The sequence below is a fragment of the Lepus europaeus genome, chromosome 7, assembly GCF_033115175.1.
Source record: "Lepus europaeus isolate LE1 chromosome 7, mLepTim1.pri, whole genome shotgun sequence".
Classification (NCBI taxonomy): Eukaryota; Metazoa; Chordata; class Mammalia; order Lagomorpha; family Leporidae; genus Lepus; species Lepus europaeus.
The window spans coordinates 1,989,180-2,122,329 of record NC_084833.1 but is presented as its reverse complement, the minus strand read 5'-3'; the positions used below and the strand labels follow the sequence as shown (position 1 = coordinate 2,122,329).

Below are 133,150 nucleotides of genomic sequence, written 5' to 3'. Positions count from 1 at the left end.
CGTCCACGGGGCGGCGGAGGTCACACGCCGTCCACGGGGAGGCCGAGGTCACACGCCGTCCACGGGGAGGCCGAGGTCACACGCCGTCCACGGGGCGGCCGAGGTCACACGCCGTCCACGGGGAGGCCGAGGTCACACGCCGTCCACGGGGCGGCCGAGGTCACACGCCGTCCACGGGGAGGCCGAGGTCACACGCCGTCCACGGGGAGGCCGAGGTCACACGCCGTCCACGGGGCGGCCGAGGTCACACGCCGTCCACGGGGAGGCCGAGGTCACACGCCGTCCACGGGGAGGCCGAGGTCACACGTCGTCCACGGGGAGGCCGAGGTCACACGCCGTCCACGGGGCGGCCGAGGTCACACGCCGTCCACGGGGAGGCCGAGGTCACACGCCGTCCACGGGGAGGCCGAGGTCACACGCCGTCCACGGGGAGGCCGAGGTCACACGTCGTCCACGGGGAGGCCGAGGTCACACGCCGTCCACGGGGAGGCCGAGGTCACACGCCGTCCACGGGGAGGCCGAGGTCACACGCCGTCCACGGGGAGGCCGAGGTCACACGCCGTCCACGGGGCGGCTGAGGTCACACTCTGTCCACGGGGCGGCTGAGGTCACACACCGTCCATGGGGAGGCCGAGGTCACACACCGTCCATGGGGAGGCCGAGGTCACACACCGTCCACTGGGAGGCCGAGGTCACACGCCGTCCACGGGGCGGCCGAGGTCACACTCTGTCCACGGGGCGGCCGAGGTCACACGCCGTCCACGGGGAGGCCGAGGTCACACGCCGTCCACGGGGAGGCGGACGCGTTTGGCTGCGCCTAACTTTAGAAGCCGGAGGGTGGAGGCGGATTGTGTGTGCTATGCCGGGGGGGATGTGGCCGTGAGGTAACAGGAGGCGGGTGGGGGCTCCAGACCCCTCGGCAGGGAAGCGGCAGGCAGAGGAAGCGGCCAGCTGATGCGGCTGGCCCTGCCCCCAGGCCCGCACAGCTCCCGGCACAGCCGGCACGGAGCAGGACTCCCGCGGCAGACCTGGCCCTCGTGGGCAGCAGCGCCCCTAACCACTCAGGACAGGAGGAGGTGGAAACAGCCCAGTGCCCGCTGGCCAGCCACAGGCCAGTCAGGGCCGCCGTCTGCGTGCAGGGCCACATGCCCACAGCAGCGCACGGGGCCGAGGCCTCTTCACCACCACCGGAAATCATGGCGTGCTGGGACGGCCTGGGGGTGGTGGCCTCTGGGCTGAGGCCGGCCGGCAGGGCCCCATTCCACTGCCGTGTTTGTTCCCTGAAGCAAAAGGGTGCCTTGCCAATGCTGCCGGCTCCTCTGATACTCTGCTCTTGGTGGCTTTGGCTCGCTCACGATAAAAACAGAGTGGGGCCGTCCCCCAGGGGCGCTCGAGCCACAGTGGGCCGGCCAGGGTGCAGCCCAAGTCCTCGCCTCTTCCACCTTTGCCAGGCCCCGTTGCTCTGTGGGTCCTTGGGGACCACCCCTCCCTCGGCTCAGCCCCCATGCCAGGGACCTGAGGCCAGAGCTGAGCAGGGCGCACGGTGTGACCAGCTCTGAGACCCTCAGGATGCAGGCAGACCCCGGAGGGGGCCCCACCGAGGCTCGCCGGGTGAACTCCACCAGCCACCCCGGGCCCATGGCCTGCCGAGCCCCTGCAGGGAGGAGGGGCTCTGCACCGAGAGGCAGGATTCACTCCCCCCCCCCCCCCCAACTTGTGGATCGTCCTGCCCTGAGCTCTCCGCTGCTGTGCTGAGCCCCCCCCCCCCAGCCCCGTGCTGCGTTTGGAGGTACAGTCTGTAAGGCGGTGATTAAGTAAAAGTGGGGCCACTGGGGTGGGCCTCACCCCACCATGTCGGAGGCCCCTCGGGACACAGGCGCACCCGTGGCCACCGCAGAGCACACAGGGAGAAGGCGCCATCTGCTGACCCTCAAGGGAGCTGCACGGCGGGAGGACCGAGTGGGCATCACATCCCCGTGGGGAGCGCTCGCCTGAGAAGCTGGGGGTGCTGATGGCCCCTCGCCAGGGCACAGCCGTTTGATCCTCACTGCTCTCCGAGCCGCTGTGCAGGGGGTGACCTCAGGTGACAGACGGCATGCGTGGGTGAAGGGACGAGGCTGCCCCTCACCTCCGGGCTCAGGGGACCCACTCTGCCCAGCTGTCTTGGGGGCGGTGGCAGTCCCCGGGTGTGAGCAGAGACCGCTCGTCCATGTCCCTGTGGGCCTGAATGCCACGTCCAGCCGCAGTCCAGTCTGTCAGGGCCTGTGCTGGGGTCGCGGCCTCTCGCCTTTCCCTCCTGGCCGTCTCTAAGCTGGGAGAACGAGCCAAACCCGCTTCCTGCCTGTGTTATCCGAAGTCTGCCACCCGAGCCCTTGAGTGACAGCCAGGGAGACCGTGGGGCCGTCACTGCGAGGGGTGGGGCCCCGCCGGGGCTGCGAAGGCGGAGGCCTCTCTTCTTGGGGCTGCACTGGCCTGTCTCACGGGCCACCACACCGCGGCTTATCGCAGTCTTGGGGTTGGTGAGTCGCTTCCTGCACAGGGGAGGGTGGCCCCTGCTGGCCGGGGACACCGAGCGTGGCTTGGCTCTGGCTCTGCAGGGTGAGCAGTGCCACTGCCACACCCCACAGCTCCTAGGGCCTCCCAGGGGGACAGAGACCCAAGGCCACTACCTAGACCTGATCCCTTGATCCGGGACAGGACCAGAGGCCCTGCTGACCCCTGTGTCTGGGATGGAGCACTGTTGGCCTGTTCTGGCCCGCAGGACAGCCTGTGTGGCCAGCACTGAGGGAGCTGCTGGGGTGTCGAGGTCCCCCTCTGCCTGCCTGGCTGGCCAGGGTGGTGCACTGGCCAGTGCTGCGGCCTCTGGAGCCACAGGCAGACTTCCCCTGAGTCTCTGCCTGCCAGGCTCCCAGGGGACCCTGCGTGGCCAACCCCACCCTCTGTGCCCCCCACCTACTCCCTCTGCTGTCCATGCTGGAACGCCCTCCTACCCCTGCCCAGGGAGCCTGGACTTGAGCCCCAGGACGTGTGGTGTGGTCCCCACACACTCCTGCCTTGTGCCGGGGCTGGGATCCCTCCCTCCCCAGGAAGGCAGAGGGGACAGGGCCTCCGGGGTGCAGGGGGTGCATGCTGCACCAGACACCATAGTCCCAGCGGCGCCTGCCCATGAAATCAGGGCTCTCTCAAGACCCAGCCCCGGAACGGCCGACGTGGCCAAACCGCAGGCGTCCCAGCCCTTCCTGCCCGGCTGTTATGGGCCCTGCTCCAGGCCACGGAGGCTCACCTGGTGCCAGAGAGGACTCTGTATCCCCTCCTGTGGCCACCTGTTTGCCGTCCCCGATAAAGCCCATGAAAGCTCACCAGGAAACCCAGGGTTGGGCTCGACGTGGCAGCCTCCAGGGCTCTCCCCAGGGCAGGAGCGGCTCTGCCCGCTGGCTGGGCTGCCCCATGTGGCTGTGCCGAGCTTGAGGCCCTGCAGCCCAGCTCCAGCCCCTGCCTGCAGGGGCCCACGGGTGCCCTCAGGCACATGGAGGTCACATCCTGGTGCCCAGACGCTGAGAGGACCTTGAGGGCTGGACTCCAGGCCCGGGCCAGAGCCAGCAGCCTCAGGGTGTGGGAGTTGGATTCCTCCCAAGCCCCTGGGGGGAACTCTAGTTCTGTCTTCCAGAGGGCCAGGCTGCCTTCTTGGATTAGGCTTCCTGTCTCGACGGCTAGCCCGAGCCTTGCTAGGGTTGTCTTCTCACCCTTGGGTGCTGTGTGCTTGGTGGTATGTCAGGGTGGTTTCCTGGCATTTGTCTAGACACGACTCCATGGCGACCCCAGGCACCTTGGAGACCAGAGCAGACAGCACTTCCTCGTGTGTGAGCGATAGTTCATCTGGGTATAAAAATCCAGGTTCGAAGGTCTTTTCTTTCAGCTGTGGGGCAGGCGTTTGGCTTAGTGGCTTAGACCCTGCTTGGGACACCTGTAGGGTTTTTCAAATGAGGAGACAGGACGTGGAGTGTCCATTCTAAATGAGGAGACAGGACGTGGAGTGTCCATTCTAAGAGCGCACCCCTAGTTAGCTATGTGCTTGCACTTTTATTTAGAGGTACCAGCAAGTCTACAAGTCAGCAGGCACGTAGGCAAGGTTATCCATCAACTTAGGGATTTGGGAAAAGGAATTCGGTCCGGTGGTCTAAGATAGGGGTTAGAGCTGTGTTGTAAATCTTCAGAGAGAGGCCCATATAGATGCTTGTGAAAATTTACAGATTCCTGAAAATATTTCCGGTACCAATTCATGTCCATTAGCCCCCTGCTACTCTGGCTGTCACATTCCTTTGGGGTGGGTGTGCCCCTCCCCAGCCTGTTCTGGCGTGAGCAGAAACTGTGGCTGTGCCTCTAATTTCAGGGGGGTGTGCCCCCAGGGGCATTTATACAGCATCTCCACAGACACCTGCGTTCCATGTGGGAGTACCTGGGTTCGAGTCCCAGCTCCGCTCCCGACTCCAGCTTCCTGTTAATGTGCATGCTGGCAAGTGATGGCTCCTGGAGTTGGGGCTTTGCCACCCACGTGGGAGATCTGGATGGAGCCCCTGGCTTCGGGCTGACCCAATCCTGAGGGTGAGCCAGTGGATGAGAGCTCTCTGTCTCCATCTCTCTCTGTGTTTCTGTGTCTTCCGTAAATAAGAAAGAATCAGCACTCACGTCCCCGCCGTGCTGGGCAGACAGCTGAGGCCGTGGGATCCTTCTCGGAATCACAGGGCATCCTGCCCGCTCTCCTCGGCCGAGTCTGCAGGTCTCAGCTGGGCCGGGTGTGCGCCCGTGCAGCCACCCACGGGGCAGGCCCCAGAGCCCTTTGCGCACGGGGAGGGTCCCGTCTCTCAGCTTCCCATCCGTGCCTCTCCCACCAGTGCGCTGGGAGGAGTGGGGAGTCGGGTCCGTCCTTAGACTGCTGGGCTTCCTGCTGTGTTTCTCTGTGCTCTACTGGCCACGGCTGTCTTGGCTAGTCCCAGGGTCAGGGTCAGTTTCCGTGTCTCCATCTCGCTGTCTTGCTCCCTCCCCCTTCCTGTGGATCTCAGTCTCTCTGTTTCTCTCCACCTCTCTGTCTCCCTCCCTCTGCCTCTCTGTCGGCCCTGTCTCTCTGTTTCTGTCTCCCTCCCTCCTCGCAGGAGTCCGGCGGGCCCTGACTCCCCTCCCTCCTGCCTGCATGTTTGTACCGGGAGCCGCGCTGGCAGTGGCCCCTGTTGCGTTTCCACAGGAAGCAAAGGCCCGGTCCCCAGGTGACTCTGCTGTGCAGGGCAGGGCAGGACGGGGCTGGGTGACTGCTGGGCGCCCCCAGCCTCATGGCCAGCACAGCGGTCCTGAGCACCGGCCCAAGTCTGCAGCGGTGGCTTGCCCTCGGCTCTGCTGACCGCCTGAGCTCCGGGCAGCTCTGCTGTTGACCCTGGTCCTCATGGCCCTGTGGCGTCCAGCTCAGCCCTAGGGTCAAGTCCCCTGCTTCCTAGGGGCTCTGGTCTGGGCAGGTCTAGGTCTCCATGGTTTCCTCCCTGGCTCTTTACCCAGGCCACACGGGGAAGTGGACAAGGCAGCCCCCTCCCGATTCCCGGGGATCTGGCCTCTGGCGTGGGACGTGGCAGGATGTGCGGTGGGCGCCACTGTCTTCCTTGTGGCTCTTGGCCCTGGGCTCGGGAGGGGCTGGGATCTAGGGAGGCATTGGGAAAACCCCAGGACCGCAGGGCGCTCCCAGCCCAAAATGGGGTGCTGACCATGACCGCGTCATAGACGGGGTTGAATTAAAGCCCCATAAATCTCATAACCAAATAAGGTGGCTAGGCCAGCCCCATGTGCAAACACGGAGCCTGCTGCATGGTCGCACCCACTGCGGGGGAACCCAGGACCCTCCTGTCCTCCCCTCCTTGTCCCCTCCCCCAGCATCCTGCACTGGGCTCGGCCTTATTTGGGGCGGGGGAGGGGTGTGTGTGTGGCCAGGACCCTGGGGCTGCCACAGCCTTGCCCAGGCCCAGAGCAGGGCCTCCCTGTGGCCCCAGGGGAGGAAAGCAGGGCCAGCCTTGGGTGGGGACAGGGCGCTCGTCGTGAACGCCTGCCTGTTCCCAGCTCCACTTCCTGTTGCTCGGACCCAACTGTCCCAGCCTCACCTTTGGGGCCGGCCTCCTGCCTGCCCTCCCGCCCTGCGCCCTCACCTCCCGTCCGGCCCTGTCCATGAGACCTGGCCATGATGGAGGGCAGGGCGGTGCCCATCCCCACCTGGGTCTGGTGCATCAGGGCATCTGTGGGACGAGGGCCTGCTCACCTCGACGTCTCCATGGGCAGCCAGGCAGAGCCGCTTGACCTCAGGACTGGGGGTGCTCAGAGGAGGCCGAGGGTGGCGAGGTGGCCCCCAGCCTCGTAGTAGGGGAGGCTGGGAGCAGCTCCTGCCGCTGTCGGAGCCTGCCGTCCAGAGGGGGTGGGGGCGTCTGTCAGAGTGGGGTCCCCGGCCAGCTGGGTCTGGGGCAGCGTGGGCCCCCGGCAGCCAGTGCAGGCAGCCCGGGCGTTGGTATATCAGGAAAGAGAGTCCCTCTCCTGAGAAGGTGTCTCTTGCTGGCACGGTGCCCGGGTGTGTGGCTCCCACGGCAAACCACCCGGACTCCTCCCGGGCTGCAGCCTGTCACTGCGGCTGCAGCGAACCGGAGCCGCCCAGCCAGACACCCTTGCCTCTGTCACCCCTCTGTCACCCTGAGGCCCATCCCAAACCGCCTTCCGGGCAAGCAGTGGGAGGTTAGAGGAGCCGGCTGCGGGAGGAGACCTCCTGAGGTCTAGGGGGAGGGACCGTCCACTGGGCGTGGGTCCTCTCCAGCGACAGGCAGTGGCCGACCAAGTCCTGGGGTGCACACAGCCTGGGCGGGTGCCTGCGGCAGGGCTGTCCCCGCCTCCCCTCGCGCACCCTGCCGACCCCTTCCCTCCCCAGCACCACATCCTCTCGTCCAGGCCGTGGAGATGTGGCTCCTGTTCTGACTGCGGATGCTCCGTGTCGCCTGGGCGCCAGGGTCCAGCACGGGGCTCTGGCTGGGGCGCACAGAGGGACGGGGTTCGGGGATGGACAGCAGATGACGCTTGGCCCAGCGGTGCTAAAAGTTACGGCTCAGATGGAAACTTGCAACGTGGGTGCGTTTTCCTGACACAGAGCAGGATCTCCAAAGGAAGGGGGGACGTTCCCCTGCACCGTCCGAGTGCCCGGCTCAGGGGCACGGAGCCCAGCCACGGCGCTGTGCAGCCGCCACCAATCCACTCCGAGACGGTCTCTCTGCATGCTGAGCCCGGCCCCCCCCGCCCCGGGGCCCCAGCATTCCGTGTCCACCTCTGGGGTCGCTCTGTGCTTGTCCTTCCTGCCGGGCGTGATGCCCGTGATGTCATCAAGGTCACTCAACTGGACCAGGCGGACAACCCCTCCACCCTGTGTGAGGCGGAGAAAGGCACCCACGTGGACACTGCGCAGTGGACTGAGCACTGAGCACGTGGACACCTGAGTGCCTGCACGTGCTCACCTGAGTCAGGGCTGGGCTCCCATGGGTGCTGCCAGGGGGGGCATCTCAGGGGGCCCTTGTGCTGGATCCCAGGCCACTCTAGTCCGACCCAAGCAAGCCCATCTGAGAGCAGCACTGGTCCTGGCTTGGAGTGGACAGTGTCCCACTGGGTGGGGCCCACCCCCACCCTCTGCCCACGCCCCCTAGAGCAAGTCTCTGGTTCCAGGCTGGGGAGACAGCAGATAATGTGCCACGGTCACTCTGTCCTTGAGATGAATTGCTCTGGAGAGGGTGGGCCCACAGCCGGCTGCACCCCTCCCCCCCACCGAGTGGCTCCAGAGTGCAAGCCATGCCTCTCTCCACCCCAGGGGAAGTGTGGGCTGGAGATGGACCTGTGGGCAGCTACCTCTGTCCCCCCAGCCTTCCCCGTCACCCAGGAGGACACTGACCAAGGTTGGGCAGCCCTGCTTGCCCCGACCACTTGGCTGGGGGTCTCAGGAGCCCCATGTGCCCCCATCCTGACTACCTGTCGGCTCTGCCAGGTGCATGGGGTCACGGGCCTATCTAGAGCTTCTCACTGACCAGAGGCCCCGTGACCAGAAGCCCCTGAAGTAACCAAGTCGATCTCTCGCCAGCTGATGTCCCATGTCCTGCCGTGAGCCTTGGGTGTCTTCTCTGTCCCCCGGGAACTCAGCACTGTGAGAGCCAGGATCTTTGTCCTGGGGTGCACCCCAAAAGCCTGGATCAGCTCCAACCAGAGAGCCCCTTGTTTGGAACAGGCCAGGGAGGGGTTGAGGGAGGGGCTCGCCTTTCACCTCTTATACCCCCTGCTCAGCCAGCAGCAGCCCCTGGGGGTGGGTGACATCCTGGCCCCTCCCAGGAGAGGCGCTGGACTTTGTGTGACTCTGAGAAGCAGAGCTGTGACCTCTGACCTCTGGGACACGCCAGGTTCCAGGTGATCACACATGAGCACACGTGAGCACAGGTGCAGGCCCCAGCGCTGAGAGCCAGCGAGACTCAAGCTGGGGCCCTGCCCTAAGGCCCAGTGCGTGTGGGGAAGGCGGGGCAGGGGACCGGGGACTCAGGGGCCTTGGGGAGCAGAGAGGCGGGGACAGGGCAGGGATGGAGTGGTGACCTCAGCTCGGGACGCCCAGTGCAGGGGAGGCCGCAGGGGCCCACCTACCCCAGGCCCCAGAGGGGCTGACCCTGCCTCTCAGCCCAGGACCCGCCACCCACACCCCTCTGCCACTCACCTGTGCTCTACCTACTCCCACTTCCTTCAGAGGGGCTTCTCAAATGGGTGGCCCGCACCTGCTCCAGGAAGGGGCCCAGGCCTGCGGGGTCTTGCCCCCCACCCCCGCCGCTGTGCTCCTCTGGCCGTCGGAGGTCATGTGAGGGCTGTCTGGGCTCCAAGGTTTATGGGAAGGGGTCAGCGTGGCCTCTGAGACGGGCTGAGCTGTGGCCTTCAGGGCAGGCATCAGGTGCAGGGGCTGGGCGACCGTGGGGGATGTGGCTCTCCTGGGAGGGCAGAGCCCTTGGTAGCTGGAGTCTGAGGCCGGGGGACGAGGGCTTTCAACTGAGAAGGGCAGGGGAGGAGCCTGGGACCTCCCACACAGGCTGCGTCTTCTCCACCTCTCCGGCACTCACGCCAACCTGGAGCCGCTCTCAGTGAGTGGCTGGGGCACTGAGGGCCAGGGCCACCAAGCAGGTTCCTCTGAGCTGGCCTCACGTCGGCCACCTGGTGTGGGGTGGACAGCAAGGTGACCCCTGGTCACAGGCCCAGGGAGCTACGACACCCCACACCTGCCCTGCCACGGGGAGGTGGGCTCGGCCACGGCCACGGACAGGAGGCCAGCTCCTGGGGCAGCCATCCTGCGGCTGGAAGTGGCTCCAAAAGACCCCGGGGGTGTGGAGGAAGGGGAGGCGTGGGGGCAGAGGGGAAGCCTGCTGGGCCCTGGGCACTGGCTCGCGGACAGCGAGTGACCCCACCCCCACCCGTCCCCTTATCTCTGCCCCTTGTGGGCTCCTGAGGGTGCGGCTTTGTGGGAGATAAGCGGATTAGCGCCCTGTGTGCTCCTGAGCGTGATGGGGCGGCTTTATCAGGCCAGGATGTTGTCTTAGGCGGAGCTGGGCAGGCCCCGGTGACCGGGCGTTCCCACTGCCGGGCAGCACAGCCAGCCCTGGCACACGGGGGAGGGCGGGTGCCGGCCGTGCGCTCCCCGCCTGCTATCTGGTCCTTGTTGTCTACATCCCTGTGCATGGGGTGGGGGGAGCGGTCGGTGGGGAGCCCCGGGGAGGGGTGGGGTCTGCAGCTGGGCCAGGGCTCCCTTGCCAAGGGTGAGATCCCTCAGGACAGACCCTGCCTGCCACGGGGACTCTGGGACCTGGGACTCCTCGGTCTGGGGAGCAAACCGGGACCACGTCGGGCGGGAGAGCTGCAGGTGGAGCCTCAGCTGTGAGCCCATGCCGGTGCCTCTGAGAGCGGGGAGGGGCCCAGGGGCCTTGGAGAAGCAAGGGCAGGGGCCTGGGGGCTCAGGAGCCGGGGTGGTCTCACGCAGACCCCAGCTGCTGGGCCTCCCTTGTCTGGCCACCCCATGCCTACATGGATCCGGCCTCACCCACAGCCAGTCCTGGCTGACCACCCAGACCCGCCTTGGTGAGGCGGCCTCTGCCTGTGGCTCCCCCAGTAAACCCCACCCCAGGTCCACCTGTCCGGGTCCTACCCACACCCAAGCCTCGCTAGAGGCCCTGCCCCACCCCTGCCACCCCCCACGGGGGTCTGTTCTCCCCCACTCCTGCCCCCCCCACCGGCCCGAGTGCTCCCGCAGTGGGGGGAGCAGCCTCTGGGAGGTGGGCCTGGGGCCCCAGGCTGGCCCGGAGCCAAGAGGAAGATGGCAAACACGCCTTTGTCTGCAGCCTGGGCTTATGCTGCAGGTGCTCTGGGGACAAAGCCCGGGGGGCTCCGGAGCCCCCCACCCCCGTCTAGACAGCCCCACCCTGGTGGCTGGCAGTGGAGAGGCAGCCGCCGCCTGAGCCAGTGCCCAGGTGTCCCCAAGATGCCGGCCCCAGCCCGGGTGGGCCGAGCGATGAGGCCGGCAGGAGACGGCTATGGCCCGTGTGTCTCCGAGCTCTGCGGACTGCTGAGGGGCCGGGGAGGGACGGCCAGGCCACAGCCCCGGGCCCTGGGGCGGCTCTGCCCTCTCTGAGCAGGGCCCGCAGGGGCCTGGGTTGGGTCAGGTCAGCCCTGTGCTCGGGTGGGGGCCCCTCTCCCGGCCTTGTGCTGCTCCTCCCGCAGCCTCTTCTTCCAGGGAGCCTGCTGGTCCCGCCCCGGCCTGCTGAGGCCCACCCGACCCCTCTGGTCTCCCGCTCCTCTACCAGGGCAGCTGTGGCGGGAGTGGCCCCCGCGGGACCTGGGCTGAGAGGCCGGGTGGGGACAGCGGGGCGGTCCCTGAGCCTGGGGCCAGGCTGACAGTCGCGTCCAGCTGTCCCGGCAGTGCCCACGGCTGCCCGGTGCCTGCCCAGCGATGCAGGCCCTGCTGGCTTCTAGGACGTCCCCTCCTCCCCTTCACCCTCTCTCGCTGCCTCCTGGCTTCGTCCGAGTGAGGCCCTGCGTGAGGAGCGCCCTCGGTGCCCCCGGCCCGTGTGCACACATTCCTGGGGAGGCTCAGTGGCCACCAGGCACCCCTGCTCCAGGGAGTGCTGCTGCTCCCTTCCCTCCAGCCGCCCCCTCTCCCTTCTGTGCGGACCATGCCCGTGTCTGAGACGCGGCCCTGGCCCCGTCAGACCATTAGCCCCTGGGGCTGCCGCCTCCTTGGAACCCGGCTATTTCATCTTCACACTCGGCTCTCCGTCTTCCAGGCTAATTTGCCTACCAGGAAATTAAAAGCGTGGGTCCCCTTGGGCTAATTTCACAGTGACCTTCAAGTAGTCCTGCCCCAGTGGACCCTCAGGACACGGCCACGGGAACCTCGGCCAGTCACAGACTTCTCAGTAAGTGCCTGAAACACCTGCCCACGGGAGACCAGGCACCGGTGGCACCCACAGCCCCCGCCAGGGCCCCAGAGGCCCCTGAGGACAAACCCACTGGGGTGAGGCTTTGGGGCGAATCAGGAGATACCGAAAAATCAAAACACTGGGCACGGCTCCTGCGTAGCTCATAAAAGACCCAAGCGGAAACAAAATACCTGAGTGTACGTATCTGTTATTGATTCGTTCCAGGAAACACTGAACCGGAGGAATGAGGACGAAAGACCACGGGTGGAGAGGGAGGGGGTGGTGGTGGCAGGCAGAGCGCCGGGGCGTGGACCATGGTGACGCCGGCGGCCGGGGGACAGCGAATCTCTGTGCTGGGAGAACCCTACGGGGACCGGAGTGAGGCGGGGGCAGCAGCTGGGCGGTGTGAGTGCTGTCCGTGCGTGTGGACCGGTTCAGCCGGGTGAACACGGGCTGCTCACCACGGTGAGCCCGGGACCAAGCTGGGCAGGCCGGCGAGCGCGCCGAGGGCAAGCCCCTTGGAAAAGGGACACAAACGAGGGAGTGTCATGTGTAGCCGCTCTCCCCGCAGGACCCCCGCCCCCTCCCCCAGCGTGCAGGCTGGGGCAGCACGGCCCTGAGCAGTGTGCCCGCTGGGCAGAGGGCTTAGGGAGGAGACTACGGGGACGACGGGGTCCCCAGAGAGCTGGATGATCCTAAAGGTCCACGTAGGGTGAGACTCGACGTTGGGCTGACCGGACCCAGCAGATGGAGGACAGGAGCCCAGGCGCTTGCCGTTCAAGTCGGCCAAGCGAGGGCTGCCAGACAGACTCCTGGACTTCCCCTGAGAACACAGGAGTGGGGAGCACAGCCCGAGACAAAGGAGCCTCGGGAACCAGGGTGACGCTGGAGGCTTCCGGCCGGGAAGCCGGGGAGGGAGCTTCGGGATGGATGGGTCCTCGAGCACTTGGCCTTCCTGCTGGGACGAAGCCCGGGTCCTCCCAGGGGGCACTGCCCAGGCACCCGGTGTCCAGCGAGGCCTGGCGGACACGGTGACGTGAGCCCCAGTGGGCAGGAACACGCCCGCAGAGACCCGCCTTGGCACCGCGGCGGACGCGTGCCGCGACTCACGGGGAAATGGATACAGCAGGAAAGGCCTAGGAAGACCACGTGAGACTTGAAGCCGAAATCCCAGTGTCTGAGTACAGGCTCCCCGAGGAGGAGGTCAAGGGCAGACAGCGGCCCGGTGTCTCCACATCCGACTGGAAGCATCAACCGCAAATACCACGGAGGAACGCGTACAAACCCGCACGCGTGCACAGGGATGGCGGAGAGGCACAGGGACCCCTACGGCAGGCGGGCAGGACACCCCACACACAGAGGATGCACACGGCAGCTGTGAGCCCAGTCGTAGAAAACGCACCTTGCCGGTGCCGCGGCTCACTAGGCTAATCCTCCGCCTTGCGGCGCCGGCACACCGGGTTCTAGTCCCGGTCGGGGCACCGATTCTGTCCCAGTTGCCCCTCTTCCAGGCCAGCTCTCTGCTGTGGCCAGGAGTGCAGAGGAGGATGGTCCAAGTGCTTGGGCCCTGCACCCCATGGGAGACCAGGAGAAGCACCTGGCTCCTGCCATCGGATCAGTGCAGCGCGCCGGCCGCAGCGCACCAGCTGCGGTGGCCATTGAAGGGTGAACCAATGGCAAAGGAAGACCTTTCTCTCTGTCTCTCTCTCTCACTGTCCACTCTGCCTGTCAAAAAAAAAAAAAAAAAAGAAAAAGAAAAAGAAAAAAAGAAAACGCGCCTCAGCGGAAGAGGACCCAGGCCTGCGGGTTTTGCGACTGAGTCTCCGCGCCGCCTGTCAGAGGCACAGGGCGAGTTGGACACCCAGACAAGGGCAAGCGCAAAGGGCAGAGAGGCGGTGAGGCCGGCAGCCGGGACGAGGCTCGGGAGGCTCTGCTGGCATCGGAGCCGAGCACGAGACAGAGACGGAGACGTTTTGTGGTGACAGCAAGGGCGCCCCACAGCCGCGTTCGCTGTGTGTGCGTGTGCACCTGACCGCGACGCTCCACAGTCCCCACAGGCGCAGTGGAAGAAACAAGGGAGAGCCAGGCCCAGCCCCGGTGCCGCGGTTCCAGCGCCTTGTTTCCGTAGTTGCTGACTAAGCAGAAATTCAGGAGGGCTGTGCAGGGCCTGGCGACAGTGCCGCCAGCCTGGCCGCATCGTCACTCACACGACACCCGTGTGGGGTTGTAGGAAGCCAAGTCTCAGGACGCTTCGAAGGATTAAAACCACTAACGCCTCGATGAAAAACCCAAATCAGTAAGGCACCGGGGAAAATTCAAACTACTCGAAAAACCACGCCGTTCAGTGAGTTCCAGACAACCTGCACGCCGAAGTCTCCTAGGACCAGGGTCAGCCTCTCCTTAGACACAGCAGGGGCCAGGGCACCGTGGAAGGCGTCTTCGTGTGGGGAGGACGAAGCTGTCGGCCCGCACAGGCGCACGGAGGCACAGGCAGGCAGGGAGAGCGGCGGCCAGGCCTGTTGCGTCCTGCCTCCTTCCAGGCACTGTTACCTGCACAGGGCGCCTGGCACCAGAAGCTCTTCGGTTCTACAGGAAGTGCGTCGTAATCAGCGAGGGAAGCATGCTACGGTTTTCAGACAGCTCTGAATATACGCAGGTGCACAGGTAAAAAGCAAACGGAATAGTGAGCAACGCTCAACTGAGCTTCGCCAAGTGCTGGCCGGGACGTGGAGAGACTGGTGCTCTCCGATACGGCAGCGGCCGTGGAAACGGGGCGATCGCTCCGGAAAGCTGCCTGGAGTTTTGTGACGAAGCTAAGCCCGTGCTTAGCACACAGCCCAGCAGTTCTGTCCCTGGACACATCCTCCCAGGGAACGGAAACGTGTGCTTGCACGAGGGGCCAGCACCGCTGGCCACTCCGGCATCCCATGTTGGAGTCCCGGGCCAAGTCCTGGCTGCTCTGTTTCCGATCCAGCTCCCTGCTGATGTGCCTGGGAAGGCAGCGGAAAATGGTCCCCATGTTTGGGTCCCTGCCACCCACGCGGGAGACCTGGATGGAGCTCCTGGCTCCTGGCCTCAGCCTGGTCTGGACTCAGAGTCTGGGCATTTGGCGAGTGAACCAGGGGATGGAAGACGCTCCGTCTCTTGGCCATTTTGTGTTCCAAGTATAATGAAAAGCTTGCAGAAGCCTCGTGCGAAGGCGCTCCCAGCAGCAGTCTTCATACTCAGAGGGCAGAGTGGACTCCGTGCTCACAGGGGTCATGTGGAACGTCCACGTGTGGCGACACCATTCAGCCACGGGGAGAGGATGAGGCGACATGCCACGGCCCGGACCAGTCTGCAGCCCAAAGCGGGGACGGGGAAGGGGAGGGGACAGAGACAGCTCCTCACCAGAGGTGTCCCCGAGGTCTGCCGGAACCCAATCAGACCGAGAGGAGAAACACGAGCAGACGGAGGCACGGACGCCAGCGCCCTCCAAGCCACAGAACAGCTCCGTGGGAACAGCTCACTGCCATCACCAACGAGGTCGGCCCTCCGCCCACAGCGAGCCCCACCCAGCCACAGCAGAACGCACGCGGACTTCTGACTCTTTTAAATAAAAAAATGGAGTTATTTGAGTGGCAGAGTTACAGGGGGAGACAGAGCTAGGTCTTCAGTGTGCTGGTTCACTCCCCAGACGGCTGCACTGGACAGGAGACCGGGCTCCAGGCAGGTGGCGGGGCAGCAGCAGCGAGCCGACTGACAGTGGAGCAGCCGGGACTTGGAGCAGTGCCCACGTGGGACGCCGCATCACAGGTGGGGGCTGAACCCGCAGTGCCGCAGCACCAGCCCCTCACACGGGCTTTCCAAGTGCCCACGGAACAGCCACGGCAGACCGTAGCCACGGCCACCCCACAGAGCTGACGTGCGCACCACATTCGGCTGCTGAGGGCGTGTTCCCCGACTACAGCGGGCTCGGGTTAGACACCTGCAACGGGGAGCAGACGGGGGCTCCCTCGGGCGCCTGGAGACGGAGCTCCCAGTCAGCAGCCGTGGGCCACCGGGGGGTGGGGGTCTCAGGAGAGGAATCCGTGAACAGAAGGACATGGAGACGTGACATCCAAAAGGGAGGGGCAGCAGACCCCAGCCCAGGGCGCCAGACGGACTCACGGACCACAGCAGAGAGGGGAGCAGATCGGCGAACCCGCAGACAGAGCAACAGGGAAAACCACCGACAGCCGGGAAAATGCCGGTAACAGCAAACCCCTAGCGAGACGGCGAACGCAAGAGCAGAGCCAGAAGTGAGCAACAGCTCAGGAACAAAGGGGGCACGAGGCGTCCAGGGGGTGGTGAGGGGAGGCGGCCACAGCTCCTCACTGCAGGCTGGGCACCGAGAGCCGTCCGTACCTCCACTCAGACCTGCACTGCGTCTAACACAGGCTCGCGATGTCCCCACCAGAACTAACCGCACCACTCAGCTCCCGCAAAATACCAGCAGGGGCACTGGCGGGTGCAAACAAGGGTTTTTTTTTAAGATTTATTTATTTATTGAAAGGGTTACACAGAGAAAGAAGGAGAGGCAACGAGAGAGAGAGAGAGAGAGAGAGAGAGAGAGAGAGAGGTCTTCCATCAGATGGTTCACTCCCCACGTGGCCACAATGGCCGGAGCTGGGCTGATCTGAAGCCAGGAGCCAGGAGCTTCTTCAGGGTCTCCCACGTGGGTGCAGGGGCCCAAGCACCTGGGCCATCTTCCAGTGCTTTCCCAGGCCATAGCAGAGAGCTGGATCAGAAGAGGAGCAAACGGGACTTGAACCTGTGCCCACGTGGGATGCTGGCACTGCAGGCGGTGGCTTCACTCCCCATGCCGTAGTGCCGGCCCTGAGAGATTATTTTTAAATGCACGGTGTGTGTGTGAGTGTGTGGTGGGGTGACGGGGCCAGCGCTGTGGCGTAGAGGGTAAAGCCGCCACCCTCGATGCCCACATCCCATATGGGTGCTAGTTTGAGTCCCAGCTGCTCGGCTTATGGTCCAGCTCTCTGCTATGGCCTGGGAGAGCAGTGGAAGATGGCCCAGGTGCTTGGGCCCCTGCACCCACAAGGGAGATCCTGATGAAGCTCTTGGTTGCTGGCTCCGGCCTGGCCCAGCGCTGGCCATTGAGGCCATCAGGGGTGTGAACCAGCGGATGGAAGACCCGCCCCCCTCTCTCTGGAACTCTGACTTTCAAATAAATAAATAATATTAAAAAAAAAACACCCTGCAATATTAGAAAAGAAAAGCTAGCAGGGGCACCTGCGGGGTCGAGGGCCGGGCCGGGCTGTGATGACACCAAGCACGGGACGCACACAGGAAGCAGTGCTACGCAGGCTTGATCAGGGTGACTGCTCCGGCCCCGGGACCCGCCCGCTCAGAGCATGAAGCCACGACGCCCAGCGGCCGGAGAGCCGTGCGGCACGCCCGGGGACCTGGAGCCCCGAGCCCCGTTCCAACCCCACAATGCAGACAGGGAGGCCAACGGGCTCTCGCCAAGGTGCTTACCGTGGCTCCCCGTGAGGGGACCCAGAGACACGGCTCCATACCGCCTGGGTGGCGGAGACTGAAGTGACCACGCAGGTGCTGGCGACAGTGGAGGGCTGGGGTGGGCACCTGCTGGTCATTGCTGTGGCAAACGAGATGGCGCAGCCGCTCCCGAAACTGGTGGCGTCTCAGAAACCTGAACACCAACCTCAGAAAGCCCGGAGATGACGTCCCAGGAGAGGCCGGCACACAGGCGGCCCCAGCAGCTCTGCCAGCGCCGGGCAGGCTCCGCAGGTGACCGGACCCCCGGTGTCCCTGCTCAGCGCCAACCTGAGCGGGAAGAGGCCGACCCCCAAGCCCTATACGCTGGGCGGGCCAATTGTAGACATGGATGGCGGGGCCGGGGGTGACGAGGGCAGGGGAGGGGCGAGGGGGGCAGGCCGCACACCTGCAGCTGACCGGGCCTCGCCGTGGCCCTACGTCAGAGCTGCGGGATGCGGGGCGCGCCCACGTCTCTGGATTCCTCGTCGTCTTCCTTGTAACAAACGTTGCTAACCAGCTCCTGGTGAAGACCCGGTTCTGGCCACAGCCCTCACTCTCTTTTCCTCTTTATTATTTTTTAAAGCAGTTGTTTGAGTTTGGTTTTCACATTTAAAAAGAGATTTGTGTATTCACTTATTCACTTGAGAGGTAGAGTTACAGACGGAGAGACACAGAGATGCTCCCGCTGCCCACGGTGCGCGCACGGGGGTCGGGGCGGCGGCTTCACCACGAAACCAGTGCTGCCCCAGGACCGAGAGTGAACCCAGCCACCTCAGATAGAAGCTTAGTTATGGACATGCGAACAGCAACTTGGTTAGTATTTATTTCAATAAATATTGCTGGAGCCACTGGACATGGCTGCACACATACACACTTACACGTGTGCCCACAATTCTCTGCACACACGTGTGCACATCCATGCTCAACTCCACACACACCCCCTCCGCACATGTGTACCCATACCCACGTACACACGCAAAGTGCACACACACACATGCACGTGTGTACCTAACGTGACAAGGTAATCTGAGTCTGAAGTTTTTTTTTTAACGTACGTGAAAGGCAGAGCAACACACAGCGAGATCCCTCCTCCCCGCCCCGGCTCAGTCCCTGCTGGGCTGGGCATGACTGCAGCCAGAAGGCGAGAACGCGGGGGTCCAGCCCCTCGGCCATAGGTGGCCGCCCCGGGCCTGCAGTGGCCGGACGCCGGAGCTGGGCGGGGAGCCCGCACTGTGATGGGGACGCCGTGTCTTCGCTGCGGGGCTCCGCGCAGGCTCAGGGCTCTGCACCTCCGTGTGAGCGGCCGCCACCGTGCCTGCGCCCGCAGGTCCTCGTCTCCCGGCCCCGGCTCCCCCTCTGCTTCGCGTCTCTGTGGGTCTGACTGCTCGAGGACCGCCCGTGAGTGCCACCACCCAGGACTGTCCCTGGTGTCTGGCACATGTACCTCGGCGTAATGTCCCCAAGCTGCGTCTGTGTGGGGGCCGTGGCAGGACACTTCAAGCTGAGCCCACGGCGTCGCCGGGGAGGGCTGCGTGGCGCTGCGGTGAGGGTGACGGGGAGGCCTCCCGTGCACCTGTGCCCATGCACACACGGGTGTGCCTCCCTTTCCAGAGATTTTCTGCTGAGAAGCAGGTCTTTTGCGTGCTGGCACCCTGTCGGTGGACTTCCCAGCTGCAGACCCTCCTCTGCCCTGGGTCACCTCACTGCCCCACGCCTGGCCGGGGCTCACGGAGGCCACTGTCCCATGTGGCTGACCCTGAAGGTGGCCCTCAGAGGTCACACCTGGCCCGGGTAGGGGACAGGGTGAGAGTAGGAACTTGGCAAGGTGACATCAGCACGGTCCCACGGGACTGTCGAGGTCAGGGGACAGAGCAGGCTTGGGAGAATGGCCCGGTGATGGCCACAGAGGGGGCCTTGGGTCTGCCCCAGGGCCTGTGGCCCCCTCCCCCCTCCAAGGGCACCCCCACTTGCGAGAGGGGCTTTGAAGGTGTTCAGGGGCCAGGCAGCGAGTGACCCAGGGCTGCCGCAGGGGGGAACCTAGGGGCCGAGGGGAGGAGGAGGGTACCCACCCTGGGCAGACCGGGCGACTGGCAGCCTCGCTGGGCACGGACACGGGTGCCCGGAGCAGGTCCCCCGGCCGGGGCCCGGGCTTGCGCAGGCGGCCAGCGCTTGGGAGGGCATCCTGTTTGCCCAGTGATTCAGAGAAGACAAACAGTTGTGGGACGGCTCCAATCAGTGCAGCCCCGCCACAAAACCAAATTTGCTCGGAGCCCTCTCCCCAGCCCTGGCTGCCTCGCACATCCGCGCGCGGGGCAGGCCGGCCCGCCACGGCTCCCCGCGGCCCCACACCGGCCCCACACGTAAGGCCAGGGAGAAACCCGAGACGCCTTCCTCCTTGTCACGGAAGTGCTGCTGGGTGAGAGCCCGTGTCCGGAGCTGCCCTTTCTGTCAACAGCCGCGATAATTCCCGTAATCTTCGGGGTTGCCCAACTTCACACGGGCGCCTCCCCCGCCCCAGGCTGGAGTTCGTTTCCGCTTTGTAGGGTCGGGGGCTCCAATGCGCCCGTCTTCAGCTCAAATCCCACTACTCACGTGGGGCTGGGGTCCCTCCCCCACTGCCCACTTCCATAGCATAGCATCCCCCGCGCCTCCGACATGACTCGGGCCTCGGACACCCGGCTCTGCGCACGAGACGCCGACCTGTCCACGTGGCTCGGCCTCGGGCAGCAGCCATCTCCCACTGGACAGGGGCGGGGGCACAGAGGGGGTGCTGGCGGTGACAGTGCCAGGACGCTGCCCCCTGCCTTGGACTGGAGCCCCCTGCCCCGGGATCGCCCCTCTCCCCTCCCCTGGACAGAGCCAGGCAGGCCTTAGGACGTGTCTGACCACAGGGACGGACGGGGGAGCCCCAGCCCCGGGATTCGGGGTGCTGAGCCAGAGGCCTGCCCTGCTCACCTTGGCCAGTGACCTGGGGCCCCACTTTGCTGGAAGCCCAGTGGCCACAGCTGAGCGGTGGGGGAGCCGAGCGGGCGGCACACCCCAGCAGCACGGAGTTCGGAGACCCCAGGGGGGCTGGGGCGGAGTCTGTGTCGGCAGCCAGGCGTGGGGAGCTGGGCGAGCGCCCTGCCTGCGGTGCTCATCCCCCGCGGGCTCTGGACTCACGGAGAAGGGCAGGCGTGTGGGGGCCTCAGGCTGCCCACCGTGGGGCCCGTTCCCAGCAGGATCCGGGCTGGCCCCGGTGCAATCTCCAATGAGTCAGTGCCAGCACGCCTATCGGGGCCCCGCCGCCCGCTTCCTGTCCCAGATCAGAGGGGCCGGAGGCCGGGCAGCACCCTGACGACAGCGAGCCGCGATGCTCTGACTCGCGGCCAGGGCCTCCGCCCTGTCCTGGCCCAAACAAGCTTGCGGTCTCCATGGCGATGCCTGGACCACCCCACCCATGGTCCTTCCTTGCCTGACCCTCGTGAGAGTCCACTGGCTTATCAGATCCCAGGAGGCCAGCGCTGCCCAGCCCGGACCCGGAGCGGAGTGACCCTGGGGACGTAGTGATGGGGGTGAAGGCTCCGGGGTCACGGGGCCCTTGCACAGCGTCTTGCTGGGATGAGGGGCCTGTTGGCTCCATTCCTGTTGGGGGACCCCCTTCCTTGCAGCCCCCCTTTTACGAGGAGGAAACCGAGGCCCGGCCACAGCCCCTTCCTGCACCACCTCCCGCCTGAGTGCGGGACCTTCCTCTTTTCGCAGTGGCTGGGGCAGGCTCAGCCCAAGGGGTGCACCTGCTCTCCCCCACCAGCCCCTGCGCCCCTCCCCCGCCCGTGGCCACACACACACAGCTGTGCCACTGAGGGCCAGCGTGGCAGGCCGGTGGACGAGGCCTCCCAAGCTCAGCGGTGCAAACGCTGTGCCTTAGCTGCCCGGGGCGGGGGAGGGGGCTGCTCAAGAGGCCACAGGATCGGGACCCTGACCGGGCTTGCAAGTCGCCAGCCCCACACCGTCCAGGCTGCTGGGCACCCCGCTGACTTGGCCTCCCAAGCCTGGGCTCGTTCTGTCCCACTGCACTGGGGAAGGCAGTGCATCCCCCGGGACCCCACAGGGGCTGGGCAGCGGGGCCGAGCGCCACGTGGAGCCCCTGCGATGGGTGGGTCTCTCAGGCCTCAGGAAGACTCAGGCCTGGCCCGATTTCCAAGGGACCGGTCAGCCCCATGGTCCATTTTTGGCAGTTCAGGAGCCGGAGTCGGGCCCCACGGGAAGCCTGGGCCAGCCAGGCGGCCCCCCGCCCCGGTGCTGGCTTCCCACGGCCTGGATCCCGCAGTGGCCCGGCCGGCGTCGTGTGGGGCTGGAGGCCTCTCCAGGCAGTGGCGTGGCCCTGGCCTCAGACATACAGGGTGTGCCCCCTTCAAGGCCAGGCTGTGAGTCAGCCGGGTCAGGGGTCGGGGTGTGGACCCCGGCCTGGCCGCCACCACCTTGCTGAGAACGTGAGGAGGGCAGTCCTGTGGTCACCCGCCTTGGGGCCTAGTGGCCACCAGCAGTCTCTCCAGCACTGGCCCCAGCACCCGTGTGTCCCACCCACAAGGCAGCGAGTGCTCTGGAGCCAGCCGCGTCCACTGGGCCTGACCCTCAGGGAGGCTCACCGCTCACACCCTGCCCTGGGCGCCCCGGCCTCATCAGACCAGGTGACGCAGGGGCTAGCCCTAAGGCTGGCGGCCAGCTGTGCCCAGGGCACTGGGGCTTCTAACTGCCCTCCTGTGCGAGAGAGCGCCGACTCTACGTCACTACCACTGCCTCTCCTGCGTGGTCACGCGGCCACTCCCCCCCGTCCCTCTCCCTCAAGTTGCTGTTCTCTCTCCAAAGCACCAGGACCAAGTCGGGGCATGGGGCAGGCATAACACAGAGAGGGGACCTCAGGGACCAGAGGAGCTGCGCCTGGTCCCGCAGAGCCGGACGCCAATGTTCAGAAAGGCCTGGAAGCTTCTCTCTGACCCCAGGCCCTCCCAGCCCAGCCTTTCTCTTCGCCGCCATCCTGCCTTGGTGGGGTCTCCCAGTCCCTGCCCTGGGTGGGGGGAGGGGCTTTGTTGCCTGCTTGGGGGCTGCGGCCCACAGCCCCCCTCCAGGGGCAACCCCAGGAGCTGCGTCCGATGGCCCCAGGCGTGCTATGGCCTCTCCAGGATCTCCAGGGCCTGGATGTGGTCCGGGAGGGGGACACACAGGCGGGATCCCTGCAGCTCAGGACTGGGGGGAGGCCTTGGGGAAGCAGGTCCCACCTGGGACACACCCACCTCTGCCAGCCGCTGGCCCCTGGCCAATCCCAGGTGAGCGCCCACTGTTTACCTGGGTGAGGGGAACTGCAGGCCTGCCCCGCCCACCCACGTGAAGCTGCTGGGGCCCGAGCCAGCTCTGGGGCTACAAAAAGCTGCCGCCGACTTGGGGCTCTCCTCAGAGGCCGCCCTCAGGGACGTCTCCCCACGCTCCACACCATGGGCGTCGGCCGGAGGAAGCTGGCCCCACTCTGGGCCCTGGCCCTGGCCCTGGCCTGCGCCCAGCACACAGGTAAGATCGGAGCAGCCCACCCTGCCCAGGACGCTGCTGGCCGTGGCACAGAGCCCCTGGCCGCTGCCCCAGGCCCTGGGTGGGAGGGGGGCCTGACTCCAGGTGGGCAGTGGGCAGAGTGCTTGTCTGGGTTCCGGGCAGGCTGAATGTGTCCGTGAGAGGGTCCCAGCCGGTGTCACCAGGAGCGGCCTCAGGCTGCCAGGCTGGGGAGAGATGGCTGGGCGCTCCCTGGGGCAGAGGCAGGAGCCGCGGCACCCGTGGAGGCCCTGCCCCACCCCTGCAGCCCTGCCCCCTCGGCGGGCGGCCCCATGGCCAGGACAATCGCCTGCTCGCCAGCCTGGTCGCACGCCCAGCTCCCCTGGGCCTTGAGGGGGTCCCCTGGGCCAGCTGGGGGTGAAGGGTGCAAGGTCCCCAGGCAACCCCTGCTCCCAGGTTGGGGCAGGGCAGGCACCAAGCACTCAGCTCCTGGGGGCCCGACAGCCAGCCTCAGCCCTGCTGCCACAGCCACCTGGCTCGCACAGCCCGGGGGTCCCTGCCGCTGCCCCGCCTCCGGCAGCGACAGAGCCGGGAAACCTCCGGTGCCTCCATGTGCTCTGTGTGCTCTGAGCAGGGGGGCCCGCCAGGGTCTGTATTCGGAGCCCTGCTGGACCCAGCGCCTTCCCTGCCCCGTGCCTGGGAGCAGCCTGAAGGCCGACATGGTGGGTGGGAGAGGCTCGGGGTGCCGCCAAGGTCAGCGCCCAGGGGCCCCGTGGAGCCTGGGGTCTGGGTCTGTGCCTGCCTGGCCAGTGTCACCCCTCCCATCAGCAGCCCCTGTGTCTGCTTGCTTCAGGGTGGGGGTCGTACCGGGGTGTCTGGGAGCCCTGGACAGGCCCTCGCAGTCCCCGTCTTGCCTGGGGCGCAGCCCGGAGGTGGGGCTCACGGATTGTTCCAGGCCAATGGAAGAGGAAGGAAGCCCCGAAGGGCATGGCACCTGTTGGGGGGGGCAGACTCCCGCTCTGTCACCAGTGTCCATCTCCCCATGGCCGGCCCCTTGGGATCGGCACAAGAACTTGAAGGGTTGGCCGATGTGGAGAGGCTCAGCCAGCCTGGGCCGGGGACCCCCAGTGACGGAAGCAGAAACTGGGAAGCCAGGCTCAGGTGGAGGGCGGGGTCATGCCTCTGCCAAGACCCCATGCGGGGAGCACGACACGGGCTGGGCCGGGGCTGGGGACCTCCCCCACACCCACACACTGGCTCGGCCTGGACCAACCCCAGGAACAGCCTTCCTGCTCCTGGGGGCCATCCCGCTGCCCTGGTGACCATACCCGGCTGGCAGTGCCCTCCAGACCCGAGCCACCTGCGCCTGTGGAACCCACAGGTCCGAGTCTGATCCCCTCGGGGGCCCTGCTCTGACTGGGCTGTGCCCCTGCCCCCGCGTCTCACACAGGATGGAGCCCAGGCTGACCGCAGCACACTCTTGACAGTGAACGAGTGGCCCCTGGACACGCGGGTCAGGGCGAGGGGATGCCCTCCATGCCAGGGACTCTGCGGGGCCAAGTTGACAGCCCCTGGCCCTCGGGGACAGAGGCCCCCGGCCCCCGAGCCCTGCAGAGAGACAGCTTCACCACCATGAGGGCCACCTGCGCCCTTTGGGCCTGCTGCCCCCCCTCTGTGGCTGCTGCCCCTGGTGGCTGGCAGCCTGCCTACCCCATGCCACCTGCCTGGCTGTCCCTCAGGCTGTCCCCTTTTCCACAGGCCATGCCCAGGGTGGCTCCTCAGAATCCAGCTACGGCTCCTACCTCGACCTCCCTGCCGTCCCACCGGGGCCCAGCGGTGAGTTGACTTCTTGGCCCATGCCCTTCTGAGGCCCCTGGCCACCACCACAGGCCAGACTTTAGGGGGCTGGAGGACACTCCTCGTATATGCCCTGGCCCATCCCTGCCTGCTCCCTCGCTGGCCCAGAGAGGCTGGTGGGCCCTCGGGGGCGCCCACGTCCCCACAGGCCCAGCTGGGTGGTTCCCGTCTTTGTTCCTCCCTTTGACTCCCACTATTTCAGCGACATCTGCAACTCTGGGTGGCCTCTGGCTGCTCCGTCCTCAGAGGCCCTGGCAGAGGGGCGGGTTGGGGGGGTCCCACAGCACCTGATGCCCTAAAGCAAGGCGGCTTGGGGGAGTTCAAGGCAGACCCAGCCCCGCCAGCTGTAGCTCCCTGGAGGGGCGAGGTGGGGTCTGAGCCGTGGAGGTTGATCCGGGCACTTTTCAGTGTCTCAGGGTATGGTCTGAGGAAGCCCCAGTGCAGCCGACGGCTCCCAGGGCTCCCTGGGTGGCAGCCAGACACAGAAAGTCGCCAGAGAAAGGGGACAAGTGCCCAGCTAAGTCCCCGCTGTGCCCCGTGGGGGTCTCACCATGGCCAGGGAGCTGCAACATGCAGAGCCCAGAGCCCCCCCAAAGTGCTGGGGCCCGGCCCTGGGATGCCCCTCCGGGCAGTGGGAGCCCCAGCCCTGCCCGAGGCTGTGTGCACCCCATGAGCCCCCATCTCTGCAGGTGACTCCCTCCGAGGGGTGACCGTGGTCCCACCCCTGAGGACCATCCCCGTGGTGCGAGGTGAGTGAGCCCTGAGGCCCGGATGGGGGAGGGGCTGGGTCTGGGGCTTCCCTCCTTAGCCCTGCAGGGGCCAGGGCGTCTCAGCGGCTGGGGCTGGTGACATGGAGAGAGCACCCCCAACCTGCGGGGTACCAGGGCTCCTGGACGCAGGCAGGGCTGGCGGCAGAGGGGTGGGTGTGGCCGCATGAAGTGCAGGTCACCTCCAATGGCCGTGGTTGCTTCGGCTACAGCCCTGGACCCCGTGCACAACGGCCGGGTGTGCAGCACCTGGGGCGACTTCCACTACAAGACCTTCGACGGCGCCGTCTTCCGCTTCCCGGGCCTCTGCAACTACGTGTTCTCGGCGCACTGCGGCGGCGCCTACGAGGACTTCAACGTGCAGCTGCGCCGCGGCCGGCAGGACAGCGTCGCGGCCCCCAGCAGGGTCATCATGAAACTGGAGGGCCTGGTGGTCGAGCTCACCAATCACTCCGTCCTGGTCAGCGGCCGCCCGTGAGTCTGGGTCTGGCGTGGGCCTGGGGGAGGAGGCAGCAGCCCCCGCCCCGGGCGGCGGGCAGGAGGAGGCACGTCCAGGGTGGGACTGAGCTCGGCCCCTTCTGCGACACCAGGGCCCCAGGCCCCATCTGCCCGGGGCCCCATGTCCCCTGCCTGCCCAGGGCCCCTCTCCTTGCCGGCCACTGGCCCCTCAGCCCCACCCCCTCTCCCCAGGGTGCAGCTGCCCTTCAGCCAGTTTGGGATTCTCATAGAACGCAGCAGCGGCTCCCTGAAGGTGGTGGCCAAGCTGGGCCTGGTCTTCATGTGGAACCAGGACGACAGCCTGCTGGTGAGCCCGGGGAGGGGGCCGCACGTGGTCTCCGGTGAGGCTGGGGGGCTGGCCATGCACCTGCAGCCTCTCCAAGAAGCGGGGAGAGGGCTCTGGGCTGAGAGACGGCTGACGATCAGACCCCACCCCCACACAGAGGCTGGGTGGTGGCTTTGTGCTGCTCGTGGGGAGGCTCCCCCAGCCTGGGTCTCCTCCGTGAGCCCCCAGCATCGTCTATCCCTGTCGCGGGCGGCCCTGCGGGCCAGCACCTGATGTCTCCTCTGATTCTAGCTGGAGCTGGACTCCAAGTTCGCCAACCAGACCTGTGGGCTCTGTGGAGACTTCAACGGCATCCCCGTGTCCAGCGAGTTTCTGTCCCACAGTAAGTGAACCCCGCGGCCACCACGGCACCGTCCATGCCCCTTTCTCGGGGCTCCTGGGGCTGCAGGGATCCTGAGCTGTGCACACACATGCACACACATGCATGATCCCTGCACGGGCACACACACACCTGTACACACGCACAGCTGAACACAGGTGTGCACACCTGTCAGCTCCCGTGCTCTCCGTGTGGCTGCTCTGGGCTGTAGCCCCCTTGACCACACCTGACACCACACCTGTGTCCCCTCCGCCAGACCCAGGAAGCCCCACACAGGCCCACTATGGGTGCGTCCGGTTGTGGGGGACCACGTGTCCCGCAGGTTCACCCTCCGGCTCCTCCGGCTCCAGGCACCTGGTGGCCTGGGCCACCGCCCAGGGACTCTGGACCCCCAGCCCCTGTGTGGGTTCCTCACAGATGCCCCCTCCCTGAGTGTCCCAGGCAGCACGGTCAGGAGCTGGGCTGGCACAGCCAGGGCAGCTCAATCGGCCTCGGCAGGGGTCGCCTCTGAGCCGCCATGGGGCCTCTGTCCTGCAGACACCAGGCTGACCCCCGTGGAGTTCGGGAACCTGCAGAAGTTGGATGGCCCCATGGAGCAGTGTCAGGACCCGGCCCCCGAAACCAAGAGGAACTGCTCCACAGCCCCGGTGAGCCCTGCGTGGAGGGGCGGGGGGAGGGGCTGCAGGGACCCTATGCGGGGTGCCCTGAGCTGGGACTCAGCGTGGCTCCCGGCCCCGCCCCAGGGCGTGTGCGAGGAGGTGCTGGGCGGCGAGCTGTTCGCGAGCTGCGTGGAGCTGGTGGACGTGCACAGCTACGTCGAGGCCTGCCGGCAAGACCTCTGCCTCTGTGACAGCGCCCACCCCGCCAGCTGCATCTGCCAGACCCTAGCCGAGTACGCGCGCCAGTGCGCCCACGCCGGCGGGCTGCCCCTGGACTGGCGGGGCCCCGACCTCTGCCGTGAGTGCCCCCCGCCCGGCCCCCACCCCGGCAGGCTGCCGCGCCCCACGCCGGGCATGCCGTGAACGAGTCCTGTGGGCCCCACAGCCCTGACGTGTCCCCACGACATGGAGTACCACGAGTGCCGCTCACCCTGCGCCGACACCTGCTCCAACCCCGAGCGCTCCCAGCTCTGCGAGGACCACTGCGTGGCCGGCTGCTTCTGCCCTGAGGGTGAGCCCCGAGAAACACACGGCTGCTGGGCTGCTGGGTGGCTGGGCCGTGCCTCTACAGAGATGCCCCTCGACCCTGGAGGGCCCCTGTGGGCGCTGGACTGTCCCCTCCACGGTGAGCTCCCGTCACACGCCTGCCCACCCTGCAGGGATGGTGCTGGACGACATTGGCCAGGCCGGCTGTGTCCCCGTGACCCAGTGCGCCTGCACCTACAACGGGACCACCTATGCGTCAGGAGCCAAATACTCCACGGACTGCACCGAGTGGTAGGTCCCCTGTGTGCCCTGGGATGGTCCCTCGGGGGGACTGGGGCCACCAAGGGTGGCGTGGTATGAGCAGTCTGGGCAGGACACAGCTGGCCCGGTCCCTCCTGGGGGAAGGGCACTCACACGGGCCCCATCTCTGCCTCTTTTAGCACCTGCTCTGGAGGCCGCTGGAGCTGCCAGGACATCCCATGTCCGGGCACCTGCTCAGTGCTGGGAGGCGCCCACTTCTCCACGTTCGACGAGAGGCAGTACACGGTGCACGGGGACTGCAGCTACGTGCTGGCCAAGGTGCGGGAACACGGCCAGCCAGGCACCAGCCCCACCCTTTCCCAGCCTGGGCTGCGTCGCTGCTGCCCCCGGGGTCCCCGATGCTGAGACCATGGGGACATGGCCGGGCTCTGAGGCGTCAGTCGGCTGCCGGCCCAGCCTCCACCCGACACGGGGGTCCTTAGACCCCAGGTGCTTTCTCGTTAGAGATGAAATGGACAAGTTTCAGGTTCATAAATAGACCAGGAAGTGCAGCCCCGCCAGGCCCTGTCCCCAGCACGGAGTTCCCCGATGGCCGCTGGCTTGTGTCAGGGTGGGGCCCAGGTCACCACTGGACACCCCTGACTGTCACCGGCTGAGGGGCTCGTCCTGATGCCGCTAACCCTAGAGGTTTGGACAAGCTTATGTGTGTGTCTGCCTTCTCTGACCGTCACTTGGTGGGTGCCAGGGTGTCCCCAAAGGCCAGGGGTCCCGAGCACGGGGGTGGGACGGGGTCCCGGTGGGGGTGGAGTGTGAGCCCCGCGTTGTGTCCCCAGTCCTGTAACAGCAGCACCTTCACCGTGCTGGCGGAGCTGCGCAGGTGCGGGCTGACAGACAGCGAGACCTGCCTGAAGAGCGTGACGCTGAACCTGGACGGGGGGCAGACGGTGAGCATCCCCCATGGCCCATGCGTGCGCCGCGAGGGCTGGAGGGCCTCCGCGGGGGCTGCGCCCACTGTGCAGGGGTGCTCTGAGGGACCAGCTCAGGGTCAGGGCACTGGGGCCTCCACGTCCAGCCCGCGAGGAGGGACTCAGTGTGTCTCCGGTCAGCTCTCGGCTCCCACTGAAGTCCACCTGTGTGTGTATAAAGCGACCGTCGGGCCACAACCCTCGTGCAGGCCCCTGGTGCTCAGCCCACTGCACAGCCCCACAGGGCGCTGAGGGGCCAGTGGCCATGGCCCACGCTGGCCACGGCCCGCGCTGACCCCACGCCTGTCCTCTACCCCCAGGTCGTGGTGGTCAAGGCCAGCGGGGAGGTGTTTGTGAACCATATCTACACCCAGCTGCCCGTCTCCGCAGGTGAGGGTGCCACCCCGCCCGCCCTGGCCCACCCCAGTGCCCGCCCTCGCTCCCCACCCACACCTGCTCCTCTGTCCCTGCCCACACCTGCTCCTGTCCCCGCCCACACCTGTCCCCGCCCACACCTGCTCCTCTGTCCCCGCCCACACCCTGCTCCTCTGTCCGCAGCCAACGTCACCATCTTCAGGCCCTCCACCTTCTTCATCATCGCCCACACCCACCTGGGCCTGCAGCTAGACGTCCAGCTGGTGCCCACCATGCAGGTGGCCGTGAGGCTGGAGCCCAAGTTCCGGGGCTGGACCTGCGGTAAGGCATGGCGCTGCCTGGCTTGGAGCCCACCCTCCTGCGCTGGAGCCCAGGGGGCCTCATCCCGCCCTCCCCGCCCCAGGTCTCTGCGGGAATTTCAACAGCGTGCAGGCGGACGACTTCCGGGCCATCAGCGGCGTGGTGGAGGGCACAGCCGCCGCCTTCTTCAACACCTTCAAGACCCATGCCTCCTGCCCCAACGTCAAGAACAACTTCGAGGACCCCTGCTCCCTCAGCGTGGAGAACGGTACGGGGCCCCCCGCCCCCTGCATCCAGGCCGGGGCAGGTCGGGCGGTCACAGACACGAGTCCTGGAGGACACGTAGCAGGGGCTCGGGGCGGGCGGGGCCTCACCTGCCGGGTGGGGGAGGTTTGGTCCCAGCCCCTTGGCCTCCCTGCTGTGGTCCCGAGGCAGGGGCCCACCTGCCCACAGAAGAGGCCGAAGGGCCCCGATGGTGCGTCCGCGGTGCAGGTTGGCTTTTGGGGACCCCTGTGGGGCCTCTGTCTGCCTGGAGACAGACACCCCCAGCCCCAGACTAGGGCGCAGCTGCGGGGGGACGCGGGTGCCTCACGGCGTCTCCTCTGTCCACAGAGAAGTTTGCCCAGCACTGGTGCTCGCGGCTGATGGACGCCCAAGGCCCCTTTGCCCAGTGCCACTCCGCCGTGAGCCCCGACACCTACCACTCGGTAATGCCTGCGGCCCCTCCCCTCCTCCGGCTGCCCCGCCCAGGGCCTGGCGCCCACCTGCAGGGTGGTGGGGTGTTCTCCAGGCCACAAAGGCCCAAGACCACCAGACCCGTCTCTGGGCTCCACCCATGGCCACGCATTCATCCCTCCACCACACGTCCACTGGGTGTGTCCCGGGCACAGGGTGAAACTCAGTAGCCAGGCAGGCACTGGGCCTGGCGCTTGTATCTCAGATACAAAGGACCGTGGTCTGATGGGGGGGGGGGGGGGACACGGGCAGGGGGTGGACATGGGCCTCCCTGACGTCCCACTGACCCCTCGCCTGCCCCCCAGAACTGCCTGTTCGACACCTGCAACTGTGAGAAGAGCGAGGACTGCCTGTGCGCAGCCCTGGCCTCCTACGTGCGCGCCTGTGCCGCCAAGGGCGTGCTGCTCCGCGGCTGGCGGGACGGCGTCTGCAGTGAGTGTGCCGCGAGCCACCCCTTCGCCCTGCCCCAGACGGGTGGCCCTGCCCCGGTCCCCGTCCTGCACGCCAGGAGGCGGCGTCTGGGTGAAGCCAGAAGGGCCGACCCCTGGGCTCTGTGTCCACCAGTGTCCTGAGTGCCCCTCTTCCTGGTTTCCCACAGCCAAGCATACGAGCAGCTGCCCCAAGTCCATGACCTACCACTACCACATCAGCACCTGCCAGCCCACCTGCCGCTCCCGCAGCGAGCCCGACCTCACCTGCGGCGTCAGCTTCGTGCCCGTGGACGGCTGCGCCTGCCCAGAGGGCACCTTCCTGGACGACGTGGGCAAGTGTGTGGAGGCCACCAGCTGTCCCTGCTACCATGGCGGCTCTGTGGTTCCCAACGGCGAGTCTGTGCACGACAGCGGGGCCGTCTGGTAAGAGATCCTGCGGGTGGGCAGGTCCTGGGGGCCCACGGGCCTGGAGGGGAGGCACTGACCCCTCTCTCCTCACAGCACCTGCACACAGGGGACGCTGACCTGCATTGGAGGCCCAGCTCCGGCCCCAGGTGAGCCCCGCAAGAAGCCCCCACCCTAGGCGAGCAGGGCTGCTGGCCCCTGTCCCCCGGGGCTCAGCCGGGTCCCTCTGAATGAGCCTGGTGTGTGGCGGGCTGGGACCCCCTGAGCGGCCCCTCTCCCTCCCCAGTGTGTGACGCGCCCATGGTCTTCTTCGACTGCCGCAACGCCACGGCCGGGGCCACGGGGGCTGGCTGTCAGAAGAGCTGTCACACCCTGGACATGGAGTGTGTAAGTCCCCAGTCGGCCCCAGGTCCCCGTGGCCCCCACTCCCGGGCCGCCCCCAGCTCTCCCTGCTCCCAGGGCTCCGCAGGCCCGCAGGGCCCCTGGGCTGTCGCTCAGCCACTCAGCCATGTCCTCTGGCCCTGCAGTACAGCTCCCAGTGCGTGCCCGGCTGCGTGTGCCCTGACGGGCTGGTGGCCGACGGCCTCGGCGGCTGCATCACTGAGGAAGAGTGTCCCTGTGTGCACAACGAGGCCAGCTACGGCCCCGGAGAGACCATCTGGACGGGGTGCAACACCTGGTACGTGGGGGGCATGGACCCCAGGAGGGCCCAGCGGGCTGTGGGGGACTGCGGACAGACGACCCGCTGGGCGCCAGCCAGTGGCGCTGTGTTCTCGGGGCTGTGCAGCCGACATGCCGGCGCCTGGCAGCCCTCGGGAGCCTCCTGGGAGGCCGCCCCCTCCCCCTGGCCTGGCCGCTGGCCTCACTCCCAGCCCCCACGCAGCACCTGTGAGAACAGGAAGTGGCGCTGCTCGGACGAGCCCTGCCTGGCCACCTGCGCCGTCTACGGGGACGGCCACTACCTCACCTTCGACGGGCGGCGCTACAGCTTCAGCGGCGACTGCGAGTACACGCTGTTGCAGGTGCGCCCCATGGCCCCAGGGAACAAGGCCCACCCTCCCCCTCCCTGGCCCACCCCCACCCCGCCCCCCCTACAGCCTCCTGTGCCCCCAGGACCAGTGCGGTGGGAACGTCAGCGCCCAGGACGCCTTCCGAGTCGTCACCGAGAACGTCCCCTGTGGCACCACAGGGACCACCTGCTCCAAGGCCATCAAGATCTTCCTGGGGGTGAGCGTGGCCGGGGCTGGCGGGGCTCCGGGCGGGCGCTGCGGGGGCCACGGGCCGGCTGACCTGTGGGGCCCTCTTGCAGAGCTACGAGCTGAAGCTGAGCGATGGGAAGGTGGAGGTGGTGGAGAAAGGCAAGGGCCAGGAGCCGCCCTACTCCATCCGCCAGATGGGCATCTTCCTGGTGCTCGACACTGACGCCGGCCTGGTGCTGCTGTGGGACAGGAGGACCAGCCTCTTCCTCAGGCTCAGCCCCGAGTTCAAGGTGAGGCCCCCGGGGCGGGCGTGGACAGAGAGGGACTCAGAGACCCAGAGGCAGAGATGGAGACGGACACACCGAGGGGCAGAAGAACGGGGGACAGAGAGATGGACGGAGCGAATGGGGGAAAGGCAGGGGGCCGAGCCCCCAGGGAGGGCAGTGGGGAGACCCCGTTGCCAGACGTCATGGTGTCCTGGGGCTGTTTCTCTCGCATCCTGGACACGAGAACCCCAAGGCCACGGTGCGGGCAGGGAGGCTCCTCCTGGGGGCTCCTGGTGCGCTCGGCCTGCGGTCCATCGCTCTGACCTTTGTGTCCCTCAGCCCACAGCCGCCGCCTCCCCGCGGTCTGGGTCCCAGTCTCCTCCTCTCCCAGGGACAAGAGCCACTGGATTCAGGCCTTGTCCCAGCTGGGTCGTCTCTGCCCAGACCCTGTTTCCAAACCCAGCTCCACGCTCAGGGCCTGGGCGTATCTCGGGGGTGGGGGAGCCGCCGTCCGGCTCACGGAGGCGCTTCTGACCCCCCTCCTCCGAGACACAGTCCAGACTGGCACAGGGGCCTGGGCTCAGGCCAGTCCAGGCGGAGAAAGGGTGGAGGCAGCGTTGCAGGAGGGGACAGGTGCCTGGACTTGTCCCGGGGGAAGCCAGGGCCCGCGGGGCAGCATGGGCTTCCGCTCCTCCCTGGGGGTGCCTGCACCCACGCACGCGTCGCTCCGCGCTTCGCAGGGCAGGGTCTGTGGCCTGTGCGGGAACTTCGACGACAACGCCATGAACGACTTCACCACGCGGAGCCAGTCAGTGGTGGGCGACGCGCTGGAGTTCGGGAACAGCTGGAAGTTCTCGCCGTCCTGCCCGGACGCGCGGGCGCCCAGGGACTCCTGCACCGCCAACCCCTACCGCAAGTCCTGGGCCCAGAAGCAGTGCAGCATCATCCACAGCGCCACCTTCGCTGAATGCCACGCCCACGTATGTCCTGGGGCGGGGCGGGGCGGGGTGGACTGACAGCTGTCAGCCGGGCCCAGGGCCTGGGTAATCAGACGAGTAGGTCCGGAGCATTAACCCTAAAGAGAGCCCGAGTCAGCCCCGGGCAACCAGGGTCTCCAGGCCAGTCAGGAGCAGCCTGGGACATCGGGGTCACCCATTCACCCTCCTGGCCCCAGCCCAGGTCCCATGCCAAGCGCAGGCCTGAGCCGCTCAGGGAGGGCACGAACTGGGAATCTGAGCCCCGTGTCCCCCAGGTGGAGCCTGCTGCGTACTACGAGGCCTGCGTGCAGGACGCCTGCGCCTGTGACTCGGGCGGTGACTGCGAGTGCTTCTGCACGGCCGTGGCCGCCTACGCCCAGGCCTGCCACGAGGTGGGCGTGTGCGTGTCCTGGAGGAGCCCGGACGTGTGCCGTGAGTGCGCCCCAAGGGGGAGCCAGAGGGTTGCCGAGCTGGATGGAGGGGGTGGCAGGCGCGGCTCCCTGGCCTGGGGAGGAGTGCAGGGCTAGGAGCTGTCTTGGCTGGAGACCCTGCCTCTCCATGCCCCCCACCCGGGGTGGGGTGCAGGGGAGCTGCTGCGGCTGAGCCCTCCCTCCCCTCCCCTTCCCCCTAGCGCTGTTCTGTGACTTCTACAACCCCGAGGGCCAGTGCGAGTGGCACTACCAGCCCTGTGGGGCTCCCTGCATGAGGACATGCCGGAACCCCAGTGGAGAGTGCCTGCACAGCGTGCCCGGCCTGGAAGGTGGGTGGGGCCTGCGGCTGGGCGGGATCCTACCTGGGCCCCCTCGCTGCGGGCGAGGCCTGGGCTGAGGCTGCCCGGCCGGGCTGCCAGGACTCAGGGTGCTCTGGCCCCCAGGCTGCTACCCCAAGTGCCCCTCGACGGCCCCCATCTTTGATGAGGACGAGATGAAGTGTGTGGCCACATGCCCACTGCCGCCCCCCGCCCCACGCTGCCACATCCACGGGAAGTCGTACCGGCCGGGTGCCACGGTGCCCTCGGACGAGAACTGTCACTCCTGGTGAGTTGACTGACGGCGGGGGGGGGGGGGGAGGGGCCCGGAACGCAGGTGCCATCTGGTAGCTCGACCCCATGAGGGCTAGGAGCGGGGCCCTGGCCTGGGTTTCAGGTGGAGCTGGGAGCTCAGATGTCTGTGGGTCGAGATTCAGAGGCCAACACAAGGCATGGAGTTACGGAGTGGGGGTGCTGGGGTGTAGGGAGGCCCTGGGGCTGCGCGCCCTTGGAGTCCTCCCGTGTGGGGAGGAAGCCCTCTCCTCCGTTGGTCATGGATTTGGGGGTCCCCCAGAGGGCGTGACCCTGAGGGCTGATGGCTGGGACCCCTGTGGGCCTCTGTGTGTCCTGGCTGGGGCTGTGACCGGCCCCCAGGGCACCCCTGCAGGGGTCAGCAGTGCCGGCCCCACGTGCCCCAGCCCCCTTCTCCCTTCTCCCGCCAGCGTCTGCACCGAGAGCGGCGTGCGCTGTGCCTACGACGCTGAGGGTAAGCGGCGCCACCTCCTGGTGGGTGGGTGTCCCCGGGTCTCTGCCCGCGCCCCTGGCTGACGGGCCGGCCGCCGTGTCCCCACAGCCTGCGTCTGCACCTACCATGGGCGGCACTACAAGCCGGGGACTGTCATCTACCACACGACCGACGGCACAGGCGGCTGCATCTCCGCCCGCTGTGGGGCCAACGGCACCATCGACAGGACGGTCTCCACCTGCAGTCCCACCACCGCCGTGCCCCCTACCACCTTCTCCTTCTCCACCGCCCCGTCCGGTAAGGCAGGCAGGGCTGAGGGCAGAGGCCATGGCCACGGCCACGGCTTCGTGCTCCAGACAGAGCCGCGCCAGCTCAGGGCGGCAGTGCTGGCTCTTGGTCCTGGAACTGGGCACAGCAATGGGCTGGTGCCAGGGGGCGGCCTCCCCAGTCACTGGGAGGCGTGGGGCCCACCGCTGGTGTTCACTAGTGGCCGGGCACAGCCTCAGCCAGGGGAGCACCAGCAGCCCCGGGCAGGCAGGCAGGGTTTGTGAGCAGCCCCTGGTAGCCGGCCCGTGAGTCCTCGCGGGGCTTCCGAGCCTAACGCGCACCCTCTGGCTCTTGGGGCGGAACCGGGTGTTCTCTCAGGATGTGGCTTGCGGGAGCAACTGACCTGATCTCTCTACCCCTCCATGGCCCACACCTGCTCACCCCACACCTGCTCACCCACACCTGCACCCCACACCTGCACCCCACACCTGCACCCCACACCTGCTCACCCCACACCCGCTCACCCACACCTGCTCACCCTACACCTACACCCCACACCTGCTCACCCCACACCTGCTCACCCACACCTGCTCAACCCACACCTGCTCACCCCACACCTGCACCCCCACACCTACACACCCCATACCTGCTCACCCACACCTACACACCCCACACCTGCTCACCCCACACCTGCACCCCCACACCTGCATCCCACAGCTGCACCCCACACCTGCTCACCCCACACCTGCACCGCCACACCTGCACCCTCACACCTGCACCCCACACCTGCACCCCCACACCTGCTCAACCCACACCTGCTCACCCCACACCTGCACCGCCACACCTGCACCCTCACACCTGCACCCCACACCTGCACCCCCATACCTGCTCAACCCACACCTGCTCACCCCACACCTGCACCCCCACACCTGCACCCCATACCTGCACCCCCACACCTGCTCACCCCACACCTGCTCACCTACACCTGCACCGCCACACCTGCACCCTCACACCTGTACCCCCACACCTGCTCACCTCACACCAGCACCCCCACACCCGCTCAACCCACACCTGCTCACCCCACACCTGCACCCCCACACCTACACACCCCACACCTGCTCACCCCACACCTGCTCACCCACACCTGCACCCCACACCTGCTCACCCCACACCTGCTCACCCCACACCTGCACCCCCACACCTGCTCACCCCACACCTGCTCACCCCACACCTGCTCACCCCACACCTGCACCCCCACACCTGCTCACCCCACACCTGCTCACCCCACACCTGCACCCCACACCTGCTCACCCCACACCTGCTCACCCCACACCTGCTCACCCACACCTACACCCACACCTACACCACACACCTGCTCACCCCACACCTGCACCCCCACACCTGCTCACCCCACACCTGCTCAACCCACACCTGCACCCCCACACCTGCTCAACCCACACCTGCACCCCACACCTGCTCACCCCACACCTGCTCACCCACACCTGCTCACCCCACACCTGCACCGCCACACCTACACCCACACCTGCTCACCCCACACCTGCTCACCCCACACCTGCTCACTCCACACCTGCTCACCCCACACCTGTTCACCCCACACCTGCTCACCCACACCTACACCACACACCTGCTCACCCACACCTGCTCACCCACACCTGCTCAACCCACACCTGCTCACCCCACACCTGCTCACCCACACCTGCACCCCCACACCTACACCCACACCTGCACCCCCACACCTGCTCACCCCACACCTGCACCCACACCTGCACCCCCACACCTGCTCACCCCACACCTGCTCACCCCACACCTACACCCACACCTGCTCACCCCATACCTGCTCACCCCACACCTGCACCCCACACCTACACCCACACCTGCTCACCCCATACCTGCTCACCCCACACCTGCTCACCCCACACCTGCACCCACACCTGCACCCCCACACCTGCTCACCCCACACCTGCACCCCCACACCTGCGCAGGGCCGGGCCAGACAGGCAGATGGGTTCCAGGCGTCCGGACCTCCGTGTCCAGGTGGCAGAGTCCCTAGGGCAGGAGGCGGGGAAGGGGCTGGCGGGGGCAGCCCGGGCAGGGTCCCTGATGCTCAGCCCAGCCGCCTGCTCTTCTGTCCACAGTGGTGAGCTCCACGCGTCCCCCCAGCACCAGCCCCAGCCCTGCTCAGAGCACGGTGCCCACAGGACGCGCCAGCAGCACCGTCTCCACAGCCACAAGCAGGTCCCCCAGGACGGTGCCTTCGACGGCCTCCAGCCCGGCCCCCACAGACTGCGGGGAGCAGTGCCAATGGTCACCCTGGCTGGACATCAGCCGTCCCGGACGGGGCAAAGACAGCGGGGACTACGACACGCTGGACAACCTCCGTGCCCACGGGTACCGGGTTTGCCAACAGCCGAGGGAAGTGGAGTGTCGCGCGGAGGATGCGCCCGAGGTGGCGCTGTCCCTGTTGGGGCAGCGCGTGCAGTGCACGCCGGCCGTGGGGCTCACGTGCCACAACAGGGAGCAGGCGTCCGGGCAATGCCACAACTACCAGATCAGGATCCTCTGCTGCTCCCCACTGGCCTGCCACACCTCCAGCCTCACCACGCGCCCCACCACCTCCAGCACGACCCACACAGGGCTCTCTCCTACCCCTGTCACCGCAACCGGCCGAGCCACGGCCTCCAAGGCTACCACGACTCCTGCCCCAGGAACCCCCTCACCAAGCCAAACAACTGCCGTGACGCCCAGCCTAATGCCAGGGCCAACGACAGCCGGGACAACAGCCTCCAGGTCCAGCCCGACCCTGGAGACCTCCGCAGCCCCCTCGGAGCCAGCTCCCCACGAGCCCAGCCGAGTGTCCTGCACACAGGAGATCTGCACGTGGACCCCGTGGATTGACGGCAGCTACCCTGGGCCAGACAGGGACAGTGGAGACTTCGACACTTTCCAGAATCTGAGAGCCAAGGGCTATAAATTCTGCAAGACGCCCTCGAACGTGCAGTGCAGGGCCCAGTTCTTCCCCAACACGCCGCTGGCCGAGCTGGGGCAGGATGTGACGTGTAATCGCGAGGAGGGGCTGATCTGTCTCAACAAGAACCAGCTGCCCCCGATCTGCTACAACTACGAGATCCGCATCCAGTGCTGCCAGATGGTGGACAGCTGTCGCGGCGGCACCACAGTGCCACCAACGTCAGAAACCACACAGCCCACTCGCCCAGAAATGAGCACCAGTGCTCAGACCGCACTGACCCGAGCCATGCCATCACCCACAACCAGGCACACAGCACCAACGACAAACACGCAAGCCATAGGCAGCCAGACAACGACCAGGCCACACATGGGCACAGCCCCCGCAACAACAGACTGCCAGCCACGGTGCAGCTGGACCAAGTGGTTCGACGTGGACTTCCCAGCCCCGGGGGTCCACGGAGGGGACAAGGAGACCTACGACAACATCCTCAGGCATGGGGAGAGGATCTGCCGCCGGCCCGAGGAGATCATGCGGCTGCAGTGCCGAGCTGAGAACCACCCCGACGTGAGCATCGAGCGGCTGGGCCAGGTGGTGCAGTGCGACCCCGACGTGGGCCTGGTCTGCCATAACCGCGACCAGGAGGGAGCTGGCGGGATGTGCCTCAACTACGAGGTGCGCGTGCTGTGCTGCGAGACCCCCAGAGGCTGCCCTACTCCCTCCGCGCTCACAGTTCCCAGCACCCCATGGGAGACTGTCACCAGCCCTACGCACACCACCTCCTCCATGGGGACAGGAAGCAGCACCTCCAGCACCAGACCCAGCACAACCTCTGCCCCTACAACCAGCTCCACCTCCAAGTCAGGAACCAGCACCTCCTCTACGGAGACAGGAAGTTCAACCTCAGTGAGACACACCAGCACAACCTCTTCTCCTACAACCACCACCTCTGCCCATACAACAACCACAGCCTCTGCTCCTACAACCACAGCCTCTGTTCCATCAAGCAGCTCCACCTCCACATCAAGAACCAGGACAACCTCTAAGGAGACAGGAAGTTCAACCTCCATGACACACACGGGCACAACCCCTGCTCCTACAACCTCGGCTACTACAACCCATCCCACATCAACCTCAAGAACCAGCACCTCCTCTACAGAGACAGGAAGTCCAAAATCTGTGACCCACATGGGCACAAAGTCTACTTCTACAACCAGCTCCACCGCCACATCAAGAACCAGGACAACCTCTAAGGAGACAGGAAGTTCAACCTCCATGACACACACGGGCACAACCCCTGCTCCTACAACCACAACCTCGGCTACTACAACCCATCCCACATCAACCTCAAGAACCAGCACCTCCTCGACGGAGACAGCACGTTCAACTTCCATGTCACACACAAGAACAAGGACATCCTCTTCTCCAACTACGAGCTCAACACCTGTTCCCATCACCGGCACAACCTCTGTTCCCATAACCGGCACAAGCCATCCCGGTACACAGGAGATGACTCCCTCCCAGCCCATCACCTCCGACTGCCAGCCAAGGTGCAGATGGACCAAGTGGTTCGACGTGGACTTCCCAGCCCCGGGGGTCCACGGAGGGGACAAGGAGACCTACGACAACATCCTCAGGCATGGGGAGAGGATCTGCCGCCGGCCCGAGGAGATCACGCGGCTGCAGTGCCGAGCTGAGAACCACCCCGACGTGAGCATCGAGCGGCTGGGCCAGGTGGTGCAGTGCGACCCCGACGTGGGCCTGGTCTGCCATAACCGCGACCAGGAGGGAGCTGGAGGGATGTGCCTCAACTACGAGGTGCGCGTGCTGTGCTGCGAGACCCCCAGAGGCTGCCCTACTCCCTCCGCGCTCACAGTTCCCAGCACCCCATGGGAGACTGTCACCAGCCCTACACACACCACCTCCTCCATGGGGACAGGAAGCAGCACCTCCAGCACCAGACCCAGCACACCCTCAGCCCCTACAACCAGCTCCACCTCCAAGTCAGGAACCAGCACCTCCTCTACGGAGACAGGAAGTTCAACCTCAGTGAGACACACCAGCACAACCTCTTCTCCTACAACCACCACCTCTTCTCCTACAACCACCACCTCTGCCCATACAACAACCACAGCCTCTGCTCCTACAACCACAGCCTCTGTTCCATCAAGCAGCTCCACCTCCACATCAAGAACCAGGACAACCTCTAAGGAGACAGGAAGTTCAACCTCCATGACACACACGGGCACAACCCCTGCTCCTACAACCACAACCTCAGCTACTACAACCCATCCCACATCAACCTCAAGAACCAGCACCTCCTCTACAGAGACAGGAAGTCCAAAATCTGTGACCCACATGGGCACAAAGTCTACTTCTACAACCAGCTCCACCTCCACTTCAAGAACCAGGACAACCTCTAAGGAGACAGGAAGTTCAACCTCCATGACACACACGGGCACAACCCCTGCTCCTACAACCACAACCTCGGCTACTACAACCCATCCCACATCAACCTCGAGAACCAGCACCTCCTCGACGGAGACAGCACGTTCAACTTCCATGTCACACACAAGAACAAGGACATCCTCTTCTCCAACTACGAGCTCAACACCTGTTCCCATCACCGGCACAACCTCTGTTCCCATAACCGGCACAAGCCATCCCGGTACACAGGAGATGACTCCCTCCCAGCCCACCACCTCCGACTGCCAGCCAAGGTGCAGATGGACCAAGTGGTTCGACGTGGACTTCCCAGCCCCGGGGGTCCACGGAGGGGACAAGGAGACCTACGACAACATCCTCAGGCATGGGGAGAGGATCTGCCGCCGGCCCGAGGAGATCATGCGGCTGCAGTGCCGAGCTGAGAACCACCCCGACGTGAGCATAGAGCGGCTGGGCCAGGTGGTGCAGTGCGACCCCGACGTGGGCCTGGTCTGCCATAACCGCGACCAGGAGGGAGCTGGCGGGATGTGCCTCAACTACGAGGTGCGCGTGCTGTGCTGCGAGACCCCCAGAGGCTGCCCTACTCCCTCCGCGCTCACAGTTCCCAGCACCCCATGGGAGACTGTCACCAGCCCTACGCACACCACCTCCTCCATGGGGACAGGAAGCAGCACCTCCAGCACCAGACCCAGCACACCCTCAGCCCCTACAACCAGCTCCACCTCCAAGTCAGGAACCAGCACCTCCTCTACGGAGACAGGAAGTTCAACCTCAGTGAGACACACCAGCACAACCTCTTCTCCTACAACCACCACCTCTGCCCATACAACAACCACAGCCTCTGCTCCTACAACCACAGCCTTTGTTCCATCAAGCAGCTCCACCTCCACATCAAGAACCAGGACAACCTCTAAGGAGACAGGAAGTTCAACCTCCATGACACACACGGGCACAACCCCTGCTCCTACAACCTCGGCTACTACAACCCATCCCACATCAACCTCAAGAACCAGCACCTCCTCTACAGAGACAGGAAGTCCAAAATCTGTGACCCACATGGGCACAAAGTCTACTTCTACAACCAGCTCCACCGCCACATCAAGAACCAGGACAACCTCTAAGGAGACAGGAAGTTCAACCTCCATGACACACACGGGCACAACCCCTGCTCCTACAACCTCGGCTACTACAACCCATCCCACATCAACCTCAAGAACCAGCACCTCCTCAACGGAGACAGCACGTTCAACTTCCATGTCACACACAAGAACAAGGACATCCTCTTCTCCAACTACGAGCTCAACACCTGTTCCCATCACCGGCACAACCTCTGTTCCCATAACCGGCACAAGCCATCCCGGTACACAGGAGATGACTCCCTCCCAGCCCATCACCTCCGACTGCCAGCCAAGGTGCAGATGGACCAAGTGGTTCGACGTGGACTTCCCAGCCCCGGGGGTCCACGGAGGGGACAAGGAGACCTACGACAACATCCTCAGGCATGGGGAGAGGATCTGCCGCCGGCCCGAGGAGATCACGCGGCTGCAGTGCCGAGCTGAGAACCACCCCGACGTGAGCATCGAGCGGCTGGGCCAGGTGGTGCAGTGCGACCCCGACGTGGGCCTGGTCTGCCATAACCGCGACCAGGAGGGAGCTGGAGGGATGTGCCTCAACTACGAGGTGCGCGTGCTGTGCTGCGAGACCCCCAGAGGCTGCCCTACTCCCTCCGCGCTCACAGTTCCCAGCACCCCATGGGAGACTGTCACCAGCCCTACGCACACCACCTCCTCCATGGGGACAGGAAGCAGCACCTCCAGCACCAGACCCAGCACACCCTCAGCCCCTACAACCAGCTCCACCTCCAAGTCAGGAACCAGCACCTCCTCTACGGAGACAGGAAGTTCAACCTCAGTGAGACACACCAGCACAACCTCTTCTCCTACAACCACCACCTCTGCCCATACAACAACCACAGCCTCTGCTCCTACAACCACAGCCTCTGTTCCATCAAGCAGCTCCACCTCCACATCAAGAACCAGGACAACCTCTAAGGAGACAGGAAGTTCAACCTCCATGACACACATGGGCACAACCCCTGCTCCTACAACCTCGGCTACTACAACCCATCCCACATCAACCTCAAGAACCAGCACCTCCTCTACAGAGACAGGAAGTCCAAAATCTGTGACCCACATGGGCACAAAGTCTACTTCTACAACCAGCTCCACCGCCACATCAAGAACCAGGACAACCTCTAAGGAGACAGGAAGTTCAACCTCCATGACACACACGGGCACAACCCCTGCTCCTACAACCACAACCTCGGCTACTACAACCCATCCCACATCAACCTCAAGAACCAGCACCTCCTCGAAGGAGACAGCACGTTCAACTTCCATGTCACACACAAGAACAAGAACATCCTCTTCTCCAACTACGAGCTCAACACCTGTTCCCATCACCGGCACAACCTCTGTTCCCATAACCGGCACAAGCCATCCCGGTACACAGGAGATGACTCCCTCCCAGCCCATCACCTCCGACTGCCAGCCAAGGTGCAGATGGACCAAGTGGTTCGACGTGGACTTCCCAGCCCCGGGGGTCCACGGAGGGGACAAGGAGACCTACGACAACATCCTCAGGCATGGGGAGAGGATCTGCCGCCGGCCCGAGGAGATCACGCGGCTGCAGTGCCGAGCTGAGAACCACCCCGACGTGAGCATCGAGCGGCTGGGCCAGGTGGTGCAGTGCGACCCCGACGTGGGCCTGGTCTGCCATAACCGCGACCAGGAGGGAGCTGGCGGGATGTGCCTCAACTACGAGGTGCGCGTGCTGTGCTGCGAGACCCCCAGAGGCTGCCCTACTCCCTCCGCGCTCACAGTTCCCAGCACCCCATGGGAGACTGTCACCAGCCCTACACACACCACCTCCTCCATGGGGACAGGAAGCAGCACCTCCAGCACCAGACCCAGCACACCCTCAGCCCCTACAACCAGCTCCACCTCCAAGTCAGGAACCAGCACCTCCTCTACGGAGACAGGAAGTTCAACCTCAGTGAGACACACCAGCACAACCTCTTCTCCTACAACCACCACCTCTTCTCCTACAACCACCACCTCTGCCCATACAACAACCACAGCCTCTGCTCCTACAACCACAGCCTCTGTTCCATCAAGCAGCTCCACCTCCACATCAAGAACCAGGACAACCTCTAAGGAGACAGGAAGTTCAACCTCCATGACACACACGGGCACAACCCCTGCTCCTACAACCACAACCTCAGCTACTACAACCCATCCCACATCAACCTCAAGAACCAGCACCTCCTCTACAGAGACAGGAAGTCCAAAATCTGTGACCCACATGGGCACAAAGTCTACTTCTACAACCAGCTCCACCTCCACTTCAAGAACCAGGACAACCTCTAAGGAGACAGGAAGTTCAACCTCCATGACACACACGGGCACAACCCCTGCTCCTACAACCACAACCTCGGCTACTACAACCCATCCCACATCAACCTCGAGAACCAGCACCTCCTCAACGGAGACAGCACGTTCAACTTCCATGTCACACACAAGAACAAGGACATCCTCTTCTCCAACTACGAGCTCAACACCTGTTCCCATCACCGGCACAACCTCTGTTCCCATAACCGGCACAAGCCATCCCGGTACACAGGAGATGACTCCCTCCCAGCCCACCACCTCCGACTGCCAGCCAAGGTGCAGATGGACCAAGTGGTTCGACGTGGACTTCCCAGCCCCGGGGGTCCACGGAGGGGACAAGGAGACCTACGACAACATCCTCAGGCATGGGGAGAGGATCTGCCGCCGGCCCGAGGAGATCATGCGGCTGCAGTGCCGAGCTGAGAACCACCCCGACGTGAGCATCGAGCGGCTGGGCCAGGTGGTGCAGTGCGACCCCGACGTGGGCCTGGTCTGCCATAACCGCGACCAGGAGGGAGCTGGCGGGATGTGCCTCAACTACGAGGTGCGCGTGCTGTGCTGCGAGACCCCCAGAGGCTGCCCTACTCCCTCCGCGCTCACAGTTCCCAGCACCCCATGGGAGACTGTCACCAGCCCTACGCACACCACCTCCTCCATGGGGACAGGAAGCAGCACCTCCAGCACCAGACCCAGCACACCCTCAGCCCCTACAACCAGCTCCACCTCCAAGTCAGGAACCAGCACCTCCTCTACGGAGACAGGAAGTTCAACCTCAGTGAGACACACCAGCACAACCTCTTCTCCTACAACCACCACCTCTGCCCATACAACAACCACAGCCTCTGCTCCTACAACCACAGCCTCTGTTCCATCAAGCAGCTCCACCTCCACATCAAGAACCAGGACAACCTCTAAGGAGACAGGAAGTTCAACCTCCATGACACACACGGGCACAACCCCTGCTCCTACAACCTCGGCTACTACAACCCATCCCACATCAACCTCAAGAACCAGCACCTCCTCTACAGAGACAGGAAGTCCAAAATCTGTGACCCACATGGGCACAAAGTCTACTTCTACAACCAGCTCCACCGCCACATCAAGAACCAGGACAACCTCTAAGGAGACAGGAAGTTCAACCTCCATGACACACACGGGCACAACCCCTGCTCCTACAACCACAACCTCGGCTACTACAACCCATCCCACATCAACCTCAAGAACCAGCACCTCCTCGAAGGAGACAGCACGTTCAACTTCCATGTCACACACAAGAACAAGAACATCCTCTTCTCCAACTACGAGCTCAACACCTGTTCCCATCACCGGCACAACCTCTGTTCCCATAACCGGCACAAGCCATCCCGGTACACAGGAGATGACTCCCTCCCAGCCCATCACCTCCGACTGCCAGCCAAGGTGCAGATGGACCAAGTGGTTCGACGTGGACTTCCCAGCCCCGGGGGTCCACGGAGGGGACAAGGAGACCTACGACAACATCCTCAGGCATGGGGAGAGGATCTGCCGCCGGCCCGAGGAGATCACGCGGCTGCAGTGCCGAGCTGAGAACCACCCCGACGTGAGCATCGAGCGGCTGGGCCAGGTGGTGCAGTGCGACCCCGACGTGGGCCTGGTCTGCCATAACCGCGACCAGGAGGGAGCTGGAGGGATGTGCCTCAACTACGAGGTGCGCGTGCTGTGCTGCGAGACCCCCAGAGGCTGCCCTACTCCCTCCGCGCTCACAGTTCCCAGCACCCCATGGGAGACTGTCACCAGCCCTACGCACACCACCTCCTCCATGGGGACAGGAAGCAGCACCTCCAGCACCAGACCCAGCACACCCTCAGCCCCTACAACCAGCTCCACCTCCAAGTCAGGAACCAGCACCTCCTCTACGGAGACAGGAAGTTCAACCTCAGTGAGACACACCAGCACAACCTCTTCTCCTACAACCACCACCTCTGCCCATACAACAACCACAGCCTCTGCTCCTACAACCACAGCCTCTGTTCCATCAAGCAGCTCCACCTCCACATCAAGAACCAGGACAACCTCTAAGGAGACAGGAAGTTCAACCTCCATGACACACACGGGCACAACCCCTGCTCCTACAACCTCGGCTACTACAACCCATCCCACATCAACCTCAAGAACCAGCACCTCCTCTACAGAGACAGGAAGTCCAAAATCTGTGACCCACATGGGCACAAAGTCTACTTCTACAACCAGCTCCACCGCCACATCAAGAACCAGGACAACCTCTAAGGAGACAGGAAGTTCAACCTCCATGACACACACGGGCACAACCCCTGCTCCTACAACCTCAGCTACTACAACCCATCCCACATCAACCTCAAGAACCAGCACCTCCTCGAAGGAGACAGCACGTTCAACTTCCATGTCACACACAAGAACAAGAACATCCTCTTCTCCAACTACGAGCTCAACACCTGTTCCCATCACCGGCACAACCTCTGTTCCCATAACCGGCACAAGCCATCCCGGTACACAGGAGATGACTCCCTCCCAGCCCATCACCTCCGACTGCCAGCCACGGTGCAGCTGGACCAAGTGGTTCGACGTGGACTTCCCAGCCCCGGGGGTCCACGGAGGGGACAAGGAGACCTACGACAACATCCTCAGGCATGGGGAGAGGATCTGCCGCCGGCCCGAGGAGATCATGCGGCTGCAGTGCCGAGCTGAGAACCACCCCGACGTGAGCATCGAGCGGCTGGGCCAGGTGGTGCAGTGCGACCCCGACGTGGGCCTGGTCTGCCATAACCGCGACCAGGAGGGAGCTGGCGGGATGTGCCTCAACTACGAGGTGCGCGTGCTGTGCTGCGAGACCCCCAGTGGCTGCCCTTCGATGCCTCCCCTGGTGACTTCATCTCCGATGACCTCGTCCACTGCTCCGTCCACCCTGTCACCGTCCACTGCCTTGGTGCACGGCTCCTCCACGCAGACTGCCAACACCTGCTTCTGCTTTGTGGCTGACAAGCTGTACCCGGCAGGTCGGTCTCTCCCCCGCATGGGCACTGCCTGCCTTCGCTTGGTTTTTCTGCCCAGAAGAGGGAGCATGAGCGTGTTTCGTTGTGCCCTTGTCAAATTTCAGCTCAGCCGGCTTCCAGAGTGGCCCCTGTCCCCTTGTGTTTTTTCATGTCCTTAGTGGGCAGCACGTGTCCCCTCCCCTCTGTCCCTGCTCAGCTTCGCACAGTGGGGTCCCTCCTCTTGGCTCTGCTGCCCACTGTCTGCTTGATCCTCAGGCTCCATCATCTACTACCAGAGAGATCTTGACGGGCACTGCTATCACGCCACGTGCAACCAGGACTGCCACGTGGTCAGAGGTGTGGACAGCGACTGTCCCCCCACCACGCCGCCCGCAATCCGGACCACGCCCCCATCCACGTCCACTTCTGAGCCTGTCACTCCACCCGGGTGCTCAAACACGATTCCTCCAAGAAAGGTACCCTCTGATGCTGGCGGGAGGCCCAGGGGCTGCAGGGGGGCCTCGGTCTCAGCCGTGGGGTCCGCTTCCCATCCTCCTCTGTATCCGGAGCCTGGGTGGCCAGGAGCTCGTGGGGCGTGGGCCCTGCTGTTACCTGGACATGGTTCCTGGGATTGTCACGCGTGTGGCGCCCAAGGCTGACGTTCTGTGGGTCCGGCGCTGTGGTGGGGGCTGTGGACCCTGCGAGCCTGCTGGGGACAGGAAGCACACCCCCCCACAGCACTGAGCTTCGCCACTTGGCACTGAGTGGTGTGCGGTCGAGGCTGGGGCCGTGTGGGGGGTCCTGCCTGCTCAGGCTCTGTTCCCTGTCCCCATGAGGGCTGAGGGGGCTCCCGAGGCCTGGGGGTCAGGCCCTACAGCTGCCCCTGCCTCCGCAGAAAGGGGAAACCTGGCCCATGCCCAACTGCTCCCAAGCCACCTGTGAGGGCCACGACACCATCTCCGTGCACCCGCGCCAGTGCCCGAAGGTTTCGGAGCCCACCTGCGCCAATGGCTACCCCCCACTGAAGGTGGCCGACCAGGACGGCTGTTGCCATCACTACCAGTGCCAGTGTGAGCCGGCGGGCTGGGTGCGGGGCCGGCACCAGGATAGGTGCCCTGAGGGTGTCTGGGGAGTGGGGAGGGGGAGGGGAGGGGAGGGCCCGCCCGCCCCAGCGTGGTGCTGTCTCCCACAGGTGTGTGCAGCGGCTGGGGCGACCCCCACTACATCACCTTCGACGGCACCTACTACACCTTCCTGGACAACTGCACCTACGTGCTCATGCAGCAGATCGTCCCCGTGTTCGGCCACCTGCGCGTGCTCATCGACAACTACTTCTGCGACGCTGAGGACGGGCTGTCCTGCCCGCAGTCCATCATCGTCGAGTACCGGCACGACCGTGTGGTGATGACCCGCAAGCCGGTGGCCGGGGTGATGACCAACCAGGTGGGACCCTGGCCCTAGCCCTAGCTGGGGAGGGGGAGGACGTACCACCCCCCCCCCCCGCGGCCCTGGCTGACTCTGCCCTCCGCCCCCCTCCTCCAGGTCATTTTCAATGGCGAGGTGGTCGGCCCCGGCTTCGAGAAAGACGGCATCGTGGTCTCGCGCCTCGGCATCAAGATGTACGTGACCATCCCCCAGCTCGGCGTGCAGGTCATGTTCACAGGCCTGATCTTTTCGGTGGAGGTGCCCTTCAACACGTTTGCCAACAACACCGAGGGCCAGTGCGGTGAGCCCCGGGGAGCGGCTGGCGCTGGGGGCTGCCTCGGAGGGGGTCCCGCGTTGGGGCAGCGTCCTGGGCGGAGCTGAGGTGTCCTGGGCCCCGCCGGGCCTGTGGGGGTTCCTGGCAGCACCAAGAACCTGCTGAATGGCACGAGCCACACTGGGGCCCACACCGGTCCCTACTCCTGCCTCCCTGTGCCAGCGGCCATGGGATGGGCGTCCAGGTGCGGGGTGGGGGAAGTGAAGCCAAGGGAAGGCGCGGAGCCACGGCCCAAGTCCCGCAGGGGGCCCGGGTGCCGTCCAGCTGGCCTGACCCAGCCCCCTCTGCCCAGGCACCTGCACCAATGACAAGAAAGACGAGTGCCGCATGCCCGGGGGGACGGTGGCTGCCTCCTGCTCGGCCATGTCCCACCACTGGAAGGTGACCAACCCCGACCAGCCGTCCTGCCACGGGCCTTCAGTGAGACCCACGGACCCAGCCACCGTGCACCCCACAGACCCGGCCACAACGTGCCCACCGTCTGCGATCTGCAAGTTGATCCTCAGCGAGTATGGCTGGGGCCGGCGTGGGGAGGGCGGGGCCTGTGAGGGTGCACCTGACTCCGCCCCAGCATGCACAGGGACTTGCAGAGCCACCTGTCCTGGGCAATGTGGTCCCGGGGGTGCGCGTGGCAGCCGCTCGCCTCCAGCCGGCTCCTCCCCTGTGGGGGCGGGTTGGCGGGTGACCCCTACTGAGCCAGCACCACCACCCGTGTGTCCCCACCCGCAGGGTCTTCGAGCCTTGTCACTCCACCATCCCGCCCATGCCGTTCTACGAAGGCTGTGCCTTCGACCACTGCCACGTGAGCAGCCCGGATGTGGTGTGCTCGGGCCTGGAGCTGTACGCCTCGCTCTGCGCGGCCTTTGACGTGTGCATCGACTGGAGGGGCCTTACCAACGGCACCTGCCGTGAGTGCCCACCCGTCCCACGGCGCTGGGGGCGGGGCGGGGCGGCCCGGGCCTCGCAGAGCTGTGGGCACCCCTGCTGGCTCTGAGCAGTGACCCAGGGCCCAGAGGAGCCCCGGGGGGGGGGGCGACCTGGAGCCGCCCCCAGCCCCTCAGCTGTGTCATCCCCTTCCCTGCAGCCTTCACCTGCCCGCCCGACAAGGTGTACCTGCCCTGCGGCCCGTCCAACCCGCCCTACTGCCACGGAAACGACAGCGCCAACCTCCTGTACGTGGCCCCTCCCCCACCCCCGGGCCCCCCAGGGCGGGGCACGCAGCCAACCCTCTGCTCCCCGCAGGGCCCTCCCCGAGGCCGGCCCCATCACCGAGGGCTGCTTCTGCCCCGAGAGCACGCTGCTCTTCAGCACCAGCGTCGAGGTCTGCGTGCCCAGCGGCTGTCCCAGTACGTGCCCGGCCCCTCCCTCGCCCCCCCGCCGCCCCACCCCCAGTGGCTGCGGCGCCGTCACCCCCCCATCTCTCTCTCCAGGGTGCATGGGACCCTCGGGAGAGCCGGTGATGGTGAGTGTGGCCGGGCAGCCCTGAGCGTGAAGTGCAGGTCCAGCAATGGCCAGAGCTGGGGCTGGGGCTGGGGCTGGGGGCTGGAGGTGGGTGGGGCTGGGGCTGGGGGCTGCAGGTGGGCGGGGCTGGGGCTGGGGGCTGCAGGTGGGTGGGACCGGGGCTGGCTCCTCAGCAAGACTGGGGCCCTCTTCTTGCTTTGGTCACCTGTAAACCCCTCCCACCTCGTCTCCTGGCCTCCTTGGGCCTCGAGGGCCCTTGAGCTAATCCAGGGGCGGCGCCCACACTTCCGAAGCCCCCTCCCCAGGTTCCCCCTCCCCTCCCGGGCATCCCCAGGCTGGCTGCGGCTCACCGTGTGCTCCCCTGCAGCCGGGCGACACCATCAGCTTCGAGTGCCAGGAGTGCACCTGCGAGAGCAGCTCCATGACCCTGAGCTGCCGAACGAAGCCCTGCCCGCCGCCCCCCGCCTGCGAGCTGTCCGGCTTTGTGCAGATGCCCCTGGCCCCCGCAGCTGGCGAGTGTTGTCCTCAGTACACCTGCGGTGAGTTTTTGCTGGTGCAGGGAGGGGGCATGCCCAGACGCAGCGTGGGGCAGGCTGGGGAGACGCCCCCCTTCCAGAGGCTGGGCCGCCACGCTCCACCCCTGCTACAGCCTGCTCTGGCCACCCACCAGCAAATGTGACCCCTGGAACCTGGGCGTGTGAGAGGGCATGCGGGCTCCCCCACCCAGGCTGACCTAGAAGCCTTCCCCCAGGGCCCCTGGGTGGCCGGCACTCCTGGAGACTCCAGGGTGGGGGATGCTGAGGCCGGGTAGGAGCAGGTGCAGAGTGGGCGCCGTGCTCTGACACATTCCTCCCTCCCCCTGAAGCCTGCAACGCCAGCTACTGCCCCAAACCTGTGGACTGTCCTGCGGGCACCCACCTGACCCTGCTGCAAGAGGAGGGGGCCTGCTGCCCCGTCCAGAAGTGCAGTGAGTGTCCCTGACCAGGGCCGGACACCGCCTGGGGACACCTTGGGGGAGGGGCTTGGCCCTGGGCCGAGGGAGCAGAGGGAGGGGCTGGGCAGCAGGGGGTGGGAGCAGAGATGGGCGGGGGCCGGGGCCCTGTGTGGCTGGGCTCAGCTGCGTGTCTCCCGTACAGGGTGGACGCAGTGCAACGTCAACGGGACCCTGTACGAGGTGAGAGCCGGCGGAGCCCAGAGCCCTGAGGCTGTGGGCACTGCAGTCTGGGGAGACGCCCCCCCCTCCTGTGGTCTCTCGGGGCTCTGGCACGCCCGGCGCCAGCACCCGAGATCGCCCACGCCTGGCACCCCAGGGCCAGCTGGGCCTGGACCCCACCGTGGCAGCCTGAGCGTGCCGGGGCCCCTGGCCCACGGAGGCGGAGGCACAGCCACAGTGCTGAGCCCCACGGCCTCGTCCCAGGCAGCTGAGCGAGGCTCACCCTGGCCCAGGGAAGGGGGTGGGGGGCAGGGGCGCCCCCCCGGCCCCGCCTGAGCTGACACCGGGGCCCCCACTCTCTGCAGCCCGGCGCTGTGGTCTCCTCCACCCTGTGTGAGACGTGCAGGTGTGAGCTGCCCGACAGCCCCGAGGTGGACGTGTTCAAAGTTACCTGTGAGACCCAGATCTGTCCCACCCACTGCCCCGTGGTGAGTGCTGCCCCCCGCCCCGCCCCCGCCCGCAGGGGCCGGCCCCAGGGCTCAGGCCACACGTCCACCCCCGCCCCCGCAGGGCTCCGAGTACCAGGCACAGCGCGGGCAGTGCTGTGGGCGGTGCGTGCAGGTGGCCTGCGTCTCCAACTCCAGCAGCGGCTCCGCCCACCTCTACTCCGTGAGTGGCAGGGCAGGGCTGGGCCGGCCAGGGTGGAGCCACAGCCTCCTCCAAGGAGCTGGGGGGGGGGGGGGCTGGGCAGAGACAAGTGGTGGCCGGACAAGGGGCACGCCCGAGGCGGACACTCACCCGCCGGCCACGTCTCCTCTCAGCCCGGCGAGTCCTGGCCAGACCCCGAGAACCGCTGTGTGACCCACGAGTGTGAACGGCACCTGGACGGGCTGGTGGTGGTGACCACGAGGAAGGCCTGCCCCCCGCTCAGCTGCCCTCGCGTGAGTCCCCAGTGCGCCCCCTCTGCCCCGGCCCCGAGTCCCTGGCCCCGTTTCCGGCTGGGCTGCCGAGCGGCCTTCCGGCACTGAGGGCACCCCTGTTGGCACAGGACCAAGCCCAGCTGAGCGAGGACGGCTGCTGCGTCTTCTGCCCGCCACCTCCCTCCCAGAACAGTAAGTGGACGAGCCTCGGGCGCCGGGGCCGGGGCCGGGCAGGCCGCGACCCCCGCCTCACCTCCACGTCCCTCCCCAGCGTCCACGTGCGCGGTGCACCACAGGCTCCAGGTCATCCGGGAAGAGGGCTGCAGCTCCGCCGAGCCCGTGCGCCTGGCCTACTGCCGGGGCAACTGCGGGGACACCGGTTCCATGTACGTGCGCCCCAGCCTCTGCCCCCTGCCCTGACCCTGGGGGCGGGGGCTCCCCCCCGGGCCATGCAATGGGGAGACCAGGGAGAGTGCCGGGGCTGATTGCTCCGGCAAGCGCCTGCCCTCAGCCCCCTCGGCCCCTGTCCCCGGCCCTGTGGCCCCGGACGCCATGGCGTGGGAGAGTCGCCTGCTCACCGCGTCCCCGGCTCTGGCGTGGTGCCCTTGGGGCGTCCACCCCGGTGCTGGGTGCTGAGCCGGCTCTGCCCGCAGGTACTCCCTGTCGGCCAACACGGTGGAGCACAGGTGCAGCTGCTGCCAGGAGCTGCGAACCTCGCAGAGGAAGCTGAGCCTACGCTGTGCCGACGGCTCCCGCCGGGACTTCAGCTACACCCAGGTGGAGGAGTGTGGCTGCCGGGGCCAGCGGTGCCCCGCGCCTGCCGACGCCGGCCACCCGGGCCCATCGCAGTCGCCACAGTGGTCCCCCAGGCCTGCCCATTAAGCTCCTGGTCACACCAGAGACCACGGCCCTCACTCCTCCACCCCCAGCCCCAGGGCTCCCGGAACTCGTGCCCTCGTCCAGGTGGCCAGAGTCCCCAACGCCCGCCCGCCCCCACTCGCTTCCCAAGGGAGGCGCTGAGTGCGCGGCCGCCCGTGGAGGGACGTGGCCCCTGTCTCCTTGGACGGCCTGGGTGGCAGGGGCCCGGCGTCACACACGACAGCCCCTGGACGAGGCGGCTGGTGCCCGGCTGGCGGCCCGAGGCACAGCCTCCCTCCTACCTCGGCCCTGGGCCCGTGCCACTTCTCAGCGAATGGCCAGTCTTTCATAAATACACTTCGAGCATTTTGCAGTTTGTGGTCGGTGTGGTTTTTGAATCTCAGCTACAAAACCCAGACACGGGGGAGGGGCGTCTGGGGGAAGCCCACGGCCTGCCCGCGTGGTGGGAGCAGCCATGTGCGGAGAGAGACGGCGCGAGGCCCGACCCTGGCCCATCCCGAGGGGTCGGTCACTCGGCCTCTGCCTGAGGTCAGGGACAGGTGCCCCCAGCTGAGCGAGGGAGCAGACGAGGGAGGGGTGAGCCTGTCGCTTCCCCGGCTCTCCCTCTCCCTCACCCCCAGGTCCCTCTCTGGGGCTCAGCGGAGGGCCCAGGGCTCCAGTCAGCACTGGACAGCCCTCTGCTCCCAGGGCCCGGCAGAAGGACCTGGAGCCGACCCGTTCAGCCAGGCAGAGCTGAGTGCCCACCGCACTGCCAGGCCGGGCCAGCAGGGGGCAGCGTGGGGCTGGGGAGGCCTTGGGTAAGCCCAGGACCTGGCTGCTTCCTGCACCACTTCCTGGGCTGCCCAGGCCTGGGCGTGGCGTGGACAGCTGGGGAGAGAGGCTGCCGGCTGGGCCCTGGCCGCCAGCCAGGAAGAGGCCTGGCTGGACCTCACAGGGAGGGGCTGGCAGCAGCACAGAGCTGGCCACTGGGGACATCCTGGGGCTCTCAGTCCTGGGCAGGCCCACTGGCTGTCCACAGGACGGGGCCCAAGAACCTCTGGGCTGAGGGCTCCAGGGCGCTGTGGACACGAGCTCGGGGGACGCGGTGTTGCCGGCGTGGCAAGAGGGAGCGACAGTGCCCACACCAGGCCCGTGTCTCACGGGGGACACGGAGGCACAGAGAGGCGACATGCTCGTGGTCAGCAGGGTGGGCTCCCGCCTAGGGGGGGCGCCCTCGAACCTCTGCTCAGCCGCTGCCGCTGCCTCCTGGGGGAGGGGTCAGGAGGGAGAGGGCGGCAGCTCCCAGACGCTGGCCCTGCGGCCACCACAGGGCGGCCACACACCGCCCAGGGTCGGGGCTGATCCCCCCTGGCCAGCTGGGAAAAGGAAGAGATGGCAGGGCCTCAGGGCTGCGAGTCCTTGTAAGGCAAGGACGGCGTCCACAGTGTCTGGGGGGACGGCGTCCACAGTGTCCAGGGGAGACAGCGTCCACAGTGTCCAGGGGGGACAGCGTCCACAGCGTCCAGCCCTGGAGCTCACCGCAGCCCCACCTGCAGCAGGTGCCCGTGGGGGTGTCGCCCGGCCCCGCTGACCCCACTCACCGCACGGCTGCCCTGTGCCCTCGTGGATCTCACTGCCCGGGAGCGGATCTGGTGTCAGGAGCTCCGCCTGCCCGTCTTGGGGGGCACCGCAGTGACTAATCCTGGCCCCCCAGGCAGCCCAGGGAGGAGCCTCCCGGATCGGCCCACCCCCTGCCTGCCGGGAACCGGCTGTGGTCAGAGGCAGGAAGTAATTGGATAGTGGTCCTGTGGCCCGGCCCTCCCCGCCCCAGAGCCCCCTCCCGGTTACACAAGCGACCGCCTCCCTCCTTGGCAGCAACTCTGGCTCTGCCCGGACGGCTCCTTGACCCCTCACTTCCCCAGACCCGGGGTGGGCGTGGGCCCCCCTCACCCCGCTGTGGCTCGGGGCCAGGGCTGGCCTGGAGCCCACAGCTCCTGCTCCACAGCTCCCGTGGCCTGCTGGGTTCTGGCCTCCGTGGCTCGGCCCGTCTGATGGTGCAGGGGTGTCCACCCTCATGCCTGGGGGTGCCTACTGGGGACGGCTCCTGCCCGTGAGGAGGAGGACAGACTGGACCGAGATGTGGGGCTGGGGAGGCTGTGAGGTCCCCAGCCCTCTCCTGACACGGGCAGAGCCACACTGGTGCCTGGTGTGGGACTCATGGGCAGGGACGCCCGGCCGATTCCAGGGAACTGGGAGACGGGGTGAGGTCAGCCCCTCCAGGGCAGAGGCAGAGGGCAGCCGGAGGGGCCGAGCCTCAGCGCGCACACAGCTCCCGCCGGGCACTGGACACGCGGTCCCTGCCTCCAGTGCACCTGTGGCCAGCATGAAGTGGAGGAATACTGAGCCTGCTCTGGGCCGGTCCCTAGCAAGGCCCTGGACATGAGGGGACAAAAACCTGCAGGGGACACACGGAAAACCCAGCTGAGCAGCGGGGAGCCTCTGGCATGTGCAGCTGGCCGGGCAGAGGGTGCCCAGGTCCCAGGTTGCAGGGGGACGCAGAGGACCGGGGAGAGCCACCAGGCTCTGCGCACGTCGCCTGGCCACACGGACAGAACCGTCTTTGCAGGAAGCTGGCCAAGGGGCAGACAAAGGTGCTCAAATATCCAGGTGATTCGGACAGCAGGGAGGGGCTGCCTGCGAGCTGGGGGTGGGGGCGGCTGCCCAGGGGCTGCACCCAGGCCAGGAGCCCACCGGGAACCCAGTGGGGGCCTCGGGAGACCCCAGCCCCAAGCCCAGCCGTGGGAGCTCAGCTTGGACGGATGGCATTGCCCCTGCAGCGAGGGGGACACAGCGGTCACCCAGGGCGGCTGAGTGAGGGGCCCCCAAGATGGAGTTTCCGGCCGTCGTGGAGGATGGGCCCAGGGCTGACCCCAGACGCTGACAACAGCCGCACGGGGCCAGGTCTTGGGAGCCCAGGGGGCCCAGGAAGTAGCACTGCTGCGCAGTTGGGAAAAGACTTGGCCAGCAAGGAGGGGCGGCCAGGGGAGAGGCTGCTGGGGGGCGGGGGGGAACACAGGCCTGGGGGCGGAGTCTGGGGGGGTCCCGGCACAGCAGGGCCTCAGGGGAGGGGCCCGGGGAGGGTCCCGGCACAGCAGGGCTCCTGGTGCCCAGCAGCCCTGGCGCAGGCCCCTCGAGCTCCACTTCCACACCCACGCAGAGCGACTCAGTTTACCTGACGGGCCCTTCCCACAGCCTCACCCCACCCCCTGCCGGCCCACCCACCCCTGTGCTCAGAGCTCCCATGGCCCCAGCCTCAGCAGCCTGGCTGTGCCGGCGAGGTCGGGGCTCGTGTGCGGGTTTGGGCCCCTGGGCGGTGGGGTGCCCAGTGCCTGTGGCTGAGCCCAGGCTGACCACCACATGTACCTTGCAGACCCCATAGACGCTGCAAGGGTGGACAGGGCCACTCCAGGGCCCAGCGCCCCAGGCCTCCGTGCGGGCCTCACCCCCAATGCCCACTGCTGCTGCTGAGACTTTGGCCTGCCCCCCCTGGAGTGAGCCTGTCCCTGACCCCACCTCTGCCAGGCCCTGGGGGCTCAGGACCCCTCCTCGTGTAGCACCCACCCCCGGGGGCTCCAGGGAAGGTCCTGAGACAGGGCCCCAGCTGCCGCAGCTCACCCGAGCCCTCCCTTTGTCCAGTGAGCAGAGCGGCCACCAAGCCGGCCAATCCCTCGTGCCGTGCCCTCTCCAGGAAGGAGCCGGCAGGGCTGCAGCCCCAGGGCCCAGCCTGACAAACACGCAGGGACCGAGTTTGAGCAAAGGGACGCCACAAGGGGCACAGACATCCCCAGGGCACCCACCTGGGGCAGCCCCTCCCCCACACTCACTCCAGGAGGCCGGCTCTGCCCTGCCAGAGCCAGCCCTCTCCGAGACGTCCCCGGGCAGGCGCGTCCACTCCCCAGGCCAGGAGGGCAGAGGGCAGGAGAGGGCGTCCCACCCCAGCTGCAGGCCTGCGTCCCTTCTGCCGATCCGAGAGCCGGGCCTGGGGCCCTCAGTGGGGCGGGGCCTGTAGTCCCCCCCATCCTCAGCAGATGGCCCTGGAGCCCTCAGGATTTTGTGAACAAAACCTGGAATCCGCGTCCTGCTCGGAGCAGCCCACAGGTTACCTCGCCAAGGTGTCCAGGAAGAAGGTGCCGGTGCAGGGGTGCTGTGTGGCCGTGGCCTTGCTCCCAGCACCCCGGCCACCGTGCTGGGCCCTGGCTCCTCCGCCCAGACCCGGCCCATTCCCCGGGTGTCGCAGACGGTGGCCTGGGGCGGCGTCCACACTTGCAGCTGGGTCAGCCGTGCTGACCGAGCTGGCCTTGCAAACTCTTCCTGGTGGGATGAGGCCAGCTACGAGTGTGGCCGTGGGCCTGGCCCCCGTGCCCCAGTGTGCCCACGCGGGCTCAGAAACGTCCCTCGCCGTCCCAGGCCAGCCGCACACCGGGCCCCTTGCCCCTCCCTCGGCACTGGGGGGGGGGCCGCACGACGCCTCCAAAGACACAGCCGCTGCTGCTGCCCTGCAGGCCAGCCCCGCCCACTCCTGGGCAGTGACTCAGGGTCCCGAGAGACCCCAGTTCCGGCAGTGATCAGCTGGGCTCCGAGGCTTTGGGTCTTGGCCAGGTGGGCGCAGCTGCAGCCGCTCTCCTGTGCCCTCTGACCCCGCGCCCACTGAACCGGGTTAGTTCGTAGCTCCACTGCCGCCCTGGGGCCTTGATGTCACCAGCGCTGGCTCCCGGCACCGGCACACACATGCACACACACACGCACACCTCTCCACCTGGAGGGCCGCGGTCGGAGCTCTGCGTGGACAGGAAGACCCCCCCCCCAGAGCTCTGCGTGGACAGGAAGACCCCCCAGACCCCTGCCACAGCCCCGGGGCTCCCACTGGGGTCTGGGCCCCCCAAGGGACAGGCACCGCGGGGTGGGCTGCACCTGGGCCTCTCCCGATGGGGCCCGGGGGCCCGACTGCCAAGCCTGCAGGTGTTAAGTCAACACTGGGGTTCCTGGAGGAAGAGGAGGTGCTGTTTGCCTCCGACACTTGGTAATCTCCGGTCAGGACGGACGCTGTGGCCCCTGCTCCTGTTTGCTCACCCTGTGTCGTCCTAATCCTGAGCAAACGGGCTCGGGCCTGCCCCTGACCACCCTCTCGTCCCACACCTGCCCCACCCCCGCCTGCACCCGGGCTCTGCTCCCCGGGAGCTGGGCCGCCCAGGTGCCGGCCTGGGGCCTGGTCCTGCCATCTGTGTCCCCGTCCCCGACCCCACACTCTGCCTCTTTCCCCCGCACCCCGTGTGTCCCTGCTGTGCCTGTCTCGCCTCCCTGGGATGCCCGCGGCCCCTCCCCGGCCTCCTCCGCTCAGTCTCCGGTGCACGGGGCTCTCCTGGGAACGTTGCGTCTTGCTGTGGTTGGGAATGGAAAGGTGGGCGGCAGGGCAGGCAGAGCTGTGGGGGGCGCTGTTGCCACCCCTCCGCTCTGCTGTGTCCCCGGTGGCTGGGCAGGGCCACACTCAGGTGAGGGTGGGCGCAGGCGCTGGCTCCCGTGCCCATCGTGCAGCACAGCTGGGGAGCCCCTGGCCTTGCACTCGGCCGTCCGCAGTCTAACGTGACCACACGTGGTGAGCAGAGGTCTGTGCGGGATCAGCTTGGAAGCATCTGGAAAAAACGGCACTGCCGTCTTCCCCAGTAAAACAGAGGAAAGGGGAAAGAAGAGCAGGCACTAAGGGAGTGCAGGGCCCGGCTCCCAGGACCACATCACAGACGTCAAAGCCACCGGAGACATCGCACGGCCGGGGCCTGCAGCACCCGCATCCCATGTGGGCGCCGGGTCGAGTCCCGGCTGCTCCACTCCCCATCCAGCTCCTGCTAATGCACCTGGGCAAGCAGTGGAGGACGGCCAAGTGCTGGACCCTGCACCTAAGCAAGAGACCCAGAAGCATCTCCTGGCCCCTGGCTCCGGGTCGGCGCAGCTCCGGCCATTGTGGCCATCTGGGAAGTGAACCAGCGGATGGAAGATCTCTCGCTCTCTCTGTAACCCTGACTTTCAAATAAATAAATAAAATCTAACAAAAAATAAAACCTTCTTAGCAAAATACTGTTCATAGCAAAAGACTCCAAAAATTCTTTTTTTTTTTTTTATCATAAATTGGAGGCGAGGGCCAGCACCGTGGCTTAACAGGCTAATCCTCCGCCTTGCGGCGCCGGCACACCGGGTTCTAGTCCCGGTTGGGGCGCTGGATTCAATCCAGATTGCCCCTCTTCCAGGCCAGCTCTCTGCTGTGGCCCAGGAAGGCAGTGGAGGATGGCCCGAGTCCTTGGGCCCTGCACCCGCATGGGAGACCAGAAGCACCTGGCTCCTGCCTTCGGATCAGCACGAAGCGCTGGCCTCGGTGGCCATTGGAGGGTGAACCAATGGCAAAAAGGAAGACCTTTCACTCTGTCTCTCTCTCACTATCCACTCTGCTTGTCATAAAAATTTAAAATAAATAAACACATAAATAAATAAATTGGAGGCGAGGAGCTGGGGTGCCGCGCAGGAGGGACCCCTCCAAGAGGTAACCGCAAGGCCTGGAGCCACAGATCCCAGGAGGACGCACTCAGCAACCGCAGGGAGGTGCGCCGACGCCCGACTGTCGGGAGAGAGAGGCGCAGGGCAGGAGCACCTGCCCCATCGAGGGATTTTCAGCAAGGTTGGCCACAGGCTGGAGACCGGGACTCCTGCGCCAGGGAGGCAGTGGGTGCCATGGTTGTTTGAAGTGCCGAAAAGAACTGTCCACCAGGAATTCCGCGTCTGCCCAAACTGTGCTCCAGAAATTAGGCAGAGGGGCCGGCACTGTGGTGCCCGGGCTAGGCCACGGCCGGGGATGCCGGCGTCTGTGTCCAGGGCCACGTCCAGCCCCGGCGTCTCTGTTTCTGTGTGCCAGTCCCTGCTCCCTGCCACTGTGCCTGGGGAGGCAGCAGGTAACGGCCCTGGCGCTCGGGCCCCTGCCGCCCACACAGGGGACCTGGGCGCAGTTCCAGCCTCCTGGCTTCAAGCTGGCCCGGACCTGGGCCTTCGCAGCCACTCGGGGAGTGAACCAGCACCGGAAGCACTCTCGCTCTCTCGCTCTCGCTCTCACTCTCTCTCTCGCCTTTCAAACAAATCTTTTTTAAAAAATTAAGCTGAAATGAACCCATTCCCAGACAAACAACAGCCGAGGGAGCTCGTGGAGACTGGACCTGCCCCACGAGGAATGAAGGTTACGGTGGACGGCCCCGCGGGACTCCAGCTGTGCGGACGGACAGGGGACAAGGGTGACTCGGCCACAACTGACTCGTGCATCGGAACCGTCGCAAACCCACGATCCCGGGTACGCGAAGCACGGGTGGCTTGTGGACTGTCTAGAAGCAGGCGGTTTTTAAAGACTGATCGATTGATTTGAAAGTTACAGAGAGAGAAAGAGAAAGGTCTTGCGTCTGCTGGTTCACTTCGCAGATGGCCACAACGGCCAGGGCTGAGCCAGGAGCTTCTCCCAGGTCTCCCAGCTGGGTGCAGGGGCCCAAGCGCTGGGCCGTCTCCCGGGTCTCCCAGCTGGGTGCAGGGGCCCAAGCGCTGGGCCGTCTCCCGGGTCTCCCAGCTGGGTGAGGGGCCCAAGCGCTGGGCCGTCTCCCGGGTCTCCCAGCTGGGTGCAGGGGCCCAAGCGCTGGGCCGTCTCCCGGGTCTCCCAGCTGGGTGCAGGGGCCCAAGCGCTGGGCCGTCTCCCGGGTCTCCCAGCTGGGTGAGGGGCCCAAGCGCTGGGCCGTCTCCCGGGTCTCCCAGCTGGGTGCAGGGGCCCAAGCGCTGGGCCATCTCCCGGGTCTCCCAGCTGGGTGAGGGGCCCAAGCGCTGGGCCGTCTCCCGGGTCTCCCAGCTGGGTGAGGGGCCCAAGCGCTGGGCCGTCTCCCGGGTCTCCCAGCTGGGTGCAGGGCCCAAGCGCTGGGCCGTCTCCCGGGTCTCCCAGCTGGGTGCAGGGGCCCAAGCGCTGGGCCGTCTCCCGGGTCTCCCAGCTGGGTGCAGGGGCCCAAGCGCTGGGCCGTCTCCCGGGTCTCCCAGCTGGGTGAGGGGCCCAAGCGCTGGGCCGTCTCCCGGGTCTCCCAGCTGGGTGAGGGGCCCAAGCGCTGGGCCGTCTCCCGGGTCTCCCAGCTGGGTGAGGGGCCCAAGCGCTGGGCCGTCTCCCGGGTCTCCCAGCTGGGTGAGGGGCCCAAGCGCTGGGCCGTCTCCCGGGTCTCCCAGCTGGGTGAGGGGCCCAAGCGCTGGGCCGTCTCCCGGGTCTCCCAGCTGGGTGAGGGGCCCAAGCGCTGGGCCGTCTCCCGGGTCTCCCAGCTGGGTGCAGGGGCCCAAGCGCTGGGCCGTCTCCCGGGTCTCCCAGCTGGGTGAGGGGCCCAAGCGCTGGGCCGTCTCCCGGGTCTCCCAGCTGGGTGAGGGGCCCAAGCGCTGGGCCGTCTCCCGGGTCTCCCAGGGGCACCAGCAGGGAGCTGGATGGGGAGTGGAGCAGCCGGGACTGCAGCTCCAGCCCCCGCAACCCCCGCGGGTGGGGTTCTCCGTGCTGCTGCCGTTAAGCTGCTATGGATTCCGACGGCAAAAAGCCGACAGCACACACAGGACAGGGAAACTCCCGACTCCACCGTCAGACAAACACGGGGCAGGTGCGGACGACGGGAGGAAGCCGAGCGACACAGCAGTCGGCCGGGCCGCCCGAGCGCGGTGGGAGACACACGACCCAGAGGCGATCCCGGCTCTGCGCTGCCCCGCAGGTGGGCCGGGGTGAGAGGGAAGGGGATTCCAGCAGGGGCGGGCCTCCCACCAGACCGGGCAATCGCTCAGACAGACGGCGCAAATCGAGAGAAGAGACGGTTCAACAACAGGACGTCACAACGATAAACACAAAGCATTGCACACCAGAGCCCAACACGCACAGCGCGGGCGTGGACGGACAGACCTACAGCCGCTGCTCGGACCCCACCGGGCACAGACCGACGGCCGGCAAGAAACACAGGGCTCAGAGCTCTGTGGGTGTAAGCCCACACGACGGACACACAGCACAACCCGACGGCACATGTGACTACACGGCACACACGGACCAACATGCCACCCGACAGCACCTGTACATGGCCTACACAGACCAACACGGCACCCAACAGCACGTCTACACAGCACGGCACACATAGAACACGCCAGCTCTCAGCACACATGTCTACACAGCACACACAGACCCTCCACCCGACAGCACGCGTGCCTACACAGCAGGGCACACACACAGAACACGTCCCCTGACTGCACGCTCGTGTCTACACAGCATGATACTGGTCTACACAGCAGGGAACTCTCCTGGATAGGCGGCGTGCGAGGATTCCCAGGAACGTCTTATCCGCTTTGGACGACTGAGCTCCACGGAGTCTTCTCCAACCAGAGGCCCCGGGCCGCACAGGAACCCAGAGGGAAATCCACGAAGACACCTCCGGCTCCCAAGGACCCCGGCCGCGGGGCAGCGGGGACCTCCGGGCGGCTGAATGGGAGCAGAAGCCCAGCGCAGGGGCCCTGCGGCCCCCACACCCCACCCGGGACAACGGGGAGAGGTCTCAGGCCCATCGCCCGGGTCGGGGAGGGAGAAAACAGTGAAGGAGCCCACGGAGACAACTCGGAACCAACACCAGCACTGTGGAAAGAGCCACACGACCCAGACGTCGTGAGCAGAGAGCCCGTCAGACTGCTGACGTCCGGGCGCGGGAGGGGGACCTTCCTCCACAGTTACCTGCCACGGACCTGGCGGCCGGGGTGGGCAGACGCGCTCCCACAATTCCCCCACCTCTGGCTAAACAGACACGGGAGCAGCCAGCAGGGTGACCCGGCGACCACCGTGCTCCCAGCAAAGTCCCAGACACCGGCGGATTCGCCGGGAGCTCCACCAAGCCCCTGCACGGTGCGGCCCGGAATCCGCCCCCAAGCAGCTCACGCCGCCGGAACTGGGCCGGCCCCACGAGAAGTGACAAAGCTAGCGTGGTTCCACGACGGCTGTGAGACCCCAGAGACCCGGGAGTCCGTGTCCGAGGGGACAGAGCGCGTGTGCCAGGTGAGCGCCTTCTGGAGGTGCAGCGACCGAAACGCTCTGCTCTGGGCCCCTCACCGCGGCTTAAAAGACCAGCACACAAGCCCTCCAGGGCCCCAGATGTGCCAGTCAACACCCCGCTCCACAGCCCTGCACTCCCCGCCCCGCCACGAGGGGGCGCCGTGGGCCGAGCGCCTGTCTGCCCGGGGCCTTTGCGGCTGCTGTTCCCGCTCTGCCTGGCTGATGTGAGTCTCAGAAGGCACTGGGGGTCCCCCACGGGTGTCCCCCATGGTGTCCCCCACGGGTGTCCCCCACGGTGTCCCCCACAGGCGTTGCCCACAGGTGTCCCCCACAGGCGTTGCCCACGGTGTCCCCCACGGGTGTCCCCCACAGGTGTCCCCCACAGATGCCCCCCACGGGTGTAACCCACGGTGTCCCCCACAGGCGTTGCCCACAGGTGTCCCCCACGGGTGTCTCCCACAGGTGTCCCCCACAGGCGTTGCCCACGGTGTCCCCCACAGATGTCCCCCACAGGTGTCCCCCATGGGTGTCCCCCACGGTGTCCCCCACAGGCGTTGCCCACAGGTGTCCCCCACGGGTGTCTCCCACAGGTGTCCCCCACAGGTGTTGCCCACGGTGTCCCCCACAGATGTCCCCCACGGGTGTCCCCCACAGGCGTCGCCCACAGGTGTCCCCCACGGGTGTCCCCCACGGTGTCCCCCACAGGCATTGCCCACAGGTGTCCCCCACGGGTGTCTCCCACAGGTGTCCCCCACAGGTGTTGCCCACGGTGTCCCCCACAGATGTCCCCCACGGGTGTCCCCCACAGGCGTCGCCCACAGGTGTCCCCCACAGGTGCCCCCATGGGTGTCCCCCACAGATGTCCCCCACAGGCGTCGCCCACGGGTGTCCCCCATGGGTGTCTCCCACGGGTGTTGCCCACAGTGTCCCCCACAGGCGTCGCCCATGGATGTCCCCCACAGGTGTCCCCCACAGGCGTCCCCCACAGGTGTCCCCTACAGGTGTCTATTTCTGTCCCCCAAGAGGGAGGGGCTTCTTGCTGTTTGAGTCCAAAGATTGTTAGGTGCAGCTTTGAAGGGGCTGCCAACCCCCCCCCCCCCCGTGGCAGCACCTGCTGAGAGAGGGGGAGGGGAAGGATGACCGGGAGGGAGGGGGGAGGGGGGAGAGAAAAGGCAGGGAGGGAGGGGGAGAAAGGGAAGAGGGGAGAGAACAAGAGTGGGGGAGGGGGAGGGACGAGGAGGAGGCATCAAAGGCATAGACTGTGTGGCTACCAGGAGAGCAGGAGACGTGGTGGGGGTGGGGGTGGAGATGGTGGGGGAGGTGGGGGTTTGGGTGGGGGTCTCGCCCTAGGCCTCCACATCCCTGCAGCCCGGGCTGGGGGCGGGCACGGCCCTCCTCACAGCAGGGGCAGCTCAGGGGCCCGGATGCCAGGAGGTGACCTCCGCAGCCCCTGGCCATGCCTGTGGAGGGGGAGGCATCAGTGAGACCCTGCATCTTTCTGGAAAGCTCCGAGTGGGCCAGGTGAAGACAGGGCCCACCCCTCGCACATGGGGCTGCAGTGCCCCGGGGACCACCCTCCGTGCTGTGCCGTGGCTTGGGGCCCACTGTCCAGCGGTTCTGGGAGCCCCTGGGGCGTGGACCTGAGCTGCAGGTGCAGCCACTACATGGCATCTATGAACCAACGTGGTCACTGCCCCCTCGCCCAGCCGGGGACCCCGGGGCTGTGCCGTGGACACTCCCTGCTGCCCGTGTGGAGCTGGGCAGTGAGGCGCTGAGGGTGCGCCTGAGGCAGTCCAGACCCTGGGGCCATGTCCCAGACTGCACCCCAGGGGTGGGGTGTGCTGAGGAGGCGGACGACCCCCACGCGGCTGCCCCGCCCTCGGCAGCTCGCGGCTGGGGACAGGACGCACGCTGCGCGGGGGTCTCCGTGTCCGGGGCTGGCCGCAGCCTCCGTTCTCCGGGCGCCCGGCACTCAGAGGCAGGAATGGGGGACAGGGACCCTCCCAGGGCAGGGCCAGGCTCTGACATGGCAAAGCCACAGGGCGGCTCCTGGCACAGCCGCGCTCACGCTCCCAGGCCCCCCTTCCTGCGGGAGCCGGGTGGGAGCGGGAGCGGCCGCCCTGCTGGCCTCCCTGCTTCCTGGAGCTCCTGGTTCCAGCTCCCTCAAGTGTGAAGAGGTAAACTCCCGAAGACCGGCTGAGCAAACAGGCGGGGCTCCCTGCACCGCATCCGGGTCGGCTCCACCGCCGGGACCCCGAGCCCCCGGCCCCCAGCCTCGGCCAAGGGCAGCGCTCCACGGGGAGGAAGGGGCCGCAGCTCCCCCTCCGCCTGGGGCTCCCGTGGGGCACTCACCGCGTGCCGGCCAGGCCCTGGGCAGGGGGCTCTCCAGGCAGGGGTGAGGCGCGTCCCCAGCTCTGCCAAGGAAGATGCCAGAAGCCCAAGCACACAGTGCGAGGGGCTGAACAGGGGCCCCTCCGAGTTGGGCCCGGCCCCCAGGCTGGGCAGGAGGCCCTAACACTGGGGGGTTTGGGTGGGGAGCACACCCTCTCCCCACTGGGAGGGGCCCGCTGCTGCGGGGGCCCTGGGCACAACCGGGCAGGGGCTCCAGCCCCCCACCCCCACCCTGTCCCTGGGGATCCACCAGCCCCCCCCAGGAGCATTCTTCTGCAGGACTTGATCTGAAAAGGATCTGAGAGAGCCCACCCCGGCCCCCAGCCAGTGGATGGCCACAAGAGCGCTCACAGCGCCCTGTGCAGCAGCCCAAGGCCTCCCCCGAGGCTGACCGCCCCCCCCCCCCAGGAAACCCCTGGGGAAGGTGGGAGGGGGTCCCGAGGCACCACGACCTTGTGGCGTCCGAGTGCCTGGCGCTCACCACAGTGCTGAAAAGCGTGGCATCTCCTGTGGGCTCGGGGCCACTGAGCACTGCCACGCGGCACTGCCTGCCCACCTCCACCCCCACAAGGTGCTCGTCTCCCCAAAAACACCGACTCCCCCTCCCCACCCCCGGCACCCCCGTGCTACTTCCTGTCCCCGGAAGCCACCCCACGGGAGCAGGTGTGTGTGTCCCGGTGTCCCGGGCAGGCTATGGTCTGAGGGTGTTTGGGGCCCCTCCGGGTGGAATCTCGGGGCGCAGGGGTGCCCCTCTGGGTGGAATCTCGGGGTGCAGGGGTGCCTCGCCTCGCTTTAGGAGCTGCAGGCGGCATGGCTGCCGGCGCTCTGGCGTCTCCGTGTCCTCGTCCAGCTCTGGGTTCTCCGTGTTTCCCACAGGAGCCAGCCTGATGGACCACGCGGCTCCCAGGCCCATGGGCTGGGTCTCCCTGAAGTCTGTGCCCTCGGCGCGGCACCCCAGGCTCTGGAGACCACTCTCGCTCCCTGTCTGGTCCCCGGGAGCTTTCTCACACCTGTGGGTCTCGGGCAGCGACTCGACATCAGGAGCGCGCTCCAAGCAGGGGACGGAAGCCCTGGTCCTTCGTGGAGGCTTCGCTGCCGAACGGCAGAGTCCCCTGCAGCCCCCCAAAGTCCAGCAGCACCAACCAGTTGGGGGCTGGGGACTCGGGGGTCCCCCTGGCGCGGGTGCCCGGGGCTGGAAAACCAGCAGCCCAGGGGCTCCCGAGTCAGCAGAGTGGGCAGTACCGTGTGCAGTGTCCACCGTGGAGCTGAGCTGGCAGTGGGGGAGGGGCGAAAAGTCACAGCCTCCGTTTCCCCTCGAGCCTGAGCCTCCCGGCATCTGTGAGGGCCTCTGGTCAGCTCGGCTAGGGGCTCTGGGTGTGGATTTTCCTCCTGCCCCCCCCCCCAGGCCCATGGCCAGATCACACACCTGGGGTCATTCCCACTTCCCAGGCATCCATGGCCTTTGAACAGCAGGTGTGGCCACACAGCCCCTTGCCCGCTCCCTGCGGACTGGTCAGGGGCACTTCCGGGTGGCTCCCCAGGGCCGTGGAGGCCGGTGGTCTCCCACCTTGAATCCCAGGCCAGGCTCCTGGGCAGAGCTGGGCCCTGCTGGGCGGGGGCAGCCCGGCCAATTCTCAGAAGCTGCGTGGGGCGGGTGGGGGACGTCCTTTGTGTCGGGGGCCAGAGCCTCGGTCCTTCCTTCCCTGACGCGGTCCTGCCCCGGCCCCTCCCCAAGAGCAAACACTGGCCGCTAGAAAGGGATGGACCGTGCCCCGCGTGGCCCAGGAGCCGGGCGCAGGGCCAAGGTTCCTGCTACATAAGCCCTGGCCCCCCGGGGAGCCAGCGCCTGCCCGCTGTGCCAGCACCCAGGATGGGCACCAAGAGCGGGAGCCGGGCACTGGCGTGGGCCCTCGCTGCTGCGCTGCTGCTGTGGCCAGCAGGTAAGGCCAAAGGCCCTCTGACCCTCTCGACGACAATCCACAGTGCAGTGCTGGGCCAGGGGCTTCTCCGGGGACAGACTCCCCCCTGCGCTGTCCCCGGACACCGTCCCCAGTGTCCCCAAAGCGTTGACCCCACGGGGCCCCCAGGCTCTCGGCCGAAGCCCCCACGCAGACCACTATGATGTCAGAACCCAGAGGCCGGCTTGGGTGGTGTTGTTGGAGCAGGAGTTGGGTCCCGAGAGTTGGGATGGGATAGGAGCAGGTGTGGGGTGAGGGGCACTCACTGGGGTTCAGCCCCCACACGGCCCCTACGCAGGCCTGGCGCTGCCATCCATGGCTCACGGCCCGCAGGTGGGCACCACCTCCAGGTAGTGGGGCTGGAAAGGGAGCAGCAGATGGATGAGCTGCCCAGGGCCACGCGGCCAGCTGGGGTACTCATGGCACCTGTCGCCCGGCTGTCCCTTCTCCTGTCTGTTGCTGACTGCCGGGGCGCGCCGCAGTGCTAATACTCATAGTCAACACAGAAAGACAGGGCCCCAGGGCTCCTGCCCGGCGCCTGCCAAGGCCTCAGCCACACCGGGCAGGGCCCCGCTCCCCGCTCCTGCTCCAGCTGGGGGGCCTGGGCATGTGGGGGCTCCAGCGAGCTCTCTCCAAATGCGAGGAGGCGTGGCCTCCCACAGCCCACTGCCCATTTCTTGGGGGTTGGGGGTGCGTGTGGAAGCCCGGCCTGGGGAGGAGGGTGACCGATGATCGGCGTCCTCTGGTCCGTCGGCTGGGGCAGGACACCCAGGGAGAGGCTGCAGCAGGGGTCAGGTGACAGAGGGAGTCCTGGAGAGGAAAGACTGTGGCTCTGACCGCTGGCAGGTGCAGGCCGGCGGCCACGGTTCTGACCGCCCACTGCCCACTGCGGATGCCCAGCCCCACCTGGAGCCTGAGAGCAGGAAGTGGGCGACTTGGGACGGCCCCTCTTGGAGCCCCAGCCGGAGCCACTGAGGCCCGCCCCGCCCAACCTCCTGGGTCCCGTGAGGCGTGGGTTGGGCTAATGGAGGCAGGGTCCAGGAGCCCGGAGCTGAAGGTTGAAGCTGCCCCTTGCAGGCCCGTCCTGAGCTTGGCCTTGGTCAGGCTGGCGGAGGAGGCGTGGCCTGGAGGCAGTGGCCGGGGCAGGTGTCTGAACGGCCACCCCCGCACCACCAGCACACCCCTCGGGGTTCTGTTCTGGGCTGGTTCTGGTCTCGGGTTCCTGCTAAGTCACGCGCGGGAGCCGCTGACCGCGGCCCCAACAAAGGTCGCCTTTGTCCTGCCCTGAAGGACGTGAGGGACGGGCCCCATCCCACCCCCTGTGGCCGCGGCCGAGGTCCCCAGGCCAACGCCTCTTCCTGATTCCAGTTCCCTCGCGGGAGCCAGCAGCAGCCCCCAGGACCTGCGGGAGAGGAGGGCAGGACTGCTGGCTGCAGCAGGTCTCACCGGGTGCCAGCACGGGGCTCCCTTCCGGAAACAGCGGGGCCCGGCTCTGGTCCTGCTGGGGCAGGGGAGGGCCTGGGAGGAGACGAGGCCTCGGGCCTGGGCGGTGGGCGTGGGGACAATCCCGTGGCATGGACACAGCCGCTGTGGCCACTTCCTTCTCTTCACCCACAGAGACTCAGGGCGGCGAGGAGCCGAGCCCAGGGAGCCAAGAGCCCACGGAGGATGGTGGTATGCAGACCCAGCTGCGGGGTCAGGGAGGGGTCTCCTGCCCAGGCTGAGTGGGGAGGGGCAGCCGCCGTCCCCTGCGGCTGCACAGGTGCCAGGGAGGGGTCTCGGAGTCGCCAGCAGAGACCCAGGAGCAGAGCAGAGGGGCTCAGGCACACACACCTGTGCACACGGGGCACCCGCAGAGCCACCCCGGCAGACAGGGAGGGTGCAGGGAGGGATGGCTCGGCCCCTGGGTCCCTGCTGTCCCCGGGTGGGCGGCAAGGAGGGCACTGGGGCAGGGGAGCTCCTGGGTAACCCGGCCCTCGCCCTGCAGCCTACCCCACACCCCCCACGACCCGGCCCGTGACCTTCATCCCGCCCATCACCAGCTACCCCCACATGAGCTGTAAGTGGACGCCTCCCGCTGCTGGCCGGGGCATGGGTGTTTGCCAGGTCTGGGGGTGAAGCCGGCTCAGCCTGGGCAGCCGGCTGGCCCCAGGCTTCTGCCGCAGGCGGCTGGGGGTGGGGCCCAGGCAGCTGGGCAGGGGCCCATCATCCACTCCCTGCAGCCCGGACCCTGGCGCACAACGGCCGGGTGTGCAGCACCTGGGGCGACTTCCACTACAAGACCTTCGACGGCGCCGTCTTCCGCTTCCCGGGCCTCTGCAACTACGTGTTCTCGGCGCACTGCGGCGGCGCCTACGAGGACTTCAACGTGCAGCTGCGCCGCGGCCTGGCGGGCGCCCAGCCCACGGTCACCCGCGTGGTCCTCAGGGCCCAGGGGCTGCTACTGGAGCTCACCAACGCCTCCGTCCTCATGGACGGACAGCGGTGAGCTGGGCCCGGCCGTCCTCGGGTGGGGCTGGGGTCCCTGGGGGCAGGGAGGGGAGGGCCCTGCCCAGGCACAGCCCCCGTTCCCGCACGCACAGGGTGGACCTGCCCCTCAGCCGAGCCGGCCTCCTGGTGGAGCGCAGCAGCCACTACGTCAAGGTCAGCCTCCGGCCGGTCCTGACCCTCCTGTGGAATGAGGAGGACAGCGTCCTGGTGAGGACCCCCTGGCCCCCGCCCCAGCTTCAGGGCCCCCCACAGGAGGGCTGGGCGGGCCCGGGGGACAGGGGGCAGAGGCGCTGATGCCACCCTGCCCCCAGCTGGAGCTGGACCCCAAGTACGCAAACCAGACCTGTGGCCTCTGCGGGGACTTCAACGGGCTCCCGGCTGCCAGCGAGTTCTACGCCCACAGTGAGCGCTGCCTGTTGGGGACCATGGCTGAGCATCCCCAGCCGAGGGCCAGGCGGCCCCCGGGAGGCTGGGAGGCGATGCCGGGGTCTTGGCACGGGCCAAGGGATGCCCTGGGGCGGCCATGCGGAGCGCTCTCTCTGTCGGCCAGGTGCCAGGCTGAACCCTCTGCAGTTCGGGAACCTGCAGAAGCTGGACGGTCCCACCGAGCAGTGCGAGGACCCCCTGCCCTCGCCAGCCCCCAGCTGCACAGACGAGGTGAGCCTTTTCCTCCGCAGGGCACGGGCAGCTGGGGACAGTGGCAGGGCCGTGGGCAGCTGGTGCTGAGGTTTGAGGACAATGGCCCGGCCCTGGTCCGGCTGAGGACCTGTACTGGAAGGTGGCGCCCGGGTGCAGGGGAGGGAGGCAGACAAGGCTGGCTCCCACCAGCGGGCAGGACGGGAGTGGGAACAGGGCCACTGGTGGGCCTGCAAGTGTGTAGCCCGTGTGTGCCTCCTGCTCCCCTGCCCGGCTGTGGAGCAAATGCGTGCCCCACCCACCTGCGCAGGCTGGGCCCCGGGGCGGGCCGGGGGGACGCTCAGGGAGCCCAGAGCAAGATGCTCCTCTTGTGAACCGGGAGGGCCCCCCTTGGAAATGACACCGAAGCTCCAGGACCCCGGAGGCCAGCAGAACCCCTGAGCCGTCAACCCAGACGTGAAGGAGACCCCAGCAGGACCGGGGCAGGGGCTGCCCACAGCCAGCTGGCGGGGGTCTGGGGAGGGAGACCATTCCCCAGCAAGCGGCTTGGAGTCCGCCCCCCACTCCAAGCTGCCTCCCGGAGGCGGGGCCTACAGCAGGGGCCAGTGAGCCCTGGAGCTCCAGAGCAGGGAGGGAGGGAGTCCCGGGCCGAAGGTCACTTCCCCAGCGCCAAGCAGAACCCTGGGCAAGTTCACAGTGGTCTCACAGAACAGCGGGTGGCGGCCGGGTGGGTGAGGGATGGGAGAACCCTGAGACGGACTGAGCAGGTGCAGGGTGCCCAGCCTCGCTGTGCTCCCCAGGGGGACATCTGCCGCCGCACCCTGCTGGGCCCCGCCTTCGCTGAGTGCAACACCCTGGTGGACGCCGACGTGTACGTGACCGCCTGTGCCCAGGACCTGTGCCGCTGCCCCACCTGCCCGTGTGCCACCTTCGCCGAGTACTCGCGCCAGTGCGCCCACGCCGGGGGCCAGCCACAGAACTGGAGGCTCCCCGACCTCTGCCGTGAGCGCCCCACCTCTAGGATCTGGGCTGGTGGTCGCACGGGATCCTCCAAGGAAAGGGGTGGGGGGAGCCAACTGGGGACCACAGCGAGAGAGGGGGCTATGGGGAGACCGAGGGGGAGGCTCAGGGCCTGGAGGCACTCAGGGGTCCTGCCAGGCCCAAAGAGAACATCCGGTCACCCCAGAACCTCAGGCAGGAGTGGGATCTCCTGGGGGCAGCCAGGAGACAGCAGGCGTGGGGCCCCGGGGCAAGCTCTGCCTCCCTGGTTGCAGCCCGGACGTGCCCCCTCAACACGCAGCCCCAGGAGTGCGGCTCGCCCTGCACCGACACCTGCTCCAACCCCCAGCACGCGCAGCTCTGCGAGGACCACTGCACGGACGGCTGCTTCTGCCCCGCAGGCAGGTCCCCTCCACCGCTGCCTCCGGGGTCACCTGTGACGGGCAATCCCGGCCTGGGCCAGGGGGCCCAGAGCAGACCCGTCCTCACTCAGGGGCTAGGGTGGATGGGGGTGGAGGAGTCAGTGGCCCCCAGGAGCTCGGTGTTTGCACAAAGCAGGTGGGGCCAGGGCAGGGCGGCGCCCTGGGGGCTTCCCAGAGGCAGGCAGCAGGGGCTGCACACCCTGGGCAGGGGACCCCGCTCTGCCTCCATGGCCCCCTCCCCCGCCCCCAGGTACCGTTCTGGATGACATCACGCACTCCGGCTGCCTGCGCCTGGAGCAGTGCCCCTGCGCCCACGGCGGCCGCACCTACGCCCCCGGGGACTCATTCACAACCAGCTGCCGCTCCTGGTGGGTCCCCACAGCCTCTGCCCAGGGCAGGGCGGGCGCCCCTCGCCCACGCCCCGCCGGCTCACCGCCTCCCCCACCCCCAGCACCTGCTCCGGGGGCCTGTGGCAGTGTCAGGATTTGCCGTGCCCGGGCACCTGCTCCGTGAGGGGGGGCTCGCACATCTCCACCTACGACGAGAAGCTGTACGACGTGTACGGCGACTGCAGCTACGTCCTGTCCAAGGTGCACCTGCGGGCAGGGTCTGCGGGCCTCCCAGGGACCCTCCACTCTCCTATGTCCCTGGGGAAGGGGCCCATCCCCCACCACGACCCCACGGAGGGGCTGAAAGGGAAGCCCGGGGGCCCCCACTTCACGAGCCCCGCCCCCCTTCCGGCAGCCATGTGCTGACAGCTCCTTCACCGTGCTGGCCGAGCTGCGCAAGTGTGGTCTGACGGACAGCGAGACCTGCCTGAAGACGGTGACAGTCAGCCTGCACGGTGGCGATACGGTGAGTGCCACCCGGGCCTGGGCCCTGTACTGGGAGCCTCCGGGTGGGGGCGGGGAGCGGGCAGCCAGTGGCCCTGGGTCAGCAGCTCCCTCAGCCACGCGGCGAGGCGCTGACCTGTGCCCCTCTCCCCAGACCATCCGGATCCAGGCTGGCGGGGGAGTGTTCGTGAACTCCATCTACACCCAGCTGCCCGTGTCCGCAGGTGTGTGGCTGCCCACCGCGGGCGGGCCCAGCGCCGAGCCTGGCCGGTTCTAGGCTCCTCACCTGCGATGCCAGGCCGATGTGGGGAGCTGGTGCCTGTGGGCCCGGCCCCGCCCTCTCAGGAGGGGTCAGTGCGGCTGGCCGTGGGCTGGGGGCTCCGGCCACGCTCCGCGGGGTGGCCTGGCTGGGTGACGCTGCCTTCCTCCGCAGCCAACATCACCATGTTCAGGCCCTCCTCCTTCTTCATCGTGGTGCACACGGGCCTGGGGCTGCAGCTGCAGGTGCAGCTCGTGCCCCTCATGCAGCTGTTCCTCCGGCTGGACCCCGCCCACCGCGGCCAGATGTGTGGTGAGGCCCGCTCGGGGCTTGGGGGCCGGGGCTGCAGGTGGGGGCTGGGGGGCCCTCCCAGAACAGGCCGTACCTGCTCTGGCTCCGCCCCCGTCAGGGCCTGTCCAAACTGGTTGGGAGGCAGACCCTGGGGAGGTCTCTGGCTGGCTGTGCACGGCAGTGCCTGGAGTGGGGGCTGGGCTGAGGGTCCGTGATGCATCCCGGCCCCCAGGCCTCTGCGGGAACTTCAACCAGAACCAGGCTGATGACTTCGCGGCCCTCAGCGGCGTGGTGGAGGGCACGGGTGCCGCCTTTGCCAACACCTGGAGGACCCAGGCCACCTGCCCAGATGCCAAGAACAGCATCGAGGACCCCTGCTCGCTCAGCGTGGAGAACGGTACTGCGGCCTTGGGGACCCCTGGGGTGGGCTCTGGAGGAGCACAGGCACGCGGTGGGAGCCCTGCCTTCGAGCTGACCCTCCCCCCGGCTCGGTCCTCTACCCACAGAGAACTATGCCCAGCACTGGTGCTCGCGGCTGATCGACCCCGCCGGTGCCTTTGCGTCCTGCCACTCCACGGTCAACCCCGCGCCCTTCCACTCGGTGAGAGACGGACACAGCCGGGGGGCGTGGGGAAGGAGGACAGAGCTCAGGGAGACCCCCGGTAGGCTCTGGGTTGGGGGCTTCCTGGAGATGCCGTACAAGCCGTGGACTTGTGGCCGACGAGGCCCAGGGCACACCTGGTCCCTCCTGGCCGCTCCTGGCTGCTCCTGACCCGTGGCGGTGGCCGGCAGCCCTTGGTTTGTGGCTGTATTGCTCCAATCTCAGCCGCCACCTGCACACGGCCGCTGGGGTCCTGTAAGCCCCACCCCCCAGCCTAGTCGCACAAAGGCCACGTTTCCACGTGGGTCCCTCTCAGGCAAGAGAGTCAGGACCCAGCATGGCGCTTGGCTCAGAGCCCCTAGACAGCCCCAGGAGTGCATATCTCCAGGTGGCAAAGTCAGGCCCCTCCTCCCAGCCCTCCCACCGCCTCGGGCCCCTCCCCAGTCCCACCCCATGCCCATCACCCGTGGCCCCCACAGCAGCCCAGCCAGAGCCCACCTCACAGGCAAGCTGGGGGGACGCTCCCCTGGACCTGGCCTTCCAGCCGCCCCCACCCAGCCTGCCCCAGGGCCTCTGGCTCCACCCCTAACACAAAGCCTTTGAGTGGCTCCTCCCTGGGGTTGGGGGCAGGGCCTCAGGCCCTCGGTGGGCTGGGCTCCCTGATGGCCGCACGCCCCGCCCCCCAGAACTGCCTGTTCGACACCTGCAACTGTGAGAAGACTGAGGACTGCCTGTGCGCGGCCCTGGCCTCCTACGTGCACGCCTGCGCTGCCAAGGGCGTGCTGCTCCGCGGCTGGCGGGACGGCGTCTGCAGTGAGTGTGCCGCGAGCCGCACACCCTCCCCGGGCTGGGGTGGCCCCCGCTGCAGCCTCAGGCTCCGCTGGGGGGTTGGAGCAGGCGTGCGCTTCCTTGTCTGGTGCCTGCCGTCCCGTCTCAGCTGGGAACACCGAGGCCCGGGTGGGTAAGGGCTGACCCGCGTCCTGTCCCACTCACCACAGCCAAGTACATGAGCAGCTGCCCCAAGTCCCAGAGCTATGCGTATGTGGTAGACACCTGCCAGCCCACCTGCCGCGCCCTGAGCGAGCCCGACCTCACCTGCGGCGTCAGCTTCGTGCCCGTGGACGGCTGCACCTGCCCCGAGGGCACCTTCCTGGACGACGCGGGTGCTTGTGTGCCTGCCCAGGAGTGCCCCTGCTACTTCCACGGCCTCGTGATGGCTGCCGGAGAGGTGGTGCATGACAATGGTGCCGTGTGGTACGGACGGGCCCACGCTGCGGGCGGGTGCTGGACACAGGGGGGCCAGGCTGGGGTGGGCAGGCTGGGGAGCGGGCACCCCGTCACCCGGCCGTGAGACTGCTCCAAGGGCCCTAGGACCCACTGAGAAGCAGGGGTGAGTGTTGAGCTCGGGGCCTCCTGTGGGCCAGGAGGGGTGAGCCCCTGCCCCTGCGCCCAGCGGCCTCTCGCCCCCCCGGCCCCAAGCCTTCCCAGGACTCAGGGCCATTGCAGCGGCCAGTGCACAAGGCTGGGAGGCCCAGGGCTTGGCAGGGGCAGGGGGGCCCAGAGGCGAGGTCTTGGGCGGGGCAGCAGCCCACCTCTGCTGATCCGTCTCTCACAGCTCGTGCGCCAGTGGGGAGCTGAGCTGCCTGGGGACCCTGTTGCAGAACAGCGTGGGTAAGACCCCCGCCCCCCCCCCCACGGCTGTGCCAGGGACAGGAGGGGCCGGCAGCCTCGGGGCCCTCACCTGGGCCCCTCCCACGTGCGCTGCCTCCCCAGGCTGCGTGGCTCCCATGGTGTACCTGGACTGTGCCAATTCCTCGGCCGGCACGCAGGGGGCCGAGTGCCTCAGGAGCTGCCACACACTGGACGTGGACTGCGTGAGTCTCCCCGGGCACGGCGCCCTGTGCGGGGAGGGGGACGCAGCCAAGGGTGCTCCCCCCGGGCCAGGGGTCTGCTCCATCCTGGCGTCGCTGGGTGGGAGTCCCTGACCAGGCTGCCCATGCCCACAGTTCAGCACGCACTGCGTGTCCGGCTGTGTGTGTCCTCTGGGACTGGTGTCGGATGGACGCGGTGGCTGCGTGGCCGAGGAGGACTGCCCCTGTCTGCACAACGAGGCCGCCTACAAGCCCGGCGAGACCATCCGCGTGGGCTGTAACACCTGGTGGGTCCAGGGGGGCCCTCAGCCCTAGGGGCAGGCAGGCTGGGTCGGCCTCAGGGAGCAGCACAAGACCCACCGGGGCGACCCCAGGTGCCCCATCCTGGAAGGTGCCTGGGCGGCTCGCTGCTCCCAGCAGCACGGGGGCGCCAGGTGTCCGGCCCCTCCACACGGGGTGGTCTCGGGGGTGTGCACCGGCACGGGCCTGGGGCAAGGGGCCTTGGAGGAGAGATCCCCCTGTGAGCAGGCCCCACCCGCCCCCACAGCACCTGCAGGAACCGCAGGTGGGAGTGCAGCCAGAGGCCCTGCCTGGGCACGTGCGTGTCCTACGGGGACGGCCACTTCATCACCTTCGACGGCGAGCGCTACAGCTTCGAAGGCACCTGCGAGTACACCCTAGCCCAGGTGCGTGCCCTCCCCCTGCCTCCGCTGAGGGCCGGCAGGCTCGGGCGCCCTGACCAGCGCCCGCCTCTTCGTGTCCCAGGACTACTGTGGGGGCAACGTCAGCACGGACGGCACCTTCCGCGTCGTCACCGAGAACGTCCCCTGTGGGACGACGGGGACCGCCTGCTCCAAGGCCATCAAGCTCTTCGTGGAGGTGCGTGGAGAAAGTCCGCGAGGCAGCCTCACCCCGACCCTGGGCTCCCTCGTCTCCTCCTGTGGCTGCCACAGCGGGCGGCCACTGCCCGGGATTCTCGGGACAGACGCCTGCTCCCTCGCCGTCCCAGACGCCGGTCTGAGTCCACTGCCGGCAGGGCCCGGCCCCCTGCAGAGCCCTCCTTGCCTCTCCCAGTGCCTGCTGGCTCCAGGCATGCTTGGACTGGGGCTCCGTCTTCAGGGGGCTGCCCCTCGGTGGGTCTGTCTCCCACGGGGAGCCAGTCCTTGGATTCAGGGTCCACCCACTCAAGACCCCTCACCTGACCCCACTGGCAAAGACCCTGTTCCCAGGAAGACCCCAGGCTCCGGGGTCGGGGTTAGAAGGCTCATGGATCTTTTCTGTGGGGTGCCATTCTCCTCGCCACCCACTTCCAGTGATCGGGGGCTCAGAGAGCAGAGCTGCCGGCTAGGGGCCGTCCCCCTGAGGGTGGCAGCAGGGGTCTGAGTGTGGGAGCACCGTGGTGCAGGCTCCCCAGCCCCTCGGCCAGCAGCTCTGGCGTGCCTCTTTCTGCTCAGCCTCTGCCGTTTCACTGGGAGTCTTGTGAGCCTGGCCCAGCCCTAAGGCCAGCCTCTCGCCCACGAGTCCCTGGGTGCCTGTGGCCCCTTCCAGGAGGGGCGCTCCCGGGCCCCTCTGAGGGCCCACGGGGTCGACTTCCAGCCCCGGCGCCTGCAGCTGCCCCTCGTGTGTGCCCCTGCAGGGCCATGAGCTGCTCCTGCAGGAGGGGACATTCAAGGTGGTGGAGAGGGCATTGGCCAGGGACCCGCCCTACAGGGTCCGTCACATGGGCCTCTTCCTGGTCATCGAGACCCGCCGCGGGCTGGTGGTGGCCTGGGACCGGAAGACCAGCGTGTTCATCTGGCTGCACCAGGATTATAAGGTGGGGATGGGCTCCTGCTCCTGGACCTGGCTGCTGGGGGCCTGGCCTCCACTGGAAAAACGCAGGTTGAGTGAGGCCATGCGCATGGCAGCTTCCTAAAGGGTGTCGGGGCACCAGGCTCCGCTCCCAGCCTCACAGATGGGTGAGGGCGTTCTATGACCTGGCAGGCCCCCTCCTATCCCGCTGTACACCCCAGGACCCACTTCATACTTTGTCCCCTGCAAGCTCACAGGGGCACTGCCTGTTCCTCAGACAGTGGCCTCCTGCCGTGGCCCCTCCTGTGGCCTCCCTTGCCCCTCCTGTGGCCTCTCCGCTGTGGTCCCTCCTGTGGCCTCCCCATGGTATTCCCCATGGTCCCTCCTGTGGCCTCCCCGCGGCCCCAGGCCCCAGGGCCCATCAGTCTCCGCGCTTCGCAGGGCAGGGTCTGTGGCCTGTGCGGGAACTTCGACGACAACGCCATGAACGACTTCACCACGCGGAGCCAGTCAGTGGTGGGCGACGCGCTGGAGTTCGGGAACAGCTGGAAGTTCTCGCCGTCCTGCCCGGACGCGCCGGCACCCAGGGACTCCTGCACTGCCAACCCCTACCGCAAGTCCTGGGCCCAGAAGCAGTGCAGCATCATCCACAGCGCCACCTTCGCTGCCTGCCGCTCCCAGGTGGGGCTGGGGCTGGGGCTGGCAGAGACCGGGGCTGCCCCTCTCTCCTCGGTGGGAGCTGGGGCTGGCCAGGCCTGGGCACATGGCAGGCCCCCGGGGACAGCCCTGACCATAGCCTGTAGCTATGCACCTGGTTCTAGGCCTCCAAGGCCTGAGCAGGGTCTCCCACCAGGCCAGCCAGCACCTGAACTCCTTGTCCCCAACATGCAGCTGTCTCTGGGTTTTCTGGCGGGGCCCTGGGGCACAGCCTTAGCCATGGCTCTCAGGAGGGGCTGCCCATCCCTGGGGGCCATAGGCCTGCCCAGTCCCCAGCACCAACAGGTCAGAAGCAGGCGCTCCTGCAGCCCAGCTGGGGAGAGACCAGCCCTAAGCAGGCTCCTGCTATTTTAACAAAGATTTGGGGGCATACTGGGGGGCGGGGCTCTTTTCTCGATCAGGGCCTCTGGTCAGCAGTGGCCGGGCAGGGCAGCTCCTGACGAAGCAGTGGCAGCCAGGGTGCCTTTGCTTGTGCCGGGAGCCCCAGCCGCTCTTGGTAGCTCGTCCTGCCGGGCCGGGGGTGGGCGCCCTCCCGGCAACCTTGCTGGGGGCACCGGGCAGGTCCTTAGGGTCTTCCCAGGTTTCACTCAGCTTCCGATGGTGGCAGAAGTGAGAACGTGGGTCCACTCTGGGTCTCCACCTGGGAGCCCTCCCCGAGGCCCCCACACAGGTGGCTCTCGTGGTCGGGACGGGGTCGGCCACAGGGTCTGGCTCAGTGAGACACTGCTGTCCTGCGCGGCTCAGAGCACATGCACTGGGCACTCCAAGGACCCGCACACTCTGGCTGCTGGACTCAACACAGAGCACTGGGTCAGGCCTGCCCACGGAGCTCACTTTCCAGGGACGTCAGCGGGCGAGGTGGTGCAGCCCAGGATGGTCAGAGAAGCACTCAGTGCAGAGGGCCCAGGGGCTGCTTCCAGGGCACCATGCAGACGTGGAGGCCAAGGTGGGACAGAGGCCAGCATGGCTGGAGGAGCTGCACAGGGGCGTGTGGCAAGCACAGAGCTAGGCAAGTGCCCAGATAGGCAGGAACACAGGTGGGGCGGAAAGGCAGTGCCGGCAGCAGATCCTGTTTGGGATGCTCAGGTTTCTCCCAGCCCCAGGGTCAGCAGCTCAGATGGCTGGTGTCGGGGTCTGGCAAGCAAATGGCCCTGAGGACTCACTCAGCGCTGTCCCCCGGGATCTTGCTGAGCCACACCTTGGCCACTCTGCCCCAGGTCGACTCCACCAAGTACTACGAGGCCTGCGTGCAGGACGCCTGCGCCTGTGACTCGGGCGGCGACTGCGAGTGCTTCTGCACGGCCGTGGCCGCCTACGCCCAGGCCTGCCACGAGGTGGGCGTGTGCGTGTCCTGGAGGAGCCCGGACGTGTGCCGTGAGTGGGGCGCTGTCCGTGGTGCTGAAGGGCGGAGCCAGCAGGGTGGCGGGAGGGTGGGTGGGACTGCTGTGATATCCTGAGTCCTGGGGACCGCTGTGTGAGTACACGCAGACAGCCAGCATGTGTGTGGGTGTGCTCACACACACGTGTCCACGTCCAGTCTCTGCAAAATGGACAAGCCACTGAGAGGCAAGATGGCTCCTTGTGGCAGGGGAAGACCCTGGGGACACCAGGGGGTGGCGGCAGGTGCCCGCTCAGCTGTGCTCTCTGTCCCCTAGCCCTGTTCTGTGACTACTACAACTCCCAAGGCCAGTGTGAGTGGCACTATGAGCCATGCGGGGCTCCCTGCCTGAGGACCTGCCGGAACCCCACAGGCCAATGCCTGGTGGACCTGCCTGGCCTGGAAGGTGAGGGGCTGCCCTGGGGCGTGGCGAGGGCTCTCATGGGCCTTCGCTACTGGTGGAGGAGGGGAGGTCGGTGCCCGGGGCAGCCCCGGCCACCTGCCCTGAGAGGGCTGAGGCCCCAGCGGGTGCCCATGCCTGCCCCAGGCTGCTACCCTAAGTGCCCGCCCAGCGAGCCCTTCTTCAGCGAGGACCAGATGAAGTGCGTGGCCCAGTGTGGCTGCTATGACCAGGACGTACACTACTATGACATTGGTGAGAGGGTCCCCACGGTGGAGAACTGCCAGAGCTGGTGAGTAGGCGGTGGGGGCTGAGGGGGGCAGGGTGGGCAGGGGGCCACCTTCCAAGTGCCCAGCTCTCCTCTCCTCCCCCAGTAACTGCACCGCTGGCGGCCTGCAGTGCGTGCACAGCCTCGCAGGTGAGAAGGGTGGTGGGTGGACTTGGGGTGGGGCTGGGGGCTGGGAGGCCCTGAGTGAGCCGGCGTCTGCCTGCCCCCAGCCTGCGCGTGCAGCTACGAGGGCAGGACCTACCGCTACGGGGACATCATCTACAACACGACGGACGGGCTTGGCGCCTGTCTGATCGCCGTCTGCGGGGACAACGGCACCATATCACGGCGGGCAGTGGGCTGTCCTGGGGTCTCAACCACAGCACCCTTCACCTTCACCACCACCCCCGCCCCTCCCTCCACAACAAGTAAGCCCCCCACCCGCCACGGGCTCTACCTGGGATGAGGGAGGATCCAGACAGAGAACACAGGTGGCCCAGACACGGACCACACCCTGGTCCACCCCGCTCCGCCTGGGGGGTCCATGGCCCCCTAAAACTTTCCCAGGCTCCATCCTGCCCCTTAGCGTGGGCCCCTCTCAGCTGGCGTTCCCAAAACCAGGCTCCGCCAGCAGCAACCCTGAGTCCCAGGGCAGGCCCTGGAGGGTCCCCTGAACCCACAGAGGAACAAGCTCCATCCCCCAGGGAAGGGGTGGTCTGTCCCCAGCCTCCTGGGGGCCTGGAGAGGCCCAGTGGGGGCTGAAGGACCCTTCCACGCTCCCACAGGCTCCGTCCCCACGGCGTCCACCGTGTGCGTCCGCCAGGTCTGCCACTGGTCCAGCTGGTATGATGGAGGCCGTCCAGAGCCTGGGCTGGGAGGGGGTGACTTTGAGACGTTTGCAAACCTGAGACAGAGAGGGTACCAGGTGTGCTGGGCCCCGGCTGACATCGAGTGCCGTGCACAGCAACTGCCCAGCACCCCCCTGGAGCAGCTGGGCCAGAGGGTGGACTGCGACCTGGCCCGGGGGCTGACCTGCTTCAACAGTGAGCAGAGCCCCCCGCTGTGCCACAACTACGAGCTGCGCGTGCTGTGCTGCGACCACCTCCCCTGCGGCCCCTCCTCCAATGGCACAACCCAGCCTCCGCCCACCCTGAGCCCCTCAACCCCAGAGACGGCATCCCCTGGGTCCCTGTCCACGCCCACCCAGACCTCAGCAGTGGAGACCACCCCGCCGGCGACAAGCTCCCAGACCACGTCCACTTTGCACACCACGGGGGTCACGCACGCTGTGAGCACCTGTCGGCCCCGCTGCCAGTGGACGGGGTGGCTGGACGTGGACTACCCCAAGTCTGAGGACGTGGGAGGGGACGTGGAGACCTACGAGAACATCCGGGCTGCGGGGCTAGACATGTGTGAGCAGCCGCAGGACATAGAGTGTGAGGCCGAGAACTACCCCCAGCAGCCCCTGGAGCAGCTGGGCCAGCGCGTGCACTGCGATGTGCGTGTCGGCCTGGTGTGTCGCAACCAGGAGCAGGAGGGGCTGTTCCGCATGTGCTACAACTACAGGATCCGCGTGCTGTGCTGCGGGGTCAGCCACTGCGGGGCTCGGCCCACCACGGCCACCTCGGCCCCCACGGCCAGCACGGCCCCCACGGCCAGCACAGCCACCACTGCCACCACAGCGACCACGGCCAGCACAGCCACCACTGCCACCACAGCCCCCACGGCCACCACAGCCACCACGGCCACCACAGCCACCATGGCCACCTCGGCCCCCACGGCCAGCACTACCAGCACAGCCACCACGGCCACCACAGCCACCACTGCCAGCACAGCTACCACGGCCACCACAGCACCCACAGCCACCACAGTCAGCACAGGCCCCATGGCCAGCACAGCCACTACGGTCACCACGGTCACCACAGCTACCACAGTCACCATAGCCACCACGGCCAGCACAGCCCCCACGGCCACCACAGCCACCACGGCCAGCACAGCCCCCACGGCCACCACAGCCACCATGACCAGCACAGCCACCATGGCCCACACAGCTACCACAGCCTCCACAGCCCCCACGGCCCCCACAGCTACCACAGGTCCCACGGTCAGCACAGCCAGTACAGCCACCACAGCCCCCACAGCCACCACAGGTCCCACAGCTACCACCACTACCACAGGTCCCATGGTCAGCACAGCCAGCACGGCCCCCACAGCTACCACAGCCAGCACAGCCACCACAGCCACCACAGCCACCACTGCCAGCACAGCCACCATGGCCACCTCGGCCCCCACGGCCAGCACTACCAGCACAGCCACCACGGCCACCACAGCACCCACAGCCACCACAGCCACCACGGCCCCCACAGCTACCACAGGTCCCATGGTCAGCACAGCCAGTACAGCCACCACGGCCCCCACAGCCACCACAGGTCCCACAGCTACCACCACTACCACAGGTCCCACGGTCAGCACAGCCAGCACGGCCCCCACAGCTACCACAGCCAGCACAGCCACCACGGCCCCCACGGCCCCCACAGCTACCACAGGTCCCACAGTCAGCACAGCCACCTCAGCCAGCACAGCCACCACAGGCCAGACAGCCAGCACGACAACCACGGGAACCACAGCTACCACAGCCAGCACAGGCCCCACAGCCACCACGGCCACCATGGCCACCACAGCCCTCACAGCCAGCACAGGCCCCACAGCCACCACAGCCACCACAGGCCAGACAGCCAGCACGACAACCACGGGAACCACAGCCCCCACAGCCAGCACAGGCCCCACAGCCACCACGGCCACCATGGCCACCACTGCCAGCACAGCTACCACGGCCACCACAGCCCTCACAGCCAGCACAGTCCCCATGACCTCCCTGGCCACCCAAACTCCGTCCCTAAGGCCTAAGCCAGTGAGCAGCCCAGGAAGCACCTGGGCTCCCTCAGCCGTCACCACAACCACACCCTACATCTCGGAAGGACCAACTTCCTCTGGCCACACGAAAACCCTTGTCACGGCCACCACGGGAAGCCCCACAATTCCTCCAGGCTCCACAGAAACCAGCACACCAGGAGGGCCCACATCAAGCTTTCTGACCCGCACAACCTTCTCCGGGACCACCCTGGGATCCAGCACTCAGAGCAGCCAGCAGCCACCCACACCAGCCTACACAACCATGCCGACTTCCCCAACTGTCCCAGCGACAGGAACACGGACAAGTGGAGCCAGCACCGAGCCCAAAGAGACTCAGACCATGAGCCTGACGCAGACGACACGCACACGCCCACCACCCACCTCCCACGTGGAGACACAAACAGCACTGGGCAGCACGACAGAAGCCTCCACCAGCAAAGGCGTAACCCGCTGCCAACCCCGCTGCCAGTGGACGGGGTGGCTGGACGTGGACTACCCCAAGTCTGAGGACGTGGGAGGGGACGTGGAGACCTACGAGAACATCCGGGCTGCGGGGCTAGACGTGTGTGAGCAGCCGCAGGACATAGAGTGTGAGGCTGAGAACTACCCCCAGCAGCCCCTGGAGCAGCTGGGCCAGCGCGTGCACTGCGATGTGCGTGTCGGCCTGGTGTGTCGCAACCAGGAGCAGGAGGGGCTGTTCCGCGTGTGCTACAACTACAGGATCCGCGTGCTGTGCTGCGGGGTCAGCCACTGCGGGGCTCGGCCCACCACGGCCACCTCGGCCCCCACGGCCAGCACGGCCCCCACGGCCAGCACAGCCACCACTGCCACCACAGCGACCACGGCCAGCACAGCCACCACTGCCACCACAGCCCCCACGGCCACCACAGCCACCACTGCCAGCACAGCCACCATGGCCACCTCGGCCCCCACGGCCAGCACTACCAGCACAGCCACCACAGCCACCACAGCCACCACTGCCAGCACAGCTACCACGGCCACCACAGCACCCACAGCCACCACAGTCAGCACAGGCCCCATGGCCAGCACAGCCACCACAGCCACCACTGCCAGCACAGCTACCACAGTCACCACAGCCACCACGGCCAGCACAGCCCCCACCGCCACCACAGCCACCATGACCAGCACAGCCACCACGGCCCACACAGCTACCACAGCCCCCACAGCCCCCACGGCCCCCACAGCTACCACAGGTCCCACGGTCAGCACAGCCAGCACAGCCACCACGGCCCCCACAGCCAGCACAGCCACCACGGCCACCACAGCTACCACAGCCAGCACAGCCACCACGGCCACCACAGCCACCACTGCCACCACAGCCACCATGGCCACCTCGGCCCCCACGGCCAGCACTACCAGCACAGCCACCACGGCCACCACAGCACCCACAGCCACCACAGCTACCACAGGCCCCACAGCTACCACAGTCAGCACAGGCCCCACAGCCAGCACGGCCACTAGAGCCACCATGGCCAGCACAGCCACCATGGCCACCTCGGCCCCCACGGCCAGCACTACCAGCACAGCCACCACGGCCACCACAGCACCCACAGCCACCATGGCCACCAAAGCCACTACGATCACCACAGCCACCATGGCCACCACAGCCACTACGGTCACCACAGCCACCACAGTCAGCACAGCCACCATGGCCACCTCGGCCCCCACGGCCAGCACTACCAGCACGGCCACCACAGCACCCACAGCTACCACAGCTACCACAGGCCCCACGGCCACCACAGCCACCATAGCCAGCACAGTCACCACGGCCACCACAGCACCCATGGCCAGCACAGCCAGCACAGCCACCACAGCACCCACGGCCACCACAGCCAGCACAGCCACCATGGCCAGCACAGCCACCACGGCCACCTCAGCACCCACGGCCACCACGGCCACCACAGCCACCACAGCCAGCACAGTCACGACGGCCACCTCGGCCAGCACTACCAGCACGGCCACCACAGCCACCACAGCACCCACGGCCACCACAGCCAGCACAGGCCCCACGGCCACCACAACCACCATAGCCAGCACAGGCCCCACGGCCAGCACAGGCCCCACGGCCACCACGGCCAGCACAGGCCCCACGGCCACCACGGCCAGCACAGGCCCCATGTCCAGCACAGCCCCCACAGCCCCCACAGCCAGCACAGCCACCACAGCACCCACAGCCACCACAGCCAGCACAGCCACCATGGCCACCTCAGTCCCCACGGCCACCACTGCCAGCACAGCCACCACGGCCAGCACAGCCACCACGGCCACCTCAGCCCCCACGGTCACCACAGCCCCCATGTCCAGCACAGCCACCACAGCTAGCATGGCCACTACAGCCACCACATCCACCACAGGTCCCACTGCCACCACGGTCACCATGATCAGCACAGCCACCACGGCCAGCACAGCCACCACGGCCCCCACAGCTACCACAGGCCCCACAGCCACCACGGCCCCCACAGCTACCACAGGCCCCATAGCCACCACAGGCCCCACAGCTACCACAGGCCCCATAGCCACCACGGCCCCCACAGCTACCACAGGCCCCATAGCCACCACAGGCCCCACAGCTACCACAGGCCCCACAGCCACCACAGCCACCACGGTCACCATGATCAGCACAGCCACCATGGCCAGCACAGCCACCACGGCCCCCACAGCTACCACAGCTACCACAGGTCCCACGGTCAGCACAGGCACCATGGCCCCCACAGCTACCGCAGGTCCCACGGCCAGCACAGGCACCACAGCCAGCATAGCCACCACGGCCAGCACAGCCACCACGGCCAGCACAGCCACCACAGGCCCCACGGCCAGCACAGGCACCACGGCCACAATGGCCACTACCAGTGTGGCACAGACAACACACACACGCCTGCCGTCCACACTGCACGTGAAGACCAGCACATGGACACAGACAACACAAGGCAGCACGGCAGCAGCCACCACCAGCTGCCAGCCCCGCTGCCAGTGGACGGAGTGGTTTGACGCGGACTACCCAGTTTCAGGCGTTGTGGGTGGGGACATGGAGACCTACGAGAACATCAGGGCTGCCGGGGGCAAGATGTGCCCAGTGCCAGAGAAGATTGAGTGCCGGGCGGAGAACTACCCCGAGGTCAGCATCGACCAGATCGGGCAGGTGCTCAGCTGCAGCCTGGAGGCCGGGCTCATCTGCAGGAATGAAGACCAGAAGGGCAGGTTCAACATGTGCTTCAACTACAATGTGCGCGTGCTCTGCTGTGACGACTACAGCCACTGCCCCAATAGTCTGGCCACCACAACCACCACGGCAACCACGCACTCAGGGCCCACGCGCACCAGCAACACGAACGCCACCACGGCGACGCCCACTGCACAGACCACAACAGCCAGCTCAGCCCCAGCTACCGCACACCTGGTAACGTCCAGCATTCCTACCACACTAGAATCTCCACACACCACTCCAGCGCTGACCACCAGCATGATCAGCTCCATCACACACTCCTCCTCCAGCACAGGGACTGCTCAGAGCTCCCCGGTGCTGACCACCAAGGCCACCTCATCTACAGCCACCAGATCCACAGTGCCACCCTCCTCCACTCTGTTGACTAGGCCTACATCATCAGCACTGACCACCAAGAATACTTCATCTGTAGCCACAAGATCCACAGTAACCACATCCCACACCGTGGTAACAGTCACCCCATCAGTGCTGACCACCACCACGTCACCTGAGACCACGGGATCCACAGTGCCCCATACCTCCACTCTAGTGACTCTCCCACAGTCCTCAGCGTTGACCACGATGGCCACTTCATCTATACCCACAGGATCCACAGTGCCTCCCTCTTCCACTGTGGTCACTGAACCCACATCTTCAGCGCTGACCACCACAGCCACTTCAACTATACCCACGGGATCTACACTGTCCCCCTCTTCCACTGTGGTCACTGTCCCCACGTCTTCAGCAATGAACACCACAGCAACTTCATCTACAGCCACTGGGTCCACAGGGCCCCCTGCTACCACTAAGGTCACCATCCCCAAATCCTCAGCGCCGACCACCATGGCCACCTCAGCTACAGCCACGGGATCCACAGTGCCTCCCTCTTCCACTGTGGCCACTGAACCCACGTCTTCAGCACTGACCACCACGGCCACTTCATCTACAGCCACAGGATCTACAATGCCTCCCTCTTCCACTGTGGTCACTGTACCCACGTCTTCAGCGCTGACCACCACGGCCACTTCATCTATAGCCACAGGATCCACACTGCCTCCCTCTTCCACTGTGGCCACTGTACCCACGTCTTCAGCACTGACCACCACGGCCACTTCATCTATACCCACAGGATCCACAGTGCCTCCCTCTTCCACTGTGGTCACTGAACACACGTCTTCAGGGTTGACCACCACGGCCACTTCATCTACAGCCACAGGATCCACAGTGCCTCTCTCTTCCACTGTGGCCACTGTACCCACGTCTTCAGCGTTGACCACCACAGCCACTTCATCAACAGCCCCAGGATCAACTGTTCCTCCCTCTTCCACTGTGGTCACTGTACCCACGTCTTCAGCACTGACCACCACGGCCACTTCATCTACAGCCACTGGGTCCACAGTGCCTCCCTCTTCCACAATGGTCACTGAACACACATCTTCAGCGTTGACCACCACGGCCACTTCATCTACAGCCACAGGATCCACACTGCCTCCCTCTTCCACTGTGGCCACTGTACCCACGTCTTCAGCACTGACCACCACGGCCACTTCATCTACAGCCACAGGATCTACAATGCCTCCCTCTTCCACTGTGGTCACTGTACCCACGTCTTCAGCGCTGACCACCACGGCCACTTCATCTATAGCCACAGGATCCACACTGCCTCCCTCTTCCACTGTGGCCACTGTACCCACGTCTTCAGCACTGACCACCACGGCCACTTCATCTGTACCCACAGGATCCACACTGCCTCCCTCTTCCACTGTGGCCACTGTACCCACGTCTTCAGCACTGACCACCACGGCCACTTCATCTATACCCACAGGATCCACAGTGCCTCCCTCTTCCACTGTGGTCACTGTCCCCACCTCTTCAGCATTAACCACCACGGCCACTTCATCTACAGCCACAGGATCCACAGTGCCTCTCTCTTCCACTGTGGCCACTGTACCCACGTCTTCAGCGTTGACCACCACGGCCACTTCATCAACAGCCCCAGGATCAACTGTTCCTCCCTCTTCCACTGTGGTCACTGTACCCACGTCTTCAGCACTGACCACCACGGCCACTTCATCTACAGCCACTGGGTCCACAGTGCCTCCCTCTTCCACAATGGTCACTGAACACACATCTTCAGCGTTGACCACCACGACCACTTCATCTACAGCCACAGGCTCCACACTGCCTCCCTCTTCCACTGTAGCCACTGTACCCACGTCTTCAGCACTGACCACCACGGCCACTTCATCTACAGCCACAGGATCTACAATGCCTCCCTCTTCCACTGTGGTCACTGTACCCACGTCTTCAGCGCTGACCACCACGGCCACTTCATCTATAGCCACAGGATCCACACTGCCTCCCTCTTCCACTGTGGCCACCGTACCCACGTCTTCAGCGCTGACCACCACGACAACTTCATCTGTACCCACAGGATCCACAGTGCTTCCCTCTTCCATTGTGGTCACTGTACCTACGTCTTCAGCACTGACCACCACGGCCACTTCATCTATACCCACAGGATCCACAGTGCCTCCCTCTTCCACTGTGGTCACTGAACACACGTCTTCAGCGCTGACCACCATGGCCACTTCATCTACAGCCACAGGATCCACAGTGCCTCTCTCTTCCACTGTGGCCACTGTACCCACGTCTTCAGCGCTGACCACCACAGCCACTTCATCTATACCCACAGGATCCACAGTGCCTCCCTCTTCCACTGTGGCCACTGTACCCACGTCTTCAGCGCTGACCACCATGGCCACTTCATCTACAGCCACAGGATCCACAGTGCCTCTCTCTTCCACAATGGTCACTGTCCCCACCTCTTCAGCGTTGACCACCACGGCCATCTCAGCTATACCCACAGGATCCACAGTGCCTCCCTCATCCACTGTGATCACTGTACCCACGTCTCCAGAGCTGACCACCACAGCAACTTCATCTATACCCACAGGATCCACACTGCCTCCCTCTTCCACTGTGGCCACTGTACCCACGTCTTCAGCACTGACCACCACGGCCACTTCATCTACAGCCACAGGATCTACAATGCCTCCCTCTTCCACTGTGGTCACTGTACCCACATCTTCAGCGCTGACCACCACGGCCACTTCATCTATAGCCACAGGATCCACAGTGCCTCCCACTTCCACTCTGGTCACTGTCCCCACGTCTTCAGCATTGACCACCACAGAAACTTCATCTACAGCCACTGGGTCCACAGTGCCCCCTGCTACAACTGTGGTCACCATTCCCAAATCCTCAGCACTGTCCACCATGGCCACCTCATCTATACCCACAGGATCCACAGTGCCTCCCTCTTCCACTCTGGTCACTGTACCCACGTCTTCAACGCTGACCACCACAGCCACTTCATCTATAGCCACAGGATCCACACTGCCTCCCTCTTCCACTGTGGCCACTGTACCCACGTCTTCAGCACTGACCACCATGGCCACTTCATCTACACCCACGGAATCCACAGTGTCTCCCTCTTCCTCAGTGGTCATTGTCTCCACATCCTCAGCACTATCCAGCACGGCCACTTCAACTACAGCCACAGGACCCACAGTGCCTCCCTCTTCCACTGTGTTCACTGTGCCCACATCTTCAGCACTGTCTACCACGGCCACTTCATCTGAGCCCACTGGATCCACAGTGTCCACTTCTTCCATCCCGGAGACCACCTACACATCCCCAGCCCTGACCACTAGGGCCAGCACTCCTGCAACCTCTCCCAGCAGCCAGCTGACCTTCAGTGTGTCCCCCATGTCTACTGAGGGCCCCTCCAGCGTCAGGCCCTCCACCTCACCCAGCTCACCCCACTCGCCAGTCCCCTGCCTGTGCTGGGTGCATGGACATCCATTCTCACCAGGTAAGTGGGCCAGGCTGTGTGGTCTGTCTGCCATGAGTGCCTCACCCTCTTGCCTGATTCCTGGCTGGCAGCGGGGGTGTCTGGGCCCTCAATGGTCTTTTTCTTCACAGGGGACGTCATATACAACAAGACCGACAGAGCAGGCTGCCACTTCTATGCCACCTGCAGCCAGCAGTGTGACATCGTCCGCTTCCAAGACTCCTGCACCTCACCTGCACCCACTGTGTCCTCGCGCCCACCGCCTCCGTCCCCATCACCCCCTGGCTGTGACAACGCCATCCCTCCGCGACAGGTACACCCACCTGTCCCTCCACCTCCCTGTGCGACAGGCATGGCTCTGGGCCACAGGGCACATTCAGGCTCGTGTCAGGGACCCTTCCCCTTTGAGTCAAGGGGTGCACAGGTTCTGGGGTCTGGGTCATCAGGGGGTGCTGGTGAGCCTGGAGGCTCAGGACAGGGGGACCTGAGGCTGTGGCCAGGGCAGGGCTAGGGAGCTGGAGCTGCACTCTGTGAGCAGTGCACAGGTCCTCCAGCCCAGGTGAGAGCCGAGCTGTCCCTACCCAGGTGAACGAGTCCTGGACCCTGGAGAACTGCACGGTGGCCAAGTGTGAGGGCAACAACCACGTCATCCTTCTGGGGCGGAAGCCTGTCGCCAATATCACCTGTGCCAACGGGCAGCTGCCCATCCAAGTGTGGGACCCCAGCCAGCCCTGCGAGTACCACCAGGAGTGCGAGTGTGAGTGGGCGGCGGGGGGCCATCGGGGCAGCTGTCGCTGTCCGAGCCAGCGCCTGGGGCTGCCCGGCTCGCTGTGTGCATGGCCACCACTGGGGGTGGGGTGCAGGCAGTGCATCTGCAGGCCAGGCTCCAGGGAGAGCTAAGGATGGGAGCTGCTGCCCAGCTGGTTCTTGAGCACACGGGACACTCTAGCGAGCGACTGTGCCCCAGGCTCACGGTGCCCCCTCACCGTCCCAGAATGAGGCTGACTCCACAGCTCCCTGCAGAGGCCCAGGGCAGCGTCCTCCCTGCCTCTCCCAGTGCCCGAGGGCTCCAGGCATCCTTGGCTCCGTCTCCACCTGTCTTCAGGGGGCTGCCCCTTGGTGGTTCTGGCTCCCTTCTGTCTGCTGCGGGAACCCAGTCTTTGGATTCAGGGTCCACACACTCAAGACCCCTCACTTGACCCCATCCACAAAGACCCTGTTCCCAGGAAGACCCAAGGTTCTGGGGTGGACAGAGACGCCCACTTGTAGATGAGGCCAAGGGGCTCTCGGGGGCGACATGGCACAGGAGGTAGCCATCCCCAGCCTGCGCCTGGATGTCCCGCAGGCTCCTGCAGTGCGTGGGGCAATGCCCACTATCTGACCTTTGACGGCACCGCCTACTCCTTCTCCGGCACCTGTACCTACGTGGTCATGAAAGAGATCCACCCTCGCCAAGGGGACCTGAGCATCTACCTTAACAACCACTTCTGCAGGGCCCCCGGGGCCACCCACTGCTCCCGCGCCCTCATCGTCCACTACAAGTCCATGGACATCATCCTCACCACCAGGACTACTGCCAGCGGGAGGGAGGAGAGCCTGGTAAGTCCGTGTAACGCAGACCCAGGGGCCAGTGCGGCCTCTGTGCCGGGGCCCCCTCTGCCCGAGCACGCCTAGTGTACCCAACATGGCTCTTGGAGACCCAGGGCCCCGGAGAAGGGAGCCCCAGTGCTCAGGAGGCAGAGCCCCCAGAGGCAGCCCCCACTGCTGCCCAGCCCTGCCCTGCTTACTCATCTCCTGGACACCCCCAGATCCTGCTTAACCAAAAGCGGATGAGCAGAGGCTTCCACGAGGACGGCGTGAGCGTGTCTGTGGGGGCGGCCACGACCATGCGCATTGACATCCCCGCCATCGGCGTGAGCATCACCTTCGACGGGCACCTCTTCCAGGTCCAGCTGCCCTACAGCCGCTTCAGCCACAACACAGAGGGCCTGTGTGGTAAGTGGACCAGCTGTCTGCTCCACCCTGCCCAGGGTCACCTGCAATATCGCCTCCCAGGGCTGGGGCACCCCCAGCAATGGGCACAGCAGCAGGAGGGGGACATCAGCGGCCCCACACGATCCTGCCTCTCACCGCCCAGGCACCTGCACCAACAGCCGGACGGACGACTGCCGCCGGCCAGATGGGACCATGGCCTCCTCGTGCCGGGACATGGCCAAGACCTGGCTGGTCCCCAGCAACAGCACAGAGGGCTGCTGGTCTCCAACCAGCCCGGCCCCGAGCACCAGCACCCAGCACCCAGTGTCCAGCCCGGCCCCGAGCACCAGCACCCAGCACCCAGTGTCCAGTGTTACCCCGACCAGCCTGGTCCCAGGCACCAGCACCCAGCACCCAGTGTCCAGTGTTACCCCGACCAGCCTGGCCCCAGGCACCAGCACTCAGCACCCAGTGTCCAGCCCGGCCCCAGGCACCAGCACCCAGCACCCAGTGTCCAGTGTTACCCCGACCAGCCTGGTCCCAGGCACCAGCACCCAGTACCCAGTGTCCAGCCCGGCCCCAGGCACCAGCACCCAGCACACAGCATCCAGCCCAGCCCCAGGTACCAGCACCCAGCACCCGGTGTCCAGCTCAGCCCCAGGTACCAGCACCCAGCACCCGGTGTCCAGCCCGGCCCCAGGCACCAGCACCCAGCACCCGGTGTCCAGTGTGACCCCGACCAGCCTGGCCCCAGGCACCAGCACCCAGCACCCGGTGTCCAGCCTGGCCCCGAGCACCAGCACCCAGCACCCAGTGTCAAGCCCAGCCCCAGGTACCAGCACCCAGCACCCGGTGTCCAGCTCAGCCCCAGGCACCAGCACCCAGCACCCAGTGTCCAGCCCAACCCCAGGCACCAGCACCCAGCACCCAGCATCTAGCCCAGCCCCAGGCACCAGCACCCAGCACCCAGTGTCCAGCCCAACCCCAGGCACCAGCACTCAGCACCCAGTGTCCAGTGTGACCCCGACCAGCCTGGCCCCAGGCACCAGCACCCAGCACCCAGCATCTAGCCCAGCCCCAGGCACCAGCACCCAGCACCCAGTGTCCAGCCCGGCCCCAGGCACCAGCACCCAGCACCCAGTGTCCAGTGTGACCCCGACCAGCCTGGCCCCAGGCACCAGCACCCAGCACCCAGCATCTAGCCCAGCCCCAGGCACCAGCACCCAGCACCCAGTGTCCAGCCCGGCCCCAGGCACCAGCACCCAGCACCCAGTGTCCAGTGTGACCCCGACCAGCCCAGCCCCAGGCACCAGCACCCAGCACCCAGTGTCTAGCCCAACCCCAGGCACCAGCACTCAGCACCCAGTGTCCAGTGTGACCCCAACCAGCCTGGCCCCAGGCACCAGCACCCAGCACCCAGCATCTAGCCCGGCCCCAGGCACCAGCACCCAGCACCCAGTGTCCAGCCCGGCCCCAGGCACCAGCACCCAGCACACAGTGTCCAGCTCAGCCCCAGGCACCAGCACCCAGCACCCAGTGTCCAGCCCGGCCCCAGGCACCAGCACCCAGCACCCGGTGTCCAGGGTGACCCCGACCAGCCTGGCTCCAGGCACCAGCACCCAGCACCCGGTGTCCAGCTCAGCCCCAGGCACCAGCACCCAGCACCCGGTGTCCAGTGTGACCCCGACCAGCCTGGCTCCAGGCACCAGCACCCAGCACCCGGTGTCCAGCTCAGCCCCAGGCACCAGCACCCAGCACCCGGTGTCCAGTGTGACCCCGACCAGCCTGGCTCCAGGCACCAGCACCCAGCACCCGGTGTCCAGCTCAGCCCCAGGCACCAGCACCCAGCACCCAGTGTCCAGTGTGACCCCGACCAGCCTGGTCCCAGGCACCAGCACCCAGCACACAGTGTCCAGTGTGACCCCGACCAGCCTGACTCCAGGCACCAGCACCCAGCACCCAGTGTCCAGTGTGACCCCGACCAGCCTGGTCCCAGGCACCAGCACCCAGCACCCGGTGTCCAGCTCAGCCCCAGGCACCAGCACCCAGCACCCGGTGTCCAGCCCAGCCCCGGGCACCAGCACCCAGCACCCAGTGTCCAGTGTGACCCCGACCAGCCTGGCTCCAGGCACCAGCACCCAGTACCCGGTGTCCAGCCCGGCCCCAGGCACCAGCACCCAGCACCCAGTGTCTAGTGTGACCCCGACCAGCCTGGCTCCAGGCACCAGCACCCAGTACCCGGTGTCCAGCCCGGCCCCAGGCACCAGCACCCAGCACCCAGTGTCTAGTGTGACCCCGACCAGCGTGGCTCCAGGCACCAGCACCCAGCAGCTGGTGTCCAGCCCGTCCACCTCCAGCCCCTGCCCCCCAGCGCCCCTCTGCGAGCTGCTGCTGGGCCCGTAAGTCCTCGAGTGTGGGTGTGGCACTGCCTGCCTGGGCCCGGCCTGGCCTCTGCTGGGAACTGACCTCCTGGTGCCCTCAGGGTCTTTGCCGAGTGCCACGGCCTCATCCCGCCCGGCCCGTTCTTCACCGCCTGTGTCAGCGACAGCTGCTGGCCCGGCAGCCAGCCCGGCCTGCCCTGCCAGAGCCTGGAGGCCTACGCGGGGCTGTGCCGTGCCCGAGGCGTGTGCAGCGACTGGCGCAATGCCACCGGCGGGCTGTGCGGTGAGTCACGGGCAGCCCGGGGCTCTGCTGTCCTTGGCCCGTCTGACCGCCGCCTCTGCCCACAGACCTGCCCTGCCGGCCGCCCAAGGTGTACCAGCCGTGTGGCCCCGTGCAGCCCGTGTCCTGCGACTCCAGGTGAGCGTGGGCGCCCAGGCCTGCCTAGAGGAGCCCCTGCCAACCCCGGGCCTCTGTCCGTCCATCTGCCTGCCTCTCCCCTGGGGCCACCCGTCCCCGGGGGGACCGGTGGTCCCAGGCCTGCCCTCTGGACTTGCAGGAGCCAGAGCTCGGTGGACGCAGAACTGACCGAAGGCTGCTTCTGCCCCGAAGACCAGATCCTCTTCAATACGCACACGGACATCTGCGTGCCCCAATGCCGTAAGCCGTCCAGCGGCCAGGCCCACCCCTGAGCACACAGGGCGGGGGCGGGGTGGACAGGTGGACAGGAACCCGCAGAGTGGCCCCACCGGGTCTGGCCACCTTCGCTTTCCTCAGCTCACCGCCGGCCTGTTCCGCATGGCAATGGCACAAGATGGCCACAGCGTGGCCTGGCACGGCCCGGCGAGGCCCCTGCCGGACAGGCAGGCCCTGTAGCCACTGCCCGGTGCCCAGCCACTGACTCCTCCTTCCTTTCCTTCCAGCTTGCGTGGGGCCGGATGGGTTTCCCAAATTCGTGAGTGGTTCTGCCCCAACTGCCCTTGGCCCTGCCCTAGCTAGTGGGGGGGGGGGGGCGCCCTGTGGGGAGGCCCCTTGTCTGTCCCCGGGGGCTGCTCTGAGAGGCCTGGGCCTGACCTGCTGCCTGCTGTGGCTGAGGGCAGGCACCTGGAACCTTGGGGGACCCTGACCTGGTCTGTTCCAGCCTGGAGAGCGGTGGGTCAGCGGCTGTCAGATCTGCACGTGCGATCCGACGACCGTGTCGGTGCAGTGCCGGCCAGTGCAGTGTGAACCCCAGGACCAGGCCCTGAACTGCAGTGGGGTTGGCTTTGTGCCAGGGACCAGGCCCCGGCCAGACAACCCCTGCTGCCTGGAGAGGCTGTGCGGTGAGCGCCCCAGAGGCACGGGGTGGGGGGCGGGGCAGGCTAGCGACCCCTGGCCTGCTAGGTACAGCCGGGACCTGCGGGCGACAGAAGGGGGCTCGGAGGGAGCCCCAGGGAAACCGCCGAGAACCGGCCATGGACGCACGGGCCCAGGAGGGCAGGCCACCCTGACAGCCTCACCCCTCCTGCAGTCTGCAACACGACCACCTGCCCCCAGAGCCCACCAAAGTGTGAGCTGGGGCAGGAGCTGACCAGCACCCAGGGGGACGCCGACTGCTGCCCCACCTTCAGCTGCCGTGAGTGCCGGGGCTGGCCGGTGGGGCTCAGGGCTGGGGCCCCCTGCACTGGCACAAGCTCAGCCCCACTTCCTTTCAGGACCTAAGCTGTGCACCTACAACGGAACCGTCTACGGGGTGAGGAAGAATCGGCGCCCACAGGGCTAGAGTGGCCGGGGATGCCCGCGCCCCTGAGCCCCCACTGCTGGTCCCCACCCTCCTGCCCCAGCACCCTCAGCCAGAATGTGGGTGGGCGCCGGGCCTTTCTGCCCAGAGCCGTGCGAAGTGCTGTCTGCGTGCTCTGCTCCAGGGTGCCCCGCCGTGGCCCCCGCCCGGTGTCCCGCCCTCTCCCAGCCTGTGCTGGCCAAGGGCACGGCCACACCCCACCAGAGGGAGGAGGAGCCCCCGCTGGCCCCACCTGACCCTGCCCTCTGCCCCAGCAGCCCTCCCTTGTCCACTGCAGGTTGGGGCCACCTTCTCCGGGGTCGTCCCCTGCCACACCTGCACCTGCCTCCTGGAGGGCGCCCAGGACCCAACTGTGCAGTGTGAGAGGGACTCCTGCACCACCACCTGCCCCCAGGTGAGCCCGAGGCCACGCAGCCCCGTCCCCATGCCCTGGGCAGCATCCAGGGCCCAGGATCGGGCTTCCAGAGGGCAGCAGGAGTCAGAGGGCAGGTGCCGGAAGTGGGGGTGAGGCCGAGGCAGATGCAGGTGCTCCGTGTGGACGAAGGCCCGGGCAGGGACACGGCCCCCACAGCAGGTGCTGCCAAGGTCACTAGGACTGCAGGATGTGGCCAGGACGGCCAAGGGCGTGACCTCCCCGCCTGTGCCCGCAGGGCTTCGAGCACTCCTGGGCCGATGGGCAGTGCTGCGGGGAGTGCGTGCAGACCGCCTGCCTCACGCCAGACGGCCGGCTCATCCAGGTGACGGGAGACGTCCTTCCCCAGAGACCCTCACCCCCAGGCCCCTGGGCCAACAGGATGACCCCCAGGCTGACCGCTGCCTCCCACCCTGCATTTCAGCCCAACGAAACCTGGGTCAACAGCCGCGTGGACAACTGCACCCGGTACCGCTGCGAGGCTGAGCAGGGGCTCCTGGTGCTGACCCCACAGCCTGTGTCCTGCCCAGACTTGTCCAGCTGCCGGGTATGTGAGAGGCCCCGCCCTGTCCCCGCCCCCCGCCCTGCCCATAGGCCTGCCCGGCCCACGGCTCCGCCCACACGCTCCTGGCCCCACCCATGGACCTGCCCCTTCCTTGGTCCTGCAGGGCACCCTCAGGAAGACCGGCTGCTGCTACTCCTGTGAGGAAGCAAGTAAGTTGAGGCACCTTTGTGCCCACCATGGGGGTCCCGGCCCCCACTCCAAGTCCAGGGAGGGTGCTGGGGTGGAGGGCTGGCCTTCCTCCTCTGTGTGAGGGTGTGTCAGGCTCTGCACCTGTGTCCCCTTCCCAGACTCGTGCCACGTCCGTATCAACACAACCGTCCTGCAGTACCGGGGCTGCGTGGCCGAGGCACCGGTCACCGTGACCTTCTGCGAGGGCTCCTGCCCCGGAGTGTCCAGGCGAGTGGCCCAGCAGTGACCACCCCCACTGCCCCCACTGCTGGCGCAGGGACACGCATGCTCCCTGGTGCTGCCCGCCGTGTCCACGCCATCTGCATGCAGCCAGGCCACGCGGGCCGGGGCACATGTACTGTGGAGCTGGATCTAGGGCTCAAGGGCCCTGGGCTGCAGCCTGCAGGGGTGGGCGTGGCCTGAAGAGGCAGGAGGACAGCTCCAGGACCCGGAGGGTCCTCTAGGGGAGGGGTCTGCACAGGGCCAGCAAGATGGAGAAACTGCTTCAGGGGAAGAGGCCCAGGGAGGGCCCCGGAAGACAACGGGACTCTCAGTGCCCAGGGCCCCACATGCTCAGGGGCTCCCCTGGGCCGAGCGGTGACCCTGAGGGTGCCTTGTCTACAGGTACTCCATGGAGGCCCAGGCCATGCAGCACTGGTGCACCTGCTGCCAGGAGAGGAGCACCCACCAGGAGGTGGTGACCATGCGGTGTCCGGACGGCATGGCCATCCAGCACGTCTACACGCAGGTGGACAAGTGTGTCTGCACCCCGTCCTGCCTGCCCTCGCCCACAGCCCCCACGGACACCCTCGCCTAGGGAGACCCCACAGTCAGGACGTTCTGTCTTGTGCCCCCCGCGCCTCTCCACCTGGAGCCAGGACTCGCATCCCACACGAGTCTCAGGCGGGGCTGCCCCATCGCACCCTCTGGAACTTTTCACGGCGCCCACTCCTGCCCAGGGGTGAACTGGCCTGCTGGAGGGTGCCGGGCCAGCAAAGAGCTGTCAGAGGGGCTGGAGTCCAGCCCGCCGAGACGCCACTGCCTCTCTCAGGCCCCTGCCCTGGCCTCACTCCCTCGCTGGTATGAGGATGCCCAGAGCTGAGCAGTGCCCATGGCTATGCAGCTCCCAGCAGTGCCTCCAAGCCCCTGCCGCCTGCAAAGCTCTGTGGAATGGGGGCTTCCTGCTGGCAGACAGAGGCCGGTCCAGGCAAGGCCAGCCACCAGCAGGGAGCCACATTGGGTGAGGTGGCAAAGTCCCCAAGCCCAAGGGGCGGGTCAGAGATGGGCCGAACCCCCAAGGTACCCCTCTTCTCACCCAGCTCCAACGTCACAAATAAATTCTGAGCATTGCGCTGTCTCCTGTGCTGGCTTCCTTCCCGCCAACTGCGTCCTTGGGCTCTCCCTTATGGCCAGCTGCCAGGGGCCCCCAGGGGACGTACTGGACGCAGCAGGGGACTGAGGGGCAGTCAAGGCAGGAGGCAAAGCCCCCGGTCGCTCACAGGCCCCTGGGCACCCCCGGGGTCCATCTCGGGCTATGGATATACTGGCCAAAGGGCAAAGGTCAACCAAGGTCCCAGAAGTCACCCAGGTGTCACTTCAGACACAGGTGCTGGCCTGAGAACTGGCTTAGGAGGGGCTGATGTCGTGGTGCAGTGGGGCGCCAGTTCAAGTCCCGGCTGCTCCACTTCTGATCCAGCTCCCTGCTAATGGCCTGGGAAAGCAGACGGCCCCAGTGCTTGGGCCCCTGCCGTCCACGTGGGAGACTGATGAAGCTCGCAGCTCCTGGCTTCGGCCTGGCCTGGCCCGGGCCCTTGCAGCCATCTGGAGGGTGAACTCTGAAACTCTGCCTTTCAAAGAAATACACAGGGGCCGGCGCTGTGGCACAGCAGGTTAACACCCTGGCCTAAAGCGCCGGCATTCCAGATGGGCGCCGGTTTGAGTCCCAGCTACTCCACTTCCCATCCAGCTCTCTGCTGTGGCCTGGGAAAGCAGTAGAGGATGGCCCAAGTCCTTGGGCCCCTGCACCCGCGTGGGAGACCTGGAAGAAACTCCTGGCTTCGGACTGGTGCAGCTCCGGCCGTTGTGGCCAATTGGGGAGTGAACCAGAGGATGGAAGACCTCTCTCTCTCTGCCTCTCCTCTGTGTAACTCTTTCAAATAAATAAATAAATCTTTAAAAAAAAAAAAAGAAATATATAAAGCTAAAACAAACAAGCAAATAAAAAGCTGACAGGGAGGGTATGGGAAGCCCTGGCCCTGCAGGGGTGGGGGCAACAAGGGAACCACGAATGTTCCACTCTCACATGTGGCCCACGCCTGCACCATGTCTCCTGCAGGCGCCTGTCACCACCACCCAACCCCAGATGCTTCACACCATGGGACGAGCTTGTGGGGCTGGTGGCTGGGGTGCAGTGGGCGAGCTGTGCCCTGCGGCCTCTGGTGGGGTGAGGAGGGCCACCCCTCCTCCCACCCCAGAGCTCCCGCTCTCTCCCAGGCACCTGTGCCTCAGTCTGCGCTCCCAGCTCTGGTCTCAGCGAGCCACAGAAGGGCCAGGCACACAGGGTAGGCACCCCCGCCCCATCCCTGACCAACCCTCCTCTAGGCACCCAAGCCAGTGCGATGGGTGCGGGGGGAAGGGCTGCCCATGCTCCCATGCCCAGGGCAGAGCTCCGGGGTGTCCAGCGCAGCTCAGCCAGCCAGTGCCGACAGCGCACCTCCCCTGCGCCGGCAGCACGTGGACACAGTCCCGTGCACTCCCCGCCCCTGGGGAGCCCCCCCTTTTCTGAGGGCTCAGCTCCACGTGAACAGAGCGTGCCTTCCCAGCACTCTGTCCGCATCACGTTCAGGACGGACACACGCTCTCTCCAGAAGGCCAGCGGGGGCAGAGAACAGAGCCAGCTGCTCCTGCTGCACTGGACCCCCCGCCGCCCAGCGCACCACACGGCAGGCATCTCGCCGTTCCCTGAGCTGAGCCAATCACCCAGGGGGACCCAACCTCCCAAGGGGGAGTCTCGGCTCCCCAAATCCCAGGGCTGCATTCTGCACTGTTCCGGGGAAGGGGTGGGGATGGGGGCGGGAAAGGGGTGGGGGCAGCCGGAGCCTGCACCTGCTGTCACAGCAGGCCAGGAGCACGGTGGTCCCCATGGTGGGGACTGGAGAACTCCCCCTGCACCTGCCACACCACCCAGGAGTCTGACTACACAGCCTCTAGCTGCGCAAGCCCCAGTGAGCCATGGATCTGACTCATTAGATAACCAACACTCTCAGGAACAAAACAGTTTCCTTACAGGACTTTATTTCTGTTTTTATATGGAGCATTTATTAAATTAGAAGGCTGGAAAGTAAAAATATATTTTACAATCAAAGAAAAATCTGGACACTGGACCCCAATAAAATCGTCAGAAGGCAAGTTCTGGGAATCGGCCAGCCAACGCTGGGCGGAAGAGATGCGTGCAGGGGGGGCGGTGCGGGAGGGAGCCAAGCACACAGGATGCCTCGCTCATGGTGGCAGGCCCTGCTGTGTGGGGTAGTCCGGCTGTGCCGCCCAGCCTGCCCAAGGAGCCTGTCCACACCCTCGCAGATGGTGGCAGCCACCTTGCACCCACCCAGACAGGAGTGTGGAGGGCACTGGGGCTCGGGGGCTCTCACTCCCGTGGATGCGCAGGCCGCTTCACACAAGCCCTGAACCGGATAGAGCGGGTGCCAGGGGCAACGAGCCTGTGAAGCCGAAAGCCCCAGAAAACGAGGTCTTTCTTTACTCTGCTAGAAAAATAAAGTTTTCATGGAACAAGGCAAATGCCAGTGGAGAGCCTGGAATCACCTTAAATGAATGCCCTCCCCTTTGCAGACACGGAGCTGCCGCGAAGGCAGGAGCCAGGCGCGGGGGCCGCCGGCACGGGACCCAGCAGCAGCCTGGGGGGAGTGGTCCGGACCGGCCCTCCTCCACCCCCAGACTGAAAACCTCTGGGACCCACGGCTGACAAGGAGCACTCAGGCCATCACCCCACTCCCACCCTCCTTCACCCATCGCCTTACAAAAATAAATATTTATGAACAACGCATCTGACGCAGCACCCGCAGGTGCAGAAAGCAGTACTTTCTAAGGACGTTAAGCCTGCATTTCGGGGAGGGGAAAGACCGACACTTGGGCACTGACTGCTCTCCGCATCTTCCCAGACGCCCTGACCGCTGGGTTCACGGCAGGAGCTTGTGTCCACAGGCGGGGACCCCGAGCAGCTGCAGGTCGGCATGCAGGGCAGAGACGCACAGTGGCGTAACGTGCATGGCTTCTCACCCCAGCCATCTGACTGCCCCGCATGCGCCAGCCCGAGGGGGGCCCACACGTGAACATCCACCAGCCGCCACTTCTAACACTCAAATCGCAGCTGCACAGCGGGAGCCGGCAGCAAGCCAGCCGGCGCAGGCCCCACGCTGCACCCAGGGTGGGTCCACAGGGGCGGCAGAGGCCCAGGACATCACCCCAGGGGGCCCCTGGCCAGTGCCAGGGCGGAGCCAGGACTCATTCTGCTTCCTGTTGGCACCTCCCCGGGGCCCGCCCAGGTGGTGACCAGGTGAGCCAGGCGAGAGGCGAGGCCTGCCGGCTGCCCACAGGAAACCAACACTCAGCTGGCCAGGTTCACGACAGAACATCAAGGGAGGGACGCAAGTTCAGAAATAACCCCTAAGTTGGTGTGAACGGACTGCATGTGCCTCAGCCCACCAGGTGTCCCAACAGACACACGAGGAGCCAGCGGGCACACAGCTCCAACGCCTGGCGAGACGGCCGCTTCCCACAGGACGGTCGCCAGAACAGCTGGGGGGGGTGGGGGGGGATGCACGCCCAGGCGGCAGCAGAATGGCAAGGCCTCGGCTCGCAGTCTCCCAACCCACGGCAGAGGGGGCTGCCCCACCCTCGCGGACGGGCCAGCTGGAATGGCTGCGGGAGCGAGCACCCACCCGTGTCCAAGAACAGGTGCGGGTGGGCGGCACATGGCCGAAGAAGGGGCCACACAGGGGCTCTGTGCTGGGACTCCTGTTGGGACAACGACCTGGGGAACCGTGGGCAGGCGGTGGCGAGGCGAGGCGAGGCGGTGCGGGCGGGCGGCCCTAAGACTCCTCGCCCATCTGCAGCAGGGAGTTGACGGCCGCGTCCTTGCTGCCGTGCTGGGCCTCGAGCACGGAGCGGATCACCTCCTTGTCCATGCTGGGGAACATGTCCTGGATGGCCTTCAGGTCCTCCTCGCTACAGCGGGGCTGAGCACGCACGGCTGGCGGCGGCACAGCCACGGGCACCATGCCGGGGCCGCAGACGGCGGGCATCCCTGGAGCAGAACACCAACTCTGGTAAAACACCGGCGATACAAAGCACAGTGCTCATTCTCACGGGGCGGCCACGCGCACGGCCACGAGGACCTCAGCCAGCAAGGCTCGGGCACAGGCGCAGCGAGCGGACCCACAACTTCCCGCACGCGCACTGCCCGAATTACCAAGCTCATCGTTCAAGGCTCACGGGGGAGAGGCAGACACGCTGCTCACGCACGTGGACCGAGTCCACACTTCGAGAACTCGTGGCCCGCAACATGGACATTAACCTCCACTGCCCAGAAGCCACACAGCCACCTCCTCACCTGGCGACCAGCCAGCAAGCCACAGGCCACACCCACTCACCCCAAGCAGCCAGCGTGCAGAGCCTCCCCCACGGGCCAGGCGCCCGCCACAGCTCGAAAGCCTGTCGGCGTCACCGCCCGCCCTGAGCTGTGCGCCAGCCGCCAGAGCAAACATTACACACACGTTAACAAAGACACCGGCACACAGGGGCTGGCACTGTGGCACAAATTAAGCCACAGCCTTAGATACCAGCATCTGTACGAGCGCTGGCTCAAGTCCCAGCGGCTCCCTGCTGATGCATGTGGGAGAGTACAGGTGGCCCCAGTACTTGGGCCCCTGCCGCCCATGTGGGAGACGAGGCTGGAACTCCCAGGTCCTGGCCTCAGCCTGGCCATTTGGGGAGTGAACCAGCAGACGGGGGCTTTCTCCGTCTCTTTCCCTCTGTAACTCTTTCCAGTAAATAATCTTAAAACAACAAACAAAAACACCAGGCTGGCACCGCAGCTCAATAGGCTAATCCTCCGCCTGTGGTGCTGGCACCCCGGGTTCTAGTCCCGGTTGGGGCACTGGTTCTGTCCCGGTTGCTCCTCTTCCAATCCAGCTCTCTGCTGTGGTCTGGGAAGGCAGTGGAGGATGGCCCAAGTGCTTGGGCCCTGCACCCCATGGGAGACCAGGAGAAGCACCTGGCTCCTGGCTTCGGATCGGCCCAATGCCGGCGTGGCGGCCACTTGGGGGGTGAACCAATGGAAGGAAGACCTTTCTCTCTCTCTGTCTCTCTCTCTCACTGTCTAACTCTGCCTGTCAAAAATAAAAATTAAAAAAACAAAAACACCAGCAATGAATACGTCAGCAAGGTCATGTGCTGGCTGTTAGAGAGAAAATATCTTACATATGTTTAAAAAAAAAATCAGCCAAGAAAACGCACATGAAAACCCAAATAAGCAGGTGGCAGGAGGCGTGGTCTGTGGTGCAGAGAAGGCCTGAGCCCGGCACACACCAGGAGACCAGCAGGCGTGGCCGGCCTCAGGGAGCCACCTCCTTTCCATTTCAATTAGTTCATCCGAAAGGCAGACAGACAGGGAGCTTCCACTGGCTCACTCCCTAAACGCCCGCCGACAGCCCAGCGTAAGCCAAAGCTGAGAGCCAGGAACTCGCCCGAGTCTCCCACACAGCCATTGCGGAGCTGGGGTCTGTAGTGGACAGAACTGTGTCCCTCAGAAGCTGGGCTCTGACCCCGGTGTGAGTGGGGCCTTGTGAGGATCCAGGGTCGTCACAGACGTGACCAAGTTGAGACGAGACCGTGCGGAGGAGGGACCCCAAGTCCAGCGAAAAGGCTGGAGCGGCGCGGCCCCAGAAGCCAGGGGAGGCGGGAGCCTGCAGTGGGAGAGCGGCCTGCCCCGCACACAGCGACTGGCACTCGTGCTGTCTCTGGCTACCGTCCTCTGTGACGCAACCTTAGGGCGCTGATGACACTCCTACGATGGCACGAATGCCACAACACGCACTAACAGAGGCTGGCATGCACAGACACGGCCCGTGGGGAGGCCGCCCACGGAACACGCCCCTCGGGGCTGTGGGCCCAGCTCCGGTCGCCGCACCCCGCGAAGCACTCCCACCAGGTCCGGGGAGTAGAGTTTCCCTGCCGAGACTCCCTCCTCTCCACCTCCCTCTCCGTCCAGCTGTCCTCGTGTCTGGGCCACCTCGGGCTTCCTGCTCAGCACGCTCCAGACTCCCCAGGGCCCCGGGCAGCTCTACTGCCCCCGGACGGGGTCCCGACTCCCGCAGGGCCTTGCAGCGTCACAGTGGGGTGCTGGTGTGCCCTGGCTGCCGCCCCAGGGCCTGTCCTGCTGCTACCCTTGCACAGTGCTCTGAGCACTCAGTGCCGAGGCCACACAGACCCAGGAGCCTCCACCCCGTGGTTCTGGCCACCACCCTGCCCTCTGCTTGGACCCGCAGCCTGCTGGACACGGCTGTGGCCCTGTCCACCCGCCCAGCTCTGGGGCCTGTTACGGCGGGTGGCTGGGTCAGGCAACAGTCGCCGTCACAGCCACAAGTGGAATTCACCGAGGGGAACAGAAACGTCGGCTGTGCTACCCCCAGGCGCTGCGCACACAGGGGATGGCGTCTCCCACAGCAGCTGCTCCCTCACTGACTCGCGCACAAACACCTCAACGTATCTGCGGGGGAAAATAAGCCCCAGCATCTTCACAGGCGCGAGACTGCCGGGCACCACAGCGCCTCTCTGGAGGGCTCTCCTGTGAGAACTCCCTGCCCCGTGCCTGCTCCGCCCAGCCCCCAGAGAAGGGGTCACTCACCTGCAATGGGCACGTAGCCGACGCCCTGCTGGTACACGGTCGGCATCAGGACCACGGGCTGAGGCGGCATCACCATGGCAGCTGGCAGAGCCTGGAACACCAAAGCCCAGCGGGGGTCAGGGAGACACACGGTACCCTCCCAGCCTCCATCCCACCGCACGGTCCTGGCCAGGCCGAGCTCACAGCACCAAGTCCCGCCGGGGTGGCCGCACCGGCACTGCTACAGGGCTCACCGAGCTGCTGGGGTGTGCCCAGAGCGAGACCAGAGACACAGGAGTGTGGATGTCAGAAGCCACGACACCCACAGCACCCCAGCAGAGGCGCAGGCCTTAGTGAGCACAGCCGAAGCGCAGGAGGTCCCTCGGCTAACTGTGGCACCGCTCTGCGTGCGTACGGACCACGATGCACCGCTGTAGCAGCCGTGTCCGTGACGCTGGCGTCTGTGGCTGCTCTGCAGCACTGTGGCGCACGCCATGGGCGGCCTGGGTGAGAAGCCTGCCACACTCCAGCTCCGACTCCGGCTTCCCAGCGCAGAACCTGGGAGGCAGCGGATGACAGCTCACGCGCTCGGGCTCCTGCCACTGCTGTGGGAGACCCGGATGGAGTTCCTGGGTCTCGGCTTCAGTCTGGCCCAGCCCAAACTCCAAACTTCACCGAGCTTATTTATCACGATTTCTCACGTATGACAGGAACAAGCCCCAGCCAGCGACACCATTAAAAAAAAAAAAAAAAGACACCTAGCGAGGACTACCTGCCAGCACCCTCACTGTCCACGCTGGTGCGCGCCAGCGAGCCTGGCATGGAGACGGATCACGTTCCACTAACACAGCTGTCTGGACGCCCCCGAGGAGGGAGCTTTTACCCTTGGGTAGGGCGGTGACTCTGAGGTCCCAATGTGTTAGCTGCGCTCAGCACACAGCAGGTCTGTCCCGACTTCCAGGAGCCCCTGGCTGGGGAGGAGAAGGGGAGGAGGAAGGCATGGACAGACGCTCTGCCTGAGGCCTGGAGGGAGGTCCCCGCCAAGGGAGCCCCAGGCGCCGGGGCAAGGACACGGGGTCAGCGCTGGGAAGGCCCAGGTCTGGACACACCCGCTGCAGGCTCAGTTTGCAGAAATGGTGCTGAATCAGCACAGGGGTCTAAAAGTGCGACACGCTTCCGGAGGGGACGACGTCTCCACACAGACAGCCAGGTCCCAGCCCCAGTGCACGCCAAGAAGCCGCCCATGCTGCTTCCCCCAAGAGACAATGCAGACTCTCGGGCCACCTGGTTCTCCCAGAGGAGAAGCCAAGGCTGTATCGGGAGAGGCCCCGGGAGCCACAGACGGGTCTCCCACGAGGAGAGGCAGGGAGGGACTGCCCCCACCAGCTGCTGCGCACCTGCCACACACTGCCATGGCAGGTGTCTACACACACACACACACACACGGCTGCCGCGGCAGGTGTTGACACACACACACGCGTGCGTGCGTCACTGCCACGGCAGGTTGTCTACACACTCACACATACACACACAGGCATCGCTGCCATGGCAGGTGTCTACACATACACACACACACACACACGGCTGCCGCGGCAGGTGTCTACACACACACACGCATCACTGCCACGGCAGGTGTCTACACACTCACACATACACACACACACACGGCTGCCGCGGCAGGTGTCTACACACACACACGCATCGCTGCCACGGCAGGTGTCTACACACACACGCATCGCTGCCACGGCAGGTGTCTACACACACACACACACACACGGCTGCCGCGGCAGGTATCTACACACACATACACACACACGCATCGCTGCCACGGCAGGTGTCTACACACACACACACACGGCTGCCACAGCAGGTATCTACACACACACATACACACACGGCTGCTACAGCAGGTGTCAACACACACACACACGCACGCACGCATCACTGCCATGGCAGGTTGTCTACACACACACACACACACGCGCGCGCGCACGCGTCACTGCTGCGGCAGGTGTCTACACACTCACATATACACACACACGCATCGCTGCCGCGGCAGGTGTCTACACACTCACACATACACACACACGCATCGCTGCCGCGGCAGGTGTCTACACACTCACACATACACACACACACATGGCTGCCGCGGCAGGTATCTACACACTCACACATACACACACACGCATTGCTGCCACAGCAGGTGTCTACACACTCACACATACACACACACGCGTCACTGCCACGGCAGGTGTCTACACACACACACATGCATCGCTGCCACGGCAGGTGTCTACACACTCACACACACACACACGGCTGCCACGGCAGGTTGTCTACACACTCACACATACACACACGCATCGCTGCCACGGCAGGTGTCTACACACACACACACGGCTGCCACAGCAGGTATCTACACACACACACACACACACGGCTGCTACAGCAGGTGTCAACACACACACGCGCGCGCGCACGCGTCACTGCCATGGCAGGTTGTCTACACACACACACACACACGCGCGCACGCGTCACTGCCGCGGCAGGTGTCTACACACTCACACACACACACACACACACGGCTGCCACGGCAGGTTGTCTACACACTCACACATACACACACACGCATCGCTGCCGCGGCAGGTGTCTACACACACACACACACACACGTCGCTGCCATGTTGTCTGAAGCAGATGGGGACGTGAGGACACCACTGTGCTGGGGTCCCTGGGACTCAGACACCGTCACTCTCACGGCTGTGGTTTACAAGCAAGAGTGACAAACACACCCAGAGGAGGGAAGGGCTGGGGGCAGAGCCCCTGGAGACCAGGCAGCAAGTTCCCCAAGGGTCCCTCCCACACGGCCACACGGCCATGGCAGCACACATGAAACGCTGCCTGCCGGGGCCTGGTTCAGGACCCTGTACCCACAGTTCAAATGTCTCAGCCAGTCGGGGTTGGGCCAGCAGACAAAGGACCCCTATCCTGCTCTCCGTAACTCTGCCTTTCAAATCAATCTTTGACAAAAAAAAAAAAAAAAAAGCCCTGAGTGCTACGAGGAGATGGCAGGACGCAGGACCCAGGACCCGAGGAGCCCCGCAGCCGCGGCTACCTCAAGAACGGGGCGGAGGGGCCCAAGGCTCTGGGCCCCCGCCCAGCACAGCCAGGACAGCCGCCTCACTTCACCGCCTGTCACTGCCTGATGGGAAAAGCAGACCCTGACCACGCGGCAGCCCCAGGACCATCCCTCTGCCCATGTCTCGGGCCCTGGAGAGCCCTGACACCAACAGCAGGGCCCGAGACAGGACGCGCTGCCTGCCCTGGGAGAGTCCCCAGGCCAGGACAGCCTACGGGCAGGATCGACACAGGCGCTGCCTGTCCAGGCTGCGTGGGCAGGGGCAGGGAGGGGCAGCGCCCACAGCCAGCCTCCCCTGCCGCTGTGCTCTGCTGGCCTCTGGCTGCCCTGGAGCCACCGCAGGGATCCCGCCCCCTGGCCTCGGCAGACCACCAAGAGGGTCTGAGAGTGTGAGCAGGCCACCCTGAGCAGACTCCAGCCCTGTGCAGGACGTGACCCCGTGACCCCTCCCTCCCCGTGCAGGACGTGACCCGGCCTCACCGTGTAGGACATGACCAGGTTGATCATGCCCTCCTTGTCGTCGCCCTGCCGCCCGCTCAGGCTGTACCACTCGTCCTCCACCTTGCCCTGCTTCAGGGACTCAGGGATGGTGATGTGCGTCCAGGCGATGCGGTCGTCCATGGAGAAGGCTCGCTGAGGACGACAGGAGGGAGGTCAGCTCCCGGGGCGCCCAGGGGCCTCATGTCCAGAAACGCGGCTGTCAGCCCAGCAGCACGCCTCAGGACCACCGGCAAACGGTCCTGGGCTCCCCTCCCCGGACAGGAAGAGGGGACAGGGCCAGGGTTGAGGACGGAGACAGACTCCTCTGGGCTGCAGTCCATCTGCCCTGGCCCAGCGACGCCTGCTGCTCCTCCTCTGCCCTCCTGCTGGCCCTGTTCCCCCGGCTGCCACCCATGAGCCCCGATGTCCCGGAAGGGGACGGTGCTGTGATGTCCCCACAGCCTGCCAGGCTCCCCACATGCTCCCTGTCTTCCCAGGGGCCACTGGAGGGAAAGCCAGGGGGTCGGGCAGGGGCAAGAGGCAGAGCCAGCTGCACACGCCCTCCCCTCCTGGCCCTCCCTCTGCTGTCCTTGAGCCCGGCTCCACCAGGGCCTCCCACAGCCCACCTGAGGCACGCGTGCATAGACACGGCCCAGGGACCCTCGGGAGGCGCTCCTGGCCACGCGTGTGACTCCCTAGAGGTGCAGCTCGCCCGCACGGCCAGCTACCTCGCTGGGCCCGGGACGGGACAGGTCCGCTCTGCCCAGTGTCCAGTGCGTCTCACTGGTGACTGTGTTTCCAAACACTGTTGAAGGAGCTGAGAAGGGTGTTGCTTTTCCGAGGCAGTGGGACAGCGGGCAGGTGTGCGTGCCTGTCGGCAGCAAGTGGCTGAGGTGCCTGCACGGCCCAGAGTGTCGCCCCCGGCACAGCCAGGCGTCCCACTCACCTCATCGAAGATCTCCAGGTAGAAAGAGTCCACCCCCGGGGGCACCGTGCACTGGATGACCTTGTTCCAGCGCGGGTTCTTGGCACCGTTGTGCGCCGTGGGTGTCTCGTACACGGCATAGCCCAGGCGCAGCCGGCAGTACGGGTCCATGCGGGTCATGCCGTAATTCTTCGCCAGCTTTGCCTGAAATCAAGTTCAGAAAAACGAGGCCCCGAGCGTCAGGGCAGAAGCTGGACTGGACGCTCACCCATACTGTGCCTTCTGGAACCCTCCCACCGGCCTGCCCCAGGGGTGTGGGCTACAGCCATTCTGACTCACCCGGACACAGCCGGACCTCATCCTCCAGGGCACCAGAGCCAGGAGGCAGAACCTCCAAGGAGGGCTGCTCGGCCTCCCCCCACTGGCCGGGGGGGCACCGCTGACATGGCACAGAGCGACAGGCTCCAGGGGCCACAGGCCAGGCCACAGGACACCTGCTCCGGAGGGCTTCAGAGACAGCAGCCCCCGGCCTCTCCCTTCCCCAGGGGGTGGGCCGCAGGGGCAGGGGCTGAAGCACGCAGAGCGCACCTCCCAGAGCGCAGGCCCTGCCGTCGGGCCAGGAGGAGGCTGGCTGGGCCTGGACGCGCGACGGCGCTGGGACGGTGACTGCAGCAGTGAGACGCACGGCTCTGGCAGCTAAGACTGCTGATGAAGCGCTTACAGAGGCCTCAGCTGAAACTTCCACGAGAAAACCCTGTGACCTTGGTCAGGACAGGCAGCAAAGGCAGAGACCACGGCGAGAACGCTGACACACCAGGCTCCCAGCGGAACTCAGAGGCTGCTCAGAGCAGCCGCGTAGGACATGAAGGGACCAGACGGGAGAAATGCTTTGCAAAGTCTCCTGTGATGCAGGCCTGGCAGCCAGGACATTGAAGGATGCTCAGGTCCAAGAAACGGGAAAACTACCCAGTGAAAACAGGCCAAGACTGGAGGAAATATCGGTCATAAACAGGCAAAGATGCTGAACACCAGCCATCAGGGAAATGCAAGCCACACTCCAGTGAGACCACACACCAGTCAGACAGCCCCCCCAAAGCAGCCTGAGCCCAGCCCCAGCTCTGGCCGACTCAGCAGCCCGTGGTAAAGCACAACGGCACCGTCACCTGGAAACTGGGTGGCGGCTCCCACGGCAGGCCCCACGCCCCGCGCCGAGGAAGGCAGCCGACGCTCACAGACAGCCCCAGTGCCTCTGTGATGCTTCCTTGAAACTCCACAAAGACCAGGCCACCCGCGGCACCCACCAGGGCTCGGCAGGCCCAGGGCGCCAGCTGCTGATGCAGGGACTCTGCAGGGCGAGCAGAGTCCTCCGTCCTCAGCACGGGGGCCTGTGACACGTCAGGACTCAGGGACACATGGTGGTGCCTGCAGGCAGAGACCCACCCGGCTGCGGGAGACCCCGCTGCCGGCACCGCCCTGTCCAGCTGCTGCCCCGCCTTCCTCGCCTTCCGCAGACTCCAGCAGAGGCCTCTGCCCTGCGGGGACCCCACGGCCTCCCCGCACCCTTCCACTCTGGCCTGCTCCCAGAAGGGCCTTCCAGGACGTCACAGGGCGAGCGAGCCCGGCCTGCCATCCTCACCCAGCCCCCACAGCCACGCCTGCCCAGCCCCACCTGGGAGTCTGCTCTCAGCCCTGCGCTGCCAGCCCTGGCCTCCCTGACCTGTCCACCTGCTCCTCCTACGCCCGCTTTTGGGCCACATGACTCCACCCTCCAGGGCCAGTGACTTCCACCAGCCCTGCGGGGTCTCCATGCCAGCGCATGCAAAGAACATGCAGGGAGCAACACACCCCGGCTTGTTCTAGCAGCTGAGCACAGAGGCAGAGCTGCGGCCTGCACTGACCGGGCACAGGGGGCTCAGACGCGGCACGGGGGGGGCTCAGACACGGGGGGCTGATAGGGCACGGGGGGCAGATGAAGGGGCCCGAGCTGTGGTCTGTGCTCAGACAGGGCATGGGGGACACAGACAGGGCACGGGGTTGGGGACAGATGAAGGGGCCCGAGCTGTGGTCTGTGCTCAGACAGGGCATGGGGGACACAGACAGGGCACAGGGTTGGGGGCAGATGAAGGGGCCCAGGCTGCGGCCTGTGCTCCTGTGAGGGAGGCAAGGAGGAGACGACACACGGCCACCCTGGCTGCATGATCTGAGAGGCCGCCCAGACACAGGGAGGCCGTGAGTGCCGTGCCCTGCAGGATCCCCAGCCACACGGGGTGGCGCCAGGGGCCAGGTCTGCACGCGCTCACAGGCCCTGGGGCACCTGAAGGGCACAGACTCGACCTGCTCTCAGGGCAGCCGTGGGGGCTCGGAGACCTCCGGGGAGGCAGCCAGGAGACGTGTAGCCGCCTGGACAGAAGAAGGGCTCCCAAAAGGGAAGGGAAACGCTGGGGAAGCGACCAGGAGGCCTCTTCAGGAACCAGGGCCTGGCACCGCCATAGCACACAGGCGGCCAGTGGTGAGCTGGAGGGAGCGCGCACCGCGGAGGCCCTTGCGAGGCCCTTGCGAGGCCCGGCCAGGCACTGACCCGAGCACCTGCAGTTGCAGCACCCCACCAGGAGGTGGCAGCCCAGGGCGCCAGTGAGCAGCAAGTTCAAGGCCAGCATGTGGGAGTCCCCTGATGATGGCCCCCTAAGCCCCCTGCACGTCTGCTCGGCTTCACAGGGCGCTTGGTGTGATCGAGCCATGTTCAGTGTTGCAGTCCACCTGCAACCCGTGGGCCTGCCCATGTCAGGGACTGAGGTGGACCAGTCTTCACGGTGCCCCCCCAGCAGCTCCGGCAGCCTGCATGCCTTGTAAGCAGGGCATTTAAACGGCCCACTGCGCGCCGACTGCCAAGCTGCTGTCCTGCCTTCGTTTTAATAGAGGACTTAGCTCGGCGGCAACAGTGATGCTGCTGGACACACACTGATGGCACTGCTGTCTCAGCTGGCCGCGGGAGCACTGGGCTGCTCTGCGCCCCCACCCCACCCCCGGCTGCCCCATGGAAGAACAGGGTCTGGCACAGGGCCGACCCCCCGGAATCGGTCGTCACTGAGCATCAGATGCGAGTGTCGGCACACCCAGACGCAAGGCGCCCTTTGTCCAGCAGGAATCCCCGCCCCACCGCCAGCGCCCACCTGCACCACGGTGACGCTGAGGCGGCCCACGGTGCCCACCGCCCCTCCGTACTGCAGCTGCTGCGCGGCCTGGGCGTCCAGCTGGATCTGCTGCTGCTGCTGCGTGGGCGTGATGCGGAGGAAGTCCTGCGGGAGCTCCCCGATGTACACCTGCGGGGCGAGGGCGGGAGACAGCGTCAGATGCTGGGCCGTGTGAACTGTAGCCTCTGGGCTCCACCCAGGGCCCAGTCTGCGCCCCCACCCCCACCCATTTCCTGTCCAAGCCCCACATGGTGCTCAGTCCTTCTTCATCTACAAAACGGGAGCCAGAGAGACCCAGCGCCTGCACCCTGACCATCAGCAAAGGGCCCTCGTCCCTCCGCACGGAGAGCTCCTGCCGCCTCTGCCACTGACCACAGGCTCTGCTCCCCCAGGCAGGCCTGCAGGCTGCCTCCCACACGCTTCACTTCCACGTGTCCATACTGAAGCCAAGGTCAGTGAACGCGCGGCACCGGTCAGACAGAGGAGCGAGAGGAGATCTGAGCCTTGGCCAAGGTCCTCTGCGAGCCCCGTGGGCTGGCGCGCGGCCACACCTGCACCTGAGAGCCCCGTGCGCTGGCGCGCGGCCACGCCTGCACCTGAGAGCCCCGTGCGCTGGCGCACAGCCACGCCTGCACCTGAGAGCCCCGTGCGCTGGCGCGCGGCCACGCCTGCACCTGAGAGCCCCGTGCGCTGGCGCGCGGCCACGCCTGCACCTGAGAGCCCGGTGCGCTGAGGCGCGGCCACGCCTGCACCTGAGACAGTCCAGATGCAGAACTGTCCCCGGAGAAGACAAGAAGTAAACAGACCCAGACAAAGCCCTGCGGACTCCTCGGCTAGGTGGGCCCCGCCCAGCACCCCCACCATGAGCAGGGAGAGGGCGGGACACAGAGGAGCTACTGGGACAGGAGAGAGAAACCCCAGGGAATGAATTCCAGAGAAACTCGAAGGACCCCAAAAACTCAGGAGGAGACTTTAGCAAGGATTAGCCGAGACGCCTGCAAGTGACCCCAGGAGCGGTTCACGCAGGAGAGAAGCAAAGGAGACGGCGCAGGGAGCCGCCGGGCCCACACTGCAGGGACTCGCGGCAAAGCGATGCCGGCCAGAAACGACCCAAGTGTCTGGGGTCCCAGGCAGGAGGGCTGAGGGCAGGGGTCTGCTGGGGTCCTCGCGATGGCCACACTGCCTGAGGAGCCTGCATGGGCTTCAGCAGGCAGGCGCGGTGAAGAGTGGGAGACCGTCCCTCCATGACACAGGTCGTCCAGGAAATGCCAAAGACTGACGAGGCCTCTGGGCCAAGAAACTACCATGGAGGGAGGGGCTGTGCTCAGGGCACCGGCTGCTGCTGACCCGTGAGCCCCAGAGCCGAGGGGCCTGCCGGGAAGTAAGTGCCGCGTGTTCCGGCCAGACGGAGGCCAGGAGCCTGCGGTACACCCAGGGGCTCTGCCGAACCCCACCGCCTCTGCCCCACAGACCAGACCCTGAGCCTGCCTGGGCCATGGTTCCCCCAAGACTCCAGGCAGGGTTCCAGAAGGTTCTGCAGGCTGATGGGCTCTATATTGTGCGCTCAGAACACTACCAGCTGGGCCCAGCACTGTGGCACAGCGGGTTAACGCCCTGGCCTGAAGCACCGGCATCCCATATGGGCACCGGTTCGAGTCCCAGCTGCTCCTCTTCCAATCAGCTCTCTGCTGTGGCCTGGGAAAGCAGTAGAGGATGACCCAAGTCCTTGGGCCCCTGCACCCGCATGGGAGACCCAGAGGAAGCTCCTGGCTCCTGGCTTCGAATCGGCACAGCTCCAGCCATTGCAGCGGAACCATCGGATAGAAGATCTCTCTCTCTCTCTCTCTCTCTCTGCCTCTGCCTCTGCCTCTGCCTCTGCCTCTCCTCTCTCTGTGTAACTCTGACCTTCAAATAAATAAATCAATCTTAAAAAAGAAAAAAAAAAAAAAGAGCACTACCGGTAAGCACGCCTCCCCCAGGGCACTGGGTGTCACTTCAGGCGCCCCTGAGGGTCCGTGTCTTTGCCTGGCGTCCCAGCTCAGGCCTGGAGAGCACAGCACAGGCCGAGCTGCAGACCTAATGGACACAGGCCGAGACGCTGGCTCCCAGAGCACTGAGCCGGCAGTGTGTGACCCACAGGCTGTCGAGGGCAGGTGCCTTCTTTGGCTCTGGCCTCGCCGAGGACACTGTGGGCTGAACTCCAGATTCAGCCCATCTACGGCAGGCCAGTCTTTAAACTATGATCTTGTGCGGTCCACAAGTGCTGGTTTGGCAGAAGGAAGGAGGCTCCCCAGCCCTGGCTACAGGCTCCCGGACCACGGCTGCACAGCTGGCTTGCACCCCACTGTCATCATCTCCACACCACACCACGCTGTGTCCATGTCTGCCTGGGACGGGCCTGTGAGTGCTCTCAGCTCCTAGGAACTCCGTGGCTGGCTCTCCCGAGATGGGTGCCACGTGGCCAGCAAGTCCTGGGCAAAGCCTTGAGAAGGGGTCCATGGGATGAAATGCCAAGCACCGTGATGGAAACTCTTCCCGGGGCACCTGGCCCTGCCTTCACACCTGCCAGCCTGCGCCATCTGTCTCCGCTCAGCGTAAACAGAGTGTCCTGCAGAGACGACCCAACCATTAACTCAACCGGGTTCTCGGCATTAACACACAAAAGCCCAGCTCCCACAGCCTCACCTGAGACTGCAGCAGGGGCCCGGCGGGGGGCCAGCCAGGCCGGCACAAGCCCTGAAGGGCAGGCTCCGGAGAGGCGACAGCCCGTCCCATCTGCCCCCTTTGGGGTGGGATTCTGGGTGGCACTTCCCCTCTCATCATACCCTCCCCCGGGCCCCCACTGAAGACTGGGAATATAAAATTACACGGAAAGGTCCAAAGACCTAGTGTTTTTCCAAGAAGAATTTAACCATAAACTACAAGTATCAAGTGAGGGACTCTAACAATGCAAACAGTGAACCGTGTGCGAAGGGGAGGGGCTCTCTGGGAGGAGACAGCTGGCTGCGGCAGCACCACGGCCAGCGCCACAGGGAGCGGACACAGCGAGGCAGCCCCCTGAGGGGAGGGGGCATGGGGAGGACCTCTCACCTCTGCAGGCTTCTTCCCAAACCCCACCCCACACACAGGGGCATCCCACAAAATCCCTCACCACCCCCAAACTGCCCTGGCCCTGACAGCAAGGGACAGTGAGAGGCAGAGACAGACCCAGAGGGAAGAGATGAGCGAGGGACTTGGGACAGGAGGGGCCACAGTGGGAACCCAAGCAGAATCTGCAGCCGATGCCCAGGACCCGTGCGGCCAGGGGAGGTGGGGGGGCACACTGCGTCCTGTGCTCTGCGAACATAAAATCGATCCCAAAAGGCACATTTTTACCACAGACTTCAATTCAGCTGCGAGGGAGAGGAGACAGAGGGCCCGATGTTCCCAACCTGCCGAGGGAAGCCGGCTCTGCCTCCACGCTGTGGCCGCTGGCACCGGGAGGCACGCCTGGCACGGCTGGCAGGACACGCGGCCCCTCGGCTCAGTGACCAGGCGGGAGGACAGCAACAAACTCACAGTTCTGATGTCTTTCTAAACTCAATGCTAACGCCAAAGTTCACTTGTCCACATTACAATGAGAACGTGTGTATGTGACTCTGGCTTGATTCTGGCTCACGGACTTTGTGATATTAAGAAAGATTAATTCTGATAACAGATACTTGTGGAGTTTTAAAACAGCCTTGCTTGAGTGAACAGGAGAACACAGGGTCCAGCACTAGCAAACCCTCTCGGGTCCCGTTGTTGCTCCGAGGAACAAATCCCATGGCAACAGCAAAGGCACCTGCTCCCCAGGCGGGAACCGCACCACGGGGACCCAGGAAGGAACGAGGCTCCTGTGCCCAACACGAGGGGGGAAGACCCCAGGGCCTGGCTGCTGAGGGCCACAAGGGCCCACTGTGCACAAAAGCTCTGGAGAATGAAGTCGGGAAGCCGGTGAGGGAGCCCCATGTGCCAGCCCTCAGGCCCATCCTGCCCCCCCTCAACGAGTTACTTCCACAATCAAACAAAGAGGGGTGAGCCTTCGTCCCGCGCCGCTCTCGGGGCTCAACGCTTCTACAGTAAAGACATTTCCCAAATGTCAGTGCTCTGAACATACTCTCAAACACAGGTGAGCACTTCCCAAAGGTGCCGCTTCCCCACCCCAGGGACCGGGCAGTGCTCTGCAGGGACCAGGGGCAGAGCCAACCACCCACGGCCACCCCTCCCTCTCCCCTGCCCGCCTTTCCACCCACCAAGAGCTGAGCTGCGAAAGTCACTTTTATCTCAAATTCTGCTCCAGGCCTGGTGGCACCCACGCCTCACACGCGTGACCTCAGCCCATGCTCACACGCGACCCTGTGCCAACACAACCAGGGCAGGCTCTGAGGAGGCGGGGCGGGCAGGGAACAGCGGCTCCACAAGCCGCCACCCACGGTGCTTTGAAAAGCTCTCCTGCACCACAACTCTTTCAGTTCCATTTTTCAGTGACCTTCTGTGAGTAGCTGCCTGTAAAAATAATACCAGGTTTGTAGAGGGTTAGCTAAGAGCAGGACACAGCACCCGGGCTGGGACCGCAGCCTGCGGGAGCACTCGGGTCCTCCTGCCCACCGAGAGGTGAGGCGGCTCATTCTAACTGGAGATCCTGGGAGTCTGCACGTGGACTTCCAGCAGAAGCCCTAAGACCACAGAAACCCACTGTGGATTTTCCAAGCCCGTAGAGAAAAAACAATTCAAGTTTTCACAACAATGTTCCCTAAATCCGAAAGAAATGAGAACATGTAGACCAAATTAAAAAACAAAATTAAGTTATAAAATATATGTGCAAACACAGGCAGTGTGCAAATCCGTAACTATAAACTTTCTATCCTGCTCCCCTCAGAAGACAGAGACCCGCGTTCTGAGCTTTGGCTTCGGAGCAACCACGGACACAGACGGGAAGCCGAGGGCCTGGGCCTCTGTGCAGAGGGTGCAGCGGCCGGGCCAGCACCCAGCCGGGAAGGTGCAGCCATGCCAAACTCTACACACAGAAACCCTGGCCCCAGAGCACGCAGAGCACACCTGACAGGGAGCCAGCCTCGTAGGACTATGGACCGGCCAGGCCATAGCCCGTGCGGGCACAGGGAGCAGCAGGGGCCGCTGACCCAGACTGTGGAGTGCAGGCTAACGAGACCCTGCGTGCTCAGGGCAGAGCCAGCTCAGACGCCAGCAGAAAACCACTGCTCCCGAGGGGGAGAATGGGCCACCTCTCTCGCTTCACTCTACAGCCCACCGCTCCGGCTCCGGGGAAGCGCATTGCATCAACAGTCGCGGCAAGTGCGCACAAATGAGGGGCCTCCACCAGCCGCTGCATCCCCTGAGGGACCCGGCCAGGCCCAGACCACCACGGGTCAAGCAGGAGGTGACCTGTGCTGGGCCAGTCAGCAGCTCCAAGGGCAGGACCAGGAGCCAGGACCCCCGCCACACTCGCGTACCTCCCGAGAGCCCCTCGGGCTGCGGCCCCCAGCTCCACCCTACGCACTCCCTGTAGGTGCTCTGAATAGGGGTGGACTGGGTACAAAGGGCTGTGATTCCAAACCAGGAGCATTTTTAAAAAGCGAAGTGGGGGCGGGCTTTGGGTTTAGCTTTGAAGCCGCCTGGGATGCCCACGGCCCCACTGCAGTCCGTGGGTGCGGCTCAGGTCCAGGCCTCCTGCTAAGGCAGTGCTGGCTCAACACCCTGGCCCCTACCGTCCACACAGGAGACCTCAGCTTTGGCCTCAGGCCACCCTCAGTCTGGGGAGGGACCTGAGGAGTGAGTACACCGGCAGCGAGTGCCCCGGAAGTGAGTGCCCCGGGCTCCCGCGCAAAGGAAACAAGGGACACACAGGAGACAGGGAGGCACCGCCAAGATGAAACACTGTAGCTCTTCGGAAAGAACAGGGCCCATGCCCCCCACCACACCCTCTGCAGCCCCTCCTGCGCCCCAAGGCCTCAGGCAGGCTCCCCCACACCGGCTGCCCGCCAGGGAGCTCTCCCCAGCTCACCTCCCGCCCCCACACACCAGAAACACAACAGAAAAGGCCATGATAAACGCCACGGCAACGCAGCCTGGCCAAGTGAGTGGCCACAGGTCTGTCTGGACCAGTGGGTCTCCGGCGGAGAAGCAGCTGGCGGGAAAGGGAGGGTACTGGAGAGGGTGTGTGCCAGGCAAAGATGGTTAAAAAACAAAAAGCGGCCGGTGCTGTGGCTTAACAGGCTAATCCTCCGCCTTGCGGCGCCAGCACACCAGGTTCTAGTCCCGGTTGGGGAGCCGGATTCTATCCTGGTTGCCCCTCTTCCAGGCCAGCTCTCTGCTATGGCCCGGGAAGGCAGTGGAGGATGGCCCAAGTGCTTGGGCCCTGCACCTGCATGGGAGACCAGGAGAAGCACCTGGCTCCTGGCTTCGGATCAGCACGATGTGTCGGCCGCAGCGGCCATTGGAGGGTGAACCAACGGTAAAAAGGAAGACCTTTGTCTCTCTCTCTCTCTCTCTCACTATCCACGCTGCCTGTCAAAAAAAAAAAAAAAAAAAAAAAAGCACGCTGGGTCTGTGTGTGTGTCGACCAGATAAGGCCAACAGCCGAAGCCCACAGCCCGCCCCTCCGTGGGCGCCCTCAGCTCGTCCTGTCTCCTTCAAGGCCGTGGCGGTCCTAATGCGCACCATGCTGCCCTCCACCCTCTCCACGCCCAGACCCCCTGGCTGTGCTCTCACCGGCCCCTCGGCCAGCCCTCACTCCTGCCAGTTAAGGTTAAGGTTACATGAATTCCTTCGGGAAACCCCGCGCCCAGCAGGCTGGGCCCCCCTGTCAACCCTCACAGCACCTTCTTCCTTAAAACTTTACCTGGTTCACTTCCCCGTCGCCCACAACGGCCAAGAACCGACGTCAGGGGCCGGAAACTCAACCCAGGTCCTCGTGGGGGCGACAGGGACCCCTCGTTCGCATTAGCAGGGTGCTGGAACTGGGGGTAGAGCTGGTACTCAAACCCAGGCCCCCAGACCTTCCCACTGCTGCCTCTTCTCTTTGTACAGATTTTATCTGTTATATGAGAGGTGGTTACAGAGAGACAGAGAGGTCTTCCAGCCGCTGGTTCACTCCCCAGAGAGCCTCAATGGCCCAGCTGAGCCAATCAGAGGCAAAGGGCCAGGAGCTTCTTCTGGGTCCCGAGGCGAGCACTGGGCGGGGGAGGGTCAGGCCAGCCAGCACTTGACCCTGCAGCCGCAAGTCCCAACACCAGCTAACCCTGGTCACAGAGCACAGCCCGGCAGACGGCTCCCCCCTGCTGACAGCTCAACTGGCCCTGTCCCTCACCACAGGGAGCTACCCTCCCAGACCAGGCCAGGCCAGGGCCATCACGCCCACTTTCCCTGCGGGGCCTGGTGAGGCAGCAAGCTCCCCTGCCCTGGAGGGGGAAACGAGACTCACCACTCACCACTCACCACTCACCGACTCACCGGCAGGGCCGGGGCGGGAGGCGGACACGGGGCAGGGCAGAGGCGCCTCACAGAAGCATCAGGAGGCCCTCACAGCCCCGGGAGCGCCTGCGCCCAAGGAGAGTTCTTGTGTTGACGTCTGTGTTTTCTATTTGGATGCAGGGAGAGGGAGTTCCCGTCCACTGGTTCACTCCCCAAATGCCCACAACTGCCAGAGCTGGAGGCGGGAGCAGGCGACAAGAATCCAGCGGGTTAAGACGTGCTCTGCAGTGCCGGCGTCCCATATGGGCGCCAGTTCGAGTCCCGGCTGCTCCATTTCTGATCCAGCTCTCTGCCATGGCCTGGGAAAGCAGCGGAAGATGGCCCAAGTCCTTGGGCCTCTGCACCCACATGGGAGACCAGGAAGAAGCTCCTGGCTCCCAGCTTTGGCCCCGCCCAGCCCTGGCCAGTGCAGCCATTTGGGGAGTGAACCAGTGGACGGATGATCTCTGTCTCTCCTCTCTCTCTTTCAAATAAATAAATACAATAACAACAACAACAACAACAAAGAATCCAGCCCAGGAACCCTGATTCGAGACACCGGTGCCTTAAGTCCTAGGCCAAAGCTCAGCCGAAGGGGGGTTCTAACCAAGCCTGGGACTCTCCCAGAACTCAAGAGAAAATGGAGGTAGCTAAGCAGTCTCTCAGCAGCCGGCTGCAGACAGGATGCGTCAACACCAGTTGTGGGGTGAGGAGCCCTGGCAGGCCCTAGGGACAACCTGCCCCCCACCCTGGGGCTGCCGGAGCCCGTCTGCCCGGTCAGTCCACACCCGCCCTCTCGGGAACCAGTCGGACAGAACCAGAGCCCAGAGGGCTGTTCCGGGTTCTCTGCTCCCACCCCACCCCCCAACTGCAAATCAAGGAACCGAAGCTCTGAACGAGGGCCACTAAATGGGGACACGCCGGCCCAAATGCTGCTCTCAGCTGTCCTCGCTGTGTGGGGGCGGGACCGGGACGCCTCATCCAAGGACTAAGGTGCGAGCCTCCCCATCCGGGGCCCACGGGGTGCGGGGCCTCCCCATCTGGGCCCACAGGGTGCAGGGTCTCCACGTGGGGCTCACGGGGTGCGAGGCCTCCCCATCTGGGGCCCACGGGGTGCGGGGCCTCCCCATCTGGGCCCACAGGGTGCAGGGCCTCCCCATCTGGGGCCCACGGGGTGCGGGGCCTCCCCATCTGGGCCCACAGGGTGCAGGGTCTCCACGTGGGGCTCACGGGGTGCGAGGCCTCCCCATCTGGGGCCCACGGGGTGCGGGGCCTCCCCATCTGGGCCCACAGGGTGCAGGGTCTCCACGTGGGGCTCACGGGGTGCGAGGCCTCCCCATCTGGGGCCCACGGGGTGCGGGGCCTCCCCATCTGGGCCCACAGGGTGCAGGGCCTCCCCATCTGGGGCCCACGGGGTGCGGGGCCTCCCCATCTGGGCCCACAGGGTGCAGGGTCTCCACGTGGGGCTCACGGGGTGCGAGGCCTCCCCATCTGGGGCCCACGGGGTGCGGGGCCTCCCCATCTGGGCCCACAGGGTGCAGGGTCTCCACGTGGGGCTCACGGGGTGCGAGGCCTCCCCATCTGGGGCCCACGGGGTGCGGGGCCTCCCCATCTGGGCCCACGGGGTGCGAGGCCTCCCCATCCGGGGCCCACGGGGTGCGGGGTCTCCACCTGGGGCCCACGGGGTGCGGGGTCTCCACCTGGGGCCCACGGGGTGCGGGGCCTTCCCATCTGGGGTCATGGGGTGCGGGCCTGCCCATCTGGGGCCCACGGGGTGCGGGGTCTCCACCTGGGGCCCACGGGGTGCGGGGTCTCCACCTGGGGCCCACGGGGTGCGGGCCTGCCCATCTGGGGCCCACGGGGTGCGGGGTCTCCCCCACCGTCGGGTTGCTAAGGCCTCCCCGCTCCGGGGACTGTCGGGGTACCGGGCCTTCCCCATCCGGGGACCGTGGGGTGCGGGCCACCTCCATCCGGGGACCGTGGGGAGCGGCCCCCGCCGCCCCGAAGGCAGGGCCGAGCTCCAGCCTCTCTGGCGGCCAGCGCCGTCTGTCCCGCCGCTCCGGAGGGCCGAGGAGCGGGCACCAGCCCGGCCCGGAGCCCCGCCCGCCGCCACAGGTCGCCCCACGCCCCACCCTCGCCCGCAGGACTCACCGGCCCACGCTGCGTGCTGACAGTGGTCGCCATGATCCCGCCGCGGGCCCCGCGCCTCACCGACCCGAGAAATACCCGCCGGAGCCTGCGACGCGGACGGTTGTCACCGCGAGGCCGCCGCCGCCGCCGCCGCCACCGCCACAGTCAGCTGACGGCCGCTGCGCCCCGCCCCCGGCGCCGCCGCACCGCGCAGGCGCGCTCCAGGCCCCGCCTCTTCCGGCGCCGGCGCGCGCGCGCGGAGCCCGGGGCGGGGGCCCAACCTCCCAGGGAGCGCATGCGCAGTCTCTCTCTCCTGGAGGCGCGGCGCCCCGCGAAATGGCTCCTGGCTCGGCCGTCGCGCCTGCCCGACGCCTGCCCGAGCGTTCCAGGACCGCGGCCTTGCGGGGCGTCTGACCTCCGTGGGGAAGGGAGACAAGCGTGGTGTTTGCTGTCCTGAGCAGTTCTGCCAAATGTCACCTCAAACCGTGGTTTCCCCTCACGGTCCTCAGGGAAGAGCGGCGTCTCTGAGGGTCACGCTGAAGGGCCGGAGTGCGGGCCGGAGAGCTGTGCGGCCCTGGAGAGGCGGCCGGCCGGGCCCCGCAGGGGGCGGTGAAGAAGGCCCAGCGCGGGGAGCCGGGGCTCCCTGAGGGGCCCGGGGCGGGCGTTCTCTCAGAGCCAGGCGGGGTCGTCCGCAGGCCCCCGCTGGTCCACTGGGTTCCGGGCAGCGAAGCTGCGTTCTTTGGGGACTTCTGATGATGGCCCACGTCGGCTCCGGTCAGCCCTACGGTGGTCACTTGCTGCCAGGGGCCCTGGGGTTCCTAAGAACACCCTGCACACAAGGCCTGGCCTCATGGCGCGGACCCCGGGGGATTAAGGACCTCCCTGTCCTCCTCCGACAGTCCCCTCCGTCCGTTCAGGCAGCTGACTGCTGCGAGCAGCCCTGCGCCGGGCATCCTCCAACCACCAGGCTACCGAGCGACCCGGACGAGGGCTGGGACACTTGGATAGCCGGGCCACAGCACACCGTGTCCCTAAAGAAATGAGGGGGCTCGGGTGTGAGGGGCGACACCTCACACCCAGCCCAGGCCAGGAATTAGGAAGGAAGCGACCACCTCAGCAAAATCGCGAGGCGGGGAGAGACATGGCCAAGAAACGACACCAGCAACAGACTGGACTCCGATGTGACACAGGTGCTGTGCGGACAGCACATGTTCCAATAATTCTGGAAATGTAACCGATACTTTAGAGGCTGTCAGGGTAAAGGTTCTGACACACTTGACCAGGGGCCGGTGCTGTGGTGCAGCGGGTTACAGCCCCGGCCTGCAGTGCTGGCATCCCATATGGGTGCTGGTACAAGTCCCGGCTGCTCCTCTTCTGATCCAGCTCTGCTATGGCCTGGGAAGGCAGTGGAAGATGGCCCAAATCTTGGGCCCCTGCACCAAACCCATGCATGCGAAACCCAGAAGCAGCTCCTGTTTCCTGGCTTCAGATCAGCTCAGCTCTGCCTGTTGCAGCCATTTTGGGAGTGAACTAGCAGATGGAAGACCTCTCTCTGTAACTCTCTCTTTCAAAGAAAAATAAATCTTAAAAAAAAAAAACCACGTGAGCAAGTTCAGCAGAATGGAAACCTGCAGAATCACACGGAAATGGTGGACGTGGAGAACACAGTAACGGAAATGAAGGGCACTTCCCATGGGCTCACCAGTACAAAGGAAAAGTCGCTGCACTGGGGCAGGCACTCGGCCGCTGGGATGTGCCCGTGTTGCTTTCTCCAGTCCCAGCTCCACTCCTGACTTCAGCTTCCTGCTAACGTGCACCTGACAAGGCTGCAGTGATGGCTCAAGTAACGGGAACCCCTATCACCAGGCTGGAGACGTAGATCAAGTTCCCAGCTCCCACCTGTGGCCTGGCCCCAACCAGGGTTGTTGCAGACATTTGAGGGGTGAATCGGCACGCGGGAGCTCTCTGTCTCCCTGCCTTTCAAATAAATTTTTAAAAGATAAAGTTTTTTTTAAAAATCAGTAATTTTAAAGATGAGTTAATAAGAATTACCCAAACAGAAAGACAAAGAAGCAGTGAAGAAACAGTGTTGACCCTGTGAGGCCGTGACACTATGATCTAACTCATACATGGAATTCCGGAAGAAAAATGAGAGACTAGGACATAGCATTTGAAAACAATGGCCCCAGTTAACCATAAGCACCAAACCACACATCTAGGAATCAATGAATACCAAACAAATGAGTACAAAACTTGGCCCTGCAGAGCACACTGCTGAGAACCAAGGCCACGAGGAAGTCACTGTCACAGGAAGCTGCATTGGGGAAGTTCCCTTAGTCCAAACAGGCACCAGAGGCTGAGCAGAGGATCAGAACTTTAACAGCGACAGGCCCAGTGGAACGGCTTCCCAAGACTGAGCATCCAATCTAGGATTCTCACAATACTATAGGCTCATCAGCATCAATCCTTACCCACTACAGCATCGCTGGGTTTGATTGCAGCCTGCTTAACTTACTTAGGACCACCCGTGAGGAACTTGAGACCACACATATGGGGAACTTGTAAGGGTTTACAAAAAACTAATACTAAGACACCTGCCCAGACATGTCACCGCCTATGAGGTACAAGAGACTGGGACATCTGCCCAGACATGTCACCACCTAGTGGGAACTGGAACAGGAATTACGGAAGACAGAGATTCAGACATCTGCCCTCCTGAAGGGTCTTATTTTTCTCCCTCTGCAGGGTCTTGGTCCACCCGAACAAGGATGGACTGGGCCAGAGGACAGGTAAGTGCGCTGCTCGCCTGTTCCCCAGCCTTCCGAACAAAGACAGTCAGAGGCAGGGGGGAGTCCAGTCAAGCAGGAACTCGTTTATTTCGCACGTAACAGAGCCTTTTAAAGCACAAAACTGCAGTCATTGGGGCAGGGCATAAGGACTAACCAATCACTTAAAGGGTCATTTTATGGGACGATTTCTTATAGGACTAGCCATATGTCTATACACTTGCTATCAGTTGTCGTCACTTCCCTTGATGTTGTGCAGCCAATCAGCTTTGGTGGTAAACAACTTTGAGTTCCACCCACCTTACTTCCTCTTGGCGCCATCTTTGAATTGCCTCGTGTAACTAATTTCCCCACATCCCTGGTCTCTGGACCCAGCCTGATTTCCCTTCATCACAAGGAGCTGGGGGGGATACAGGCTGATGAGAAAGGGTAAGGATGACAACTGACTTCTCACCAGAAACCATGTCAGCTGAGTCAGCATCAGAATGCTGGGGGGGGGGGGGGCAGTTCTGTAGCAATGGAAACATCTTTCAAGGCAACACGTGACATGACTCAGAACAGCCGGCGTCTGCATGAGCCGAAAGTGGGAGCACGTAGGGCTGACGCCACGGTGTAGCCAGTAAAGCTGCCACCCGCAGCGCCAGCATCCCTTATGGGCACTAGTTAGAGTCCCAGCTACTCTACTTTTGATTCAACTTCCTGCCAATGGCCCAGGTGCCTGGGCGCCTGCATCCATGTGGGAGACCCAGAAGAAGCTCCTAGCTTCTGGCTTCAGATTGGCCCAGCTCCAGTCATTGTGGCCATTTGGGGAGTAAACCAGCAGATGGAAGATCTCTCTCTCTCTTGCTGTCGCTCTAACTCTGATTTCCACCTAAATAAATCTTGGGGCTGGTGCTGTGGCATAACGGGTAAAGCTGCCGCCTGCAGTGCTGCCATCCCATACCGATGCTGGTTCAAGTCCCGGCTGCTCCACTTCCAATCCAGTACTGTGCTATGGCCTGCGAAAGCAGCAGATGGCCCAAGTCCTTGGGCCCCTGCGACCTGCATAAATCTTTAAAACACACACATACACACACATACACACGCGCGCATGCGTGGCTGTGGCCACTCTGCCCCCGCCAGACACATAAATCTTATGCCAGCCCCAGAAGTCCCCTTGTGGGCCTTCAGCCATTCTTCAGTGCCCCCACTTTCTTTCTTTTTAAAAAATATTTATTTACCTATTATTTTTTAAAGATTTATTTATTTGAAAGGCAGAGTTGCAGAGAGGCAGAGGCAGAGAGAAACAGAGAGAAGTCTTCCATCCGCTGGTTCACTCCCCAGTTGGCCACAATGGCTGGACCTGTGCTGATCTGAAGCCAGGAGCCTGGAACTTCTTCCAGGTCTTCCACACGGGTGCAGGAGCCCAAGAACTTGGCCCATCTTCCATGCTTTCCCAGGCCATAGCAGAGAGGTGGACTGGAAGTGGAGCAGCTGGGACTTGAACCAGTGCCCATATGGGATGCTGGCATTGCAGGTGGTAGCTTTAGTGGCTACACCACAGCGTTGGCCCCACATGTGGTTTTATTAAGGATGTGCACAGTTGCATACCCCGTGAGCTGTGTACTTTGTGTATGTTGAGTTTTAGCTCTGTAACTAGGAACTGAATGATAAAATGCTTTCCAAAGCCGTGACAAGGTAGACAATCTGAACTTAAGAGGTCTTACAAATCTATGAGAGAAAAACAGCAAAATACCAGCCAAAGAGAAACCTCCTTGTCCGTGATGTTTGTCATCTACGTAGAAAACCCCAAAATATCGCAGACAAGTGATTAGAAATAAGAATTTCACAAGGTGACCCAAGAAAATCAAGTACATGTCATACCGTTCAGGGCATGGGAGGATATCAAATGTCACACAGATGGAAAAATGCAAACGGGGAGACGGAAATTCCGATAAAGAATCAGAACACCACTAGGGGTGAGAGCACTGCAAGGAATGTGCAGAAAGCCTGGGAAGGCACTGGGCCTGTGGCCGTGCCACTCCAGGATCCCCCCACCCTGTAGCAGAGGGCCTGGGTCGAAGCCTGGCTTCGCTCCCAGTGGCCATGCTGCTCCAGGACAGCCCCCGCCCCCCTGCCCTGTAGCAGAGGGCCTGCGTCAAAGCCTGGCTTGGCTCCCAGTTCCAGCTTCCTGCTAAGAATCCCCCCCGGGGAGGCAGCAGGTGATGGATCAGCGCGGCCACCCAGGTGGAAGACCTGGATTCAGTTTTCTGCTGCTGGCTTTTGCCTGGCCCAGCCCTGGCCACTGCAAGCATTTGGAGAATGAACCAGCAGATGGAAGAGCTCGCTCTGCCTTTCAAATAAAATTTAAAACAAATAATTTTAAAAACTCAAGATACGGCCAGCGCCGCAGCTCAATAGGCTAATCCTCTGCCTGTGGTGCCGGCACACCGGGTTCTAGTCCCGGTCGGGATGCTGGATTCTGTCCCAGTTGCCCCTCTTCCAGGCCAGCTCTCTGCTATGGCCCGGGAGTGCAGTGGAGGATGGCCCAAGTGCTTGAGCCCTGCACCCGCATGGGAGACCAGGAGAAAGCACCTAGCTCCTGACTTTGGATCAGCGTGGTGCGCTGGCTGCAGCGGCCATTGCAGGGTGAACCAACGGTAAAGGAAGACCTTTCACTCTGTCTCTCTGTCTCTCTCACTGTCCACTCTGCCTGTAAAAAAAAACAAAAAAAAACAACAACAAAAAAAAAACAAGATACAATTACATCACGGTAAAAAGAACCCTATACCTGGAACATCATATTCAGCCGGAAAAAAAATCAAAGATGAAGAAAAAACTTTACAGAGCTGAGAAAATCCACCCCCCAAGAGGAGCAAAGTTAAGAATGGCACTCGGCTTCTCCCCAGATCCCTTGCGAGCAGGAACCAGGGAACGAGCCCCTTGGTGCGAAGAGGAAAAACCCCAGCCTAGAGTTGTGCATGCCTGGAGCAGTCTCCAAAAGTCAAAGAGAAATGGCTTTCTCAAGAATTCGTTGCCAGTAGACGTGCTGTGGTAGAAATGCTGAAAGAAGTTCTTCAGAAGAAAAATGACATAGACTAGAAACTCAGATCTACAAGCTCCCTGCTTGTAGACAGCAGATGATGGCCCAAGTGCTTGGGACCCTGCACCCCAGTGGGAGACCCTGATGGAGTTCCAGGCTCCTGGCTTCAGCCTGGCCCAACCCCAGCTCTTCTGGCCATCTAGGGAGTGAAACAGCAGATAGAAGATTCTCTCTCTCTCTCTCTCTCTCTCTCTCTCTCTCTCTCCCTCCATGTAACTCTGACTTTCAAATCCTAGAATAACCAGTAAGGTAGGTTTCTAAAAGGAGGGAGGGGGAGAGGGAGAGGGAGAGGGAGAGAGATTGAGATTATAATCGATATGCTAAAAAGGAGAAGAAATAGAATCATTAAATTCTTGATCGGCCAGCACCGCGGCTCAATAGGCTAATCCTCCGCCTTGCGGCGCCAGCACACCGGGTTCTAGTCCCGGTCGGGGCACCAAACCTGTCCCGGTTGCCCCTCTTCCAGGCCAGTTCTCTGCTGTGGCCAGGGAGTGCAGTGGAGGATGGCCCAAATTCGTGGGCCCTGCACCCCATGGGAGACCAGGAGAAGCACCTGGCTCCTGCCATCGGATCAGCGCGGTGCGCCGGCTGCAGCGCGCCAACCGCGGCGGCCATTGGAGGGTGTACCAACGGCAAAAAGGAAGACCTTTCTCTCTGTCTCTCCCTCTCTCACTGTCCACTCTGCCTGTCAAAAAAAAGAAAAAAAATTCTTGATCAAAACCAAAAAATGCATAGAAAGAGTAGAAGACAAAAGTAGCTAAAAGGAACAATGGCAACAAGTAGAAAACAGTAACAAACATATCACTGACCTGTTTAAATGTCAATGTCTGAATAAACCAAGCCAGGTAGTCTAGTGGATCAAAAAACAAGATCCAACCGTATGTGGTCTTTAAATACAAAGGCATTTGAAAGGTAGATGGATGGAAAAAAGAGACATTATGCTGGCGGAGCTGTACTGGCCCGAGATAGAACAGACTTCAGAGGAGGGGAAACTGCCAGGGAGAGAGAGGGCTGACATGGTCAAGGGGCCAATTCTCCAAGATGTCATTCTTAACATGTATGTGCCTCACAACATAGCATCAACGTACACAGGGCAAAACAGTATGCTAACACAGCTGGAGACTCAGCACCCTCGATCAGAAATGGACAGAGGCAGCAGGAAGGAAAGCAGTAAGACGTGGTGGAACACAGTGACACCATCGTCAGACCGGCACGGGGGACTCCCGGGAGCCACTTCCACCGTCAGACCAGCACGGGGGACTCCTGAGAGCCACTTCCACCGTCAGACTGGCACGGGGGACTCCCAGGAGCCATTTCCATCATGGATCTGATCTTTGAGCACCCACTCTGCTCGAGCTCCATGGAGCACTCACCAGGACAGGCCATGTCCCAGGCCATAGATGCCACTTGATAAATCAGAGAACAGAGCTCACACAAGGCATGCTCTCAGACCACAGTGAAATTAAGCCAGAAGCTGATATTATAAAGATATCTGAAGAAAGTAACTGGTGAGGTTTCAAAGGAGGTGAGGAGCTCAGTGAGGGGGCAAGGCCTGCGGAAGCGCAGAGGGCTCACCGGCTTCAGGAAACTGCCACCACACTGGCCTCAAGAGGGGGGAGGACTTGCTTGGCAGACCTGGGCCAGGCCAGGCTGAAACCAGGAGCCAAGAGGCTTTATCCAGGTCTCCCACACGTCTGGCAGGGACCCAAGCACTTGGGCCATCTTCTGCTGCTTTCCCAGGGGCATAAGCAGGGAGCTGGGTCGGAAGTGGAGCAGCTGGGACTGGAACTGGTGTTCATATGGTGTCTCAGGCAGCGGCTTAACACTCTGCACCACTGGCACCCAAAGTGGAGACAATTTACTTGTGCATCTAAGCATCAGAGGGACCAGAAATGCAGTTTTGTAAGCTACCATTGAGAAGAGCAGCAGCAGCAACAGGAAAAGCATGATGCCAGGAACATAGAAAAAATAAATTTTTAAGAAAATGAGTGAAGGAGACTGGTGCCATGGCTCATTTGGCTAATCCTCCACCTGCGGTGCTGGCACCCCGGGTTCTAGTCCCAGTTGGGGCACCAGATTCTGTCCCGGTTGCTCCTCTTCCAGTCCAGCTCTCTGCTGTGGCCCAGGAAGGCAGTGCAGGATGGCCCAAGTGCTTGGGCCCTGCACCCGCATGGGAGACCAGGGGGAGGCACCTGGCTCCTGGCTTCGGATCACCACAGTGTGCCAGCTGTAGCGGCCATTTGGAGGGTGAACCAATGGAAGGAAGACTTTTCTCTCTCTCTCACTGTCTAACTCTGCCTGTCAAAAAAAAAAAAAGAGTGAAGGAAAAATTGTAAAACTGTATGGAAAAACACTCAAAAAGGACTTAATACATTAAGAGACACATACCATGTTCATGGATAGGAAGGCTTGGTGTGAGAAATTTGTCCATTTCCCCTCTACAGAGAGCAAGAGTTTTAAAGTAAATTTAACAAACTGATTCTCAAATATACGCAAAAAATAAGGGCTGGATAATAACCAAAACATTCTAGAAGGAGGAAGTAGATATCCAAGGAGATATCACAGCGTATTGTAAGACCATAATAATGCAGATACAGGTGTGGGAAGAGACAGACTCACTGTGGAACAGAACAGCAACACTCAGTCTGTGAGTTCCAACCCTGCTGGGAACCACTGTTCACACAGATGCTTGCCCAAAGCAATCATCAGTACTCATGAAAAAAGTAAAATTGGACCCTCCTCACCTAATGCCAAACAAAAAGCAAGTCCTGGCCGGCGCCGTGGCTCAACAGGCTAATCCTCCGCCTTGCGGCGCCAGCACACCAGGTTCTAGTCCCGGCCGGGGCGCCGAATTCTGTCCAAGTTGCCCCTCTTCCAGGCCAGCTCTCTGCTGTGGCCAGGGAGTGCAGAGGAGGATGGCCCAAGTACTTGGGCCATGCACCCCATGGGAGACCAGGAGAAGCACCTGGCTCCTGCCATTGGATCAGCGCAGCGCACCGGCCACAGCGCACCAGCTGCGGTGGCCATTGAAGGGTGAACCAATGGCAAAGGAAGACCTTTCTCTCTGTCTCTCTCTCTCACTGTCCACTCTGCCTGTCAAAAAAAAAAAAAAAAAAAAAAAAAAAAAAAAAAGTCCTGATGGAACTGAGCCCATAAAGCCCTGGTGATTCAGCATCGTTGTCAAGTGTTGTCAAATCAGGAAAGGCAGCCACCTGCCCTCCTATCCATCCTAGGGAGGGGGCTGAGCCACAGGTGAGGCGTCGGGGACAACACAGGTGAGCTGTGGTGGAAGCGTGCAAGCCCGGTGCAGAACCAGACAAGGCACAGGGGAGATACACCGGAGGAAGGTGCAGGGGGCCAGCAGGAGAAACCAGAGTCAGGTGGGCCAGACGGAGGGGGAGGGGTTTCCTGCTGGACTGGGCACCGGGAAGCCGCACAGGAACAGCCCTGCACTGTGGGCCTCCTGGCAGTGGAGCTGGGGCCACAGGGGACCTGAGGAGATGTGGTTAGCAGGAGCTACCTGGGGAAGCACCCCTGCCTCCTGCCTCTTCCACTCTCTCCTGGGCCTTCTATCTCCAGGCTTCAGCCTGCAGTGGCACACGGGGGTCTCAGCGTTCGTGGAACATCCTGAGGGCCCGAGAAGCCCAGGCGAGTTTTTCTGTCTTTCAGTGGGATGATGAGAGACAGCCTGTGCACCTGCTTGCTATGTATGTTCTGTGAGTGTTACCTCCATCCTGTGGAGCCCTGGCTCTGCACGTCCTGGAGAAGAGGACAGGAAGCCCAAGATGGAAGCGCTGCCCCCGCTACAACCAACACGTCCTTGGTACCCACGGTATCTCAGCAGCTCCTAGTAGTGAAAGGGAAAAGCCAGATGAGTAACTGAGCAGGCTTCACGACCAAGCAGCTCCAGACATCTGGCGAGTGCAGGAAGAGGCCCTGGACCTCACTGAGGAGGAGAGAAATGAGACAACAGGACGAGGCCACTTTACGTCTGTCAGGAGCGGCACTAGAGGCTGGGTGAGAACGAGGGGCTGGGGGAGGGCGGCACCCTGACGTGGTGGGAGTGTGGGGGTCTGGGAGAAGCAGCACAGCTGTGCTTCCTGAGACCAGATCCCCTGTGAGTCCTCGCTGGAGGACCACATGTCACCACCACCACC

The 133,150-nt window shown here is 65.2% G+C and overlaps 3 protein-coding genes across 4 annotated transcripts; 2 read left to right on the top strand and 1 right to left on the bottom strand.

The window, feature by feature from the left end:
* Window positions 1–22,501: 22,501 nt before the first annotated feature.
* On the top strand, window positions 22,502–53,198 carry MUC5AC (mucin 5AC, oligomeric mucus/gel-forming). The gene is made up of 53 exons (XM_062198512.1): window positions 22,502–22,574; window positions 24,309–24,386; window positions 25,097–25,156; window positions 25,387–25,648; window positions 25,865–25,979; window positions 26,250–26,340; window positions 26,875–26,984; window positions 27,081–27,294; window positions 27,382–27,507; window positions 27,656–27,773; window positions 27,923–28,061; window positions 28,577–28,687; window positions 29,029–29,098; window positions 29,267–29,404; window positions 29,487–29,651; window positions 29,996–30,090; window positions 30,424–30,550; window positions 30,717–30,972; window positions 31,051–31,103; window positions 31,241–31,341; window positions 31,482–31,633; window positions 31,838–31,976; window positions 32,068–32,181; window positions 32,264–32,443; window positions 33,160–33,399; window positions 33,672–33,828; window positions 34,028–34,156; window positions 34,271–34,433; window positions 34,867–34,910; window positions 34,998–35,186; window positions 37,313–39,341; window positions 39,579–40,145; window positions 40,197–41,451; window positions 41,656–42,588; window positions 42,793–47,047; window positions 47,300–47,499; window positions 47,919–48,093; window positions 48,216–48,466; window positions 48,566–48,749; window positions 49,075–49,291; window positions 49,512–49,690; window positions 49,867–49,954; window positions 50,025–50,128; window positions 50,213–50,244; window positions 50,611–50,782; window positions 51,109–51,210; window positions 51,380–51,417; window positions 51,762–51,884; window positions 51,967–52,065; window positions 52,218–52,337; window positions 52,445–52,508; window positions 52,588–52,702; window positions 52,970–53,198. Exons 1-53 carry the CDS (start codon window positions 22,502–22,504, stop codon window positions 53,196–53,198), a joined length of 15,540 nt encoding a protein of 5,179 aa, XP_062054496.1.
* A 14,357-nt stretch (window positions 53,199–67,555) lies between these two features.
* On the top strand, window positions 67,556–98,846 carry MUC5B (mucin 5B, oligomeric mucus/gel-forming). Its single transcript, XM_062198511.1, has 51 exons — window positions 67,556–67,625; window positions 69,261–69,317; window positions 69,631–69,702; window positions 69,866–70,127; window positions 70,226–70,340; window positions 70,445–70,535; window positions 70,684–70,790; window positions 71,570–71,771; window positions 72,044–72,169; window positions 72,441–72,558; window positions 72,642–72,780; window positions 72,935–73,045; window positions 73,178–73,247; window positions 73,457–73,594; window positions 73,806–73,970; window positions 74,080–74,174; window positions 74,861–74,987; window positions 75,173–75,428; window positions 75,790–75,845; window positions 75,948–76,048; window positions 76,181–76,332; window positions 76,593–76,731; window positions 76,811–76,924; window positions 77,682–77,861; window positions 78,278–78,517; window positions 79,771–79,927; window positions 80,209–80,337; window positions 80,479–80,623; window positions 80,706–80,749; window positions 80,830–81,027; window positions 81,385–90,612; window positions 90,723–90,904; window positions 91,177–91,348; window positions 91,937–92,190; window positions 92,400–92,586; window positions 92,729–92,901; window positions 93,177–93,187; window positions 94,923–94,964; window positions 95,048–95,229; window positions 95,295–95,364; window positions 95,504–95,604; window positions 95,868–95,899; window positions 96,086–96,266; window positions 96,455–96,559; window positions 96,639–96,676; window positions 97,002–97,118; window positions 97,375–97,461; window positions 97,561–97,683; window positions 97,805–97,850; window positions 97,989–98,097; window positions 98,494–98,846. The coding sequence occupies exons 1-51, from the start codon at window positions 67,556–67,558 to the stop codon at window positions 98,684–98,686; spliced, it is 15,609 nt and encodes a 5,202-aa protein (XP_062054495.1). The 3' UTR covers window positions 98,687–98,846.
* Window positions 98,847–101,146: 2,300 nt separating this feature from the next.
* Window positions 101,147–132,741, bottom strand: TOLLIP (toll interacting protein). 2 transcript variants are annotated; one of them, XM_062195667.1, is made up of 6 exons: window positions 132,721–132,741; window positions 113,484–113,633; window positions 110,335–110,517; window positions 109,389–109,541; window positions 105,791–105,881; window positions 101,147–103,189 (listed from the first exon to the last, which is right to left on the bottom strand). In XM_062195667.1, exons 1-6 carry the CDS (start codon window positions 132,724–132,726, stop codon window positions 102,975–102,977), a joined length of 798 nt encoding a protein of 265 aa, XP_062051651.1. In that variant the 5' UTR covers window positions 132,727–132,741; the 3' UTR covers window positions 101,147–102,974. The 2 variants fall into 2 exon arrangements, with proteins under 2 accessions (XP_062051651.1, XP_062051650.1); XM_062195666.1 differs by lacking the exon at window positions 132,721–132,741 and adding an exon at window positions 123,147–123,294.
* Between the last annotated feature and the right edge of the window lie 409 nt (window positions 132,742–133,150).

What these genes read in the sequence shown, in the direction of transcription:
- TOLLIP (XM_062195666.1), bottom strand. Translation starts at nt 123,179, where the DNA reads ATGGCGACCACTGTCAGCACGCAGCGTGGGCCG. An exon ending in ACCTGGAGATCTTCGATGAG is followed by an intron (nt 109,542 to 110,334) that starts GTGAGTGGGACG and finishes TGTCGTCCTCAG; the next exon opens with CGAGCCTTCTCCATGGACGA. An exon ending in ACCTGGTCATGTCCTACACG is followed by an intron (nt 105,882 to 109,388) that starts GTGAGGCCGGGT and finishes TTGGTGTTCCAG; the next exon opens with GCTCTGCCAGCTGCCATGGT.
- MUC5AC (XM_062198512.1), top strand. Translation starts at nt 22,502, where the DNA reads ATGGGCGTCGGCCGGAGGAAGCTGGCCCCACTCTGGGCCCTGGCCCTG. An exon ending in CAGCGAGTTTCTGTCCCACA is followed by an intron (nt 26,341 to 26,874) that starts GTAAGTGAACCC and finishes TCTGTCCTGCAG; the next exon opens with ACACCAGGCTGACCCCCGTG. An exon ending in CTTCTCCACCGCCCCGTCCG is followed by an intron (nt 35,187 to 37,312) that starts GTAAGGCAGGCA and finishes TTCTGTCCACAG; the next exon opens with TGGTGAGCTCCACGCGTCCC.
- MUC5B (XM_062198511.1), top strand. Translation starts at nt 67,556, where the DNA reads ATGGGCACCAAGAGCGGGAGCCGGGCACTGGCGTGGGCCCTCGCTGCT. An exon ending in CCAGCTGCCCGTGTCCGCAG is followed by an intron (nt 73,248 to 73,456) that starts GTGTGTGGCTGC and finishes CTTCCTCCGCAG; the next exon opens with CCAACATCACCATGTTCAGG. An exon ending in GCGAGTACACCCTAGCCCAG is followed by an intron (nt 76,732 to 76,810) that starts GTGCGTGCCCTC and finishes TTCGTGTCCCAG; the next exon opens with GACTACTGTGGGGGCAACGT.